At 39.4% G+C, this 144,179-nt stretch overlaps 1 pseudogene; it reads left to right on the top strand.

Annotated features, from left to right (window-relative positions):
- The first annotated feature begins 84,201 nt into the window (after positions 1-84,201).
- On the top strand, positions 84,202-84,354 carry LOC120102624 (5.8S ribosomal RNA; annotated as a pseudogene).
- Positions 84,355-144,179: the final 59,825 nt, after the last annotated feature.

Raw genomic sequence — 144,179 nt, forward strand, 5'->3', positions numbered from 1 at the left:
GCTTTATTTTTTCATTCATTTAATTTTGTCATGTTTCAGCTTAGCCTCAACTTTAGACTTCCCGATGGGAAAACCCACCCCTGACCTCTAGCACAGAAACCCTTCCCTATGAAATCTGTGAGACATTAGTCTTCCCTCTTTCAGGGAAGACTCAGAATACGTGTGTGTGTGTGTGTGTGTGTGTGTGTGTGTGTGTGTGTGTGCGCGCGCGCGCATGTGTGTATGTATGTATATATACACACACACACACATACACACACACATTATATATATATATATATATATATATATATATATATATATATGTAATTGAAGAAGTATGAGTATGCACACATTTGAGTGTGTATGTATTAGGGCCAGAGTTTATGCCGAGTTTATGGTACTCTACACCTTATTTTCTGAGACAGATCTCTTACTCAATCTGGATCTCACTACCTTGTGTAGCCAGTAAGCCCCAGGGATACTCCTTTGTCTACATTTCCAGAGCTTGGAATACAGATGCTTGTCACCATGCCCTTCTTTTTATGTGGGTGCTGGGGTTTAAATATAATTTCAAATGATTGAAAGTAAAGCATTCTATGGTCTATCCTATCTCCTCAGCTCCCATAATTACAATGTTAAAGTGAGAGTTTCACACTTTTGTACTTCTTCAACTTCAGCTGTGGTATCACTCATCTTTTTACTCTTCTCACTCTGTGTGGTATCTGGCTTTGATTGGCATGCAAATTCTCCCCTGTAGGCATCTCTCAATCTAGGTTGTAATATCTTCCCAAGGTTTTCCACGACTTCTCCTCCATATCCTACTTCATCTTGTAGTGATTTCTGAACTTCTTTCCTTGCACCTGTGATAAAATATCCTGACAAAAGCAACTTAAAGCACACAGGGTTTATTTTTGCTCATATTTGAAAGTATAGTCAACCATGGTGCAGGAAGTCAAAGCAGTGGGAGACTTTAGCTGCTCATCCTAAAGTATCCACGACAAGGAACAGAGATTGTACTGCTGCACAGGCCTTTCTGCACTCACATACTCAGGGAGTCAGTCAGGGACTGCAGCTACAGGAATGCTACCAAAATACTGCCCAGGTCCCAGGCATGATTTGAGTAGGTACATCTTCCAAACAAGTCTATTTTCTGCTAAAAGAACAACCAACACCACCGAGCTATGAATTTGTGTTTATGCCTAGCAGAGATCGCTCTGCCCTTATCCATGTGGCCTTTATAGGCAGTCACAGATCAATCTGGTGCTTCCACTTCTCTAAGACCATCCCCTCCTTGTTGGTATGAGGCAGGTTTGAGGATTGTGGGATGAAGCATTTGTGGGTGCCAGGGGAACCTGTGCAGAGGCAGCTGTTATCCACTGTCTCTCCATATAGCCAGTACCTTTGGAATACAGTTTCTTTATGTTCACTCCTTAGGACCTGCTACCCTAAAATGCCAGAGCTCCTTTTTTCACTATGTTGAAGTGCAGATGCACTGAGTTCACAAATGATAAGAATGACTTTCAAAAGATATTACTCCGAATTTTCTCTGCTTCATTCAATACTTATTGACGGTTTCCAAGCTGTGAAAGACACAAAAGAGCTAGTTGATGCAACCTGAAGAAGTTAGCAGGGGAATGGCATTAGTGCAGCAGCACTGGGGCAAACCAAACAGGAGTTGATTCAGAGACACAAACTGATGGAGAAGAGCATTGAAGTTTCTGAGAAAATTCAGCAGGGAGGTATATAGGAACCACAGTGATCTGACTGCAAGAGGTATGTTAGGTTCAAGCTAAGGGAGGATCTTGTCAAGCCCCAGTGCACTGGTATCCCGAATAAACCTCTTGCTTTTACATCGAGAAATGAGTCCCTTGTGTGTGTGGGGTGGTGTGTGTCCTCAGAATTGGAGTGAGAGTCTCCTCATTCTGAAGGTCTTTCAGGACTTCCTATAATGACTTATGGTCACAGGTATTTAAGAAAAACCAAGGACACTACTGCTTGCCAAAGAAGCAAAAGCAGATGCCCTCTAGGCAGCTACAAATATAGAGAAGCCTCTGGGGCTTTGGAGCCCACAAACTGTATCTTTGTCCTAAGAAGAAACACTAGCATGGCTATAAAAGATTCCTTTTCTTACCTAATAAGCTGGCACATTAAGGCTTCCACAAATGTTTTGTCAATGCAAACAAAGGCATTATTGCCTGTGATTAAAGCATTAGCACCTTCATGTTTTTTTATGCTCATGAATAATTTATTTTTCATAGTAATGTTTCAGAAACATAGTTGTCGAATTCATTTGTTTCATTTTTATTTCAAGGAAAATGATATCAAAATGACATCCAAATACTTGCATTTTCTAAAGATTACAAGTTGAATTCTGATGGGTGGGTGAGATTTTTATATTTTTATTTTTCTCTCTTCCATATTTACCTTTTAAAGTAGAATGTGATTGGGCACAAACTTATTTTGATTCAGAAGCCTTGCTGAGTTAGAAGACCTAGGGAAACTTACAGTTTTGTTTTTGGTACTTTAGGAAACAAGCCACTTGTGGGAATTCTTCTGTCAAGCTGTTTTAATTTGTGTTTACTTCGTAGACTAGTACATGCAGAATTAACTACATGAAATGAATAAAAAACTTAAGATGAAACTTAAGCCATCTTAATTTGGTCTACTAAGGAGTACAGCCCAACAGCTAAACACTTTAGACCACGAGGTTAACATTAACAGTAGGTTACATTATGTCTTACAACAAATGTTCTATCAACCTCTTAAGTCACACCTACAGTATCACATGTAGAAGTTTTATCTTCCCTTTAATTTTCATGCCACATAGATGATTTAAATGTTAACAAAAATAAAAAAAACATGAAAATATATTATCAGTAGGATTGAAAGTACACATCAAACACATAGTTCTGGTGAAGCCTAGTCTACTTCTTCCATCTGTGAAATGCTGTCATCCCCCTCCAGGGGTGGCAGTTATTCACTTATAGCAGCACTGGTATCACCCACAGTAGGATCATCCTCTTCAATACCTAGATCATGCTTGATCGTCCTGTTGTTCCTGTTAGCATGGGTCTGGGCATCTTCTGAACTGAAGCCAAAAGACAGAAGTGAAGTTTCATACAGCAGAATGACCAGATCCTTCACAGAGTTGTCATTCTTGTCAGCCTCTGCCTTTTACCTTAAGGTTTCAGTATGGAGTGATCAGGGTTTATCTCTAGGTGTTTATTTACTGCCATGTAACCCATTGTTGAGTTGTCTCTGAGGGCTTGAGCTTTCATGATTCTCTCCATGTTTGTTGTCCACCCATTTGTACTTGTGACAATGCAGCATGGTGATCTCACCAATCAGTATGACACAACTACATTTTTAATGATTTCCTCCAAAATATATTTTTTAATTTTGCAGAGGTTCTCAAATTTTGTCTTTTTCTCTTCCTCTTTCTTCCTTTCCTCTTCATCTTCTGGAAGATGTAATCTTTCATTGGTAACTGACATCAAGGTCTTGGCCTACAATTGCTTCAGCTGTTGTGCACAGTACTCATCAATGGGCTCATTTATATAGATTACTTCCAAGTCATGCTTTCAGAGACATTTCACTTAGGCTGAGTTAGCAACATGGTTCTTGGTCTCACCTGTGATAAGATAGATATGTTTCTGGTTTTCCTTCATTCTGGTGCAGTAGAGGAGATGGTTTCTTTGAAGGGGTAGTGTGCAGTCACAGAACACTCAGCCCTAAGATGGCTGCTGCAAGATTATGAGATCGTTGGATAAAAGCCTTTCCCATGAACTGATGGCACAGGAAGATTCTGGGAACAGTCACAGGATGTTTCAGCCTGAGCAAACAACACATGTCTTCAAGCAAATACCAGATGTCTCCACCAGATGACCTTTTTGCTTCCTGCTATCAGTGCCAAGAATACCCTCACCCCTCCCTCCTTTGTGTTTCATAAAGGTCACTCCCCCTATCTGAAAGCCTTAAAACCTGTAACGGGTGCCCCATTAAATGAGACCTTAACAACAGAAACTTGCTTGGTCTCCTTCTTTTCTCCCTCCCCTTGCCCCTCAGGTAGCGCCTCTTTGGGACGATGAATAACTGAACCTGCTGAACCGGTCAGGATAGGGGTGTGAGTTTTCAAGTTATTGAAGGTGAAGGGATTTGTTCAATTTGTCACTGAGATACTTTCTGCAAAATTATGAAAGATGTTTTGGAGAAAAAAGGTTGAAATGGGTATAAAGCATTGTCATGAATTGGTTTTCCTTAACAGACTTAGTGGCATTACTCAGGCTGGTAATGCTGTTCTGATGGAAAGCAAGGTGCCAAGTCACAAGACAACTAACTTCTGAATCATCTTCCTCTTGATAAGATGGAAAATGTGAGCTGAGAATGCAGTATTGGAAACTCACTGTCTGCTTTTAGGTTAGGTTTTGCTGTCTGCACACAGCAGACAGGTGCTTGGACTCATTCTGCCCACAGCTCTATGTGAAAACACAGGTTGAGAGCTGGCTTATCAAGGTGCCTTGAGGACCATGGGCAAAAAATGTAACTAGGAACTCCTCAAAGTGGTTTTCTTAATAGGGAAAACTGCCTAAAGGCAAAGGAGAAAAAATTCTTGGAGTTGCTAACTGTGGGGTCTATTAAATGCACCATGCCTTCAGGTGTGCCTAACCTTTTGACATTAAAATTCTAGCATTGTAATTTTACTGTGCTTTGTTCAGGTACACTCTAGTCTGCATGCTGTTTATTGAACAAGCCTGTCAGTGTAGGAAAACAACAACAATATCCACAGCAACTACAACAAGAACAGTAACAACAAAACAAAACAAAAAACAAACAAACAACAACAACAAAACAGTAAGTGACTTTCAATAGCCAGTGGTCTTGAAAGGCAAAACAAACTGAGGATGTAATTAGAAAACCAGAGGAGGGTGAAAATTCCCTCAAGTAAAACAAAGCTAATTGAAATGTCATCACTGTCAACATCTATTCACAAAATTAAAAAACATAAAAACAAACAAAAAAAACCAAAACAAAAAAACAAAAACAAAAACCAGTATCCTACCTATTCCTATCTATGTACTAGGAGCCTGGCTTTTTCTTCATTGGGTAAAACACTTATTTCGAAAATGACTCCCCAAGCCTGGATTAAATAACAGCAAATTTACTTGACCTAGGTGGCTTGACGTAGATAATGCCTCTGAGGGGGTAATTGAAGAGGTAGGATTTGTCTTCATATAATTGGCTTCATTTAGTCAAAAATCAAACCCTGTCAAGCCCTTCATCTGCAGAGCCTGAGGGGATTCAGGCATCAAGTTTACAGAATCCTCAAAGTCAACTGCTTCCCAAACGTTCCTGGAGATGAGGGGAGAGAGGTAGCCCAAAAAAGAGAAGATATGCACAATGGAGTACAGTCGAGAGGAAGAGAAAGGGAAGAGAAAAATAGAGAAATGAGCGACTAGGGGAAAAAAAACATAAATGTATCCCGTGGGGGAGGGCCCAGGAGCGGCAGGACCCCTGCCTGAGACACCACCAGAAGCTGAAGGAAACAGACCGGATAAACAGTTCTCTGCACCCAAATCCTGTGGGAGGGAGGGCTGAACCTTCACAGAGGCAGACAAGCCTGGGAAACCAGAAGAGACTGCTCTCTGCACACACATCTCGGACGCCAGAGGAAAAAGCCAAAGACCATCTGGAACCCTGGTGCACTGAAGCTCCCGGAAGGGGCGGCACAGGTCTTCCTGGTTGCTGCCGCTGCAGAGAGCCCGTGGGCAGCACCCCACGAGCGAACTTGAGCCCCGGGACCACAGGTAAGACCAACTTTTCTGCTGCAAGAAAGCTGCCTGGTGAGCTTGGGACACAGGGAAGCAGAATTCCTCTAGGACCGGGCACGTTCTGTGTTTACCGGAAGTCCCACACCCGCGGATCCCGGCCCACAGCAGCTCTCTGCCCCCAGACCCTGTGAGGGAGAGACCCAACCTCCTGGTCAGGTGGGCACTCCTGAGGCTGCAGAGCGGAAGAGACCACGAACACTGCTCACCCCTGCCCACATCCCTGGCCCAAGAGGCAACTGTATAAGGCCTCTGGGCTCCCGTGGGGGAGGGCCCAGGAGCGGCAGGACCCCTGCCTGAGACACCACCAGAAGCTGAAGGAAACAGACCGGATAAACAGTTCTCTGCACACAAATCCCGTGGGAGGGAGGGTTGAACCTTCAGAGAGGCAGACAAGCCTGGGAAACCAGAAGAGACTGTTCTCTGCACACACATCTCGGACGCCAGAGGAAAAAGCCAAAGACCATCTGGAACCCTGGTGCACTGAAGCTCCCGGAAACGGCAGCAGAAGCCTTCCTGGTTGCTGCCGCTGCAGAGAGCCCCTGGGCAGCACCCCACGAGCGAACTTGAGCCTCGGGACCACAGGTAAGACCAACTTTTCTGCTGCAAGAAAGCTGCCTGGTGAACTCAAGACACAGGCCCACAGGAACAGCTGAAGACCTGTAGAGAGGAAAAACTACACGCCCAAAAGCAGAACACTCTGTCCCCATAACTGACTGAAAGAGAGGAAAACAGGTATACAGCATTCCTGACACACAGGCTTATAGGACAGTCTAGCCACTGTCAGAAATAGCAGAACAAAGTAACACTAGAGATAATCTGATGGCGAGAGGCAAGCGCAGGAACCCAAGCAACAGAAACCAAGACTACATGTCACCATCGGAGCCCAATTCTCCCATCAAAACAAACATGGAATATCCAAACACACCAGAAAAGCAAGATCTAGTTTCAAAATCATTTTTGATCATGATGCTGGAGGACTTCAAGAAAGACATGAAGAACTCCCTTAGAGAACAAGTAGAAGCCTACAGAGAGGAATCGCAAAAATGCCTGAAAGAATCGCAAAAATCCCTGAAAGAATTCCAGGAAAACATAAATAAACAAGTAGAAGCCCATAGAGAGGAGACACAAAAATCCCTGAAAGAATTCCAGGAAAACACAATCAAACAGTTGAAGGAATTAAAAATGGAAATAGAAGCAATCAAGAAAGAACACATGGAAACAAACCTGGATATAGAAAACCTAAAGAAGAGACAAGGAGCTGTAGATACAAGCTTCACCAACAGAATACAAGAGATGGAAGAGAGAATCTCAGGAGCAGAAGATTCCATAGAAATCATTGACTCAACTGTCAAAGATAATGTAAAGCGGAAAAAGCTACTGGTCCAAAACATACAGGAAATCCAGGACTCAATGAGAAGATCAAACCTAAGGATAATAGGTATAGAAGAGAGTGAAGACTCCCAGCTCAAAGGACCAGTAAATATCTTCAACAAAATCATAGAAGAAAACTACCCTAACCTAAAAAAGAGATACCCATAGACATACAAGAAGCCTACAGAACTCCATAAGATTGGACCAGAAAAGAAACACCTCCCGTCAAATAATTGTCAAACACCAAACACACAAAATAAAGAAAGAATATTAAAAGCAGTAAGGGAAAAAGGTCAAGTAACATATAAAGGGAGACCTATCAGAATCACACCAGATTTCTCGCCAGAAACTATGAAGGCCAGAAGATCCTGGACTGATGTCATACAGACCCTAAGAGAACACAAATGCCAGTCCAGGTTACTGTATCCAGCAAAACTCTCAATTAATATTGATGGAGAAACCAAGATATTCCATGACATAACCAAATTTACACAATATCTTTCTACAAATCCAGCACTACAAAGGATAATAAATGGTAAAGCCCAACATAAGGAGGCAAGCTATACCCTAGAAGAAGCAAGAAACTAGTCGTCTTGGCAACAAAACAAAGAGAATGAAAGCACACAAACATAACCTCACATCCAAATATGAATATAACGGGAAGCAATAATAACTATTCCTTAATATCTCTCAATATCAATGGCCTCAACTCCCCAATAAAAAGACATAGATTAACAAACTGGATACGCAATGAGGACCCTGCACTCTGCTGCCTACAGGAAACACACCTCAGAGACAAAGACAGACACTACCTCAGAGTGAAAGGCTGGAAAACAACTTTCCAAGCAAATGGTCAGAAGAAGCAAGCTGGAGTAGCCATTCTAATATCAAATAAAATCAATTTCCAACTAAAAGTCATCAAAAAAGATAAAGAAGGACACTTCATATTCATCAAAGGAAAAATCCACCAAGATGAACTCTCAGTCCTAAATATCTATGCCCCAAATACAAGGGCATCTACATACGTAAAAGAAACCTTACTAAAGCTCAAAACACACTTGCACCTAACACAATAATAGTGGGAGATTTCAACACCCCACTCTCATCAATGGACAGATCATGGAAACAGTGATGTCGACAGACTAAGAGAAGGCGTGAGCCAAATGGACTTAACGGATATTTATAGAACATTCTATCCTAAAGCAACAGGATATACCTTCTTCTCATCTCCTCATGGTACTTTCTCCAAAATTGACCATATAATTGGTCAAAAAACGGGCCTCAACAGGTACAGAAAGATAGAAATAATCCCATGCGTGCTATCGGACCACCACGGCCTAAAACTGGTCTTCAATAACAATAAGGGAAGAATGCCCACATATACGTGGAAATTGAACAATGCTCTACTCAATGATAACCTGGTCAAGGAAGAAATAAAGAAAGAAATTAAAAACTTTTTAGAATTTAATGAAAATGAAGATACAACATACCCAAACTTATGGGACACAATGAAAGCCATGCTAAGAGGAAAACTCATAGCGCTGAGTGCCTGCAGAAAGAAACAGGAAAGAGCATATGTCAGCAGCTTGACAGCACACCTAAAAGCTCTAGAACAAAAGGAAGCAAATACACCCAGGAGGAGTAGAAGGCAGGAAATAATCAAACTCAGAGCTGAAATCAACCAAGTAGAAACAAAAAGGACCATAGAAAGAATCAACAGAACCAAAAGTTGGTTCTTTGAGAAAATCAACAAGATAGATAAACCCTTAGCCAGACTAACGAGAGGACACAGAGAGTGCGTCCAAATTAACAAAATCAGAAATGAAAAGGGAGACATAACAACAGATTCAGAGGAAATTCAAAATTCATCAGATCTTACTATAAAAACCTATATTCAACAAAACTTGAAAATCTTCAGGAAATGGACAATTTCCTAGACAGATACCTGGTATCGAAGTTAAATCAGGAACAGATAAACCAGTTAAACAACCCCATAACTCCTAAGGAAATAGAAGCAGTCATTAAAGGTCTCCCAACCAAAAAGAGCCCAGGTCCAGACGGGTTTAGTGCAGAATTCTATCAAACCTTCATAGAAGACCTCATACCAATATTATCCAAGCTATTCCACAAAATTGAAACAGATGGAGCACTACCGAATTCCTTCTACGAAGCCACAATTACTCTTATACCTAAACCACACAAAGACACAACAAAGAAAGAGAACTTCAGACCAATTTCCCTTATGAATATCGACGCAAAAATACTCAGTAAAATTCTGGCAAACCGAATTCAAGAGCACATTAAAGCAATCATCCACCATGATCAAGTAGGCTTCATCCTAGGCATGCAGGGATGGTTTAATATAAGGAAAACCATCAACGTGATCCATTATATAAACAAACTGAAAGAACAGAAACACATGATCATTTCATTAGATGCTGAGAAAGCATTTGACAAAATTCAACACCCCTTCATGATAAAAGTCCTGGAAAGAATAGGAATTCAAGGCCCATACCTAAACATAGTAAAAGCCATATACAGCAAACCAGTTGCTAACATTAAACTAAATGGAGAGAAACTTGAAGCAATCCCACTAAAATCAGGGACTAGACAAGGCTGCCCACTCTCTCCCTACTTATTCAATATAGTTCTTGAAGTTCTAGCCAGAGCAACCAGACAACAATAGGACATCAAGGGGATACAGATCGGAAAAGAAGAAGTCAAAATATCACTATTTGCAGATGACATGATAGTATATTTAAGTGATCCCAAAAGTTCCACCAGAGAACTACTAAAGCTGATAAACAACTTCAGCAAAGTGGCTGGGTATAAAATTAATTCAAATAAATCAGTTGCCTTCCTCTATACAAAAGAGAACAAGCCGAGAAAGAAATTAGGGAAACGACACCCTTCATAATAGACCCAAATAATATAAAGTACCTCGGTGTGACTTTAACCAAGCAAGTAAAAGATCTGTACAATAAGAACTTCAAGACACTGACGAAAGAAATTGAAAAGACCTCAGAAGATGGAAAGATCTCCCATGCTCATGGATTGGCAGGATTAATATAGTAAAAATGGCCATTTTACCAAAAGCAATCTACAGATTCAATGCAATCCCCATCAAAATACCAATCCAATTCTTCAAAGAGTTAGACAGAACAATTTGCAAATTCATCTGGAACAACAAAAAACCCAGGATAGCTAAAGCTATCCTCAACAATAAAAGGACTTCAGGGGGAATCACTATCCCTGAACTCAAGCAGTATTACAGAGCAATAGTGATAAAAACTGCATGGTATTGGTACAGAGACAGACAGATAGACCAATGGAATAGAATTGAAGACCCAGAAATGAACCCACACACCTATGGTCACTTGATTTTTGACAAAGGAGCCAAAACCATCCAATGGAAATAAGATAGCATTTTCAGCAAATGGTGCTGGATCAACTGGAGGGCAACATGTAGAAGAATGCAGATCGATCCATGCTTATCACCCTGTACAAAGCTTAAGTCCAAGTGGATCAAGGACCTCCACATCAAACCAGACACACTCAAACTAATAGAAGAAAAACTAGGGAAGCATCTGGAACACATAGGCACTGGAAAAAATTTCCTGAACAAAACACCAATGGCTTATGCTCTAAGATCAAGAATCGACAAATGGGATCTCATAAAACTGCAAAGCTTCTGTAAGGCAAACGACACTGCGGTTAGGACAAAACGGCAACCAACAGATTGGGAAAAGATCTTTAGCAATCCTACAACGGATAGAGGCCTTATATCCAAAATATACAAAGAACTCAAGAAGTTAGACCGCAGGGAAACAAATAACCCTATTAAAAAATGGGGTTCAGCGCTAAACAAAGAATTCACAGCTGAGGAATGCCTAATGGCTGAGAAACACCTAAAGAAATGTTCAACATCTTTAGTCATAAGGGAAATGCAAATCAAAACAACCCTGAGATTTCACCTCACACCAGTGAGAATGGCTAAGATCAAAAACTCAGGTGACAGCAGATGCCGGCGAGGATGTGGAGAAAGAGGAACACTCCTCCATTGTTGGTGAGATTGCAGACTGGTAAAACCATTCTGGAAATCAGTCTGGAGGTTCCTCAGAAAATTGGACATTGAACTGCCTGAGGATCCAGCTATACCTCTCTTAGGCATATACCCAATAGATGCCCCAACATATAAAAAAGGCACGTGCTCCACTATGTTCATCGCAGCCTTATTTATAATAACCATAAACTGGAAAGAACCCAGATGCCCTTCAACAGAGGAATGGATACAGAAAATATGGTACATCTACACAATGGAATATTACTCAGCTATCAAAAACAACGAGTTTATGAAATTCGTAGGCAAATGGTTGGAACTGGAAAATATCATCCTGAGTGAGCTAACCCAATCACAGAAAGACATACATGGTATGCACTCATTAATAAGTGGCTTTTAGCCCAAATGCTTGAATTACCCTAGATCCCTAGAACAAACGAAACTCAAGACGGATGATCAAAATGTGAATGCTTCACTCCTTCTTTAAATGAGGAAAAAGAATACCCTTGGCAAGGAAGGGAGATGCAAAGATTAAAACAGAGACTGAAGGAACACCCATTCGGAGCCTGCCCCACATGTGGCCCATACATATACATCCACCCAATTAGACAAGATGGATGAAGCAAAGAAGTGCAGACTGACAGGAGCCGGATGTAGATCGCTCCTGAGAGACACAGCCAGAATACAGCAAATACAGAGGCGAATGCCAGCAGCAAACCACTGAACTGAGAATAGGTCCCCCGTTGAAGGAATCAGAGAAAGAACTGGAAGAGCTTGAAGGGGCTGGAGACCCCAAAAGTACAACAATGTCAAGCAACCAGAGCTTCCAGGGACTAAGCCACTACCTAAATACTATACATGGACTGACCCTGGACTCTGACCCCATAGGTATCAATGAATATCCTAGTAAGAGCACCAGTGGAAGGGGAAGCCCTGGGTCCTGCTAAGACTGAACCCCCAGTGAACTAGACTATGGGGGGAGGGCGGCAATGGGGGGAGGGTTGGGAGGGGAACACCCATAAGTAAGGGGAGGGGGGAGGGGGATGTTTGCCCGGAAACCGGGAAAGGGAATAACACTTGAAATATGTATAAGAAATACTCAAGTTAATAAAAAAAACATAAATGTAGAGGAGAGAAGAATAATAAGAAAGACAGAAAATGAGAGGAGAATGGCTGAGCGGAGGGGATAGAAGAGAATGGGGGAGGGGAGAGAGGAATATATAAGGGACAAGTGGAGAGAGTGGCAAATGGGAGAAGGAGGAGATAGAAGAGTATGGGAGGAGAAGGGAGAGAAAGAATGTAGAGGAGCTACCACCTACTGTCATCATCATATTCCACAGACCACACCCCTCACAACAACCATGCTGGGGGTGTCTCTACAGATGCATTTAGGATAGTAACAGACAAACACCATTTGCAGTGTTTGGGGGCTCTATATACTCATCTGTCCATAACAACATGAAATCATAGAAAGAAGCATAAATCTTCACTCCGTTAAAAATTTTTCTACTAAGAAATAAGAGCATACCCTATGAACGAAAGCGAATCATTCTTTATTCATCAAGCAGTAAACTTTTAAATATAATATCAAACTTGGATGAGGAGGAACAGAGGCACCAGCAGGATCCTCCCCTTGAGGTTCACAGCTTGGTCCTACTTCTTGTGCTGTTTCTGCTTCTAAATCTGCCAGGAAGAACTAATCTTTTTTGTTCCACTCCCAGGTTTCTGTTGGACCCTCCAGGGATCCCTCAGTCTTTGCCCCCTTTTGAGTCTTGCTGATTCATGTGAAAACTTTTCTTCCTAACAAAGGAACATCTTGGCCTTTCAGTTTGGTTGCTGAGCAGTAACAGCTGAGCAGTAACACTGTTAAGTCAGTTCCTGTGTTTTGTTCCTGTTTTTCTCCTGATGGTGTAACCTTGTTTTTCCACTGTGTTTCCTGGAATTCTCTAACTGATGAATTGGGGTATATATTCTGTGAAGCTCAGTAAAGTTTTGGCATTATCATACACAAATAAGCTGAGGGTGTGTCTTTTCTTAAATCCCCCAGGCCTATGCCCTGTTCTCAGTACAGTGACAGTGCAGGCACTATCAGCTTCTTTGCTGTCTTAGTTTTGGTTATTACTATGATAGAATATCTGGACCAAAAGCATCTGAGGGGAGAAAGTACTCATTTATATTATATCCCCCAGTTAAGTTCATTACTGAAGGGAAGTCAAATCAGGAAGCCAATGCTCCTCCCTACTTTTAGTTAGGTCTCCTACCTACATTGGGATCCCATCTCAGTTAACCCCATCTAGAAATTTTTTCCTGACATTGCCAGAGCTTTATCTACTAGGTTATTCTATGTTCTGTCATGTTGACAAATAAAATTCACCATCACCGACAGGATTCATACTTTACTCAGGTCTAATGGCACCTGACCTTAAGCAGGAAGAGTGCCCTCCAAATAGACACAAGAAATAAAATGCAAAATACAGTCTGCCCCTGAGCTTGTGCCCAGATATGGTAAATTGCTAACTGTCAAGGGCACTGAAAACAAACTTGTCAGACTGATGCTTGTCAAACAACGTTTAACGGAGTATGGATGCCCTGAGTACTGAGTGTGGAACCTAGTCCAGCAAGCCCCTTTGACCTACAAACCCACCGACCCAATTAAGCATGTAGGATTTGGCATAAATGGAGATTTTTCTCAGGGGAATGTGGGTGAAAATGTCTCCACTGAATCGTCTGAAATAGCTTTTTAATAACCAGCACTTTACAACATGAGAACTATTGAATTAGACACCCATTAGCTTTCATTCCCTAGGGAGAAAGGAATCCTACTTTCCTGAATACTTGCTGACTGAGAGAGACAAGAGGAATGACAAAACCCATACCAATGGAAGATCAGCTCACTGAGGGGTGGCAACAAGTTGAGTCACTTCCCTAGCAAAGCAGAACTTAAGAGACACAAAGAAAGAGAGCCACTCCGAAGAGTATAGATCCCACTCTGAATACCTTGTTTGTTTAAAATGGTCCCCAGCACTGAGATCCATTCATGAACCTTTGGCTCCCTATGTGCTTAACAAAGAAAATCTTATCCTCACACTTCTGTTCTCTAGTTTTCGAATTCCTGTGTGTTGCAACAAGTGCATAAAATGTGAAACAAGCATTTCTGTTCCTGGACATGACATCCATTTTAGGGTCAACTTGGTCAGTGTAATCCGAAGCATCTGGGGCTAATTAGCTCTTAATTATTCTGGAATGGAGCTTTCTCTCCATAATGAGTAGAGAACACCATTGACTTATTGTTGGAGTGGCAGAGATAGAAGGACTTTTGGAGATCCCTGGTTAGCCTGTCTAGTCCATTTTGGTGTGTTCATGTTTCTGAGAGACTGTCTCAGGAAGAAGGTGGATGGCTCCTTTGGAATGATAGCTTAAGTGGACCTCTAATCTCCACATTCATGTAAGCATATGTGCACATGCACCTAGACACTTAATAACACACACACACACACACACACACACACACAGGGAGAGAGAGAGAGAGAGAGAGAGAGAGAGAGAGAGAGAGAGAGAGAGAGAAACAGAGACAGACAGAAACAGAGACAGACAGGGAGAGAGGGAGACAGATACCAAGAGACAGAGAGACAGAGAGAGTGATGGAGACAGAGAGACAGAAACACACACACACACACACAGAGAGAGAGAGAGAGAGACAGAGACAGAGACAGAGACAGAGACTGAGACAGAGACAGAGACTAGGCTTCTGGATACAAGATCAATGTCAATAAACAGGGAGCTGGTCAGTGTCTTTGAGGGCAGTTAATCTGGGAAGGGTCTCTGAAAGCACATGTATCAACTGTACTGCACTGTATGTACTGTGTACATATTTAAGATGACTATGGGTTGGGGATTTAGCTCAGATGTAGGGCGCTTGCCTAGCAAGCCCAAAGCCCTGGGTTCGGTCCCCAGCTCCAGAGGGGGTGGGAGAACACTATTATAGGCAGAGGGAGCTTAGACTTAAACCTTAATTTTGACAATTGTAAAAAATATAAAGCAAGTTTTCCATCACAATAAATTAGAAAATAATGAGTTTCCTAATAAATAGAGTCCAAGCATGTTAAGGGGGTAAATATTTTGATTTACGTGAGAGTATCACCCTGTATTGGTGAGGCAGAGCAAATTGGTGAAGATGGATTTGTGGGTGAGTGGGCTCAGAGGTGCTTTCTTAGATCATTACTAGTATTCTCTGTTTTTGGCTCCCTGTGCAACCCCATATGCCCCTGACTCTTACATACGTTAAGATGGTAAGCCCATGGCTTTCATCAGTACATGAAGTTCCTCCCTCATGAAGACCCACAAATAGGAGGGATGAGTCTAAATTGGGACTTCCATGGTATGTATATGGTATCTATATTCGATACTTTTGTGGCTGTCAACAAATACCTTTGGCTAAATGTGCTCATGTACTGATGATAATCTTTAAAGCTAATCTTAAAATGAGCTGGGTTTGTCTTCCAGTTTTACTTGCTCTCTGGCATCCCCCTAACCTCTCATGAAAACAGACATACCTACTTGCTTAGACATCTACTCATAGCTATCATCTAGCTTCCCTAACCACAACCCGTGTCCAAAAGGATCAAGAGTAAAGGACATTTTGGAAACAATCTCGTACAGTTTGAGTTTTTTCAAAATTTGGGCCTGGTTTTGCTCAGATCTCTTGTTTCTTACCATAGGGGGATTTTATATCTCGATCACACTCCTCTCCAAATATTTAAAGCACTTGACTACCAAACACTGATTCTTTGCATATTTATGTGCAGCTCAAATTCCAGAATATAAGGTCATATATGGGGAGAAAAATGAATGGAAGTCTTTATGAGAGGGTTCTGCTCATAAATATTCTTTAAATGACCCGTCACTCAAGAGTCACTTGATAAAATTCCAGAATATTTGCAGTATTTTCCATTGGGTTGAATAATTTATTAACATTTAATATTTCACAACAGTAATACAGAGCATCAGATAAAAATTTTATAAGCACATTTTTAAGCAAAATGGAATGTGAGTCATTGGGCAGTGCTGGGTAACAGAGGTTGCCCATTACGTCTAAGATCAGACTGCAAAATTGAGCTCCTCGGCCTGTCAGCTCCCCAAAGGTGCCTTAAGCTCATGCGTTAGGATGCTGTGAGTTTAGCTGAATAGCACTATCTCCTTATGGAGTGATCTACCTATGCCACTGTATGCTTTAAATGTCTGTAACTAGAACATTTTTTGTACTCAACATGAGAATATTTAGCTCCGAGATAACAATTGCAAATTTGATTTAAGGTTCATCTTCTCTGTCTACGTTTCTATTTCTTTCTCTTCACACGGATTGTATGTGCAGGCCTATAGGTGTTTGTGCATGCAGAAGCCAGCATCTGAAACTGTGTCTCTTTTCTCAGGTGTCACCAACATTATCCCCTACTTTTGGGGACAGTCAGTGTCTTTTACTGGCCTGGAAACAGGTATATAAATTAATCTGACTGGCCAGAGAGCTTTGTGGTCTGTTTATCTCTACTTCCAACAAATGGATTATAAGTACACACCAATATGACCAGCTTTTGTTTTTTGTGTGGGTTCTGAGAGAATTATCTCTGGTCCTCATCCTTGCAAGGCAAGAACTTGACCAAACCAACATTCTCCTTTATTTTATTCTACACATGTAGCATATATAATCCATGAATTACAAAAATCAATAGGAAATACTTTTTAAATTTTATTTATTTACAACTGTTATTGTGTGTGTGTGTCTGTTTGTCTGTGTGTATGGTGTGTATTTGTGTGTGTAAATGTATATGGTGTGTGTGTGTAAATGTATATGGTGTGTGTATGTAAATATATATGGTGTGTGTGTGTGTGTGTGTGTGTGTGTGTGTGTTTAGGTGCACATGTCATGCTACATAGGTATAGTTCAGAAGGCAGCTTGATGTAGTCAGTTATCATTCCATCTTTACATGGTTTAGGGGTTCAACACAGGTCTCCAGATTTGCTCACCAAGCACATTACCACTAAGTAACTTTCTATCTCTTTTTATTTCTAATTATGCATGGCAAACTAACACAGATCAGATATAACCTGCTGAGTGTCATTTAGAATATGAAGTGCCTTTGATTTGGAGCAGTGCTGCTCTAAATTGTCAACCAGATAGTGGCCAGCACACTGTGTTCTTTCCCTCTAAACTTACAAACAGTTTATTTCAAAGAACCATTGCTTTGGTGAGTCAGCCAACGCATTACAAACAAGTTTATTTCTACAAGCACATGGATTGTAGTTATTCAATTCAATATAACACATGTGCTTCATTGACAGCATAATACAGATAGTCATCTCAACATGCTCTTGAAATACTCTGGGGACCAATCTGAAGGTGTTTCTATGGGGGCTTTTCCAGATTAGGCTAACTATAGGAAGAATTACTCAAAATGTTAGTGTTACTATGGGTTAGAATCCCAGACACAGGAAAAACAGAAAGTAAGCTGAGTACCACATTCAGTTCTCTTGGGTTTCTTGCTGCAAACACCATGCAGGCAATGGTCTCATTCTTTTGGCATCACAATTGCTTTTTGGTGAGCATTAACTCTTTTTTTTATGAAATTACAATTTTATTACCCAGAGATAACCCATGGATCCTTCCTAGATATCATTGCTCTTTGACATTTGAGCATTCTATAGTTATCCAATTGTTTGGACATTTTTCCTACCTTTTTCCAACCTACATAGAATTACATATCATCTATTATAAAAAAAATATCATAGAGTTGATACTGTGCATTTTTATGAGCAAGAAAGGATTTTTAACTATATCCGGTCATATTTATTCTACCTAATAGTTCTCCTTTACCTTAAGGTAGAGTCCCATCACTTCTTACACGACATGCATTTTGTAGTCCAAATTCTTTTTTTTTTTTATTAACTTGAGTATTTCTTATATACATTTCGAGTGTTATTCCCTTTCCCGGTTTCCGGACAAACATCCCCCTCCCCCCTCCCCTTACTTATGGGTGTTCCCCTCCCAACCCTCCCCCCATTGCCGCCCACCCCCCATAGTCTAGTTCACTGGGGGTTCAGTCTTAGCAGGACCCAGGGCTTCCCCTTCCACTGGTGCTCTTACTAGGATATTCATTGCTACCTATGAGGTCACAGTCCAGGGTCAGTCCATGTATAGTTTTTAGGTAGTGGCTTAGTCCCTGGAAGCTCTGGTTGCTTGGCACTGTTGTACATATGGGGTCTTGAGCCCCTTCAAGCTCTTCCAGTTCTTTCTCTGATTCCTTCAACGGGGGTCCTATTCTCAGTTCAGTGATTTGCTGCTGGCATTCACCTCTGTATTTGCTGTATTCTGGCTGTGTCTCTCAGTAGCGATCTACATCCAGCTCCTGTCGGTCTGCATTTCTTTGATTCATCTATCTTGTCTAATTGGGTTGCTGTATATGTATGGGCCACATGTGGGGCAGGCTCTAAATGGGTGTTCCTTCAGTCTCTGTTTTAATCTTTGCCTCTCCCTTCCCTGCCAAGGGTATTCTTTTTCCTCATTTAAAGAAGGAGTGAAGCATTCACATTTTGATCATCCATCTTGAGTTTCGTTTGTTCTAGGTATCTAGGGTAATTCAAGCAATTGGGCTAATAGCCACTTATCAATGAGTGCATACCGTGTATGTCTTTCTGTGATTGGGTTAGCTCACTCAGGATGATATTTTCCAGTTCCAACCATTTGCCTACGAATTTCATAAACTCGTTGTTTTTGATAGCTGAGTAATATTCCATTGTGTAGATGTACCACATTTTCTGTATCCATTCCTCTGTTGAAGGGCATCTGGGTTCTTTCCAGTTTATGGCTATTATAAATAAGGCTGCGATGAACATAGTAGAGCACATGTCTCTTTTATATGTTGAGGCATCTTTTGGGTATATGCCTAAGAGAGGTATAGCTGGATCCTCAGGCAGTTCAATGTCCAGTTTTCTGAGGAACCTGCAGACTGATTTCCAAAATGTTTTTACCAGTCTGCAATCCCACCAACAATGGAGGAGTGTTCCTCTTTCTCCACATCCTCGCCAGCATCTGCTGTCACCTGAGTTTTTGATCTTAGCCACTCTCACTGGTGTGAGGTGAAATCTCAGGGTTGTTTTGATTTGCATTTCCCTTATGACTAAAGATGTTGAACATTTCTTTAGGTGTTTCTCAGCCATTCGGCATTCCCCAGCTGTGAATTCTTTGCTTAGATCTGAACCCCATTTTTTAATAGGGTTATTTGTTTCCCTGCGGTCTAACTTCTTGAGTTCATTGTATATTTTGGATATAAGGCCTTTGTCTGTTGTAGGATTGGTAAAGATCTTTTCCCAATCTGTTGGTTGCCGTTTTGTCCTAACCGCAGTGTCGTTTGCCTTACAGAAGCTTTGCAGTTTTATGAGATCCCATTTGTCGATTCTTGATCTTAGAGCATAAGCCATTGGTGTTTTGTTCAGGAAATTTTTTCCAGTGCCCATGTGTTCCAGATGCTTCCCTAGTTTTTCTTCTATTAGTTTGAGTGTGTCTGGTTTGATGTGGAGTTCCTTTATCCACTTGGACTTAAGCTTTGTACAGGGTGATAAGCATGGATCGATCTGCATTCTTCTACATGTTGCCCTCCAGTTGAACCAGCACCATTTGCTGAAAATGCTATCTTTTTTCCATTGGATGGTTTTGGCTCCTTTGTCAAAAATCAAGTGACCATAGGTGTGTGGGTTCATTTCTGGGTCTTCAATTCTATTCCATTGGTCTATCTGTCTGTCTCTGTACCAATACCATGCAGTTTTTATCACTATTGCTCTGTAATACTGCTTGAGTTCAGGGATAGTGATTCCCCCTGAAGTCCTTTTATTGTTGAGGATAGCTTTAGCTATCCTCGGTTTTTTGTTATACCAGATGAATTTGCAAATTGTTCTGTCTAACTCTTTGAAGAATTGGATTGGTATTTTGATGGGGATTGCATTGAATCTGTAGATTGCTTTTGGTAAAATGGCCATTTTTACTATATTAATCCTGCCAGTCATGAGCATGGGAGATCTTTCCTTCTTCTGAGGTCTTCTTCAATTTCTTTCCTCAGTGTCTTGAAGTTCTTATTGTACAGATCTTTTTCTTGCTTGGTTAAAGTCACACCGAGGTACTTTATATTATTTGGGTCTATTATGAAGGGTGTCGTTTCCCGAATTTCTTTCTTGGCTTGTTTCTCTTTTGTATAGAGGAAGGCAACTGATTTATTTGAGTTAATTTTATACGCAGCCATTTGCTGAAGTTGTTTATCAGCTTTAGTAGTTCTCCGGTGGAACATTTGGGATCACTTAAATATACTATCATATCATCTGCAAATAGTGATATTTTGACCTCTTCTTTTCCGATCTGTATCCCCTTGATGTCCTATTGTTGTCTGGTTGCTCTGGCTAGAACTTCAAGAACTATATTGAATAAGTAGGGAGAGAGTGGGCAGCCTTGTCTAGTCCCTGATTTTAGTGGGATTGCTTCAAGTTTCTCTCCATTTAGTTTAATGTTAGCAACTGGTTTGCTGTATATGGCTTTTACTATGTTTAGGTATGGGCCTTGAATTCCTATTCTTTCCAGGACTTTTATCATGAAGGGGTGTTGAATTTTGTCAAATGCTTTCTCAGCATCTAATGAAATGATCATGTGTTTCTGTTCTTTCAGTTTGTTTATATAATGGATCACGTTGATGGTTTTCCTTATATTAAACCATCCCTGCATGCCTAGGATGAAGCCTACTTGATCATGGTGGATGATTGCTTTAATGTGCTCTTGAATTCGGTTTGCCAGAATTTTACTGAGTATTTTTGCGTCGATATTCATAAGGGAAATTGGTCTGAAGTTCTCTTTCTTTGTTGTGTCTTTGTGTGGTTTAGGTATAAGAGTAATTGTGGCTTCGTAGAAGGTAGTGATCCATCTGTTTCAATTTTGTGGAATAGTTTGGATAATATTGGTATGAGGTCTTCTATGAAGGTCTGATAGAATTCTGCACTAAACCCGTCTGGACCTGGGCTATTTTTGGTTGGGAGACCTTTAATGACTGCTTCTATTTCTTTAGGAGTTATGGGGTTGTTTAACTGGTTTATCTGTTCCTGATTTAACTTCGATACCTGGTATCTGTCTTGGAAATTGTCCATTTCCTGTAGATTTTCAAGTTTTGTTGAATATAGGCCTTTATAGTAAGGTCTGATGATTTTTTGAATTTCCTCTGAATCTGTAGTTATGTCTCCCTTTTCATTTCTGATTTTGTTAATTTGGATGCACTCTCTGTGTCCTCTCGTTAGTCTGGCTAAGGGTTTATCTATCTTGTTGATTTTCTCAAAGAACCAACTTTTGGTTCTGTTGATTCTATCGATGGTCCTTATTGTTTCTACTTGGTTGATTTCAGCTCTGAGTTTTATTATTTCCTGCCTTCTATTCCTCCTGGGTGTTTTGCTTCTTTTTGTTCTAGAGCTTTTAGGTGTGCTGTCAAGCTGCTGACATATGCTCTTTCCTGTTTCTTACTGCAGGCACTCAGCGCTATGAATTTTCCTCTTAGCACAGCTTTCATTGTGTCCCATAAGTTTGGGTATGTTGTACCTTCATTTTCATTAAATTCTAAAAAGTTTTTAATTTCTTTCTTTATTTCTTCCTTGACCAGGTTATCATTGAGTAGAGCATTGTTCAATTTCCACGTATATGTGGGCATTCTTCCCTTATTGTTATTGAAGACCAGTTTAAGGCCGTGGTGGTCCGATAGCACGCATGGGATGACTTCTATCTTTCTGTACCTGTTGAGGCCCGTTTTTTGACCAATTATATGGTCAATTTTGGAGAAAATACCATGAGGAGCTGAGAAGAAGTTATATCCTTTTGCTTTAGGATAGAATGTTCTATAAATATCCGTTAAGTCCATTTGGCTCATGACTTCTTTTAGTCTGTCTACATCTCTGTTTAATTTCTGTTTCCATGATCTGTCCATTGATGAGAGTGGGGTGTTGAAATCTCCTACTATTATTGTGTGAGTTGCAATGTGTGTTTTGAGCTTTAGTAAGGTTTCTTTTACGTATGTAGGTGCCCTTGTATTTGGATATTTAGAATTGAGAGTTCATCCTGGTGGATTTTTCCTTTGATGAATATGAAGTGTCCTTCCTTATCTTTTTTGATGACTTTTAGTTGAAAATTGATTGTATTTGATATTAGAATGGCTACTCCAGCTTGCTTCTTCTGGCCATTTGCTTGGAAAGTTGTTTTCCAGCCTTTCACTCTGAGATAGTGTCTGTCTTTGTCTCTGGGGTGTGTTTCCTGTAGGCAGCAGAATGCAGGGTCCTCGTTGTGTATCCAGTTTGTTAATCTATTTCTTTTTATTAGGGAGTTGAGGCCATTGATGTTGAGAGATATTAAGGAATAGTGATTATTGCTTCCTGTTATATTCATATTTGGATGTGAGGTTATGTTTGTGTGCTTTCATTCTCTTTGTTTTGTTGCCAAGACGATTAGTTTCTTGCTTCTTCTAGGGTATAGCTTGCCTCCTTATGTTGGGCGTTAGCATTTATTATCCTTTGTAGTGCTGGATTTGTAGAAAGATATTTTGTGAATTTGGTTTTGTCATGGAATATCTTGGTTTCTCCATCTATGCTAATTGAGAGTTTTGCAGGATACAGTAACCTGGACTGGCATTTGTGTTCTCTTAGGGTCTGTATGACATCAGACCAGGATCTTCTGGCCTTCATAGTTTCTGGCGAGAAATCTGGTGTGATTCTGATAGGTCTCCCTTTATATGTTACTTGACCTTTTTCCCTTACTGCTTTTAAAATTCTTTCTTTATTTTGTGTGTTTTGTGTTTTGACAATTATGTGACGGGAGGTGTTTCTTTTCTGGTCCAATCGATTTGGAGTTCTGTAGGCTTCCTGTATGTCTATGGGTATCTCTTTTTTTAGGTTAGGGAAGTTTTCTTCTATGATTTTGTTGAAGATATTTACTGGTTTTGAGCTGGGAGTCTTCACTCTCTTCTATACCTATTATCCTTAGGTTTGATCTTCTCATTGAGTCCTGGATTTCCTTTATGTTTTAGACCAGTAGCTTTTTCTGCTTTACATTATCTTTGACAGTTGAGTCAATGATTTTTATGGAATCTTCTGCTCCTGAGAATCTCTCTTCCATCTCTTGTATTCTGTTGGTGATGCTTGTATCTACAGCTCCTCGTCTCTTCTTTTGGTTTTCTATATCCAGGGTTGTTTCCATGTGTTCTTTCTTGATTGCTTCTATTTCCATTTTTAATTCCTTCAACTGTGTGATTGTGTTTTGCTGGAATTCTTTCAGGGATTTTTTGACTCCTCTCTATGGGCTTCTACTTGTTTATTTATGATTTCCTGGAATTCTTTCAGGGATTTTTGTGACTCCTCTCTATGGGCTTCTACTTGTTTAATTATGTTTTCCTGGAATTCTTTCAGGCATTTTTGTGATTCCTCTCTGCAGGCTTCTACTTGTTCTCTAAGGGAGTTCTTCACGTCTTTCTTGAAGTCCTCCAGCATCATGATCAAATATGATTTTGAAACTAGATCTTGCTTTTCTGGTGTGTTTGGATATTCCATGTTTGTTTTGATGGGAGAATTGGGCTCCGATGATGACATGTAGTCTTGGTTTCTGTTGCTTGGGTTCCTGCGCTTGCCTCTCGCCATCAGATTATCTCTAGTGTTACTTTGTTCTGCTATTTCTGACAGTGGCTAGACTGTCCTATAAGCCTGTGTGTCAGGAATGCTGTAGACCTGTTTTCCTCTCTTTCAGTCAGTTATGGGGACAGAGTGTTCTGCTTTCGGGCATGTAGTTTTTCCTCTCTACAGGTCTTCAGCTGTTCCTGTGGGCCTGTGTCTTGAGTTCACCAGTCAGGTCACTTGCAGCAGAAAAGTTGGTCTTACCTGTGGTCCTGAGGCTCAAGTTCGCTCGCGGGGTGCTGCCCAGGGGCTCTCTGCTGCGGCAGCAACCAGGAAGATATGCGCCGCCCCTTCCGGGAGCTTCATTGCATCAGGGTTCCAGAAGGCCTTTGGTGTTTTCCTCTGGCGTCCGAGAAGTATGTGCAGAGAGCAGTCTCTTCTGCTTTCCCAGGCTTGTCTGCCTCTCTGAAGGTTTAGCTCTCCCTCCCACAGGATTTGGGTGCAGAGAACTGTTTATCTGGTCTGTTTCCTTCAGGTTCCAGCGGTGTCTCAGGCAGGCGTCCTGCTGCTCCTGGGCCCTCCCCTACGGGAGCCCAGAGGCCTTATCCAGTTTCCTCTTCAGCCAGGGATGTGGGCAGGGGTGGGCAGTGTTGGTGGTCTCTTCCGCTCTGCAGCCTCACGAGTGCCCACCTGACCAGGCAGTTGGGTCTCTATCTCACAGGGTCTGGGAGCAGAGAGCTGCTGCGTGCCGGGATCCGCAGGTGTGGGACCCCCGGTAAACACAGGACTTTCCCGGTCCTAGAGGAATTCTGCCTCCGTGTGTCCTGAGCTCACCAGGCAGCTTTCTTGCAGCAAAAAAGTTGGTCTTACCTGTGGTCCCAAGGCTCAAGTTCGCTCGTGGGGTGCTGCCCACGGGCTCTCTGCAGTGGCCATGAGCATTAACTCTTAAGCCAAACTATGAAGAAGGAGAACTTTTCTTGAACTAATATACTAGCAGATACCTGCTCCGTGCCAGTTACAGAGAACATCGGTGAGAGAATCCTGATTATGTCAAAGGTAATATTCCCAATATATTGAAGATTGATAACTGAACAAGACTGGGGCTACTTTTTAAATATATGTTATTTAATCTTCCAAACAACACCTGTCTAAAGTCCTGAGAAACTGGAAAATACCACACGACATGGGACAGTAGACGAAGCATGAGATTCTAATCTCAATTATCCTCCCACATCACTTTTCTTTTGTTCTTATTATTTGTCTTTTTGCTATACAAAATACCTAGCAAGAACGACATAAAGAAGAAAAGGTTTGTTCTGTTTGATACCATATCAGTAGATACAGTCTATCAAGGAACAGAAGGAATGGCTCCAGGAGTATTAAGCAGTTGGTGCCACTGTGTCCTTGGTTATCTAGCAGAGAGTGATGATTCCATGTTCAGGTCAGTTTATTTTTATTCATTCTAGGGTTCAGTCCTATGGGATGTTGTCACCGACATTTATGATAGGTCTTTCCAATTTTAATAATCTTGAAACTCCTCCCCACTGACACACCCAGTGATTTGTCTTTAAGACAATTCTAGATCTTGTCAAGTAGCTAGCACATAGTAACCATCACACTTTCAGATTCAAGTCAATGTTAGAGAGTTTACAAACATCTAAATGACTGTATTGCTATGAATGTGACTTTAAGAAAACGTTTAGTGGGATTGTATGTCCAAGTAAGCTGTATACCTATTTCCAGATTTACCCTCCCATTCCATCCCACTTGAGGACATTCTCTTCCAAGATTCCCAATAAACTTTGTTTTCCTTTACCTTTTTTTAATTTTTTGACATCATTTAGTTTCTTTTTCTAATAGGATATTTATAATTTGCATTTTGAATGTTATTCCATTTCGCTGTTTTCTGGTCATAAGCCCCCTACCTCATCCCCCTCCCCTTCTTCTTGAGCTAATATACTAGCAGACACCTGCTTCCTGCCCAAACCCCCTGAAATTCCCTTACAATGGGGGGCCAACCTTGGCAGGACCAAGGGCTTCTCCTTCCGTTGGTGTTCAGCAAGGCCATCCACTACTAAATATGTAAAAGGAGCCATGAGTCTGTCCATGTGTAGTCTTTGGGCAGTGGTTTCGTCATTGGGAACTCTGGTTGGTTGGTATTGTTATTCTTATGGGGGTCCAAAACCCTTCAGCTCCTTCAATCCTTTCTCTAACTCTTCCACTTGGGGTCACCTTCTCAGTTCAATGGTTTGGTGCTAACATTTGCCTCTGTATTTGTCAGGTTCTGCCTGAGCTTCTCAGGAGACCACTGTAGGCTATTGTCCACATGCACTTCTAGGCTTCATCAATATTGTCTAGATTTGGGGAATATATATATATATATATATATATATATATATATATATATATATATGCTAGATTCCACAGGTGGGGCAAGCTCTAAATGGCCATTCTTTCTGTCTCTGCTCCAGACTTTGTCTCCATGTTTCCTCCTATGAATATTTCTGTTCCCTCTTTTAAGAAGGACTAAACAATCCTCACTTTACTTACCCTTCTTTTTGAGTTTCATGTGGTCTGTGGACTGTTTCTTGGGTAATTCAAGTGTTTAGGCTAATATCTACTTCTCAATGAATGCATACAATGTGTGTTTTTTCATGATTGGGTTACCTCACTCAGGATGATATTTTCTGATTCCATCCATTTCATCAACGAATTTCATCAAGTCATTGTTTTTGATAGCTGAGTAGTACTTCATGGTGTAGATGTACCACATTTTCTGTATCTATTCCTCTGTTGGATCCCAGGGCATCTGGGTTTTTTTCCAGCTTTTGGATATTATAAATAAGTCTGCTATAAACATAGTGGATCATTTCTCTTTGTTGTATGTTGGAGCATCGTTTGTCTAGGCTTACAACCAAAAGAAAGTTTCATTATGTGGCTTTGATATTTTGTTATACAAAGCAGGTTGTGATTGAATGTGCCAGGACATGCACCTAGTAACTTTCTATGTGAGAATGGAAGGAGCACATATCAGCATTACCGACAATATGCTGGAAAATGCAGAGGTTTACACACATGCAAGTATGGTTGTCAAATGTCAGCCACAACTTGACATTGTAGGTGAGAGTAGGTAGCCTAATCATCTGTCCATTCTATTTAATGCCATATCTCTTCTTCAACATCAAACTTTAATTTATGCCAAAGACCAGCCTCCGATGGGAGATGAGTTCCTTAGAGGAGGGACGTTTAAGAGAGGTGGAAAAAAAACAAACAAACTTGAAGGCAAATTTTAAATTAAAAGCTGATGGCCTATGTTTGCTCTCAACACGTTTCCAGACTTCTCCCTCTAGAGAAAATTTTCTCCTGCAATTACATAAAATTCATGTCTTGTAGATCAAATAGCTAATCTTCTGTTGAAATATCAATTCAGTTAATATCTGAGATTCTCTTTGATTATCTCATTAATCAGTGTCCCATGTTTCCCATGACACCAGCAGATTCATTCTTAGAACAAAACATTTTTTAAACAGTGCAAATAAGTCCATAGACCTGCCTTTTTTTGTAAGCACAGATAATGAGCTCACTGTGTGGGATACCATCTTGATATTACGATTTTTTTTACTATGCCTGGATTAACCTAACTATTTCTCAGGCTGATCATGGTCTCAGGAATCTGCCTGTCTTTGTATCTGTATGACAAGCTGGCTTACAGTACAGCTTCCTCTGATTTTCTCAGTCTACACAGCTCCATTTACAAGTCATATTGAATGCTTATATCTTGCAAAGTTAACGAATTACATATTCTTGAACTCATATTTTCAGATATCTTTCCCAAGGCCTCCCAGAGTCACATTATCTCCATGATTACTATGGAGTCATTAACCTTAGCATGAGGAAAATCCTTACATTATTATGTAAACAAGCCTTATACCTACAGCAATGATCATCACTACCAGAAGCTGCCAACTTGCTCGCTCAGTTCCTGGGGTATAAACCAAGTCAAACAGTCTTTTATATGGCCAAGCCAGACTGGGAAATTTAAATTTTTTATTTCTCTGTGTTTATTAGGTATGAGCATGTGAGTGTGCATGTGTGTGTGTGTGTGTGTATGTGTGTGTGTGTGTGTTTGTGTGTACAGCATTCATATGTGTGAGAGTGGGAATGTACATGACAAATTTACCAACTTGTAGACATCAGAGGACAAATTCAGATGTCATTCCCTTTACATTTTTTGAGACAGTGTATTTTCTATATACAGCAATGTAACTGTCCCAAGACCTTCTGTGATTCTCCTGTCCTTTCTCTCATTTTATGATAGCAACTCTGGGATTAGAGATATATATTGTCAAACCTGATTTTCATTAGTTTTGTGAGTTTAAACTTAGGCTCTCACACTTGCAAGCAAATATTTGGAAAATTTTACTTCCTCACACCATTCTCCTAACACACTTTTTATTTTCTCTAAGACTTTTATGATTAGAGAAGCTATTTGACTTGCCAATCCTGTCTGATATAATTTCTTTTTATTATCCTTTCACCACATGTAAATTTTGAAAAGAAGAACCAGAAAGTAGAGTGCCTCAGGACAACACAGACAACTATTCTTGATGGGTGAGGAAGCAATTAAGAGGAGTGAGTTTAAGAGGACTGGATACAGAAAATGTGGTACATCTACACAATGGAATATTACTCAGCTATCAAAACCAATGCCTTTATGAAATTCATAGGCAAATGGTTGGACTGGAAAACATCATCATGAGTGAGGTAACCCAATCACAGAAAAACACACATGGTATGCACTCATTGATAAGTGGCTATTAGCCCAAAGGCTTGAATTACCCTAGATGCCTAGAATACATGAAACTCAAGATGGATGATCAAAATGTTAATGCTTCACTCCTTCTTCTAAAGGGGAACAAGAATACCCTTGGCATGGAATAGAGAGGCAAAGATTAAAACAGAGACAGAAGGAACACCCATTCAGAGCCTGCCCCACATGTGGCCTATACATATACAGCCACCCAATTAGACAAGATGGATGAAGCAAAGAACTGCAGGCAGACAGGAGCCCGATGTAGATCTCTCCTGAGAGACACAGCAGGAATACAGCAAATACAGTGGCGAATGCCAAAAGCAAAGAACAGGACCCCTGTTTAAGGAATCAGAGAAAGAACTGGAAGGGCTTGAAAGGGCTCGAGACCCCATATGAACAACAATGCCAAGCAACCAGAGCTTCCAGGGACTAAGCCACTACCTAAAGACTATACATGGACTGACCCTGGACTCTGACCTCATAGGTAGCAATGAATATCCTTGTAAGATCACCGGTGTCAGGGGGAGCCCTGGGTCCTGCTAAGACTGAACCCTCAGTGAACGTGATTGTTGGGGGGAGGGCGGCAATAGGGGGAGGAAGGGGAGGGGAACACCCATAAAGAAGGGGAGTGGGAGGGGTTGGGGGATGTTGGCCCGGAAACCAGGAAAGGGAATAACACTCTAAATGTAAATAAGAAATACTCAAGTTAATAATAAAATAATAATAATAATAATTATTATTATTATTATTATTATTATTATTAGAGGAGTGAGTTTGCTGCTCTTTTAGATAGTCTCCTATAAACTACCATTTACCTACTCTGTGTTAGGAACACTTACCTTCAAGTCTCCAGTGATGACTATATCAGAGGAGATGGAATATAAAATGTTTGTTCTTTTTTGATCTCATTGGTTCTGTAGTTTCTGGAGGAGGACTGGCTTTTGCTTGCAACCAAGCATTAACAAGGATGTTTCCCAGGTGCACATTCCAAAAAGAGAGCATAATCTGTAACTTTATACATTTTCCAATGCTGGTAGATTCCCCAACACAGACCATTGGACCAGATATGCATTTCCTGAGAAGCAGTAAAAATGAAAGTAAGCTTTCTCATTTTACTCCATGTCTTTCTGTGCTGGAAAGAGGCTTCCAGTAAATTTTCAAATGATTCTTTTCTTTTTCTTCCAGTTTCTTCCTTCCATTTTTGATTTTAGCAAATTACAGCCACTTGAAAGGAATACAATTTTAGCCCTTTTCACTGTGCCCTCTGCAGAGTATGGGCTTGAATTTTGAGCCATCCTGGGTCAGTTTCTATTCAAAACCATAAGCTATAGTCAGCTATACTTAGGAACAAGCTAAACCTGTTCACTGTGTGTAGAATGGAGACATTCTAAGTAACATAAGGGATTGCTGGCAATGAAATGAACATTGCAGTTGTTCTTGATACAAGGGGTGATGTCAACATCAGTGCAAGTCATGTCAGTGAAAAGGCAGGATGAAGTTAGAAAATTTTGAAATTAAGTTTCTATAGAAGACAGTTAAATTTAAAGTTCTACCATTCTCTATGGATATCTCTTTGGAAATTTCTATCATCGAATTGAGTTATTTATACATTGGTCTTGAAGAGAGCTCAGCAAATGCTGTTTGTGTTCAGCAACAGGAAAAACACAAGGAGTCTGGGAGAAGGACTCAACAGGAGTTGCTTGTGGACAGCAGCAGGAAAATTCATGAGGATCTTGTCACTCCTATCTATTTGCTGAATTCTCCTTTTTTTTCCTATAACATCTCATTACTCTGGGGCTAGAGAGGTAGGGGAGTGTTGTTGAAAAAAAGGAGGGCTGGAGCTAAATCCCCAGAACCTATAAAAAGTTGGTCTTGATGGTGTGTACCTGCAATCCCCAAAGCTTGAGAGAGATGAGTCACACAAAGAAGTGTGTTACAATACAAAATCAAGACACTCAACATGAACTTCGGGCACACACACAGAAATAGGCACCTGTCCTGTGCTATCGTCTCGCCAGCAAGAATGCACGCGGACACCAGGATCCTTTTGCAGCAAAGTGTTTACTGTACTGCTTTCTTGAACAGGGACAGGGGGACCTCAAGCACTCGCCTTATATAGACAGCAGGCTGAGGCTATGCTAATTGTCCTTCAGGGATTGGCAGAGCATGAGTTATCTTATTAGCATGGTGCTGCTCCCTCATTAGCATATTACCGGCCAACTGATGCCAGGTGCAAAGCCTGTGCATGCGCAGGACTGTTGTTCACCACAGGAGGGCACCCTACATTCTCCCCCTTTTTTGATTAATAAAATGACTGGTCTAGATCTGGGTGTCAGGTCAATCTTGTCATTGCTCCTGTCTTAGGTCGTTCTCATCCAAACCTGGCCTTACCCATCATAGAGTTACCCTATCGCCACCGGGCCCCATGTCTTAGGTTGGTCCAAGCTCGAGGAAAGTTGCCCGTCTCTGTATACAATGACTCCACATGACAGTGGCATAAATGATCTAGGGCGAACTCTTAATCTTTCAAAGAGGCCAGTCATATGTTGGGAGAAGCACCATTATTAATGGTGGTCATAGCCTGGTAAACAACCACTTTGTGTCTGGCATGTTCTCTTTTTTAAATGGCCGATAAGCCAGAGACCTACTCCGCATCTGAGGAGGACAATAGCTTCCCAGGCAAACATGCCTGCCCACTCCTTAAAAAGGGGAGAAAGCATTGGTGATCCATGAAGATAGTCCCTCTGTGAAAGAAGCATCAACGATTCTTGTGGAATTCACGGTTACAATGGCCTCACGCAGCTGCTCCATCAAATTGTCAAATTCACTAGTCCAATTTCTTTGGCTGTCGAGACGGCGTAGGCCCGCCCTGTCTGGCCGGCCACCAGCCAGAAATCCAGGTGGCATTCAGCTTTTACAGGACCCAGATGAATCCCGTGGCAAATTAAACCACGCTGCAGTCTGATTCTTATCTAATGGCAAAAGGGGCAAACAACTTTGGAAAGCAAAACTCAACCTCCAACAAACAATCTAGTCTCCAAAATCCAGTCTCCAAGACACCGAGTCTATACAAGGTTCAACTGTCAATTCTTACATATGAACGCATGATGGTGCGGTCTCCAATACCTCAACAAAGAGACATTGCCCTAAATTCTTTTAGAAGCCTGGTTTATAGAATAAGAGTTCCATAAAAATATTATCTCAATTAAGACCTGTTTCCCTACATTGACTCATGCCACATGTTGTCTAGAATAACTCCGTTCAAATTAACAGTTTTATGTCAACTTTGTTACCAATGTTACACTTTTTTTCTCAACTTTCTGTTACCAATGTTACATTTTTTAGCCATATCCAATAACATAAAAGCCAATAGTCCATAACCAAGGCATGTAGGGAATAATTATACATTTAGAACCAATCAGAAACAAAATTGAAGTGGCTACACATATCTTCAATATTTAGACCAAACACCATTATGACTTTTCTAGCTGTGATTTTAAGAGAGGCACCTTGTCACCTGCTAAGTCTAATAATCAGCTCAGGTTATTATTAGACGCTCATCCCCGGGTAGCTTCTCCAGCTGACCCAGGCTCCTACTACAGGTGCAAGGCTCCAAGGGCTGATTAAACAGCTTTTTATTCATTTGTTCCTTTTTTGAAACGAGTAATATCAAATCAAGGTGTGAACGACCAGCAGATAAAGTTTTTTTTTTCCATTTTCTCTTTTGAACATGAAACATAAAACATTTAAGCAACAAAAACAAAAAACACAGACATAAACTGACATACATGGACAGCTTGGTGCACCAAGGACAGATAATAGACAGAGGGGAAAAACTAGATGGTGTCCCACCAAAGGGACCCTGATTCCAATAGGAGTCAGCAGAGAGGTAGGATTTCCCCTTTCCCACCACTTCCACGGTGACCATCCACTCAAGTGGAGTTGATATGGACGATGGATTGTCTCAATTCCTGGACTAGTCCATCAACGTGTTGAAACCAAATTCCTGTAAGATACTGAGATATAATACAGGATATCTGAGCAGCACGACTGACATTCACAAATGGTATGGAAGTGAAACACAGTCCTGAATATTTCCACTCACAACCCAATTACATTAACTCCATCAAGCTGTGCATGGGCGTTGAGATGTCCTTGGGGGTAGGGGGTAGGAAAAATGAAACTAATGCTGTAGCTGATGTGTCCTGACTGGTCCCAGCTGAAAGTCCTTGAGACCAGGAATCCAAGTAGGCACACTCTGTAAAATACATCTTTGAAGACAAAAGTTTAGAATTGAGATATCTTTTTGTTTGATTCTCCTGAATAAATTTTTCAGGCAGTCTACCTCTATCAAGTCTGATCAGTATGACTCTGTGAAGTTTCCAGAGCCTAATCACACCTTTTACAAGCACAAAGACAAAATTTTTCTCCCAAAATACTGTATTCCTTTTATCTCCTTTTCTTTTCTTTTTTTCTTTCGAGACCTTTTCTCCCTCCGACATACTTTCTTGTTGCTCTGCAAGGACACTCTGACCTGTCCTAACGACTGTAACAGCTTCCCACACAAAGAAAAAAATAAACAAAATTACCAGCCTTGCCCACAAAGGATCCATAATGTTCGGTTTCTTCACAGTGGCTCTCCACCTAGGCCCATATCTTTCTTCTTCATAGCGAGCTGCCTCATCTTCTAAATCCTCTTGCTCAGAGGGGCTAAGCTCATCTGTTTCTGAACTATCAAGCCCCAAAGCCTCTAACTCCTCTACCGGATAAAGGCTTTTTTTCAGGGTTTTCTTCTCCTTCCCCTGTTTCTCTCCCAGGGCGTCCTTTCCCCTATCTCTCGCTTCCTCGGATCCAAGGTCTTTGGAAGGGCTTCTTTTCTTAGGTGCACCTTTCCTTCTTAAAGCTTCTAATCTTTCACCTCACTCTGTTTCTGACATGCTGTCCTGTAACTCCTCTAACGCCTTGTCATGCTATTACTGTTGGGCGGCATTTCTCATCTTCCAGGCACGATTTCTGACTGTGCCTGGTGGCAGCCGCAAAATGTAAAACCAAAGGAAAAAGAATGAGCGCTGCCAAAACAATAACAAAAGCTTGCACGCATCTTCTAATGGGGGAGAAATATGAGAGAGATCAAGACTAAACATGCCTCTCAGAGCTTACCTTCGTCCTGCAATTCTGAATCCTCTCCGGGAACGGAGGGTCTCCTTGGCGCCGGCGAAGGTGAGGCGATTTTTCCCGGGTTTCAGCACCAAATGTCCTGAGCTATCGTCTCGCCAGCAAGGACGCACCCGGACACCAGGATCCTTTTGCAGCAAAGCGTTTACTGTACAGCTTTCTTGAACAGGGACAGTAGGACCTCAAGCGCTTGCCTTATATACACAGCAGGCTGAGGCTATGCAAATTGTCCTTCAGGGATTGGTGGAGCACCAGTTATCTTATTAGCATGGTGCTGCTCCCTCATTAGCATATTACCGGCCAACTGATGCCAGGTGCAAAGTCTGTGCATGTGCAGTACCGTTGTTCACCACAGGAGGGCGCCTCTTCATTTCTTAATTTACTATTAGTGGATATTTTATTTACTTACATTTCAAATGTTATTCTTGCTCCTGGTTTCAACTTCTACAACCTTGTATCCCCTCTTCCCATGCCCTGCTTCTAAGAGGTTGTTTATCCACTCAAGGACTCCCTCCTTCCCTCCCCCATTCCCAGGCATTCCCCTACAGTGGAGCATTGAGTCTTCACAGAACCAAGGGCCTCTTTTCCTGTTGATTCCAGATAAGGCCATCCACTGATGCATATGCAGCTGCAGATATAGATCGCTCCATGTGTACTCTTTGGTTGCTGTTTAAGCCCTGAGATCTCTGATGAGTCTCGTTAGTTGATATTGCTTTTCTTCCTATAGGTTTGAAAATTCCTTCAGCTTCTTCAGTCCTTTAACTACTCCATTTGGGTCCCTGTGCTCAGTCCAATAGTTTGCTGTGAACATCCACCTTTGTATTTCTTGTGCTCTGGCAGAGCCTCTCAGGAGACAGTTATATCAGGCCCCTCTGAGCATGCACTTCTTGGCATCATCAAAGTTGTCTGGGATTGGTGTTTGGATGTGGGATGGATCTGCAGGTGGGGCAGTCTCTGGATGGCCATTTCTTCAGTCTCTGCTCTATATTTTGTGTATTTCTCTTGTGAGTGTTTTGTTCCCACTTCTAAGAAGGACTGAAATATCCACGCTTTGGTCTTCCTTTTTCTTGAGCTTCATGTAGTTTGTGAATTACAATTCACAAAAGGTATACCTTGGGTATTCTGAGCTTTTGGTCTAATTTCCAGTTATCAGTGAGCGCATATCATGTATGTTCTTTTGTGATTGGATTATTTGACTCAGGTTGATATTTTCTAGTTCCATCTATTTCCCTAAGTGTTTCATGAAGTCATTGGCTTTAATAGCTGGGTAGTACTCCATTGTGTAAATGTACGACATTTTCCGTATCCATTCCTTCCTTTTTTTCTTCCTGTGACTTCCAACAAGCAGACTAAAAGTTAGAGCAATGCAGTTCCTGGTGAGATAGATCAAAGGCCACATTACTTAATTCCTTGCTGCCAGGCTACAGATGCCAATCTCCTAAACTATCAGCTTTTTGCACAGAGAAAGAACAAGAAACTTTTCAGACTTTTTCAAAGTTATTGTCAGCATTTCAGTATAATTAGAGAACTAGAATGTTTGAAACCTTCAGACTTCAAAGCCACACTAGAGTCTTATTCTGTGCCCTGTCTCTAACTTCTCCATGCCAGGAGGCTCCTGGCATCTAAATTGGCACCTTAAAAGAGGCAGGGACTTTGAAGAAGGTAAGTCTACACAGATTGGACTCTCAATTGGACCTTTCAGACCTGTTTATAGAGGGTGAGAAATAGGAGTTGATATTGCCAACTGCCGTCAGCAAAGGTGGAAATTAGGTACCATGAGGTTTGTGCCAGAAGCCATCATCTCTGGCTGTAAATTGACTGCTGCCATCTGCAGTGGCAGGATAGTAGGTGCCATCACAGCCAGGTTGGGTTGGTTGAGTACCATCAATGCCAAGGGTACATCAGGAATCATCAGCTCTGGTTTTCATTGCCTGCTACACCAGGCAGTTCTCAAAGCATTTCTTTTGGGAGCTATCAGCACTAATATTAGGTCTGGAACCATCAGTTTCAGGTTATGTGCATTTCTTTTATCTCTCAGGATGGAACAACGTGAACCCTTGACATAGAGTTCTTTACAGATGTTATTAAGCATACTATTAAAGAAAAAAGGGATTAGGGTTAGCTCTAGACAGCTGATTGACTTTCTTCAGTTTGTATAAATGGTCAGTCCTCAGTTTCCAGGAAGGAGAAATTTAGATATGGGTACATGGGAGAAAACACGGTTAGAGACTGAAAACTGGTTTAAAGTGAACAGAGGATTAGGTGTGTCCACTATAGCATTTGCTATTTGGAATGTGCTTAGGAAGGCATTGGCTGATAAGCAAAAAAAAAAAAAAAAAAAAAAAAAGCCACATATGTTCAGGAGACAATAGATTCACCTCCGTGCGAGGAAACTCCTTTCCTACTGTGTCACTTAGGATCTAAGTTCAATGTTTATTCTTCAACAGAAAAATCTAAGAAAAGTAGCTCAGAAGAAGGTAGTGATGAATCAAAAAAGAAAACATCAACCTCTGAGAAGCAAGCTAACTCAAAAAAGAAATTAACAAAATATCATAAACATATCTGGTCTACCCTGCAGCATTTAAAAATAAGTCATTCTATAAGACTCCCTGATAAGGGGTTGGGGATTTGGCTCAGTGGTAGAGCGCTTGTCTAGCAAGCGCAAGGCCCTGGGTTTGATCCCCAGTTCCGGAAAAAAAATAGAAAAAAAAAAGACTCCCTGATAAATATAAAAAGAGTCCAAACAGGTTGTGATCAGCTGCTGGTGTACTTTCTGCTCTACAACAGGGTAAATTGTTAGGCTGTTTTTTCAGTTATTATGGAGAATAAAAAAGGTTAAAAATTCCTTTTGGGAATTATTGTCATTTAAATTCCTTACAACTCCTCATGATCAATTTAAAGAAGCTAGAGCCCACAAAACTAAAGATAAATATATATATATATATGTAATTGTCGGAAAGAGAGTTATCTAAGATGTTTGATAAATAAGGATGAGAAAGAAAGAGTTAACATTTGCCTAGGAATTTTATGTAGTCTTTGTTTTTAATATCTGAGTAGTACTCCATTTTGTAAGAGTACCAAATTTTATGTATCCATTCTTCAGTTGAAGGACATCTGGGTACTTTCCAGCTTCTCGCTATTATAAATAAATCTGCTATGAACATAGTGGAGTATGTGTCCTTGTTATATGTTGGAGGATATTTTGAGTGTATGCCAAGCAGTGGTATAGCTGGGTCCTTAGGTAGTTCTATGTCCAATTTTCTGAGAAACCACCAGACCGATGTCCAGAGTGTTTCTACCAGCTTGCAATCCCACCATCAATGGAGGAGTGCTCCTATTTCTCCACATCAATGGATAGAACTAGAAAATATCATCTTGATTGAGGTAACCCAGTCACAGAACACACATAGTATGCACTCACTGATAAGTGGATATTAGCCCAAAAGCTTGGAATACTTAAAAAAATCGCAGATCATATGAAGCCCAAGATTAAGGAAGACCAAACTGTGGAGGCTTCATTCCTTCTTTGGTGGTAGAACTAAATACTCATGAGAGGAAATACAGGGACAACGTGTGGAGCAGGAACTGAAGAAAAGGTCATCCAAAGAATGTCCCACCTGGGGATTCATCCCATATACAGCCACCAAAGCCAATCACTATTGCTGATGCCAAGATGTGCTTGCTAACAGGAGCCAGATAGGTGTCTCCTGAGAAGCTCTTCCAGAGCCCTACTGATACAGACGAGGATGATTGAAGCTAATCATTGGACTGAATCAGGGTACACCAACTGAGGAGTTAGACTAAAGACTGAAGGATCTAGAGGGGTTTGCAACACCAGAGGAAGAACAACATCAACCAAAAAGAACCCAACCTGAATTCCCAGGGTCTAAATCACCAACCAATGAGTACACATGAAAGGACCCATGACTCCAGCCACATATGTAACTCAGGATGGCATTGTCCAGCTTAAATAGGAGGAAAAGCCCTTGGTCCCATGAAGGCACATTTCCCCAATGAAGGGGAAAGCCAGGTGGGTGGGAATGGGAGCCGCCTCATAAAAGCAGGGAGGTATCGGAAAGGAGGGGAAAGGGGATAAAATTTGAAATATAAATCCATAAATTATTCAAGAAAAATAAAATTGAAAAAGAAAAACATAAACATATGAAATGTTTATGGGTATGGGGAAAAATTTTGAAGAAACAACTCCCCCAAAAATGACTAAGGAAGTTATAGTAAAAATAGTAGCTGTAGCTCTAAGAGCATGGAGATGCTTGCCTAACAGAGATACAAATACCAAAAGGCTTGTTAATATGATATAGAAACCAGAAAAAAAATTGAGAATTCTTTTGCCCAGATGATAGAGGTTTTAAAGCCAAAGATATTATTTTAAAATATCTTGCCTATACCCACTTGTTACTCTCTCCTAAAGACAAGTTAAAAATCTGTTAATTTATTTAAAACATATGCTGAGGTTGTTACTCCATAATTTTAGTGTGTATCCCTAACAACAACCACACAATGCTAGAACACCATACAAAATCTTTCTAATCAAGGACAGAAAATATTTATTAATTTAGGGTTTGCTCAAAAAATTATTCAATTAACCAGACTGGGCATATCATCCAATAATATCCCAGTAAGGCAGGAGGTACCATAAATTTTAATGCTTCTTGCTCCAATCAGAGCAGAAACTCAAACTAGTTGCCCTCCTTGTCTGAAAGGGTACCACTGGCTTAAAAAGTTCCAATCTAGCTATCATAAAAATGACACTCGAAATATCCAATAAAAAAAGAGATTGAAAAAAAAGGCACTCCCCTATCTGGTGCTGTAAGCCCCAATAATACAGTTATCTTATTAAGTCAGAAAAACATTGTGAGGGTCCTATCTCAGGCCCCTCAAACAATAGAAGCACTTCAAGAGCCTCAGGCAACCAATCCATTTGTCCTTGGAGAACAATCTAACAGCTCCTGCAGGCAAACCCTGGCAGTACAGGACTGAACCTCAAAAACTATATTTACTCATGACCTCCTCAAACAGCTTACTTCGATTATTAGCATCGTAAAATATTTTTTCGCACACAAGAAACCTTTGCATAACAAACAAATGTAGTGACTATATTTATTGTCTTTTAAATAGTACAGACAATCCCATTGTTTAAAAAAAACTATGTCATTGTTTTATACCTATTTTACAAGTTTAGCTGCAATATTCAGAATTACAATTCTTGGTTCAGTTTAGAAATTACCTTTGTCTATTGGACATATTCGAGTTTATTCTGATTTCTCATCCTTTGTATGAAGATAATGAAAAATTTAATTCATTCACAACAAATTGTTGCTTTTGCTAGGAAAATAAGTTAGCAAAATCTTGCAACATCATCAGATCACCTCTCCACTCAGGGAAATTGCTCCTAACAAAATTTAATACAGTTCTCAATCAAGTTCATGTTGTTTTGCACTAATAACTTTGAGAGTGGGACCATCCCGGAATCTTACTTGTCTAGAAAAAAAATCACATCATTTAAGAAACCTGACACTTCTTCTACAAGTAATCAAACAGCAATATTTTTGTGCTTTTAGTAGAAATGGACCCAATAGCCTCATTTGTGTGAATGCTTGGCTCATTCTGAGTGGACTTGTTGGAGTCCATTTGGCCTTGTTAGAGTTAGTATGTCCCTAAGCAGGAATGGTTTAGAACTCCAAATAGTTAAATTTTGTCCAGCGTCTTTTCTTCTGCTGCTTGTCGATAAAAATATAGAACTTTCAGCTTCTTGTCCCATACCTTTTCTGCCTCCATACTACAATGTTTCCCAGCATCATGAAATGGACAAGATCTCTCAAAATGTAAGTTAGCTGCAGTTAAATGTTTTCCTTCTTAAGATTTGTTATGGTCATTGTGCGTCTTCACATTCAATAAACCCAAGGAAGAGAGGCTTGTTCTTTTTAAAAGTTTGGAGGAATATTGACTTTGGAACTTTCTTTTAGGACAACAGTGAAATCTTTTAAATGTTGCTTAATGAGCCATCCAAGGAAGGATATGAAACAAAATGTTGCTGGGTATGATTAGTCTTTGAGTTCCTGGCTCAAGTGGACACAGAGGTGATTAAAATTAGTATGTGACATAGAGATTGCTGCTTAGATATCTTGGAAAATAATGATGCTGTATTTTTTGAAGTAGTTTAAAATATGTGCCTGAAGCTAAAGTGTAGAGCTATAGATTTATTCCCTTTGTAGAGGAAATGTCAACATAGCCTCTTATTAACCATTGTCTGCAGTTATTAGTGCAGTTATATGAATACATATAAAGAAAAGTAAGAAGCTGAGAATGAAATATAACTGTGAGGAACTGATTTCATACTTCCCAAAAGAATAAGAGTATATACTTGTAATCTAGTGATTATGTGGAAAGCAAGAGAGAGAAAAAGAGAATCTCTTTAAGTTTACTCTATAGCAATCTAGGTATAGGTGATTAGAAAACAAAGAAACCCATCAGGCAGATATGCTGGTGCAAGACTTTATTCCCAATAGTCTACAGAAAGAGACAGGTGGGTATTTCTGAGTTCAGGACCAGCATGATATACAAAACAACATACAGTAAAGTTGTGTCTCAGTGTTATTAAATAAACCAAACAAGCAACTGAGCACTAAATGAATGAAATGCATAGATTCATGAATGCATAATTAAATATATGTATACATACATAAATAAATTGAACTCTTTATAAATAAGGCGAATAGCTAGGAACCAACCTGCGTATGTTTTGTCTTGAATTCATACATCCTGAAATCCATAGAAATGTATGTATTAAGAGGTGAATATGCACACAGTCTCACACAAAAACAACATAATACTCATAATGATAAAAATATAAAGGGTATGGTGCTGCATTCTTTTTAACCTTATCTATTCATATGGAGAAGCAGGATTTTCTATGCTTGTTCTATGACACTAGTCATTCCATGCTGCCATAATAAAAAAATTATATCAGATAAATAACTACAATGGCCACATATGAAATAAAATTATCTTTGAAATATTATTTAATTAAGATATTATTTTTTAAAAGTTGTTGAGTTGATAATAGAATAGTGGATTTTTATAAGGAACCTGAGAAGGCTAGATATCAACAAATCTGCTATTGGGAGAAATATGATTCCTGATTTGTAAACAGAATGTGTAAGGAATCAACTTATAAAATATAAATAATATGTGATTTGAGGATCTATAACTAATGAGATATTACCTACTCCTAACACATTTACCTAAGGTAGTTCATCAATTCATAATGAAGACATTAAATTACATGTTTTATAGAATCAAAGTTGAACTAGAACATTTTGTATACTAAATATGTGAATGTGTGTGGTATATATGGTATATATGATTATATTATTATGTTTTTACGTCACTTATACACGTATAACTTTAAGTACTACCAGTATATTCTTGCTCTGCTACTTGCCATTGAGGAGGTCAATGGGAACCCCAATCTTTTCCCCAACATATCTCTTGGATTTGATTTCTACAAGGTCAGATTCACTGAGAAGGAAACACTTATGAATACTGTTGTTGGGCTCACTGCTCATAGGCAGAGAAAGGATTTGCCTAATTCCAATTGTAAAAAGAAAAAATTTTCTGCTGCAATCACAGGAACATTATGAATAACATCTGCCCAAATTGGGACATTGCTTCAGCTCTTGAAATGTCCCCAGGTGAGAAAATTTGGATGTGCACCCTGAGAGTCAATTTTCTTAGTTCGTATTATAGGTGTCTTTACACTGAAAGAGCCATTTATCAATTATCCAAACATCAAAATATACCCAGAGTTCAATCCAGATATATTTTGCTTGTAAAAGATAGGTTGGTGTAGTAAATGAAACCAGGTAAGTCCTTAAAAATTACAGACTTAACGGAAATTTCTGTAAAATCTAGTAAATGGAATGTTATTTTAAAATCTTCTCCTGTTTTCGTCTATTGCTTCAGGAATGAATTTTTATTTGATATTAATTTTCTTCCTTTTTTCACCAATTTGGTTCAGATTACTTTTGGACTTTGTGATCTTGCCTTGAATGACCATGGTCTATATTCTTCTCTCTACCAAATGGTCCCCAAGGACACATCTCTTTCCCTTGCCATTGTTTCTTTGATGGTTCATTTTAGGTGGTCATGGGTAGGTCTCATCCTCCTTGATGACCACAAAGGAAATAAAATTCTATTAGATTTTAGAGAGGAGATGGAGAGACAAAGAGTCTGCTTTGCTTTTGTAAAAATGATCACAGCCACATGGGCTTCATATTTTCCAAGATTCTGGTAAATATGGATGAGACAAATGTAATAATTGTTTATGGTGACATTGATTCTCTAGAAGATCTAATGAGAAATATTGGGCAAAAATTATTGACATGGAAAGTCTGGGTCATGAGCATTGATCACCATGCTGCTGAAGTTACTGATTATTCCATGTTTGACTCATTCCATGGAAACCTAATTTTTAAGCACAATTATAGAGAAAATTTTGAGTTTACCAAATTCATTCAAACATTTAATCTTAATAGATACCCAGAAGAAATTTATCTTCTGAAGTTGTGGAATTTGTTCTTCAAGTGCTCATTTTCTGATATTAATTTTCATCTCTTGGACAACTGTCAAATCAACACTTTTTTGGATGTGTTACCTGGTCATATATTTGATGCAGCCATGAGTGAAGAGAGCATTAGTATTTACAATGGTGTGTATGCTGTAGTGCACAGCCTCCATGATATGAGACTTCATCAAGTTCAAATGCAACTATATGAAAATGGAGAAGGGATGTTTTCCCCCTATGGCAGGTAATAATTGCTATATATTTTATTGACACCACACTAACATATGAGATTTTCAATGACACTAACTTATGTCTTAAAAAATCAGATTGGTTGTCCACAGTTACAGAAAATTTTTTGTTTCTAACCTTATTTAGACATTAATGCAGCTTCAATAATACATTGCTGTGAAAAGATGTGTATTTACTAGAAGCAAATCTCCTTATTCAACATTAAGTTCATTTCATCAATTTATAGCTCTGCAATCTAACCATGATAATAGTTACAATAAAAATAACACTTTATATATTGCTTACAAGCAAAATAGAAACAGAAACATTTATGTGAAACACCGATTGTTGATTTATACTTAAATGATGCCCTTAATTAATTTCTAAATATCACCACTCTCATTTTAGACACTCAAACTCTAAAGGTATTCTGAAAGCAAATGTTTGTGGGTAGGTTTCAAGAAATTTGAGCTTTTCATGGGTCATTTGTCACCAATTGCTTACTTGAGCTTGGTTCAGAATTTTCACTTAAAGATCAATAATCAAGAAGCAAAGTGATATTCTATACACTCAGCTTGTCACTTACTCAGCAATACTTGAAACTTCATTATTGTTGATGGTCACATCAGAAGTTAAAAACAGTAAGACACATTCCAAAACCCACATCTTGTTATGCCCCTTGGGCACAATATCTTCAGCTTAACAATTTCCTGAAGGACCTTGAGGTAAGAGACAATAGGGGTTTAGATTGGAAACAGAGAATAGATGCAGAATATGATATTCTTAACCTTTGGATTTACCAAAGGGTCTTGGACTAGAAGTGAAAATGGGATCCCTTTGGAAATGCTCCCAAGGGTAAACAGTTGTCTTTATCTGAACAGATGATTCAACGGCCAGAAATATTTTCAAAGGTATGTTATGCATTATCTAAATGCTTTGTGCTAACACAATTATGTTTTCTGATATAATGATACTTGACTGAAGTTCCTTTATAATTCCACTATCAGTATGAAATACCATACTAGTATACTGACTATTCGGGTTCCACGATTCAGATCAATGGAAGTATATAGTGGTCAATAAGTCCCCCACTCTTTATTCATATGAGGATTAGGTTTCCTTTATTTGTCACAAATTAGGGATGGGACACATGATAAGAAGAAATTTCCGTCTCCAAATGACTTATGTATTAATGTGCTGGAAAAAGATCTCTCATGCGGGATTAATATAATGAAACAATATTGAAATTTAAGTTTTTCCACCATCTTTATTAAATTGGATATTTCTTATTTACATTTCAAAAGATATTACTTTTCCCTGTTTATAGGCAAACATTCCCCTCACTCCTCCCCTCCCCATATAGGTGACTGTTCCCCTCCCCATCATCCTCCCACTACCGCCATCCCCACAACAATCCCTTTCACTGAGGGTCCGGCCGTGGCAGGGCCAAGGAATTCCCCTTCCACTGGTGCCCCTACTAGGCTATTCCTTGATACCTATGAATTCAGAGCCCAGGGTCAGTCCATGTATAGTCTTTGGGTAGTGGCTTAATCCCTGGAAGATCTGGTTGGTTGGCATTGTTGTTCATATGGGGTCATGAGACCATTCAGCTCTTTCAGTCATTTTTCTGATTCCTTCAACAGGGCGGCTGTTCTCAGTTCAATGGTTTGTGGCTGGCCTTCACCTATGAAGGGCAGATGGGGTCTTTCCAGCTTCTGGCCATTATAAATAAGGCTGTTATGAGTATAGTGGAGCATGTGTCTTTGTTGTATGTTGGAGCAATTTTTGGGCATATGCTTAAGAGAGGTATAGCTGCATCCTCAGGTAGTGTAATGTCCAATTTTCTGAGGAACCTGCAGACTGATTTTAAAAACGGTTGTACCAGTCTGCAATCCCACCAGCAACGGAGCAGTGTTCCTCTTTCTCCACATCCATACCAGCATCTGCTGTTGTCAGAGATTTTTATCTTAGTCATTCTGACTGGTGTGAGGTGGAATCTCGGGGTTGTTTTTATTTGCATTTCCCTTATGACTAAAGATATTGGACATTTCTTTAGGTACTTCTCAGCCTTTTGATATTCCTCAGCTGTGAATTCTTTGTTTACCTCTGAACCCCATTTTTTGATACGGTTATTTGTCTCCCTAGAGTCTAACTTCATGAGTTCTTTGTATATTTTGGATATAAGCCCTTTATCATTTGAAGTATTGGTCAAGATCTTTTCCCAATCTGTTGATTGCCGTTTTGCCCTAACGTCAGTGTCCTTTGCCTTACAGAAACTTTGTAGCTTTATGAGGTCACATTTGTCAATTCTTGATCTTAGAGCATAAGCCATTGGTGTTTTGTTCAGGAAATTTTTTCCAGTGCCCATGTGTTCGAGATTCTTCCCTACTTTTACTTCTATTAGTTTGAGTGTATCTGCTTTGATGTGGAGATCCTTAATATACTTGGACTTAAGCTTTGTACAGGATAATAAGAGTGGATTGATATGCATTCTTCTACATGCTGACCTCCATTGCTGAAACTGCACCATTTGTTGAAAATGCAAATCTTTTTTTCATTGGATGGTTTTGGCTCCTTTGTCAAAAATCAAGTGACCATAGGTGTGTGGGGTCATTTTTGTGTCTTCACTTCTATTCCACTGGTCTATCTGCCAGTCTTGGTACCAATACCATACAATTTTTAACACTATTGCTCTGTAATATTGCTTGAGTCCAGGGATAGTGATTCCCCCCGAATTCGTTATATATTGAGGATAGTTTTAGCTATCCTGGGATTTTTGTTATTCCAGATGAATTTGCAAATTTTTCTAACTCTATGAAGAATTGGATTGGAATTTTGATGGGTATTGCATTGCATCTGTAGATTGCTCTTCATAAAATGGCCATTTTCACTGTATTAATCCTGCCAATCCTTGAGCAGAAGAGATCATTCCATCTCCTGAGATAGTCTTCAATTTTTTCTTCAGAGACTTGAAGTTCTTATCATACAGATCTTTCACTTGCTTGGTTAAAGTCATACTGAGGTATTTTATATTATTTGGGACTATTATGAATGTTTTCATTTCCCTAATTTTTTCCTCAGCTTGGTTTTTGTGTGTGTGTGTGTGTGTGTTTGTGTGTGTGTGTGTGTGTGTGTGTGTGTGTGTGTGTGTGTGTGTGTGTGTGTGTAGAAGAACTCTACTGATTTATTTGAGTTAATTTTATACCCAGCTATTTTGCTGAAGGTGTTTTTCAGGTTTATTTGGTGGAACTTTTGGGTCACTTAAATATACAATCTTATCATGTGCAAATAGAGATATTTTGACTTCTTTGTTTCCTCTCTGTATCCCTTTGATCTTCTTTCAGTGTCTGATTGCTCTGGTTGGGGCTTTGAGAACTATATTGAATAAATAGGGTGAGAGTGGGCAGCATTGTCTAGTCCCTGATTTTAGTGGGATTGCTGCATGTTTCTCTCCATTTAGTTTAATGTTAGCTACTGGTTGCTGCATATCACTTTTACTATGTTTAGGTATGTTCCTTGAATTCCTGTTCTTTTCAGTACTTTTATCACGAAGGGGTATTGAATTTTTTCAAATGCTTTCTCAGCATCTAATGAAATCATCATGTGGTTTTTAATCTTATAGTTTGTTTTTATAGTGGATTATGTTGATTTTCTCCATATATTAAACCATTCCCAAATGCCTGGGATGAAGCCTACTTGATCATGATGGATGATTGTTTTGATGCATTCTTGGATTTGCTTTGCAAGAATTTTATTGAGTATTTTTGTGTCAGTATTCATAAGGGGAATTTGCTCTGAAGTTCTCTTTCTTTGTTGGGTCGTTGTGTGGTTTAGGTTCAAAAGTAATTGTGGCTTCATAGAAGGAATTCAGTAGTGCTCCCACTGTTTCATATCTGTGGAATAATTTGGATAATATTTGTATGAGGTCTTCTATGAGGGTCTGATAGATTTCTGCACTTAACCTATCTGGACCTTGGCTCTTTTTGGTTGGGAGTCTTTTAATGACTGCTGCCATTTCTTTAGGAATTATGGGGTTGCTTAAGTGGTTGATCTGTTCATGATTTAACTTCAGTACCTGGTATCTGTTTAGGAAATTGTCTATTTCTTCCAGATTTAAAAGTTTTGCTGAATAAAGGATTTTGTAGTAGGATCTGATGATGTTTTTGAATTTCCTCTGATTCTGTTTTGTCTCCCTTTTCATTTCTGCTTTTGTTAATTTTGACACATGCTCGGTGTCCTCTGATTAGTGTGGCTAAGGATTTATCTATTTGTTGATTTTCTCAAAGAATCAGCTTATATTTCTGTAGATTCTTTGTATAGTCCTTTTCATTTCTGCTTGGTTGATTTCAGCTTTGAGTTTGATTAATTTCTGCCTTCTACTCCTTCTGGGTGTATGTGCTTCTTTTTGTTCTAGAGCTGTTAGGTGTGCTGTCAAGCTGCAGATATATGCTATCTCCGGTTTCTTTCTGTAGGCACTCAGAGCTATGTGTTTTCATCTTAGCCCAGCTTTCATTGTGTCCCATAAGTTTGGGTATGTTGTACCTTCATTTTCATTGAATACTAAGAAGTCTTTAATTTCTTTCTTTCTTTATTCCTTTACCAGGTTATCATTGAGTAGAGCATTGTTCAACTTCCATGTATATGTGGGCATTCTTTCTTTATTTTTATTACAAACAAGCTTTAGCCCATGGTGGTCTAATAGGACACATGAGATTTTTTTCAATATTTCTATATCTGTTGAGGCCTGTTTTGTGACGGATTATATGGTCTATTTTGGAGAAAGCACCATGAGGTGGTAAGAAGAAGGTATATCCTTTTGTTTTAGGATAGAATGTTCTATAAGTAACTGTTAAGTCCATTTGATTCACAACCGCTGTTAGTCTGTCTATGTCTCTGTTTAATTACTGTTTCCATGATCCCTCCATTGATGAGGGTGAGGTATTGTAATCTCCTACTTTTATTGTGTGAGGTGCAATGTGTGCTTTTAGCTTTAGTAACATTTATTTTATGTATGTACGTGCTCTTTTATTTGCAGCATTGATTTCCAGGATTGAGAGTTTATCTTGGTTGATTTTTCCTTTGATGAGCATGAAGTGTCCTTTTGTATCTTTTTTGATTACTTTTGGTTGAAATTTTACTTCATTCGATATTAGAATGATTACTCCAGCTTGCCTCTTCAGACCATTTGCTTGGAAAGTTGTTTTCCAGCCTTTTTTTCTCTGAGATAGTATCTGTCTTTTTCTCTAAGATGTGTTTCCTGTAGGCAGCAAAATGCTGTGTCCTCATTACATATCTAGTTTGTTAATCTTTGTCTTTTTATTGGGGAATGAGTCCACTGATCTTGAGAGATATTAAAAATAGTGATCGTTGCTTCCTGTTTTCTTCATATTTGAAGGTGAGATTATGTTTGTAAGCTTCTCTTCTCTTTGTTTTGTTGCAGAAAGATTCATTTCTTGCTTTTTCTAGGGGGTAGCTTGCTTGCCTCTGTTGGGCTTTACCATTGTAGGGTTAGATATGTAGAAAGATATTGTGTAAATTTGGTTTTGCCATGGAATATCTTGGTTTCTCCATCTATGCTAATTTAGAGTTTTGCTGGATACAGTAACCTGGGCTAGCATTTTTGTTCTCTGGGGGGTCTGTATGACATTTGTCCAGGATCTTCTGGCTTTCATGGGCTCTGGTGGGAGATCTCATGTAATTCTGATAAGTCTTTCTTTATATGTTACTTGACCTTTTTCCCTTACTAGTTTTAATATTCTTTCCTTTTTTTTTGTGCATTTGGTGTTTGACTCTTATGTGACAGGAAGAGTTTCTTTTCTGGTCCAATTTGTTTAGAGTTCTGTAGACTTCTTGAATGTTTATAGGCATCTCTTTCTTTAGGTTAGGGCCTTTTATCTATGATTTTGTTGAAGATATTTACTGGGCCTTTGAGTTGGGAGTCTTCACTCTCTTCTTTACCTATTATCTTTAAGTTTGATCTTCTCATTGAGTCCTGGATTTCCTGTATGTTTTGGACCAGTAGCTTTTTCCGTTTTACATTAAATTTGACAGTTGTGTCCATGATTTCTATGGAATCTTCTACTCCTGAGATTCTCACTTTTATCTCTTGCATTCTGTTGGTGATGCTTGTATCTATGGTTCCTTGTCTATTCCTTTGGTTTTCTATATCCAGTGTTGTCTCACTTTGTGCTTTCTTTATTGTTTCCATATCCATTTTTAATTCCTTTACCTGTTTAATTGTGTTTTCTTGTAATTCTTTCAGGGATATTTGTATTTTACCTCCAAGGGCTTCGACTTGTTTACTTGTGTTTTCCTGCATTTCTCTAAGGGAGTTCTGTATGTCTTTCTTAATGTCCTCCATCATCATGATGAAATGTGATTTTAGATCTAGATCTTGCTTTTATTGTGTTTTTGGATATTCACTGTTTGCTTTGGTGGGAGAATTGGGCTCTGATGATACCATGTAGTCTTGGTTTCTGTTGATTGTGCTCCTGTACTTGCCTCTCACCATCAGTTTGCCTCTGGTATTACCATGTTTTGCTATTTCTGACAGTGACTTGACCTTCCTATAGGTCTGTGTGTCAGGAGTGCTGTAGACCTGTTTTCCTGTTTTCTTTCAGGCAATTATGGGAACAGAGTGTTCTGCTCTCAGGCTTGTAGTCATTCCTGTTCACTGACTTTCATCTGTCCCTGTGAGCAGGAACAACAAGGGTCTGCCCCTACTTCTATGTCCCTGTGTGCAGGGGGCCCAGACTGTGCTAAGCGTTTTCCTCTAGAGTCAGAAATGTGGGGAGAGAGTAGTCTCCTCTGGTTTCCCAGGCATGTATGACCCTCTGAAGGTCCAGCTCTCCCTCCCACGGTATTTGTGTTGAGAAAGCTCTGTGACCTGTTCCGCTCATATCTGGGTGTTGTCTGGACCACAGGGCTCCTGCAGTTTGAGTTCTCCTAACTTCCCATGCCCAGTGGCAATATTCAGTTTCCTTTTGGGCCAAGGATGTGGGCAAAGGTGGGCAGAAGTGGTGGTCTCTCCTGCACTACAGTCTCAGGATTGCACACACTTCTAGGCAATCAGGTCTCTCTCCCACAGGGTTTGGGAGCAAGGACTTGTTGGCCTTCGTCAGCGAGTTTTAGGCAACAGATAGAAACCAGAAAGATCTGTTCCCAGAGGAATTTTGACTTTGTGTGCCCTGAGTACACAAGGCAGGCCACTTGGGGCAGAAACGTTAGTCTTACTCTGGTCTTGGGCCTGAAGTCACTCCTTGGAGCTGGGTTTCAGCTCTCTGTGAGGGTACAAACCAGAATGACCTGCCCCCACTTCTCCTGGGTCCCTATGCACAAGGGGCGCAGATGGCCCTAGGACAGAAATGCGAGCAGAGAGTATTCTCTGGTTTCCCAGGCATGTCTGCCCCTCTGAATGTCCAGCTCTCCCTCTCACAGGATTTGCGTGCAGGGAGCACTCTGACTGAGTTCGCTCAGATCCAGGCACAGTCTGGACTGCCTGAAATTTATTTTTTATTGTATGGTCAAGTACCATGAGCGGAATGACTTTTAGAATAAAGATTATATTTTGCTTTATGGTTCCAGAAGTATCCGAGCCTACAAAAGATAGAAGCATGACAACGAATGCTTATACTGGAGACAGGAATAGTAAAAGGAATAAAATGTTTATATCCACTCATATTACAGTAGAAAGAAAGAAAGAAAGAAAGAAAGAAAGAAAGAGAGAAAGGAAGAAAGGAAGAAAGAAAGAAAGAAAGAGAAAGAAAGAGAGAGAGAGAAAGAGAGAAAGAAAGAAAGAAAGAAAGAAAGAAAGAAAGAAAGAAAGGAACCTGGCATCGAGGAAAAATAATATATCAATTCCCAACCAGTGTGCCATAATTTCATCATGAAGTCTGAATCCCTGAAAGTTTCAATAACTTCCCATAAAATGTCACCAAAAAGGAAATAAGTGCTCACATGCTCCAGCCTATTTCAATATGTAATAAAATAACTCCATTAGCATGGATAAATTGTCTTTCACGTCTTATTATGCCCTATGTCATCCAATGTTTAATAATAACTTCAAATAACTTGAACAATTTAAGAATGTGGGGCATTAATTTGAAAATTCAGAGCCTGCCCCACATGTGGCCAATACATATACAGCCACCAAACTAAATATGATAGATGAAGCAAAGAAGTGCAACCCAACAGGAACCCCGAGGTAGATCTTTCCTGACAGACACAGCCAGAATACAGCAAATACCTAGGCAAATGCCATCATTAAACAACTGAACTGAGAGCGGAACCCCCTTTGAAGGAATCTTAGAAAGAACTGAAAGAGCTTGAAGGGGCTAGAGACCCCATATGAACAACAATGCCAACCAACCAGAGCTTCCAGGGACTAAGCCACTACCCAAAGACTATACATGGACTAACCCAGGGCCCCAACCTCATAGGTAACAATGAATAGCCTAGTAAGAGCACCAGTGGAAGGGGATGCCCTTGGTCCTGCCAAGACTGAACTCCTAGTGAACATGATTTTGAGGGGAGGGTGGTAATGGGAGGATGATTGGGAGGGGAACGCCCATAGAGAAGGGGAGGGGGAGGGATTAGGGGGATGTTGGCCCAGAAACCAAGAAAGGGAGAAACAATCGAAATGTAAATAAGAAATACCCAAGCTAAAAAAAGATTAAAAAATAAAATAAAAATTATAAGGAAATAAAAAGAACTACAAAAAAAGAGAAAATATGCGATTTTCAAATGTCAGAGGGTGCTGATGGTATAATATCCTCTGAATGCAGGAAGCAATGAAAACTGCAGCTCTCTCCTCTCTCCTCTACAATTGTGACATTTGTACAGTAAATAGTGATATTTAAGATTTAGCTGACCCTTTTCACCATAGCTAAATTTATCAGTATATGTCTTCATACAGATAAATGTTCATTTGTTTCACTGATAATTATAAATCTCAAATTAACAGTCAAGATTCACCATAACAGTGGATGTTAAGATGATCAACACAGGTGTCAGGAAATACAAAGGTAGTATTGTACTAGATTGACCACATGGCCTTGTATATCATGTTCCTAATCAACAATGTTTCATAAACTCGTCCTTAACTCATTAAGATTCCAAATTATTTTAACACTATGCTAATTCTCAGACGAAAATGTAAACACATTTGCCTTCTAAAGGTATAATCTTTTATTTCTTTAATTTATTTTTAATTTTTTAATTGTTTATTTTATTTATTTACATTTCAAATATTATTCCCCTTTCCAGTTTCCGATAAGCAAGCCCCCATAACATTCTCCCTTCCCCTGTTTCTTTGATGGTACTACCCTACCTACCCACCAACTCACTCTCTCCTCCCGGCCATGGCATTCTTCTATACTGGGGCATCAAGCCTACAGAGAACCAAGGGCCTCTTTTCCCATTGAAACAAGATAAGGCCATCCTGTGCTACATATGTGGCTGGAGCCAGAGATCCCCCCATGTGTATTATTTCGTTAGTAGTTTAGTCCCTGAGAACTCTGTGTTGTTTGGTTGATTGATATTGTTGTTCTTCCTATGGGGTTGAAATCCTCTTCAGCTCCTTCAGTCCTTCCATCATCTCCTTCATTGTGTTCCCTGTCAGATGCTTGGCTGTATAGGTATCAGAGTCTGGCAAAGTCTCTTGAGGGAAAGCTATATCAGGTTCCTGTCAACAAGTACTTCTTGGCATCAGCCATAGTGTCAGGGTCTGGTAGCTGCATGGAATGAATTCCTAGGTGAGGCACTTTCTGGATTTCTTTCCTTTAGTCTCTGCTCCATTCTTTGTCTCTGTATTTCCTTTACACAGGAGCAATTCTATGTCAATATTTTCAAAATGTGTGGTGGCACCATCTCTCAACCAGTGGCCATGTGTAATCTCTGGATACAGTCTTTATAGGTTCTCCCTCCGCTTTGTTGGGTATTTCAAGTAATGTCATCCCCATTGGGTCCTGGGAGTCTTTTGCTTTCCTGACATCTGGGACTTATTGGTGGCTAGCCCCTGTTCCACATCCTGCATTATTCCACACAATCTTTTAAGTAACTCTAGGTGTTAATAACAATACTCCACCCTTCACTGCATAATATTCAAAACTCTGTTTTTATGATTTTTTTAATAAAACACTGAACATTAGATGACACTTTTTTTATTCTTCTTAGGTCCCTCAGTCTGTATATAGTGAGAGTTGTGGGCCTAGATTCAGTTAAGTGACCCTAGAGGGCAAGCCCATCTGCTGCTACAAGTGCACACCTTGTGCAGACAATGAGATTTCTAATGAGATGGCTAAATACAATTTTATGGGTAACTTCCTATTTCTCCATAGGATTCCACAGCATGCTAGCAAATGAAAAAGATCTGAGTAGAAGTTAGATATGAATCTTTTTGTTTCTCTTTTAAAAAATTTCAATGTCATAATTCATTGCAATCCCCTTTAAAACCTCACCACAGCCATTAAAGTCATGCTTGACATAACTTTTATTCAGTGCCAATATTGGTATAGGATGATACAGTACTTTCTTCTGTACTTTTTAGTATTTTTCATTTCTCTTTTTCATTTAACATGTATTAATAAAGTATCAAAGATTGTTTTTCAAAATATACTTCAATGATTTAAGGAATCATTTAAGGCTCAGATCTGTTGCAACTTCAAGAGACTATTAACAACATATTTCTTGTTTTTAGTTGTTTGACAATTTCGTACAATGCATTTTCATCACATGTACCACTCACACTCCTTCTAGGTATCTTTTCCCTTCCCTAACTGCCAAAATTTGGAATTATAGAATCTAATACACCTCATGATACTCATCTATACTTATTTGTGTGCATGTCACTTAAAAAGGTGTGTAACTGACCATGTTCTGCACATTGAAAAGAACTTATTCTCCTCCTAGTAGCCATCAACTGCTAGTACCTCATTTTCTAGGGGTTGGAGAGTCTTCAAAGCTCCCTGCAATATCTATGCTGAAATTTGGTCTTGATTAAGCGAGCATGCATCTAATACACTTTTTTATTTGTTATGAATTTATGAAATCAATTTCTATGTGTTCAGAAAACAGTGTTATTTTGTAGTCTTCTATACACTGAAGATCTTGGTAAATTTCTGGCTTCTCTTGAATTAGAGTTTTACAGAACTTTTTATTTTGTTACTGAACCCTTTAGGAAAGATTAGGGTTTGTGGTCTTTTAAGGAGTTGTACTGCTAGGGTCTGACTTTAGGTTTTAAACTTTCATGTGACATTCTTTTTTCTGCTGCTGCTTTCAAATCAGCATTTAAGCTGATCTGTCCTTTGTTGCTTCCTTATTTCCTGATAGTGTGGAAATGAACAAGTACTCCAATTCTATAAGCACATACCATAATTATTAATTAATTAATAATTAATACAATCCTGTCATGGTCCCCACTCTGTGGCTGGCCTCCAGCAGTCACTGTGGTCACTGGGCTGCCTTTCCTCTATCCTTAGTCTCTTCTTCATTTTTCCCTGCAGTTCTCCTAGACAGGAATACTTCTGGGTCAGAATTCAACAGAGGTCTGAAGCAGTGGGGGTTGAGAAACTGGGAGTAGCCACTAGAAAGTCCCAGATGTCAGGAAAGTAATAATTTCTCATGACCTAATGCAGATGTAATTTGCTAAAATAACCAATGAAAGGGGAGAAAGTACCTGTAGAGTCCATATTCAGAGTTTAGCCAAAGCCCCCACCCATCTCAAAAGAAAAAAAATTCCAGTCCAAAGGAAATGCAGGAACTGAGAGTGGAGCAGAGACAGAAGGAAAGAATATCCAGAGATTCACTCACCTAGGAATTCACCCTATCTGCTGATGCCAAATTCATATACTATTGCTGATGCCAAGAAGCATTTGCAGACAAGAGCCTGTTATAGCAGTACCCTGAGATCCTCTGCCAGAGACTGACTAATATAGGCACATATATTCTAGCTGACAACCATAGAACTGGCACAAGTATCCCAATGGAGGAGTTAGGACAAGGACTGAAGAAGTTGAAGGTGTCTGTAACCTCACAGGAAGAACAAAAATATCAGCCAACTAGACCCCCTTCCCCAATCCCACATACACACAGACACACAGATCACAGGAACTAAACTGCCAAGCAAAGAGTACACATGGAGGGAACCAGAGCTCCATCTGCGTAACAGAAGATTGCTTAATCTGGCATCAATGGGAGGGGAGACCCTTGTTCAATTGGAGGCTAGATGCCTCATTGTAAAGGAATTCTAGGGCAGTTAGGAAAGAGTGGGTAGGTGGGTCAGGGAGCTCCCTTATAGAAGTTGGGGGTCGGGGGTACGATAGGGGCTTTGAAGAGGGGAAACAATAAAGTAGGATAACAATTTAAGTGTATCGAAGTTATTTTATGTAATATAAAATACACATATATACATGCAAGATGAAAGCAAAAGTTAAGTTAATGGTTTGACTACCAGTACTAGCCAATTTTATTAAAGGCCGTAATGCCTCCCCCCTCATCAGATGTTTATCCATCTAGATACCATCTTCTTGTCTCTATAAATGCTTGCCCAAACTAGGCTCATGGTTCCATCTTCCTGCTCTGTCAGGATTGGTGGGGAGCAGAAGCTCCAGGTTTAGTAAAGAGACCATATGGAGATTGCATTTGGTTCCTTGGTGGGCTTTTAGGATTCATAAACATTTCCTTGCACAACAGAATCTTTACTTTGGTGTCCTGTCAGAGGTGGTTAGAATGCATTTTCATATAACAACAAACATAACAAAAGCCCAACTTTGTCAGGGATTACTCCTCTAGGAGACTGTATTTACACAATGTCCCTGACTTAAGCAGGGGAGGTATTTGAACCTCCTCATCCAGCCCGTGCACAGCTTGCTAATGTACACCACCTGACTTGAATGGTCCTCTTCTCACTAAAATGTGGAGTCATTCTCTTTTGTAAAGGACTATTTCATAAGTATACATACACTTGCTTAACAATGCATTTTATGCTGAAAATGGAAACAATTTGTTCTGTAAAATGGAGCTTTGTTTTGCTTTTTCGTTTCATTAGTTCATTCTCATAACAGCAAGTTTTTATCCAAATATAGTTTCCTTTGCCCTAAGGGAAAAGATACACTTTACATATACAAATAAATAAAAGCTATATTAGTCTAATTATCAGATATGTTTGGCAAAATCCTCCAAATGTAGATGACCTCTTGTGTCCTTTCAAAAGTGCACTTTAAGTAATTTTATTGTATTATTTATTAATGTTGTTACTTTGTGTTGCTTAAGATGGCACTATCACCAATAAAGACACATTATAGATTTCTCAGCCCACAAAGTCCTAGCCCCATGATCATACCCACTTGAGTTTAATCCTCAGTTGCTAGGTAAATGAGTGTGGCTGGTGTAGTGGTGCACACCGGTAAAGTCAGTGTAGCAAGGTGGAAATGTGTGAATTCACTAGGGCAATATGGAGAGCCAGCCTAGTTTATTCAGAAAGATTCTGGACAATAAAGGCATTGTCACAGAAAACAAGGTAGATATCTCCCAAGGAACAGTCTCTAGCCTCCCCAAGAATGCATATCCACATGATCACATGCAGATACAAACACACACATTCTCCTCTGAACAAATGCACCTGTAAAATATATGCATCTACTTAAAACAACCCCTGAATATATCGACCACTACTTTATGCCAGTCAGACATTCTGCTCACTTCTTTATTTCAGTAATGTAGGCTTAGTAATCAAGAACCCAAAGAGGATTCAGAACTTTCCTCCATCTACATAACAGCTATGATACCTGAAGTACAATAAGCTCCCAGAGATTCTGTTTCTTCACCATTGGAGATGAACCTCCATGTTTATGCATGGTTTGTCAGCAAAGGTTTCCTGTACTAGACTTTATCCCTAGTATGGTGATTCTGTAAAATTACAATCCTTTAGCATTGCTGCTTAATGACACTACAGGATCTGCTCTCATAAATGGATAAAAGTAGCTGTCATGGCAGGACTGAGTTATTTTAAGGATGAGTTGTTACAAATTCAGCTTCTGATTGTTCTCTCTGCCCATGGTTTGATGTTGAAACTGTTCGAATCACACACACACACACACACACACACACACACACACACACCACTCAGTTACCACAACTTCCTCATTGAAGTCAGCTAATATTGATACTACTTTTGAATTTCAAAAAGCAGTAAGCTAAATAACGTCCTTTCCATTAATTTTTTTTAACCTACCTAGGTATTAGTAAGAAAAACAGTATAATAGACAAACCTATCTTGTTGACATGTGATATTAATCCGAACTAGGCATTTATGCTCACAGTGTTCAGAGTTGTTCAACTAGGTGGCTGGGCCTAACATCCCTAAAAGTTCCTGGAAGCCCTAAAAGGTCTATTAAATAGTTAAGTAATAGTGAAATGCAGAGAAAGGTTTACTCAAAGTGGCCAAACCAGGAAGGGAAGAAATTTAGAGGTCTAATGATCCACATTACACCACAGTGAGAACTATGCATAATTAAGCAGTTCTGGTACAGGTGTAGGCCTGCCTATCAACAGCCATCATTATCTTAGCCTCTCCTGAAAGGGGACTGACAAGCTGTTAGAACTACTCAAAATCTCCTCCTGGGAAAAAAGCAGCCCCTCTGGGAAGCATTAGTGCCTCAGCTTTTGAATTTCCTAAGCTAGTTACCTAGAGAAATGGCAGGTTCTTGTGACTGTCTTCTCAAATGCATGGTAGCTAAAGTGAGGAGCACAAAACTCTCCCCTTATAATTCCTTTGGTCCTACAATGAGGGTTATAGAATGTGACCTGAAAATTATTTGGAATCCATAAAAAAGAAAAATGTAGGACTGTCACTGACATCTAGAGGCTACCGAGCAATCTCAATTGTCTACTACTCCATTGAAGTGGAATCAGGACAATTGGCTTTGCAGCAAGTCATAACTATCGCTGTCCTTCCTACAACTCACAAGTTGAGCTCCAGGAAGACCCTGATGAGGAAAGAGTTCACTGGAATAAAGGCAGCTGAAGACATTTGCTCCATCCTCTACATGTCGCTAATATCATCCTCAGCAAGAGGATGGTAAAGTAGTAGGAACTGGGAGGCCTAGGTCAACTACTTTTGATGTACGCACAAGCCAGAAAAGCAGAGGACTCTGCTCCCAACAACTCAGCTCCTTACATTCCCTCATCTCACCCTGAGAAACGAGGGTTTCAGATATAATTTCTTGTCATGGAAATCTGGTAGATATCTTAGCAAACTGTTGTCCTGTCCAAAATACCTGAAGTCTTTGTCATAAATAATGAGAGTCCTTGTCTCACCATTATTGGTACCACTGTTCATGAATCTCTAGGTAACAGGTTTCCTGGTGACTGAGTCTCTTCTGAGGAAGAGAATTTATATGTTCCCTGGCTTAGAAAAATCAAAAGGGTGATGGTGGTCACAATTCCTGTTTCCACATTTTCCATACTACCTTCTAGGGAATCAGTGAGAACAAGTAGAAGGACATTCTGAAACCTTGTTCAGAGATCTCTGAGAAGAGATGCACAATTTTGCCATGTTTCCCAGACTCTTTTTTGGAGTCCCTACCATATGTTGTTTGTCTCTGGCACTGTGACTAGAAATCTCCTCAGAGCCCCTATGAAGATAATTTACGTATGTGCCTGTCTGTCTCTCTGTCCACAGTGATAACAAACATTCTAACAAACATCTTACCACCAACAATCCAGCCCAGTGTTCCCCTTGAGTCCCACAGCTTAGACCTTTAAAAATGTAAAGGAAGGAAGAACAGATCTCAATTGAACTGTGACAGGGAATGAAGTCTTGTTTACAATTTGGAGACCGGGGACCTTATATATGTAAGTCCCAATTCTTTCTATTGCTGAGATAAAACACCTAGATCAAATAGAAGAAAGCACTTAATATTTAACTTATTATTTCTGAGGGTCAGAATCTATGATTACAGAGTAAAGAGCTGGTAAAAGTAACAGGTCATATCTTGTTCTGCAAGTTGGAGACAGAGAATGCTAACTGAGAATGTTGAGATTATTTTGGACCTCAAAGATTGTGCTAAATGACATACCTCTAACAAAAGACCACCTCTAGTAATACTTCTCAAATGGTTCCTTCAAATTGAGACCATATATTCAAAATAGGAGCCCATAGAGACCATTCTCATCCAAAAAACCATAATCTGGTTTGCAGTCTATCATAGTGTAATAAGAGATAGATTCGAACTACAAAGATGCATGTCTCAGCAATGAAATACTTGAACTTGCCAGCAAAGGTAAGAGCCATCAGGAAAAATCAAGTCATTCTTCTTCTATGACCTTTGTGTTAGCTGTCACCCCAAAACATTGTCCAGACACTTGGGTTTAAGTTGATTCTACTTGTAGCCAAGTTGACAACCAAGATCAGCCATCACACACACCCTGAGCTTGCAGAGAGGCAGCAAAGGCTTTATCTAGACCCGGGCACAGAGAAGGTTGAGAAGTACCATCTGTCTACAACACTTCCTAATGGGTCATACTACTGAACAAAATATCTGACCCCATGCATTTCATGGCTGTATGACTACCTCATTGCTGTCACAGTACACCCTCATGTCAAGTAAAACTATCAATGCTTCAATCTCTATGTAATGTCCTTGGCAGGAATAAAGATATTCTAAAGAGACAAGGTGAATCTTGCTTTAGCTATCTGGCTGTGGAGATGAAGTTCTCTTAGGATTTGGAATTTCTCAAGGCATGAACTACTTACCGTCTGTGGAGCAAATCTCAAATCTAATCAGAATGTAGGTGTTACCTCCTATACTAGGCTACCAATTTAACCAATACTTGTACCAATGTGGTTTATTTAATACGTGTTTAATTATTTTCTTCCCCAGTATTTTACATTATGCTAAGTCTCAGAGCCACTGATAAAAATAGAATGTGTAAGATAGGTTCTAAATGAACTGACCATACAGTGGTAGAAAGGAAGAAATTCCCAATGAGTGCCTTTCCCTTATCATGTGAACCTGAAAAAGATTATAGGTCTGGCCCTTATTGGCCAGTCTTGTGCCATCCACAGGAATCTACATGCAAATTGCACTCCTTCCCTGTACTTGCTTTTTCTTCTCTCCCTGATATTAACCATGCAGCTGGATATAGTTAAACTCACCTTCAAGTTATACATCCAGAGCTGGATATTCATGACAATTGTAAATACTATCAAGTTCACACCTTATCTTTGAACACCTAAATAAGCCACCAAATTTCTTTATAGATGAATGCAAGTGACGCATTTTGTGCCATCACCAACTGGAGATGCTCTAACTGATCTATCTTCATGGAGGTACAGGATAAGGTAAACAGAACTGTTCTAAAGTCTATAGAGTATTACACCCTAATCCCCATATAACGTGCTGTAATAAGCACTCAATGGCTGTCCAATAAACATTTTCCCTTTTTAGTGACTAATCATTTTCACGGAATAATAATCTCTGAGTATACTCTTTGAAATGAATTTCTTAAGGGCCTTGATTCATCCATAGCTACACTGTTGAAAACTAAATAACAGAGCCATCAGGAATTTCACAGACATGGGCAGCCCTTGATTTGCATGCTCTAAAGGTTCCCAGCCTCCAACTGCAGGGATGTGTTTACATGTACTTCCAGAACCTGAGCTGCAATCTCAAGATATTAGTTCCAGAAAATGAAAATAATTTATGATAAATAATCAGATCAAGTGAAAAACTGAAAGTAGAGAAGTTAAATAAGAAAAGATGGAGAGGCAGTCAGCCTTTGAGGTTCAATGTCATGTGGAAGAATATTCCCCAAGGCAATATCTTTTTCAATTTTACTCCCTCCATGGGCACTTGAAAATGTCAAAACTACATTCCAAGTTGTAAATAACCCCTGACTTATACTTTGTGTACTCAGGATAAGAGTCTGTAGATACACGGTTTTTGAGAATGGGTAAACTCTGTGTTCAGTCATATCTCACTAGGAATCTTTCATCTGATAGGCTCCGTTCCAGAACATTTAAAAGCATTACAGATTGGAAATATGGCCTCCAATAACCCACATTCACATTATAATGATCCTGGGCCACATGTCTCTGAACTGCTCCACCTCACAAAATGTGTGTTAAAGGTATGCATTAGAGTCTGTGCATCCCTAAAAAGATAGGCTTAGCTATGCAATCTCTGTTGGCAAATAGATAATAGTGAAAGCAAGAAAATCAGGACTATTCAATGCAGCCTCATAATGAAGAAAGAGGAGGAGGAGGAGGTGGAGGAGGAGAAGAGGGAGAAGGGGGAGAAGAGGAAGAAAGAAAGAAAGAAAGAAGAGGAAGAAGAGGAGAAGGAAGGAGGAGAGAGAGAGAGAGAGAGAGAGAGAGAGAGAGAGAGAGAGAATATGTGTGTGTGTGTGTGTGTGTGTGTGTGTGTGTGTGTGTGTGTCTGATCCAGGGATAGTCCGGTCAATCACTGACCCATCATTATCTTGATAAACACATGTCCTCTACCCTTGATGTCTGAGTAAAATTATGAAATGTCCCTCGTAGCTGCAAAAGAGACAAAGTAGCTGCAGCTAGTTAAGAATAAGAGAGTGGGCTAAGAAAAAAAAGTCATTCCCAGGTCAGGATGCTCCACTTTTGATAAAGACTCCCTCCTTGTGCGATTTTTTTCTTGATACACCCTTTATCTTGACATCAGTGTCTCTCACCTACCCTCTTGCATCAGAAAGTTTCATAGCCCAAGCTCTCATGCTGGAATAATGATTCTTATGGGCTTGTATTGGAGTTTTGTTTCCTAGTGGTCTCTGGATTTTTTTGCAATCTTGGTACAGCAATATCTCGTTCTTTACATTACACAAGCCCAGTAGGAACCAAATCATCTCTTTCCCTTAGATATTTAGGTTACAAAGACCACTCAACCCGGCACTACCCCAGAACACCACACACAGTGGCTACACAGCAGAACACAACATATGCTACAGGCAAACTCAAGTAATTTTAGCCATATCTATTCATAACAATAGCCAAGGGGAAACTTTGAACTTCTGCTGACTTACTAAACTTTATGTTTCCTAAAAGTGTCTTTGTTTTTGTTTGTTTTTTGTTGTTGTTGTTTTGTTTTGTTTGGTTTTGTTGCTCTTTTTGGTTTTGGATAGTGTATCTCAGCTTCAGGTGCAGGGAAGCTGGGGGCCAAATTTACAATGACTTCTTATACCAGCCAAAAACACTAGATTAGTAGTTAATGTTCTTGTCATGAAAAAATGCCTGAGAATACCAACTTGCTAAAATAAGGGTTTATTTTAGCTTACAAGTGTGGGTCCAGACCATCAACATTGAAACCACGTTAGAAAGATCTTGAAGCATCTTGTTGAATTATATCCACAGTAGGAATAAGAATGCAAAGAATTCTGTTGATAACACTACCTGATTTCTTATAGAATAGTTTTGCCTACCACTGTGGTTATTGCAGTCCAGAAACCCCCTCACAGACATGTCCAGTGGATTATGTTCTAAGTGAATCTAGATCCTGTCAAATTGACAGAATTTATCATAACGTTCAGTATGAACCTTGCTGATCAACTTCACTTCTTAGCATTTTCTTCATTGTAAGACCATGACTTCAATTTCTTTGTAGAGGGCCGCAATAACTTTTGCCACCACAAGATGGCGCTGGCTTCCACTGCGCCCCACATGGAAGACCGAGATAGTTTCGCAATTACAAGATGGCGCTGGCCTCCGCTGCGCCAGCCGACTTCCTTTCAGGAAGTTAACTGTGTGCGCATGTGCAAGAGTGCCTTCGTGCCAGGTCTTTGCCCACTCCAGGGCGTGCCTAATGAGATCATGGGTAAGCAACCAATCAGGTGTGGATGCGGTGTGCTAGGGTGTATATAAGCCGCACCATGCCGGCGCGCGTGCCCTCTCTTTAAGATTCAATAAAAACTTTTGGCTGCAGAAGGATTCGTGTGTCCACACGTGTTCTTGCTGGCGAGACAATAGCGCGGGACATTTCTTTTCTTTTAAGATCTGTTGGTATGTGTTTTTATAATACATACATCAGATGATAAGGATGGAGCAGGACAGATGGGAAAGGAAAGGACAGGTGGAGAGAGGAAGAGGGAGAGAAGATGAGAGGAAGATAGGGAATGAACAGAATGCACAAAATGGTAAGTCACATAAAGAAGACTTTTCACACCTGAACTACTTATTAGGCTTTTCATTCGGAAGTTCTATAATCCCTATTTTCCACCATCTCAGAAACAATGTCTCAGAACAGTCTCAGAGTCACTCACTGGGATCCTTTACAAGCATGGGTGTGTAAGATTGTGGATCCTCATCCCCTGCACCACAGTACACAGTACTCAGGGAAGCAAGATATGGGAAGCTTAACTAAGTTTACCCCACTTAGCTCCTGGCGGATGTTGGGCCATAGGGAAGGCCCAGAACACTACTTGCAGGTGGGAAAGCACAGTCAGTGGTGTGGAACAACTGGAGCTGACTCCTGGGTCACCCTGCATGGAAAAGACTGAGTCCATGGGGTTCATAGGCTTTTATACACCCAGGCACTGCTGGAAGTCATTGAAGAGCTAAATTTGTGATCTGGGCCTGAGGGCTGGATCTTGCCCTGAGTCGGGGAGCAAAGTGGCGCTCCAGCTGCTCCCATGTGAGAGAGTGCTTGGCTTTACTCCAGGATTTGGCTTGGTGGTGGTTGTGTCTGGGACTGCAGAGAGGCCTCTAGGGGAGATTGGAAAGCAGCTCTGTGTGTAAAGGCCATCTCTGTAGCTAATCGTGGTGTATCCAGCTGAAAAGAGACAGTCGACGGTTTTAAGACTTTTATTGTCATGGTAGAAAGTAGATAGGTAAAACCATACTCCACTTCTCAGGGTGGGCCCAAGATTAAATACCTTTTGCTGGGAGGAATGTCTGTGAAAGAAAGCTTATTGTCTAACCCCTCTAGACTTTTAGGTACCTCATTAAAATGGGGTTCTCAGTCTTGTACTAATGTGACCTGTGGTAATCCCTCTTTTCTTATTGTCTGAGATGTTAAGGTTACATGTGGAAGGGCTTGGGACATTACCCTAACATGACACATGGCCACAAATCTGTGGGGGTCTCCAGTTCGTGACAGTGGCTTGGTACCTGGGACCAGGCAAATATCCTACCAAACCTTCAAGGTCTCTGAGGCTTCTAGACTTAGCTCAGTGGAGAACAATGATACCTTTTATGATCACATCTCCCCCTTCTACTTTTTTTTTAATGAGAGGCATCACTGAGTGACTGTTTCATTTATAGTGCAAATTTGAGTAGGGTATAACTATAAAACCTGGGTTGGAGGCATAGCACAAATAAGCCAGAAGAGTGATGAGAGGTGGAGTTGGGGGTTGGGAATACAAAGGATTGTTGCACCAATTAATTGTTCTGTGGGTTGTACAGTTTATAAGAGTATTAACATCAGTTTTAAACATTTGATTAATCTAAGTGGGCATCGTGTTTTGTTTACTATCATGTAACTTTCCTCAAGTATAGTAGCCATTTGACTTTTGCAAGAGAGTTTATCTGTAGCTGGGAGTTCCCAAGTCTGTCCTCTGTGGGTCTCAGTTGTCATATATAGATCTCATCACGTTTGTCTCAGGAGTCTTCTGTCAGCAAGGAGATGGTGGTAAGTCTGGATCTGTGACAGCAACATTATCTTTTTCTTTTGTAGAGATAAGCCTGTAGGGTAATCACAACATAGAAGAAGAACCCCAAAGGTGATGTTTGCATTGCATAAGGTGGTTAGTGTGTATTAAGCCTCTAATGGTTTGCTTGGGAGGAAATCATGGTCCATTTTTATGATCCTAAAAAATCAAGTGTGTTTGAGGATTTTAGACATGGAATGAAACCTTTAACTCTGCTTTGTATGTCTGAGGAAGAATATATTATGTTAATTATGTATGTGGGATAAGCAGTAATAGTTTGTCTGTAAAAGAAAAATGCTTGTTAATTAAATATCAAATACTGGTTATTAGTATAGTTGGTTTTACCTATGGGAGTAGATTAAGTATGATTTTGAACCTTAAAAGAAATCTTAAACAAATTGAAAATTCTTGGACAAAAGTTGTAAATGCTAGGGAAAACAACATTTAAATAAAAAAGCCTGAAAAATTTGGGGTTGAAATGCACAAACACTGTCGTAAGTGCTCCTGTTAGGGAGAACAAGCATCTAAACAAAGCCTGAAAACTTTTGAGTTATTCAGGTGTGTTTTTCCTTTAACTCCTTAGCAGCAAGATCTTATACATTTTTTTTAGCAGCTTCTAGGTGCATGAAGGAAGGCCTGCTCTACTATGCTGCTGCTGTGTCCTCTAGCAGACTGGACCCCTTGTTTTGCCCAGTTATCTATTTTTTTCATTGGCTGGCATATACTAAATGTAGAACAGAAGCAGAAGATGAAAGACCAACTTTGAAGAAAAGCTCAAAGGAAGAACCACAGAGGCTGGATAGCACAGTTATCACGAGGGCCAGAGAGAGTGAGAGGCAGGACACATAGCTATGTTCTCTCTGTGTTTCTAGCTGCAGCTGCAGCAGTCCACTGGCCAGTGTGACAGGACAAGGGCAGATCTAGTGTTCTGGGCCCATGAGGACTGAAGGGGCCCACTGGTTGAGCTCAAGGTGACAGGCAGGCGAAGCAGAAAGCTCAGAGCTGGTGCTGCTTTCTGAAAAGCAGCTGTTACTGTGTAGGAGCATTTGTTGTGGTTTTGTGGGAGGGGCAGAGAGTGAGGGCTATTTGCAGGTAGATTTGGAGAGTATAGCTAAGAATTAAAGCCTAGGTCATTTGAACTAGGTCAGGGGTTAATCAGGTACTTGAGACTTGTGGAGTTCCAATGTGGGTCTCTGTGTGGAACAGCAATTGGGTTTGTCCCCATGTTGTAGCACTGGTTGTAGGGTTGTATGTCCTACATCTACTATACCTTAGGGAGCTTGTTTGGTGACCCAGGATGTGGGACATTGACTTCGCTTAACCCATGCAGTCACCCAACAGGGACAGGTGTTAGAGCATAGGGAAACAGTGGCACACTACCCAAGGATGGGAAACTAAAATCTGAGACAAAAGATAATGAAGTCTTACATGTCAGAGGAATCAGAAATTAAGAACTCACTAAGAAAGTACTCAGAAGTGATTTGACAACCAAGAAAATGAATGCCTCAGAATATGAATAGGACAACCCTCCTGGCTGTGTAATAATTAGCTCACTTTCATAAGAGGGACTTAAATATTGAGCCAAATGCTGTGACGAATAGTTTAGTAACATCTGAAACAAAGTCATTCTTGGATGCTTCTTTTTTGGGATCTAAACCAGTTTAAAAATGTTAGTTTATGGCCAATTACAAGAAGAATCTCTGCATATCTAATGTCCGCAGGTAACATTTTAGAATACGTGTCTATTCCTAGTTATATATAAGGTGCTCTCTGGCAAGGTCCTTTTCATATAGCCAAACTAAAGAAATTTGTATCTATGTATGCATATATATATGTATGTATTGGTGAGTATTTCTGTGAACCTATGCATGGTAATAATTGCATCCTCATCTCTTCTCATCACATGACTTAACACGTGATTTCAAAACATTTCTTGGTTTCAACGATATCTATATCCATATCTATATCTCGGTTTCAATGATAGTATAAGAGAGACCTATAAATTAATATGTAATCAATGGTATTTTTATTGTTACTATGATAAAATGCCTGAAAAAGGTAACTTAATGAAGGAGGGGTTTACTTTCACTCACACTTTGAGGGTAGAGCCCTTCAGAGCAAGAAAAACATGGGACAGGAGTGGGAGGCAGCTGGTCATACTTCACCTGCACTGAGGTATGAAATATGAGCATTAGTGATGATCCGGTTCTTTTTTTGCTGTCCAGGACCCCAACCCACTCAATGGTACTACGTACAACTATGGCTGGTCTTCTCCTCTCAGAGAAGCCAAAAACAAGCCAAATAATTTGCTTCCATGGAGATTCTAGATCCTGTTTAGTTGACTATTAAGATTAACCCACACAGCCAGCAATTTTTTTGGAAATCCCAGAAGACAAGCATTCCACACAGTTTACATCTCTTGATTACAGTGATTTCAATAATAAGAAAAAAATGTGGTACCTGATATGGTACCAAAAGATAATCCGTGTTTCTAAGAAATGCACAATCTACATAGAGAGAACAAGTTATTACCCTACCATTTGGCTTTAGGGGTAACTGAAACAAAAAACCTCAGGACAAAATCAGATATAGGAACCAGGCCAGAGTTTACATAGCCTGCGGGCAAGGCTTTTACTGTCATTTTCACATAATTGAAAGATCACCTTTTATATGTTGTAAATAGCCACCCACTTCTAGTCTCCCACTCTATGTGCCTGGAGGCTATTTTGTTCCAAATAAATTGGAAATAATGAAAGTCATATATAGGCTAATTACTCTGTTTTTCAGTTGTTACATAATGTGTAGATGTCTCGAAGAATCACAATCCTGCCTTATTCATATAAATACGATTAACGATTCCATAACAATAACAAAAGAAATATTTAAGGCCCCTGCCACATCTGAGATCTGTCCTCTCTGTATTAATGAGTGCAAATGCAAAGCAGTGTGAGGGTAACAAAAACAGAATCAGATCTGTGATAGTCTGGAAAGGACCAGGAGCTGGGTTTGTGAAAACAGGTGGGCACCAGTTCTACAACGTAGAGTGAGATTACTGAAGGAGAGAACACCAGAAAAGGGTTAGAAAATACCAAGGACATTTTATAGTACCAAGAAAGTGCTTTTGAACCCTAAAAGACCTGTCAGGAACAAATCTGATGCAATCCAATTTGTTTATTGGAGATAGCTCAGGCTCAATACACGGCTGAGCTGCAGGATGGTTTTTGGTGAAGAAGATCCCTATACACTCATTGGGACAAGGTTTTATAAAAAGCAGCAAGGAAGATTGCAAGATTTTATAAATAACAGCTAGCAAGGGGTGAGTGTTTCTTGCCTGTCTACCATCTATGTCCTATGCTTTGTGGCCTTAAGCATAACTAGCTGATGTTGGGAGCCAAAACTTAAACTTTATTTCTTATTGATGGTTGTTATGCAGGGGTAGATTTGTACCTGATGGTGCAAATTTGTTGGGGAAAATCACCTGAAAACTGGCGCTGGATACAGGTTTGTTAAAGATATTAACATGAAAATGCAGGACTTCTTGGGGTTAGCCTAGGAAATGGAGTTAGGCACTGTTATGTGTTTGTTTGTTTGTCTTGGGGGTGGTAACTTGGAAAGTAATGCTTGATACTGCCTTTGGGTCAAACTTAGGTCAGGTTCTCTAAGGTGGAGTCTGTTCCCAAAAGACTTGGTCTCTCAGTTTGAGGAGTCTCATAGATCTATAAGCTCTGAAAGCAGATTGTGCAGGTAAGAAAAGATGTTAAAGAGTGCAGGAATCTATGACGTCCTCTAATTTGGCCCGAGGCACTGTAGTATGTACAATTTTAGTGACCTTTGAGAAGATCAAATGTCTCTGAGCTGCAGCATCTCAAGCCAGAAGCCAGAGGATAAATTGAATCATAACAAGCAAGAGGTGTCTTCTGAAATAAACCTATTTAGTTTGATGCATCATAGTGGATATTGCTCTATGGAAGAAAGTGTCCAGATTCTGAGGATGTTCAATTAAACAACACAGGAGCTTCGAGTTCCGATCCAGACAGGAGTAGGATCTCTGAAAGAAGGATTAGTCACAATGGCCATTATTGTGTGAAACCAAAGTTCCACCTGTAATGATGTAAAATACCATTTGTACCATCCTTTCAGGGATCTCCATGAATAAGAAAAGAGAAGGATATGGCTCAAGGGAGGGGAGTTAGGACCCCAAAACAGAAAGACAGTGGTGGAGTAATTTAAAATAAGAATTCAGCAGTAGAATTCTGGAGGACAGATTGGAAATAGTTCTCACTCAATGTGAATATGCAGATATTTTGCCCTGTGAGACTAACTGTGAGGTATCATCCCTGTCTTTGCCTCTACCTTAATGTTAACAAAGCTCCGTGAAGCCAGGTAATGGAACATGCAATTTTTAAAACAGGCACACAGCACAACCAGGCATGTTGAATACATTGCTTTCTGTTGGACATATTGGAACATAGATGAGTCTTTTCTCCATGTCAGTGGACTATTATTAAATCCTTGTTCACTTTTCCATAAAACTTTATATTGAACTGACATCAATGGAATGGGCCGGGACACTGAAGGTGAAAGCAGGTTAAACTGAGGTCAATACTAATTGCCTCTAATAAACACAGCCTTAGGTTTCCTCACCTTATGAACACTTCACTGAGCTAAAGATTACAATGTATGCTTCAGCAATAGTGCACGATAGTGAAGGATTTATTGTGATCTTTAAAAAATAACATCTCTATCATATTATAAGTGATATTTCCCTTAACCGAGGTAGAAAGAACCACTCAAAGTCAAATTTCAAGACTTGTGTTTTCTTGAGTGCCAATATAATGGAAGAGAGATGGCTGGTCAGAGAAGTTACACAGATTTTCACACTGGGGTTCTCCTTTAATAGACAGTTTTGCAAATATATCCATGTCCAAAGGGGGATGGAATGATAGAAGGGTATAAGTATAAATACATATTATATTAAAAAGTTTTAAAAGAAAGAAATGTCTTTTAACTAAAGTATGACAATTTTGCAATAATTGTAATCACAGTTTTCTACCCTGACTTTGATCATTCAGATAAAAGATAAAAAATCTTTATGTTTATAAGATTCAGACAGCATTAGGGCTAGGAAGATATTTACTCTATGCTACTTATGTTTACTTCCTGGCCAGTAACCCCATGATATGACTTCCAATCTTCTCTCTAGGCCCCTCGTATTTCAAGTGGACAGCTCTCAAACCATAATTTCAGGATTCCTACTCCATGATGTATTCTCCTTTCTCTACCCAATCTCCTTTCTCCTATCCCACCCAATCTACTTATCTTCTGATCAGCTACAGAGTGTTGGCATCTTTATTCAACCAATAGTTTTAAATTATGAGAAAAGGTCACATAGCATTACTTAATTATGTGAGCATGTGATGATTGTCTAGTCCTTGATGTAATCCAGAGCTTGGGGGCCAGCATTAAAATACTGAACAATAGAACAAACCTCAATATGAATTTTGTGGAAATGATAATATTTACACTAGATAAAATAAATTGATTTTCCAAAATGGAAAAGGAAAGATGAAGATAAAACCAGGAACTTCCTTTCTCTTAGAGAAGGCCCAGGTAAATCAGAGATATTTGAAAAAACAAAAACAAAAATCTTAAAGATACCCTTTGCTTGACTATAAGTTACTAAATTTCCTGAGGTAGCAATTAAATATGTTGATTAAAAAAAAGTCCACTACTTAAAACCATAAGTCTTTCTTCTAACATTCATTTGATTTTTATAAAAGTCATAAGAACAGACTCAGATTTAATAACTTTTAAATAAGATTTAACTTTTCTTGCAAATTTGTTAAAAACTTTAACCACTTGGAAACTAAGCTATAATGATCTCAGGATATATTCAATTTTTCTGTCTAGTCATTGTTTAAATGTTTCTTAAAAAGTAAACTAAAACCCATTACCTGTGTTTTAGGAAATAAATAGTAATCAAAATTTATGTACTCTAAAATAATAATCCATGTATTCCATGTGGGAGAAAGGGTGAAGATCCGTTACCTCTTTTGATGCTTGTTGGTTTTAAAAGAAATATTTATGTTGTTTTAAACTGTGTAAGAGAGTGAGTCACACACACACACACACACACACACACACACACACACACGGGGAGAGAGAGAGAGAGAGAGAGAGAGAGAGAGAGAGAGAGAGAGAGAGAGAAACACATAAAGTTTCCCTGAAGAACAGAAAGATGGCTCAAAACTGCAAAGCTGAAATATATAATTTTCCTTAGAGAGCTAGGTCTGTCTCCCAAGTGGTTTAATTAACATAGACTTATACAACTCTCCTAAATTTGGTTGGTCAATTTATACAAAGAAAGAGAAAATCAATCAAGGTACTTCTATAACCACACTTGAAGGAAAGTTAAGTCTGTGCAGCCAAGTTAATATAAAAGTAGAAAATGGAGATTAAATGGGAACCATACTGGAAAGAGCTACAAAGAGACCCATTAAATACCCACAACCTACCCAGGCCTATATTCAGGGTTATAAAGTGGACTTAAATGTTAAACAGAAGGTCACAGAGATGCATCTCTATACAGTCTCAGTCCAGGATATCCTTGCCTATGACTGAGCTATCATTGTCTCTTTGGAAACATATGACAGAGTGGAATCTTTCCTAGAGTAGAATTTTCACATGGCCGTCCCAAGTTTTCTCCCATCTCAGCATGAAATTCCTGGAAAAATTCCAATTTCTCAAGGCCTATTGTCTCAGTGGTCTGATAGCCAAAATGAGAGGCACAAACATCTCTTTAAAATATCTTTATCCCAAATATGACCAAATTAAAGTGTGTGAAATTCTCAAAGAATTTATAAAATATAATTTTTAATTTTAGAGTTCTTAAGAAAATAAAGATGAGAACATTAAAATTAATACAAATAGTTTGATGGATTTTGCTTTATCATTAAAGTTATAATGAACAAATATCAAAACTTAATTAAACATGTTTATCCCTTCCATGCCTGGAATTTCACAGATGCTGTGAGCATCAAAGATGATTGACTATAAGATAGGAGAACTAAAATACCCAAATTAATAAAGATGGAGGAAAAAAGATAAGAGAACTATGCATAATGTTTGGTTTGCATAACTAGAATTTCTTCAGGAATAAATATGAGTGTGGGCCTATAGAGATGTTTCTGAGGTAAAAATTTTATACAGAGCCCTGTACAGATTGCAGAACTCATGACTGATTGCCTGCAAACACTACAACTCCTGATCCAGGGAATGTGATGCTCTTTTCTAAACTCAACAGTCACCCTTACCTGACAACACACACAAACTAAAACACACACACACACACACACACACACACACACACAAACACACACCACATAATGTAAATAAAATTGTATGAAACAAAACTTTTAACATGTGAGTGTTCTTAGGTAAATTTAGTTTGTAACAGTTCACATTGTTCCTTAATTTCTCAAAGCAGATCCTGTTTCAATCCTCTGTGGCCCTGCAGCTAGAGCAGAAAGCCTACAGATTTCTAAGCTCACTTGTTTGCATGTACAAAGAAATGAAGATCCAGGAAAGACAGAAGACCGAGCTGCAGAAAAAAATGGAAAGTGACAGCGTAAGGATTGGAGTTCACTGAATGGACATTGGCTTGGTTAGTTTCTACCAGGAGCAATAAAGCCACCATCTTGTGGAGCTTGTTTTTTTGTTGTATTGTTTTTGTTTTTTGATTTTTCTTGTGTAGTTGTCTCCCTCTAACTCTCAGCCTCAGAATTTATGACTCTTATAAGTTGTTTTGGGTTCAGAAAAAAAGTATGATTGGGAGGTGGGTTTCTTTTTGTTTGTTTTGTTTTGATTTGTTTTTATGTCAGATGATCAGACACTTTTGTCTAACTTCCTAAATCTTCTATCATCATCACCTCTTTTACCTTGGAGGTACCCATGATGAAACTAATCATGGGTGCATCTGAAAGGCTTTCCCTCTCTCTGGTACCCCTTTCAGAAAGCAAAGCAAGTCACCATGCAGATTATACAAAGAAGTTACTATAAGGAACTTAGAATAAAAAAATAAAGAAGGGTCAAGAGATGGCTCAGTGGTTAAGAACATTGGTTGATCTTCCAAAAGACAAGAGTTCAATTCTCAACTCCCATTCAAAAGAAAGATTAAAATGTTTGTAACTAAAGATGCACATGAACCTGTGTCTTCTTTTCTATGGGCACCAGGCATGAAGACCGTATGCAGTCATATATACAGATAGCATATACTCGGAAAATGTTTTTAAAAATAATAGAATGAGGAGCTCCACCCACAGGATTCTTGTAGGTCTTCTACGATTCTTAAAAAGCCCTTACCCGGTACCATATAGCATGTATGTATTTGCACACCTGTGTGTGTGTGTGTGTGTGTGTGTGTGTGTGTGTGTGTGTTTGTGCATGTGTATGGAAAGCAAAGGATTGTTTTTCCTCAGACAGCATCCACCTTTCTTTCTTACCTTCCTTCCTGTCTTCCTTCCTTCCTTTCTTTCTCTCTCTCTCTCTCTCTCTCTCTCTCTCTCTCTCTCTCTTTCTTTCTTTCTTTCTTCCTTTTCAAGGCAATAGAGACATGGTGTCTTATTGGCATAAGACTTGACAAGCAGGCTAAGATGGGTGGACATCAACCTCAAGGATCAACTGGACTTCATTTCTCCATTGTGGAAATTACAAACACACACAAAAACCCTTGAATTGTTTTCCATGTTTATTAAATTGGGCATTTCTTATTTACATTTCAAATTTTATTCTTTTTCGCAGTATCCAGGCCAACATCCCCCTAACCCTTCTGCCTCCCTTCGATATGGGTGTTCCCCTCCCAACTCTACCCCTATTACTGCCCTCCCCCAAACAATCCCACCCACTGGGGGTCCAGCCTTGGCAGTACCAAGGATTTCCCCTTCCACTGGTGCCCCTACTAGGCTATTCATTGCTACGTATGAATTTGGAGCCTAGGCTCAGACCATGTATTTTCTTGGGGGAGTGGCTTAGTCCCTGGAAGCTCTAGTTGGTTGGCATTTTTGTTCAAATGGGGTCTCAAGTCCCTTCAGCTCTTTCTGTCCTTTCTTTGATTCCTTCAATGGGGGTGCCATTCTCAGGTTTGTGGTTTGCTGCTGGCATTCGGTTCCATATTTGTCATATTCTGGCTGTGTCTCTCAGGAGAGAGCTACATCCACTTCCTGTCAACCTGCCCTTCTTTGCTTCATCCGTCTTATCTAATTTGGTGACTGTATATCTATGGGCCACATGTGGGGCAGGCTCTGAATGGGCATTCGTTCAATCTCTGTTCTATACTTTGTCTCACTATCCCCTCCTAAGTTTACTCTGTTCCCCCTTTTAAAGAAGGAGTGAAGCATCTCCAATTTGGTCATCCTTCTTGAGTTTTATGTGATCTGTGCATCTTGGGTAATCCTAGCGTTTCGGCTAATATCCACATATCAATTAGTGAATACCATGTGTGAGTTTCTTTGATTGGATTACCTCACTCAGGTTGTTATTTTCTAGTTCCATCTATTTACCTATGAATTTCTTGAAGTCATTGTTTTTGACAGCTGAGTAGTATTCCATTGTGTAGACATACCACATTTTCTGTATCCATTCCTCTGTTGAAGGGCATCTGGGATCTTTCCAGCTTTTTGATATTATAAATAAGGCTGCTCTGAACATCGTGGAGCATGTGTCTTTGTTGTATGTTGGAGCATCTTTTGGGTATAAGCCCAAGAGAGGTATAGCTGGGTCCTCAGGTAGTGCAATGTCCAATTTTCTGGGGAACGTCCAGACTGATTTCCAGAATGGTTGTACCAGTCTGCAATCCCATCAACGATGGAGGAGTGTTCTTTATCCACACCCTCACCAGCATCTGTTGTCACCAGAATATTTGATCTTAGTCATTCTGACTGGTGTGAGGTGGAATCTCAGTGTTGTTTTGATTTGCATTTCCCTTATGACTAAAGGAGTTGAACATCTCTTTAATTCAATATTCCTCACCTGAGAATTCTTTGTTAAGCTCTGAACTCCATTTTTAATAGGGTTATTTGTCTCCTGGCAGTTTGAGTGTATTCTTTGCATATTTTCGATATAAGCCTTCTATCAGATATAGGGTTGGTAAAGATCTTTTCCCAAACTACTGGTTGCCATTTTGTCCTAACAACAGTGTCCTATGCCTTGCAGAAGCTTTGTAGCTTTTTAAGATCCTCATTTCTCGATTCTTGATCTTAGAGCATGAGCTGTTAATGATAGAGCAATAAACTAGCACTCAGACGTCCAGGACTCCTATCATCCAGAGTAGGTAAAACTAGTATTCAAGGCATGTACTGTACCTGATTTAGATATATGTTTATTATCAAATTACCATAAGTCTCATACTTACCAAATATGTAAATGCTTGTGTCCATAGAGCACTTAAAATCTGTTCTCTTAGAGTAATTTGGTGAAAAAATAGAAAATTATTGTTCATAATCATCATGAAAGGTTTTGTTGTTATCAACTATCTTTACTTAACACAGTACAGTTAAAAAGCTGTTACTGTCCTTAGGATTCAATTCATTCACTAAAGTACTTGCTATGCAAGCATGAGCCCCATAAACCACAGAAAAATATCAATCATGATGATATACATTTCCAATCCCAACATTGGGCAACAGAGATAGGAAGATCCCTGGGGCTCTCTGGATAACCGATAGCCAAGATTGTGAGTTCCGGGTCAATAAGTGGGCCTGCCATAAAGGAAGAGGACAATTTTACTGGACCAAACATAAATGGTGTACCCTGATCTTCATGCCTTGTTACTGTCCCCTCAAAAATATTCCATAAACAGATATATTGAGGAAGTACTGCTTTAAAATGTTTAGGGATTCCTATATAGGAAAATAAACTAGGAGTTTGCAGACATCTGACAATAAAAAAATTAAATTGAATTTATGGGTAACTTAAAGACAGGTAAGTGCAGAACTTCTCTCTTGTCACCTCACCCAACCACCAGGCACAGAAACACTCAGGGTAATGTTGGGTAAATTTAGTCACACTTTGTCTTTCTGGGAGTGACAAAGACTATAACAATGTAGGTCAAAATCTATGCCAGGCACATAAATGTGTAAGACAAAGGGAAACATAATAAATTCTTTGAGAAATACCTAGGCATCAGAATTGCAGATTGTTGTATTGGACAGTGAAAGAGACACATCACATGTCATCCTCTGCCAAGCTCAGCACTACAGATATGTGTTTTCTTTGGTTTCTTCTAACATTCTTCATCTATCTTCCAAATTGCTTCTTCCCCTTCAACTTACATTTCAGATGGATTCATGTCTCACCTTATGGCAATGTGTTTATACCTTTTCTGAACAGTCCCTACAACTAGCTTTGTTTGATTCTTACATGTGGATTGGACTCTTCCCTACACCTTACTCCCTAGTCCTTACTCCCTTGTCCCTACTCCCTACTTGGAGTAGATGAGAGTCTCTAAAATCTGAAACATAAATACAAAGACAAAGGTTTACTGCCACCTGCCTGAAGCCCACATCCGTCATCCCTCTGTATCCTTAACCATGCCATGGTGTCAAGGACTCACCTTGGTTAGATCCAGGTTTCTAAGAGAAGGGTTATTTGTGAGTTCCAAAACAAATGACTTTAAATCAAATCATGTAGCTGAGGGCCTATGTTCTGCTCAAGATGGCTCCCTACTCTGCTTTCTATAGTCTTGACTCTATAGTCTGTTCCACATAACTTTGTGGTAAGGACAGCTCTCTCTTGAGACAGAACTCTCTGGTTGAGACTCTACTGTCTGTTTGTAAAAGCTATCTGGATAGATCAAGTATTTTCTGACCAAAGTTAGAAAAGTTTCTATAAAAATTATTGGATTTTCCATCCCAAGTCAGAAATCCTATCATAAAAATTCTAAAAATAATCGTTGGATTTTCTGATCAAAATTAGAAAGCTAGAAAACATTCTAAAAGTGTGTGTGTTCACTCTTCATAAAACTTTCTTTGCATAGCTGCTGGAAAACATCCTAAATAAACTATATTAGCTCTCCTAATTATTCTAAGGATTTCTCAACAAGGTTTGTGCTTCTGGGAGTTACACTCCTTAAAAGGGGATATATATATATATATATATATATATATATATATATATATATATGTGTGTGTGTGTGTGTGTGTGTGTGTGTGTATGTGTATATATATATACATACATATGTGTATATGTATATATATACATACATATGTATATGTATGTATATATACAATTGATGAAGTAATAAAATGCATCTTGAAAGGAACCGGATATAGATCTCTCCTGAGAGACACATCCAGAGCATGTCCAATACAGAAGTCAATGCTAGCAGCAAACCACTGATCTGAGAACAAGACCCTTGGAGGGAATTAGACGAAATATTGAAACAGTTGAAGGAGCATGCAACCCCATCAAAACAACAATGCAAACCAAACAGAGCTTCCAGGGCCTAAACCATACTGAAAGACTATACATGGAATAATCCAGGGCTCCAACCACATATATAGCAGAGAATAGACTTGTTAGGGCAAAATGGGAAGGGGAAGCCCCTGGTCTTGCCAAGGTTGGACCACCAGTGCAGGGGAATATGGGGGGGGGATAAAGTGGATGTGTAGGGGGAATACCTGTATGGGGAGGGGGATGGGAGGGAACGGGGCTTATATACAGGAAATTGGGAAGGGGAATAATGTTTGAAATGTAAGTAAAGAAATATATCTAATAAAAATTTTAAAAAATTAAAATTTAGAAACCAAGAAGATGGCAATGCCAGTTCTAGCTATAATGTTTAGGTCCTGAGATGGAGAAGAGAAGTTAACAAAAGTGAAGACACTGACCACCTTTTGATTTTCAGGCAAGTTGCCACAAATAACTTGAGCCTTCTATATTCATACAATGACAATTGTGCTTACACAAGCAGTGATATCATTGCTTACATTATTAAAAGAAATCATAATATCCACATTTCAAAAGCACTATCTTTACACAAATCCCCCAATAGTTCCCCTTCCTCCTTCTTCCATTCCTTGGATCAGTCACCACCTAAACTTATTTTGAATTAAAAAGCACAATTTCAGCAAGACAAAAGAGATGTCTGGCCAGGCTTGTCCTATAAACAGGAAGACATACCAGTCTGGTAGCAAACATGGTTACATAGTTATGCATGGTGAGAGGCCGAATTAAACATTTGTTGGTAAACTATCTCTAGTTATTATCTCCTATCATAATTCCCTTTTAATTGCAGAAAGACAAGTTCATTTTGCAAAGCAGATCTTCTAGACATCTTTCTAATATATAGATCTTTGTAAGATGTAATCATTCTAAGAGCCATTTTCAAGTCTCTATCAATCCAACATAATCTCTGCATTTTCCTTGTCTCTACTGATCAGATATAGCTTCTTAAAAACAGTTATGTAAGCAGGACCTACCTCTCTCCACAACTAACACAGACTTGCTCAGTGTGACTGGGTACTTCTCTAAAGATATGATTATAAGTCTCAAATTCCAAGGATTTATGGTAACATCTGGAGGATTAATATATACAAAAAGAGGTGAAGAACATTTTATCCCTTGAAAGAGTTTTGAGAAAAATGTAGAATCATCCACAGTGACTTAGTCTCTGTGACTCCAGATGGCCTTGTCCATGACTGATGAAGTGCTACAATTTTGATAGTGACTATATGCAGTACAATGAAGGAATGGAGAGCTTGTAGGGCATGAAAACTTGGTACTAAATATAAAGGCCACTAAATTTACCTTGTCAACTGAGAAGTGGTTTCCATGGACTTGCCATAGTAGAATCCTGTCACTGAAGCACTCATATGCTATTCCTTGCAGCAGCTACATGGCCACTGCCAGAAAGAGGTAGCACCTCTGCTAAATTATTTCTGATACATGCATGAGGATCTGAGTGCAGTCTGCAGAGAACATGTAAAAAGTCATGGGACTGTGTTCCAAGCTAATCATCCTGGTGCCTGTGAAATGGAGAAGAAAGAAACCCTGTGGCTTGACAAAGCCCCAGTCTAGCTAAATTGGTAATTCCATGGTCAGCTTGAGACCATGTCACAAAATCAATACAGTAGAGAGTGACTGAGAATGATACCCAGTATTGACCTTTGACCTCCTTATTCACACCTGTGGACATGCAACTGCAGACACATGTGCCCCCACACAAACATGTACACACAAAGTACTGCGACCTTATAAGCAGACTCAAACCTCTTTAGAAAGTTTCATGTCATTTTTTACCCTGCAACATCTCTCATACAGCACACTGTTCCTTATTTTTTGCACTTTATCTCTTCTTAGTTTTACCTATAGTATGCCCATTGTCTATCATAATGAATTTCATCTTTAAAAATAACCTCAGAATCATTATATTCATTCAGCCTCCTTGTCTTTAGGCAACAGAAATCATTTTTTTAACTCATTTTTACAGGAGACTGGAGAGTTGACGGAGAAGTTAAGAATATGTACTACTTTTGAAGAAGACCCATGTTAGATTCAAAGAAAAAGATGACTCATAATCACTGGTAATTTAAGTTTCAGGGACCCAATACCCTTCCTTTTCTAGCCTCCACAGGCAACCCTATGCAGGCAAATACTCACATATAATTTAATAAAGTAACAGCCCCACACACACACGTTTACAGTCAAATTATTTTCTGGCCTTATTTTTTTTACTAGGACAAAGAGGGTAAAATTATTCAATCTACTTCATATTTCTGAAGGGGGATAACATTTTGCCTTCTCAATAGGAGACAAACCCCTCCAGATTTAGAGGCATCTAAATCCAAGTTGACAAAAGTGTCCATCATATACACTAATGGGCCTTTGAATTGTCTTTTACTTTTTAATGGGTATTGCTTACAATTGTGTTGCTGCAGATTTGGTTTTACCACAGGCTTCTTTGATGCTCTGAGCTGTTTTGATTTTAATTTCTGCTCCTCTCTCAATTAGCTTCTAACCCTACATTGTTATTCTATCTTATCATTCATTTGATAACATCCATGCTCCATAAATTTGAAGAAGATAACAACAATTGCTGCTTAAAGTGTACTTCTTTTCCTTATAGTCACTCTTTTGAAAAACATAGACATTTGCCTTTAATTGTTGTTTTCTTTCTTTGACACAAGATTTTTCCTTGAGTATAATAATATTGTTTTACTCTTTTAAATTTATCCTTTCCAAGTAAGACAATAGAAAACTTGTGGGGGTACTTTGTAACTGAATATGAGGATGATCCCTCTTGTCTATATTTTGATGTCTTCTACATTTGAAAAATGAGTGCTGATTCAGCAACTAAATCCTGCACAGGCAACCACTGTGGAGAGTCCAGTGGAAGTATTCCATGACTCCTGATTGATGTCAGATCCCCTGGGACTCATACACTTGACATTTTTAACTAATATATTACCCTAAACCCAGGTTGTTGGGGTATTTTCTTTCATCCTCTACCTCATATCTCAGAAAGAATGAAGAATATCATATTGGAACAAGGTCACTTGATTCTATTCCACGATGTGACTAAGAAACCTGGAATCTCCTAGTAGTATTCCTGATTTGGTTATAAAGGAGAACATTTTGTTTTATTTCTCTAGTTACATATAGTACATGTCAGTGTAGATGCCTATTCCTCCACAATGTATGGAAAGGTCCCTATAAATCTAAGTGATACAAATACAAGTGCTATTGTCTGGTCACCCTGGTTACACAATTCCACTGTGGAAAAGTCTCTGGAATCTACATGCCCCATATTTAAGTTTTTTGATTCATCAGTCTGAGTAATACATGTTCATGAGTCTGAACTTATAGTATCCAGGAGTTGTTTAGCTTATCTCTGCAAGACCGAGTTGCCTTCATATGAACTATATATGTATTCTTCTTTTAATTCTCAATATTATGTTCTGTTGCTCTGTAATACTAGGCAGAAATTCCAGGTATGTAATTTTTTTCTTGCTTCAGAAAGGGGTGAAACGGAACACACATATGTATAGGGATACTTTCTCTAAGACTGGGTATGTATCACCTTTACAGAATTCTTACCATATCTCATGTCAACCTATTTCCTTACTTTAATTTATGCATATATTTTAAATGCTATATTTATAGAATTCTAATTTTCTGATTCTTTTAGTTGAGTATTTGCTTGTTTCTGCATGTGATTGCACACATGTGGATGACGGAGTACAATTTATGGCATTCATTTCCTCCTTCCATTGTGTATGTCCCAAGGACCAAACCAAGGGTAAATGCCTTGGCAACAAATATCTTTACCTACTGAGCTATTTCACTCTTCCTAGTATATTTCATAATTTATTGTTGCAAGCCCAATTGCTACCCCATGCCAAAAAAGGAATGTTTTCTTGCTGGTGTGTGCTACAATCTAAAGCATTTCTTTAGATTAAGTCATTGTCCTCTTTAATACCCTATTATGATACATATAAAATCTGTGGGCATGCAGAACCACATATACACACATAATTTCACTGACATACACTGTCGGTGCCCAATGCCCGCACTAACACGATACTGAGAATCGGGCAAAAGCCTGTTGGATTAAAGAAACACACACACACAGGTTTTTATTAGCCATTCTTTTGTAAAATTTTTAATGATATCACTTCAATACATAAGCTTAGAGATATACACCCACAAACTCTCACCTACAAACTATATAAGAAGGTTTTTTATCAATGTGATATAAAACTAGAGATAACTTGGAAGAAGAAATCTTAACTGAGAAAAAACTCTTCATAAGATTGTCCAATGAAAAAGCCTGTGGGCACTTTCTTGATCAATAATTTTGTTGGAGGGCCCAGCTCACTGTAGGTTGTCCCACTCCTGGGTTTATTGTTGTAGCTTTTATAAAAACACAGGCTGAGCAAGCCATAAATATAGACCAATAAACAATCTTCTTCCCATGTCTCTCTAATATTTCCTGCCTGCTTAATCACTGGGATATCTTCCCACCCTACCTGATGCAACTAGGATTTGTTTTAGTGATTTTGTGTTTTGGACTGATGGGTGCTAATGGGATCATAAAATAAGACTTAAGTTGAATCTTTCACCCTTCTAGAAAATGTGTAGAATAATTTTATTCTAATACCCTCATCTTTGAGACACAGGACATCATATATGAAAGGTCAGAAAGATTCTGCCATAAATATAGGCATCCTGAAAGGTTAATTCATTACAACCAATAGGTCCAGATAAGAACTAGGTAGATAAATATTAGCAAAATGATTGTACATTGTAAGGTTAGTTTATATAAGGAAGTAGTCATGTTTGAAATTGTCATATAATTGAGGGCCACATAAAGTAGTAATTCAAAGAAAAAAGTGACAGAATGTATCACAGATAAAATATGCCCAATTCACATAAGAACAGCTTAGGAATAAGAGAATGCACAAGAGTAGAGAAAGAGAGACAAAAATAGACAAAAGAAAGACAGAGAGAAGTAGAGCAAGAAAGAGAAGTTGTGGTGTGTGGCATGTGTTTACGGAAGTTTTCTGGACATGTTTTTACAGATTCGGGTTCTAAGAGAACAAACTATTCACTGGGGAAAACAGAAAAAGCTGGATAATTAGAAGGATCTAGAAGATTGTAACACATTGTCCAAGTTAATGTGAGTCCAAGCAGAACAACTCATGAAGATGCCAAGAGAAACCATATTGAATCAGTCAGCTTTGAAGGTTGGATTACATGGAGGCTAGAAGCTCCTAGTATTAGGTCTATAAATAGTAGAACAGAGGGAAAAAATACTCTGGCCTCAGCCTAAAGGACTTATTTGCATAGCTTGGGTAAGACTCTTATCTCATCACTTTATCTAAGAAAAGAAAAGTGACATTCACTAAGAAAGACATACAGACAGACAGACAGACACACACATATACAGAGACACACAAACACACAAACATACAAACATAGAGCGGTGTGAGGAGGGAGGGAAGAATAGAGGGAGGGAAGAAGGGAGAGGGAATGCTTGCAGTCAAGCATTGAACTGTGAACAAGGTTCCAAAAAGAGAAGTTACAGAAAGAACTGAAGTAGTTGAAGGGGTTTGCCACCCCATAAGAAGAACAATATCAACCAACCAAACCCCTGCCCTCGATCTTCCATGGACTAAACAACCATCCCAAGAATACACAAGGATGAGTCTATGGCTCCATATGCATATGCAGCAGAGGATATCTTTTTCAGGCACCAATGGGAGCAAATGCCCTTGGTCCTGTCAAGGGTTGATGCCCCAGTGTAGGGAACTGTCAGAATGGGCAGGTTGGAAGGAGTGAGTGGGTGAGTGAGGAACTGACCTCAGAACAGGAGGCATGAGGGGAAATAATAGCCGGTTTCTAGAGGGCAAATCAGGAAAATCATATTTAAAATGTGAATTAAAAAAAATCCCCTCCCCCAATGAAAGAAAAAGAAAGAGAAATGGAGAAAGCAAAAGAAAAACAAATGGGGGTACATAACTAAACAAATGGCAACTGGTGATGCAGCAGCGTTATTCCCATGATAGTCAAGCATCTTCTGGGAAACCAAAGTCTTTGGGTTCCGGGGGAGTATGGTTGCAAAGCTGAAACTTAAGGGAATTGACAGAAAGGCACCACCAGGAGTGGATTCTGCAGCTTAATTTGACTCAACACAGGAATCCTCACCCAGCCCGGACACAGACAGGATTGACAGATTGATAGCTCTTTCTTGATTCCATGGGTGGTGGTTCATGGCTGTTCTTAGTTGGTGGAGCGATATGTCTGGTTAATTCTGATAAGGAAGAAGACTCTGGCATGCTAACTAGTTATGCGACGCCCGAGAGGTCGGCCTCCCCCAACTTCTTAGTTGTACAAGTGGTGTTCAGCCTCCTGAGATTGAGCAATAACAGGTCTGTGATGCCCTTAGATGTCCTGGGCTGCATGCAGGCCACACTGACTGGCTCAGCATGTGCCTACCCTAAACCTGCAGGCGTGGGTAACCCATTGAACCGCATTCATGATGGAGATTGGGATTACAATTATTCCCCATGAAAGAGGAATTCCCAGTGTGTGTCATAAGCTTGCGTTGATTAAGTCCCTGCCCCTTGTACAAACCGTCCTTCCCTACTACTGATTGGATAGTTTAGTGAGGCCTGATCAGCCCATGGCCCTGTTGGAGGGCTGAGAAGATGGTCGAACTTGATTATCTAGAGGAAGTAAAAGATGTAACAAGGTTTCTGTAGGTGAACCGGTGGAAGGATCATTAATGTAGAAGGCCGAGGGGGTGTCTGGTCCTTTCTTGGGCCTGTGTGAGTCACTCCCTCTCACCGGGAGGCACATCTCCGGGTCCTGGTCACCATTGTGGCCTGTGCCACAGCCAGCCGGCCAAGTGAGCTTTTCGGGAAAAGCGGAGATTGTTACTGAGCGGTGCAGGGAGGGTGTCAGGTCCGGTCCATCAAGGGACCTCCTCCGTTCTCTCTCCCTCCCTCCCTCCTCTGCCTCCATCCACACCTCCGTGTGCCCGTGTGCCCGCCTCCGCCTCCACTGCCGCCAACCTCGCCTCCCTTGCCCGACGCAGCCGGGTGCTGGGTTCGCGGCGTCCCAAGTCCCGTGTGTCCCCCCTTTCCGTTCCGGACCCTGTCTTTTTTTCTTTTCACATGTATCCTTTAGTTTCCCACTGGCCGGCCTGAGGTGGAACCGCCTCGCCATTGACCCCTCTCTTCCGGTGCAGCAGGGGCGGGCGTGGGAGCTTGTGCCCTTGTTAGCACCCATACGAGTCTGCTCACACCCCAGATCCCGATACAACTCTTAGCGGTGGATCACTTGGCTTGTGCGTCTATGAAGAACGCAGCTAGCTGCAAGAATTAATGGGAATTGCAGGACACATTGATCATGGACACTATGAACACACTTGAGGCCCCGGGTTCCTCCCTGGACTACACCTGTCTGAGAGTCACTTGAGGATCAATTGCCGCCCCCCTGCAGTTTCGCTGCCGCTGCGAGGGTGGGGGGGTGGGGGGGATGGGCGCGTCGCGCGCGGCTAGGACTCTGCTCGCAGGGCCTCTCCCCTAGGTCCTCTGTCTCCCGAAGTACAGACGGGGGCGGTGTCTGGCGGTCGTCCTCGCCCGGTGGTTCTGGGCGGGCCTCATCCTCCCCATCCACTGGCGCCGCGCGCCGGCCACCCTCCTCGTGGCTCCTTCCTGCTCGCTCTGCTGCTCCCGCTCCTGTCCTCGCCTGCTCTCCTCACCATGTGGACGCGTCGGTGTGGGCTGGTCGGGTGCCTGGGCGCGAGAGGGGCCGCGTCCCTGGGGTCGGTAATTGTGCCTCCGGTCTGGTGGGAGGCGGGCCCTTCCCACTGGGTCGGTGCGTCCACCGCCACCGTGCACCCGCCAGTGCACGTAGAGAGAGCGACCTGCAAGTGTCAGCTGGGTAGGGACCATACTGCACCCACAGGGCCTGTCTCAGGTACCTCTCCTCCCCCCTTCCTCTGATGGGGGCCGACCATCTGGGTGCCAGCCAGCGGGACTCCGCGGCGTCCAAGAGCTGAAGCAACTTGAACCCGGGATGTGGGAGCTGGCCGGGGTAGAGAGGTCGCAGGCCCCGGCCTGGGACCCCGGCACCCTCTCGCTCTCCTCTCCGTCTGTCCGCCCGAGGCAGCGCGCGCGCCCTCCTTTCCTCCTTCCCCTCTCGACTGTGACCTCAGATCAAACTTGATGACCCGCTGAATTTAAGCTTATTAGTCAGCGGAGGTAAAGAAACTAACCAGGATTCCCTCAGTAATGGCAAGTGAACAGGGAAGAGCCGTGGCGCGGGAAACGTGGCGTACGGAAGACCCACTCCCCACCGCCGCTCGTGGGGTGCCCAAGTCCTTTGGATCGAGGCCCAGCCCACGGATGGTGTGAGGCCGGTAACGGACACAGGCGGGCCGGGCCCGGGTCTTCCCAGAGTCGGGTTGCTTGGCAATGCAGCCCAAAGCGGGTGGTAAACTCCATTTAAGGCTAAATACCGGCACGAGACCAATAGCCAACTAGTACAGTAAGGAAAAGTTGAAAAGAACTTTGAAGAGAGAGTTCAAGAGGGCGTGAAACCTTTAAGAGGTAAACGGGTGGGGCCAGAGCAGTCCGCCCTGAGGATTCAACCCGGCGGCACGCCTTTGGCTGTGTCAGTGAGCCCAGTGGATCTTTCCCGCTCCCTGTTCCTCCCGACCCCTCCACCCGCGTGACTTTCTTCCCCTTCCACGCGTCCCGCTGTCGCCATCCCCGCTCCTCCCAACGGCGGGGGGGGGGGGTCGGCGGGCACTCCGGCGGCGGGGGCGGAATGTGGTGGGGCGCCTGGGTGGGATCCAGGGTAGGTTTGGTGGGTGATCGCCCCCCACCCCCAGTCGGTGACTGGTCTCCGCTGGGCGCCCTTCCACCGTGGTGGTGGGCCAAAACCGGCTATGGGACCTCTGGGAAGGCCCTGCAGGGAAGGTGACTGGGGAGGCGGTGTGGCATCACCCATGGGCCCTGGACCACACTGCCCTGAGTATTACAGCACATCCTCGCCATACAGAAGACACTGACAGACAGATAGACAGACAGACAGACAAACAGACACACATACACACACAGGCACTCACACACACAGAGACACACAAATACATATTTAAATATTTAAAATGATGTTTAAAAAAACCAGTCTTCCTGTTTAACAGAGGTTTAAAGGGAAGTTGGCTGACAGAACGTTTTTGTGGGTTTTTATTCTCTTTTTTACCAAATAGGAGGTAGATCTGTTGGCCCTTTTATTAAAAGCCAAAGTATTACGTGGCGAGCCGATGTTTCAACTTTTAACATTCTGTTCCTTTCATGAAAACCAGGTAGTGTTGTTTCTTTGACTTTTCCTTTTTGAAACAAAATGAACAGAGCTCTACCAGTTGGCCTAGTTTCCTTGTTCCTTTCCCCTCTTCCACTGTATGCTCAATGAAATAAAGGAAATAAATGAAGTTTCTAGTTAAATATTTGTTTGGGAGACCCGAACTCTCAAGAGATATTTCCATCTCCCCCCCACACCACACACACACAGGAGGCCTACTCCCTGTATGTGGGGGAAGGGGGAGGGATGGACAGGAGCTAGCTAAGAGGGGATGGAGTGGGGCTGGAGAATATGCATGTCCCTGAAGGTCTGTCAGGGAAATACTGCTGCTGCCCTAGCATGCTTTGCTTCAGTGCTGAGCCAGGCAGTGCCTCTTTGGGGGGGGGGGGGCAAATTTTCTGCCTGAAATCAGTGAGTGATGATTTCAGTGTGAATATCCCTTGCAGTCCTTTCAGTGCTCTGGCTCATGGCAAATGACTGAAGAAAACCTTAGTTAGACTCACACCCAGCTGTTTGGAAATGGTAATGGAATTGATAGCACACCCTCAGGGAAAGAGAAAGACTCCCTTTGCTCACTCTCAAATCCGAGAGGTGGGCCAGGCAAAGGCATACCCAGGCCAAGTGCCAGCAGCAGGTGATTGTGTGAGAAGTGTCTGTCCACAGTTGCATTAGCTGTGCTTACTGCTCCCAAAGGAAACCGATTTCAACACACCTTATTGATCCCATAAGTTCAACCAGGCAGACAGTGGTTATACTCGACAGATGATGTTACACAGCACAACTTAGGTATTTCAAATGGACAAGAAGTTAGTATCAGAGCAGTGTCTCAGGATGAAGTCAAAGTGGGGCTTCCTCTCCAGTATTTTGAGGTCTACAGATGGATCTAGAAAATTCACTACTGTGGAAAATGAAGACTTGTGTTGGATGGGGAAGGGAAGCCGGGCCTTGGTGACTAATGGCTGTAACACTGTCCTTCTGGTGGCTGTGGCAGCTTCATGTTCTCTTTTGACATCATCAAGCATCTCAGTTCCTGCAGGATGGCTTTGATGCTGTGGGAATTCTGTCACTTTACAAGCACTGCCATGGATCGTGGATCCACCACTCCATTGGAACTGCTCACACCGTTCATATTGACTCTTGTTACAATTCTCACACACTGGGATGCTTCTGGATACTAGAGTGGCCCACACTCTATCGTAAGGCTGCATATTCGGTTTTCATAAATTGTTCGTGGAGGCCCAATTATCATGCCTGTCCATCTTGTGAGTGTCATGTCCTCATCTTCCTCCAGACCCTAGCTAACTGTGCTGTTGCCTACTCTTTTCTGGCCTTCTTCCAGCCCTTCCAACAGTCGGAAATCTCAAAGGACTTTTACTCCCGAGCCTGTGGTGGCTGCCATCTTGAGTCGCTATGGCTCGAAGTCAGTCCTTCCTTTCTTCCTCTACCCCTAGGTCCCTAGCTCCTTCCCTCTCTCTCTCTCTCTTTTTACCGCAGGGTCTCATAAACACCAGACTTGCCTGAAGCTCACTATATATCCAGTGATGTCTTTGAATGTCTGATATTCACCAATAAATTATAGATGCGAACAACCATGCCTGATCTTGTACAGTTTTGGAACTCATCCAAGGTTGTCTTACATACTGGCATGTAGCCTGTCAAATGAGCAACTTACCAAATCTCTTCCTGTTTCTTCTTGTTCCCTTCCTTCCTTCCTTCCTTTGTTTCTTCCTTTGTTCCTTCCTTCCATGCTTTCTTCCTTCCCTTCTTTTATTTTCCTTCTGTTCTTTCTGTTCATGCATTTTGTTTTCATTTTGATTTTGAAGTTAAAAGCTATTACTGAAGTTTTCACTTCTTGAAATCAGAAAGCATGAGCTGAGGAGCATTTAGACTTTCATATGTAGAAATCATTGTGTCCCTATAGCAAAAACTATATACATTACAGGTGACAGAAGCATTATTGTCTCAAAGTACTGGCTCTGTTCTTCAATTATTGTTAGAAACTTTTATTATTATTAATAGTCCACATAATCTAATATGTATACTATGAACATCTGCATTTTGAAAATGACAAAGGGGTATAAATTACATTTTCAATGCAGTAACACAGAAATAAGCATTTTTCTAATATTCTCATTCTAGAGGTAATATTTTATCTGGCATGCAATTGTATTTTAGAGAAATTCATTAAGGATTCTCCTCTTGCTTAATTGTAGGTGACATTATCAAAAGTTGAAATTGGTACAAAAAACAATACTAGGATGAATTTTTTTATAACTTCTAATTTCATTGAATAGGCATGAGATTAGACATGGCTTGTGTCATTCTTAGAAGTTCTTACAAGAAAGTTACAGGAGAATTCTTTTGGAGCTTCCATAATTCGTGTCATTATTTGAAGAAGATGCTTATCAGTTTTATCTGAGGTTACAGTCTAGGTGAGGTATTTCCAGGATGTTTTCATCTTATTACAAGAAGTCATAGAGAGCAAGGTGACAAAGAAACTTTATTCAAAAACAAAGTGAGAAACACTGGTATTCAGTGTAGCTTTAATTTGTGGACCTCTCGAGAAGGAGGAATTGTTTACTCAGAGTTCAGTGTGGATATTTCAGTTTTGATTGACTTTTTTGATTAGGCAAGCCTTAATTAACTGTGAACATCAGTTTCCATGATGCATTTGATTTAATCAAATGCATATTCATTATCACTAGGTATATGACATTAAACAGGATGTTTCCCTTGAAAGTTGTTCCAGAGGATTCAATACGACTTACTGAGTGTATATTCTAAACTGTCTCAGGCCAGTTGAAACAGATTTCTCCCTCCAGTATGTGGATATGCTCCTGAAAACTTTTGAATGGAAGTTGATCATGAAAGAGAAGTTCATAAACAATGTTATGAGCAGGGAGTCTTAGTCCATTGTTTGATATGTATACAGCTTCATGCAGGTGAGATGAGGTGAGCAACTTCATTGTTAGGTATATTTCTGGAAGGTAGATTTTTATGCAGCCTAAGTCAAGTGAAGTCCCAGGTTGAAGTGCTTTTCCCATACCTATATGCCTCATTCAAGGAATTTTAGTGCTTTTGCTTGTATCGTTACTTAGGCTACAGTACAGCTCACTGTTTCTTTGATGTTTGCTCAGACTCAGCTCAGTCAGTGACTGCATCTCAGTAGCTGCTGGACTTATTTGGCTCTTGTTCTTTGTCTTCCAATTTAATGGTAACTTCTTCAAGGATCAAAAAATTTGGTCATTCTATGAATATTAATATAACTAGTCATAAGCCCTTATCAAATGATAGCCAAGTCTCCTATGCTGACATAAAATGGAATTGTCACTCCAGAGGCTTGCTGAGCTTCAATATGAACTTCTAACTTCATGATGAGTAAATAACCTTCATCAATTGCTTATAAGAAATTCATTTAAATTTTGACAATTATGTTGGGCCAGCAAGAGGGAAAAAGGACTTGAAGAACAAGTTTAACACCCTCACTTTAAACATAGGAATCCATAGATAATGACCCAATACTTAAATTGGCCATCGGGCCTATAAACATGCTGTGGAAACAGAAGACCTACGTGAACACACACACATGCAGGACACACACACACACACCCCAAAAAATAATAAACTAATGTTTTTTTTAAATTTTCTAATATTATTATGTCATGTCCTTTCTTTATTCTGACAACTGATTTATTTTACATATGTGGATTCATGGTTCACAAAATAGTATTCATGATCAATGGCAATTATAAAGGTCAAGTGGACATTTTCATGAGTTCAAGGTTATAAATTTTTAATTTAATATTCCTCAGTACACTACCACCAAGAATTAGTGTGTGTGATAATGGTGTGCTTTTGTGTGTGTGTGTCTGTCTGTCTGTCTGTCTGTCTGTCTTTCTGTCTATGTCTTCATGCCTATGTGTTCAAGCAGAAGACAGAGAAAGTAAATAGTATCCTCTTTTATAACTTTCTACACAATTTTCCCAATTCAAAGCCTTTCACTTATACTGATGCTATCTTGCTGTGCACAAGCTCCAGAAATTCTTTCCCTGTCATCATAGCACTGGGGTTATAGCTGTATACAACCATGACTGTTTTAAAGTGCGGGCACAGAAACTTGAATTCTCTTCTTTCTGCAGCAAATTCTTTTGCACACTAGGTTATCTCTTATCATCACTTCTGAGTAATTCTGAAGACTGCTGTTTTCACTCTCTGTAAACTTGGTAAATTATATTTACAGTCAGGATTTGAAATTTCTAAGGTCTGATAATAAAACCTACCCCATGTCGACTAAGAGCTTTTAGAATGTGGCAATTGCTATTTACTTTTCATAATTTCAAATGTCTCCTCCTAAACAGAAATCAATGTGTTTTGATAATCATAATTTAGAATGTTTCCAACTGATTTAAAATGTTACTTCAAATTGTTAATTCATTTCTTTTTTTTTTTTGTATCATGACATGATTTGGGCTTCTGGAAATAGTAAGTTCAAGCAGAAATAGAAGTTTAGACATACTGTATCTACACAGCTAAGGCTTAAGCAGCCAACAAGCATTTCTCTAACTGACATGGTTACAAAGTTGTCCTATGGAAAAATAAACTAAAAAGTCAGAAATTTTGCTAGTTCAACACGAAGAAACACTGCTTAATTGTTTGTTATCCATGGCATTCTCAGCCTGCTATCTTCTACAACCCAAAATAAACTGTCAAGGTGAGGCCCCACAATATTCCTAACTCCAATACTCATTCTTTACAAGGAAAAGGGCCAGGAACCAGTCATTTGGGAACATTTTTGTCAGAATCCATAGTAGGAGATATGCTTCAGATTATAATCTGCAACAGTTTTGCTTTATAGGCAAAGTCCAAGAGAATTCATTTTGGAAAGTTTCCTGATATTAGTATATGTTTCTTGTTATTGTTAAACATATATAGCAATCATTAGGTACTAGCCCAACCCCTTTGAGCAGATAGCTGCAGATCTATGAAGATGTACTCTTGCAGTGATGCTTTATAGACAAATAGATGACTTCTTAATTCTTAAGGATAATCCTAGAAGAATTACTGAAATATCAGTGATTATTAAGCTCTCTTAATAGTAGTACTGCTAGTAGATCCCTTTCTGATAGTCAAAATTGCAATGAGAATTCTGTCAGTCTCCCATGTGTCACCAAGTAATTGATTCTTAGACAGTAACCATACGTTCTATTACTCAGAACACTTTCCAAGAGATTGTCAATACAATTAACTAAGGTCACGGAAAGGGAACTAACAATATATTATAGGTAAAAGAAGATAAAATATCGTCTGGGTAAATCTATACAAAACTCCACTACTAGCTTAGTTATGGTTTTCAACTCTCCATGAACCTGTAAAGATGTGACAGGTGGTGGATATTTAACTAGATAATTACTCCTAATGGCTATGCATGTAAACACTCTCAGTTGTAAAACTTCTATGTCATTTATGATTTGCTTTCATGTGTGAATATGTGATGAAATTTTTAACATGTGATCATGTATTCTGAAAGTTGTATAAGTACTTAGGACAAAAAGATGCGAAAGAGAATTTTTCCCTTTTCCCATTCAGGATCTTTCTGCTTTTCCCCTTAGATAGCTTTCATAAGAAATGTTTTACAAGTTAGTAATAAATATTATATTCACTTCTCAAAGTACCCCCCTTTTACTGTAACTACTGACTAGCTGGTGGAAAGTTCGATCTGTGCAGTTCCTGCTGAGATAGCACAAAGTCTACTTACTTAATCCCTTGCTGTTTTAGGAAGAGGTGTTAAGTGCCAGAAACTTGCAGTTTCTAGGCAGTTCAGCTACAGTAGCAAGGTAATTTAGTCTAGATAAGTAAATTTTTTTATTATTACACAGCAACCCTAAATATCTCATAAGACAAAGTCTTATCCCTGTATCTTGTAAGGAAAAGTCGTATCCTCTCCCAATGCTCTTCTCCTTCTGTGCCTTATGAAAAAACTGACAAGAATGAAGACCCTGCCAAAGTTGGCAATGGGCACATTTTTTTTTCAGTTGAAGATTCCTCTTCCCAAATGACCCTAGTTTGTTTCAAGTTCACAAAAGAAAGTAGTCAAGCAGTATGCAGTGTAAAAAGGAGGACAACTAAAAAATTTCTAATTCTACCAGTGAGAAAATAAGGAAGTTAAGCAGAAATAGCTCTTGTGTGCTAGGAATAGTCAGTTTAACCAACTTTCAAGATACAGCCTCTGTTATGAAAACTTATCTCAAGAAGAGGATATTTAGAGGAGATAAAGAGGAACCTTAATAAGAGGATTAAAGGGGGACAGGGATGAGGTGGTAGGCTATTATAGGGAATACTGTGACAGACAAGTAGCTATAAACACCCCTTGAATATACATTTGGGACACTACCTCTGTAGAAACTTCCTAAGCTACACACACACACACACACACACACACACACACACACACACACATTATATGAAAGGAAGATAGATGGAGTCATCAAAGATGAAGTTCTAAATAGATATCATATGTCAACATGTAAAACGTTCGGCCAGGAATGCCTTACATATTGTTAAATCATTGATGAAAGACGATACCATAGATCACACCTCCCATCACAGGCCATTCTTCTGGGTATTATTTACTCTCTACAACATGATAATAAAAGGATATTGCTGAGAATAACATACAATGTCAAACATGGAGAAGTAGAGCCAGAGGCCAGATAAATGTTTCATTCCTATTGACTAGTGTTTATGATGCTGGAAGGGAAAACATATTTAGATATAAGCCCTATAATCTATAACAGTCAGTTGGTTAAAAAATGTACTCACTTAATAGTGGTATAAATGTGTGAATAAACAACCTCTTTTCTTTTACATTGTATTTGAGCCCCACTCTGTGAGACAGAATTCATATCTGACGCTGATAAAGTAGCCACAAACCTGTATATATATATATATATATGTATATATGTATATACATATATATGTATATATGTATATACATATGTATATATATGAGTGTGTTTGTGTGTGTGTATTTTCACATACATTTAGAGAAAAGCAATAATTTTATTATTCTAAAGGAACATAGCAATAAAATGAACGGCTCCTGCTAATGTACTGTTGTTATAGGTGTAGATCTGTGGCATGTTCTGCCTTCGTAAGAGAAGCTTTCTTTCAGTTGAAGGGAACTAATATAGAGTTCGGATAGTGATGGAATTTTGAGCTCTCTATCATAAGTGAGATTTTTTTTATCATACCCCTTACCTAAAATGTCAGGCATCTGTATGGAAGAGGAGGCAGAAAGAATGAAAGAGCCAGAGGTAGGTGATGACTTCAAAGAAACCCTATTTTCAAAACACAATCGTACAGATACACATATGAAGTCATAGGAACTCTGACAGCCTGCACAAGTTCTACATCAAGCTCAAACCAGATTAAAAAGCTAGCACTGAGAAGGAAACATATATACAAAGTCTCATCCCCAGGCAAGAAGCTCTTGGTGATTGAAACTTGCTGAAAAACTGAAAACCAATTTTCTCCAAAGGAGTATCATGGTATACCAACTTCACTCAATAGAAAGGAAAAAAAATGCCCTGGAGTGTTGGGAAGCACATTGTTGACTCTACAATTCTTTGTGTGTCTCTGTGTATACCTTGTCTTATTTTGTTTGTTTGGGTATTATTTTGTCTTATTACTTTTGTGTTTATTTTTAGTTGATTTTTATGTAGGCTTTATATTCTTAAGAAAGGGAAAGGCTGAGTTCTAGAAAAAGCATAAACACAGATTTGTAGATAAGTTTGGAGTATTTGTGTAGATTTCAATGAGAAGAAAAATATAACCAAAATGTATTTTCTGTAATTTTATTTTTTAATTAAAGAAGTAAAACTTTAAATAGATAAATAACAAATAAGGTAGGAAAGAAATGAAGAAGACTTTGTATGGCAACCTCTAGTTTCTACAAACACCTATACCAAAAGGAATGCACACTAAGTAAACACTAAATTTCTACAAATAACAGTGGATAATAAAAACACTACACTCACAAAAATAGAAAAAAATTAGGGTTTATCAAGTAACATGGAGAAAGTATCATTATATTGCAATAAAAATTTACTTAAAATATGATAGTTTAATCTTGTATGTTTTTACAAAAGTTGGAAGGCATAAATGGTTTGAGCTTTCAGGACTTTTTTGGTTTTAGAAAAGAATTTATTTTAAGAAACACGTCGGGTTGGGGATTTAGCTCAGTGGTAGAGCGCTTGCCTAGGAAGCCCAAGGCCCTGGGTTCGGTCCCCAGCTCCAAAAAAAAAAAAAAAAAAAAAAAAAAAAAAAAAAAAAAAGAAACACGTCTATCTGTAGCATGGTCTTAATACTGGAAGAACAAATTCTTATTTTATTCTTTTCATGGCTATTTATACTCATCACGGTGATTAATTTTGATGTCAACTTGACAGGATCTAAAATCACCTAGGAGGCAAACTTCAGGAAATATCTGTAATGTGGGTTCTGAATTTAATTGATTAATGGGGAAAGACTCCACCTATGTATAGGAACATCAGCATTCACCTATTTGCTGACAATAGAGGGTGGGTACTAGCTGTATATTATTACTTCTCCTGTGCACTGTATCATGAACTCTAATCTCAAATAAGACATTTATTTGTTAAGTAGTCTTTGTCAGATATTTTGGCATAAGACCAGGAAAAGGAAAAAAGATATTTCATGTGTAATTTGTCATAATTATACAGGTAGGATGTTAGGAATAAACAGGGTCCTTTATCCTCATGTCCAAGGATAGTGGCAAGCTGGATCCTTAGATAATCCCAATTTGGTCCTAACAAATATTCCTTGGCCCTAAGGTAAAAACTATCTTTAATCTACTTCTAGATTATATTGATGTTAAAAACTATATTGGACCCAAAGATAAGTTTACATACACGAATTTCTTGCCTTTCGATTTATCATCTCTGTAAAGTATGGCATAGGTATGTCTGAATATATGTTTCCTCTTTATGTGGTAGAATCTTTAAATAAAAGAACCTAGCTTTATGATAACACATACTGCTCTTCTTTTTTATCTTTATTTTATTTTATTTTTTTATTTATTAACTTAAGTATTTCTTATATACATTTCGACTGTTATTCCCTTTCCCGGTTACCGGGCAAACATCCCCCTCCCCCCTCTCCTTCCTTATGGGTGTTCTTCTCCCAACCCTCCCCCCATTGCCGCCCTCCCCCAAACAGCCTAGTTCAATGGAGGTTCAGTATTAGCAAGACCCAGGGCTTCCCCTTCCACAGGTGCTCTTACAAGGATATTCATTGCTACCTATGAGGTCAGAGTCCAGGGTCAGTCCATGTATAGTCTTTAGGTAGTGGCTTAGTCCCTGGAAGCTCTGGTTGCTTGGCATTGTTGTACATATGGGGTCTCGAGCCCCTTCAAGCTCTTCCAGTTCTTTCTCTGATTCCTTCAACGGGGGTTCTATTCTCAGTTCAGTGGTTTGCTGATGGCATTCGCCTCTGTATTTGCTGTATTCTGGCTGTGTCTCTCAGGAGCGATCTACATCCGGCTCCTGTCAGTCTGCACTTCTTTGCTTCATCCATCTTGTCTAATTGGGTGGCTGTATATGTATGGGCCACATGTGGGGCAGGCTCTGAATGGGTGTTCCTTCAGTCTCTGTTTTAATCTTTGCCTCTCTCTTCCCTGCCAAGGGTATTCTTGTTCCCCTTTCAATGAAGGCGTGAAATATTCACATTTTGATCATCCGTCTTGAGTTTCATTTGTTCTAGGCATCTAGGGTAATTCAAGCATTTGGGCTAATAGCCACTTATCAATGAGTGCATACCATGTATGTCTTTCTGTGATTGGGTTAGCTCACTCAGGATGATATTTTCCAGTTCCAACCATTTGCCTAAGAATTTCATAAAGTCGTTGTTTTTGATAGCTGAGTAATATTCCATTGTGTAGATGTACCACATTTTCTGTATCCATTCCTCTGTTGAAGGGCATCTGGGTTCTTTCCAGCTTCTGGCTATTATAAATAAGGCTGCTATGAACATAGTGGAGCACGTGCCTTTTTTATATGTTGGGGCACCTTTTGGGTATATGCCCAAGACAGGTATAGCTGGATCCTCATGCAGTTCAATGTCCAATTTTCTGAGGAACCTCCAGATTGATTTCCAGAATGGTTTTACCAGTCTGCAATCCCACCAACAATGGAGGAGTGTTCCTCTTTCTCTGCATCCTCGCCAGCATCTGCTGTCACCTGAGTTTTTGATCTTAGCCATTCTCACTGGTGTGAGGTGAAATCTCAGGGTTGTTTTGATTTGCATTTCCCTTATGACTAAAGATGTTGAACATTTCTTTAGGTGTTTCTCAGCCATTCGGCATTCCTCAGCTGTGAATTGTTTGTTTAGCTCTGAACCCCATTTTTTTAATAGGGTTATTTGTCTCCCTGCGGTCTAACTTCTTGAGTTCTTTGTATATTTTGGATATAAGGCCTCTATCTGTTATAGGATTGGTAAAGATCTTTTCCCAATCTGTTGGTTGCCGTTTTGTCCTAACCTCAGTGTCCTTTGCCTTACAGAGGCTTTGCAGTTTTATGAGATCCCATTTGTCGATTCTTGATCTTAGAGCATGAGCCATTGGTGTTTTGTTCAGGAAATTTTTTACAGTGTCCATGTGTTACAGATGCTTCCCTAGTTTTTCTTCTATTAGTTTGAGTGTGTCTGGTTTGATGTGGAGGTCCTTGATCCACTTGGACTTAAGCTTTGTACAGGGTGATAAGCATGGATCGATCTGCATTCTTCTACATATTGACCTCCAGTTGAACCAGCACCATTTGCTGAAAATGCTATCTTTTTTCCATTGGATGGTTTTGGCTCCTTTGTCAAAAATCAAGTGACCATAGGTGTGTGGGTTCATTTCTGGGTCTTCAATTCTGTTCCATTGGTCTATCTGTCTGTCTCTGTACCAATACCATGCAGTTTTTATCACTATTGCTCTGTAATACTGCTTGAGTTCAGGGATAGTGATTCCCCCTGAAGTCCTTTTATTGTTGAGGATAGTTTTAGCTATCCTGGGTTTTTTGTTATTCCAGATGAATTTGCAAATTGTTCTGTCTAACTCTTTGAAGAACTGGATTGGTATTTTGATGGGGATTGCATTGAATCTGTAGATCGCTTTTCGCAAAATGGCCATTTTTACTATATTAATCCTGCCAATCCACGAGCATGGGAGATCTTTCCATTTTCTGAAGTCTTCTTCAATTTCTCTCTTCAGTGTCTTGAAGTTCTTATTGTACAGATCTTTTACTTGCTTGGTTAAAGTCATACCGAGGTACTTTATATTATTTGGGTCTATTATGGAAGGTGTAGTTTCCCTAATTTCTTTCTCGGCTTGTTTCTCTTTTGTGTAGAGGAAGGCTACTGATTTATTTGAGTTAATTTTATACCCAGTCACTTTGCTGAAGTTTCTTATCAGCGTTAGTAGTTCTCTGGTGGATCACTTAAGTATACTATCATATCATCTGCAAATAGTGATATTTTGACTTCTTCTTTTCCGATCTGTATCCCCTTGACCTCGATTTGTTGTATGATTGCTCTGGCTAGAACTTCAAGAACTATATTGAATAAGTAGGGAGAGAGTGGGCAGCCTTGTCTAGTCCCTGATTTTAGTGGGATTGCTTCAAGTTTCTCTCCATTTAGTTTAATGTTAGCAACTGGTTTGCTCTATATGGCTTTTACTATGTTTAAGTATGGGCCTTGAATTACTATTCTTTCCAGGACTTTTATCATGAAGGGGTGTTGAATTTTGTCAAATGCTTTCTCAGCATCTAATGAAATGATCATGTGGTTTTGTTCTTTCAGTTTGTTTATATAATGGATCACATTGATGTTTTTTCCGTATATTAAACCAACCCTGCATGCCTGGGATGAAGCCTACTTGATCATGGTGGATGATTGTTTTGATGTGCTCTTGGATTCGGTTTGCCAGAATTTTATTGAGTATTTTTGCGTCGATATTCATAAGGGAAATTGGTCTGAAGTTCTCTTTTTTGTTGGGTCTTTGTGTGGTTTAGATATAAGAGTAATTGTGGCTTCATAGAAGGAATTCGATAGTGCTCCATCTGTTTCAATTTTGTGGAATAGTTTGGATAATATTGGTATGAGGTCATCTATGAAGGTCTGATAAAATTCTGCACTAAACCCATCTGGACCTGGGCTCTTTTGGGAGACCTTTAAGGACTGCTTCTATTTCCTTAGGCGTTATGGGGTTGTTTAACTGGTTTATCTGTTCCTGATTTAACTTCGGTACCTAGTATCTGTCTAGGAAATTGTCCATTTCCTGCAGATTTTCAAATTTTGTTGAATATAGGCTTTTATAGTAAGATCTGATGATTTTTTGAATTTCCTCTGAATCTGTAGTTATGTCTCCCTTTCATTTCTATTTTTGTTAATTTGGACACACTCTCTGCGTCCTCTCATTAGTCTGGGTAAGGGTTTGTATATCTTGTTGATTTTCTCAAAGAACCAACTTTTGGTTCTGTTGATTCTTTCTATGGTCCTTTTTGTTTCTATTTGGTTGATTTCAGCTCTGAGTTTGATTATTTCCTGCCTTCTACTCCTCTTGGGTGTATTTGCTTCTTTTTGTTCTAGAACTTTTAGGTGTGCTGTCAAACTACTGACATATGCTCTTTCCTGTTTCTTTCTGCAGGCACTCAGCGCTATGAATTTTCCTCTTAGCACAGCTTTCATTGTGTCCCATAGTTTGGGTATGTTGTACCTCCATTTTCATTAAATTCTAAAAAGTTTTTAATTTCTTTCTTTATTTCTTCCTTGACTAGGTTATCATTGAGTAGAGCATTGTTCAATTTCCACGTATATGTGGGCATTCTTCCCTTATTGTTATTGAAGACCAGTTTTAGGCCGTGGTGGTCCGATAGCATGCATGGGATTATTTCTATCTTTCTGTACCTCTTGAGGCCCGTTTTTTGACCAATTATATTGTCAGTTTTGGAGATAGTACCATGAGGAGCTGAGAAGATGGTATATCCTTTTGCTTTAGGATAGAATGTTCTATAAATATCCGTTAAGTCCATTTGGCTCATGACTTCTCTTAGTCTGTCTATGTCTCTGTTTAATTTCTGTTTCCATGATCTGTCCATTGATGAGAGTGGGGTGTTGAAATCTCCTACTATTATTGTGTGAGGTGCAATATGTGTTTTGAGCTTTAGTAAGGTTTCTTTTACGTATGTAGGTGCCCTTGTATTTGGGGCATAGATATTTAGAATTGAGAGTTCATCTTGGTGGATTTTTCCTTTGATGAATATGAAGTGTCCTTCCTTATCTTTTTTGATGACTTTTAGTTGAAAATTGATTTTATCTGATATTAGAATGGCTAGTCCAGCTTGCTTCTTCCGACCATTTGCTTGGAAAATTGTTTTCCAGCCTTTCACTCTGAGGTAGTGTCTGTCTTTGTCTCTGAAGTGTGTTTCCTGTAGGCAGCAGAATGCAGGGTCCTCGTTGCGTATCCAGTTTGTTAATCTATGTCTTTTTATTGGGGAGTTGAGGCCATTGATGTTGAGAGATATTAAGGAATAGTGATTATTGCTTCCTGTTATATTCATATTTGGATGTGAGGTTATGTTTGTGTGCTTTATTCTCTTTGTTTTTTTGCCAAGATGATTAGTTTCTTGATTCTTCTAGAGTATAGCTTGCCTCCTTATGTTGGGCTTTACCATTAATTATCCTTTGTAGTGCTGGATTTGTAGAAAGATATTGTGTAAATTTGGTTTTGTCATGGAATATCTTGGTTTCTCCATCTATGTTAATTGAGAGTTTTCCAGGATACAGTAACCTGGGCTGGCATTTGTGTTCTCTTAGGTCTTAGGGTCTGTATGACATCAGTCCAGGATCTTCTGGCCTTCATACTTTCTGACGAAAAGTCTGGTGTGATTCTGATAGGTCTGCCTTTATATGTTACTTGACCTTTTTCCCTTACTGCATTTAATATTCTTTCTTTATTTTTTGCGTTTGGTGTTTTGGCTATTATGTGACGGGAGGTGTTTCTTTTCTGGTCCAATCTATTTGGAGTTCTGTAGGCTTCTTGTATGCCTATGGGTATCTCTTTTTTTAGGTTAGGGAAGTTTTCTTCTATGATTTTGTTGAAGATATTTCCTGCTCCTTTGAGCTGGGAGTCTTCACTCTCCTCTATACCTATTATCCTTAGGTTTGATCTTCTCATTGAGTCCTGGATTTCCTGTATGTTTTGGACCAGTAGCTTTTTCTGCTTTACATTATCTTTGACAGTTGAGTCAATGATTTCTATGGAATCTTCTGCTCCTGAGAATCTCTCTTCCATCTCTTGTATTCTGATGGTGAAGCTTGTATCTACAGCTCCTTGTCTCTTCTTTTGGTTTTCTATATCCAGGGTTGTTTCCATGTATTTTTTCTTGATTGCTTCTATTTCCATTTTTAATTCCTTCAACTGTTTGATTGTGTTTTCCTGGAATTCTTTCAGAGATTTTTGTGTCTCCTCTCTATGGTCTTCTACTTGTTTATTTATGTTTTCCTGGAATTCTTTCAGGCATTTTTGCGATTCTTCTCTGTAGGCTTCTACTTGTTTATTTATGTTTTCCTGTGTTTCTCTAAGGGAGTTCTTCACGTCTTTCTTGAAGTCCTCCAGCATCATGATCAAATATGATTTTAAACTAGATCTTGCTGTTCTGGTGTGTTTGGATATTCCATGTTTGTTTTGATGGGAGAATTGGGCTCCTATGGTGCCATGTAGTCTTGGTTTCTGTTGCCTGGGTTCCTGTGCTTGCCTCTCGCCATCAGATTATCTCTAGTGTTACTTTGTTCTGCTATTTCTGACAGTGGCTAGACTGCCCTATAAGCCTGTGTGTCAGGAGTGCTGTAGACCTGTTTTCCTGTTTTCTTTCAGCCTGTTATGGTGACAGAGTGTTCTGCTTTCGGGCGTGTAGTTTTTCCTCTCTACAGGTCTTCAGCTGTTCCTGTTGGCCTGTGTCTTGAGTTCACCAGGCAGGTCTCTTGCAGCAGAAAAGTTGGTCTTACCTGTGGTCCCGAGGCTCAAGTTCGCTTGGAGTGTGCTGCACACTAGCTCTCTGTGACGGCAGCAACCAGGAATATCTGCACCGTCGTTTCCAGGAGCTTCAGTGCACCAGGGTTCCAAATTGCATTTGGTGTTTTCCTCTGGTGTCCGAGATGTGTGTGCAGAGTGCAGTCTCTTCTGGTTTCCTAGGCGTTTCTGCCTCTCTGAAGGTTTAGCTCTCCCTCCCATGGGATTTGGGTGCAGAGAACTGTTTATCCTGTCTGTTTCCTTCAGGTTCCAGTGGTGTCTCAGAAGCAGCGCTCCTGCCGCTCCTGGGCCCTCCCCCACGGGAACCCAGAGGCCTTATACAGTTTCCTCTTGGGCCAGGGATGTGGGCAGGGGTGGGCAGTGTTGGTGGTCTCTTCCGCTCTGCAGCCTCAGGAGTGCCCATCTGACCAGGCGATGCGGTCTCTCTCCCACGGGGTCTGGGTGCAGAGAGCTGCTGTGGGCCGGGATCCGCGGGTGTGGGACTCCCGGTAAACACAGGAGGTGCCCTGTCCTAGAGGAATTCTGCCTCTGTGTGTCCCGAGATCACCAGGCAGGTATCTTGCAGCAGAAAAGTTGGTCTTACCTGTGGTCCCGAGGCTCAAGTTTGCTTGAGTGGTGCTGCCCACGAGCTCTCCACAGCGGCAGCAACCAGGAACTTCTTTGCTGCTGTTTCTGGGAGCATCAGTGCACCAGGGTGCCTGATGGCGTTTGGTGTTCTCCTCTGGCGTCCGAGATGTGTGTGCAGAGTGCAGTCTCTTCTGGTTTCCCAGGCGTGTCTGCCTCTCTGAAGGTTTAGCTCTCCCTCCCACGGGATTTGGGTGCAGAGAACTGTTTATCCGGACTGTTTCCCTCAGGTTCTGGTGGTGTCTCCCTTTTTTATCTTCATTAACTTGAGTACTTCTTATTTACATTTCGATTGTTATTCCCCTTGCCGGTTTCTGGGTTCAAATCCCCTTCACCCCTCCCCATCCCTTATATATGGGCTTCCCTCCCCATCCTCCCCCCATTACCACCCTCCCCCCACAATCACGTTCACTAGGTATTCAGTCTTGGCAGGACCAAGGGCTTCCCCTTCCACTGGTGCTCTTACAAGGCTATTCGTTGCTACCTATGAGGTGGGAGCCCAGGGACAATTCATGTATAGTCTTAGGGTAATGGCTTAGTCCCTAGAAGTTCTGGTTGGTTGGCATTGTTGTTCATATGGGGCCACGAGCCCCTTCAAGCTCTTCCGGTCCTTTCTCTTATTCCTTCAACGGGGGTCCTGTTCTCAGTTCAGTGGTTTGCTGCTGGCATTCACCTATGTATTTGCTGAATCTGGGTGTGTCTCTCAGGAGAGATCTACATCTGGTTCCTGTCGGCCTGCAATTCTTTGCTTCATCCATCTTATCTAGTTTGGTGGCTGTATATGTATGGGCCTCATGTGGGGCAGGCTGTGAATGGGTGTTCCTTCTGCCTCTGTTCTAAACTTTGTCTCCCTATTCCCTGCCAAGTGTATTCTTATTTCCCTTTTAAATAAGGAGTGAACACATACTGCTCTTATTGTGTGTGTGTGTGTGTGTGTGTGTGTGTTTGTGTTTGTGTGATATACATGATAATGTCTGGGTATGTTTGCTGACAGAAGGCAGAGGAAGACATAATGCATCTTTCTCTACCACTCTTTCTTTTTCCCATGATACAGGGATACGCTGTCCCAACTTTTATAGACATATTAATAAATCTTTTTCCATAGCTACTCAATTTGAACACATTACTTGTACGGGAATTTCCCTTAATTAATTGATTGGCTAATAAAGATGAAAAGAAGCCAATCATTGAATGAGAAGGAGGAGGTGAGTCTTCCAGGTCCTATAAAGGAAAAGGGGACTAAGGAAGAAGAAACAGGCTTTAAACAGGGAGGCAAGAGGGAGAGGAGGCAGGATATAGACTGGGAACTGTTAGCCCTGGTAGCAGCAACCACCACAAGAAGATTTCTAACATAGAATAATTGGTGAGTTTAGAAGGATAGATTCCACACCTAGTGGTTGTGTCATCTGTTTATTTTAAACAAAGAGTACTGGTGTTTTCCATTCTAAGTGACCTAGATGAGCATGAGGGAAAGAACATAGCCAGGCGGCATTCAACTAGGGTTTTGAATGGAAAGACTGTACAAAAGTCCAAGCTCCAGAGGAGAGGAAACCACTGGAGAGCCCAGGCTGGCAAGAATGTCCCCAGAACTGACTATGGGGTGGTGAATTGGCAAAAGAGTGATCTTGGAGATCAGGAGAGGTGGAGCTGGCATTTGTGAGAGAGGCGTTGGCTAGGAAAAACACACAGTCATGGATCTCAGACTCTGTACCAGGATAGGAACAGACACCGCCAATGCCAATACATAGCTGACTTTAGCATGGGTTCATTTTTAAAGCTACATGGCTACAATAACTCATAACCTCCAAAGCATGTGAATAGTCTAATGGACATAGTAAGGCTTTTCAAAATATGGCTTAATATGTGTACCTTGTTCCATCAGCTATACTATAAAGAGTGTGTAAAAAACAAATCTAGCTATAATACCAGTAAGGAAAATATATATTATTTATTTTTTTTTGATGAGCATTCATTTTTTTCTATGTCTTTTACATGTTGTGGTATGTCTTGACAGAAATTCATATTAAAAAATGTTCATACCACAACTTTTGGTCTCAATTTCTCTTCTAGTTTTCTTTACGTGCTATGAAAAACATTAAAACTAAAAGCACCTTGGGAAAGAAAGAGTATACTTAGCTTACACATTTAAGTCAAACCCCATCATTTAGGGAAAGGTTGAAGTGGGCTCTTAAAACAGTAACATGGAGGCAGGCTGCTTGGGGACTCAATCTGGTTTGCTCAGGCTCATACTTAACTAACATTATAATACATCATGAGTGAACCTTCAGAGGGATTGGTGCCACCAATAATAGACTGAGTCTTTCTAAATCAATTAGCAAAGCAGTCTCTTACAGACAGGATGTTGAAGACAGATTATTTCATTGAGATTTCTTTTTTGGATGAATCTAGGTCATGTCAAATTGACAAGGCTAGGGAGGTCGTATACTTCCTCTATGTCCACAAATGTACACTCATCTGTTTTATAAATGGTAGGAATTTTCAGGAATACATGTTTAATAAATTTAGAAGAAAACTATTAATAACTGTATAGGACAATTATCCTACTAAAAATTTCATCATTAGCAGTTTTCTGAGGAACAAACACAAGACAAGGGAATTATGGCATTTGAACACACACACACACACACACACACACACACGACTTGATAATAAAGAGACAAAGTTCTGATTTTTCTCTAAGAAGACACCACTGGATTATATAGAGCTGATTATTATATTTTATAAGCACAGTCAAATAAATTGGTTTTCCTGAAACTCGTATAGTTACAGTTTGAACTTACTTATCAAATAGTTTACATACATGCTAGTTGTGTATCTGGGAGAATTCGCTACTGAAAAATGTCTTGGTTTCTTTTGGAGATCCTATCTGACATCAGTGTTGTTAGTGAGCTAATGATCATTAAGCCAATTTCAGCAACTAATCCAAATACTATAATATTTGAGATTTCAGAGTACTCAGGATATGTACCAGAGACAAAAGTAAGTTTAATTTATTTAATATTTGTATGAAACAAGTTTTAAAACGTTTTATTTTTTTTACATTTATGGATACATATATATGGATGTGGACAGATGAGAGCAGTTGCTCAAAAAGTTCAAAAGTTGGCCTTGGATTTTTCACAGTTGAAGTCACAAACTGTTGCTATCCACTAAGTGTGTTTGCTACAAACTGAACTAGAGGCCAGTGAAAAGCTGCAAGCACTGTCAACTACCAAGTGATCTCTCCACTTCTTATATAGTATACTTTCAATTATGACCTGAGGCATTATTAAATGTTTGACTGAAAATAGCATGAGCATTTTTCTTACCAGAGGAATCTTTGCTTAAATATGTTTTTGACAAAATGTGTGAGAAAAACTATTAACGTTTACACAGTCCCCAAAATAGCTGAAAAGAAACAACACAAGAAAGAGCTTAAACACCACGCACGTGCGCGCTCATGCACGCGCGTGCACACACACACACACACACACACACACACACACACACACACACAGACTCTGTTTCTCTCCCTTATACATTCAATCAATGTTGTGTTGAGACCATTGATTGCAACCATTGATTGTAAAAGTTTAAATTCACAGAGGAAGGAAGGAAGATGGAGGAAGACAAAGATGATCCAGATTCTGAGTGGCTTTAAATAGCCCACAGGTAGCTGTGAATATCTTGTAAGGGATGGATAATTACAGGACAATTTGTCTTATCTAGTTCCAGAGGGAGAAGACTTCATCATGGCTAGGAAGTATCAAAGCACGACGAAAAACTGCAAGATCACATCTTGTAACAGAAATCCAGAGCAGTCAGAGAGAACCAGAAATAAACTGCCTCAGGCTCCTGCCACCATAGCCAGAGCTGCTCTGACTGCCCTGCCTTCCCCTCCTCCATGAGTCCAGTTTCCTACCTGGCCTCTACAAACAAACCAGGGATAGGATGATTTAGTCGAATATGTTGTCATGGCAATGAGAAGAATAACGAATAACATCATCTCCCTGAAACAAGAAGTGCTGGCCACTTCAACAGATTCCTGACTTTTCACAAAGCTTTCATTCACAAGAAAGAAGTGAGTCTCTGGAATCATCAAAAGACCAAAGCTGTTAAAAGTCACTATTTGTGCAGTTTCCAGGGATGACAAGTTCAGGTTGAAAAGAGAGCAACAAAGTTAGTTATTCAAAAGCTCTTAATGTTTCACAAAGCTGTTTTCACTACAAAGCCTTAATTAAAAGTCGCCTCTTAATTATTTATGTGCCACCCAGTGCATTCCAATGATTTCCCTAGAAGTGACAGCTAACCTTCTGCAGAGTGGAGAGCATTGCATACAGTGACTCTGTGACATTCATTCAGACTACTCCCTGGTTCTTCCAGTCTGCCTTCAACTGCAGAGAAAGGTGAGAGCTCATGAGGACTCTAATGAGATTAAGAGCTAGGAAAGTCCTGGTATTTGGGGATACTCATTTAAGGCCCAGAGAAATGTAAAACTCTAAGGTTTTTGTTTGTTTGGATTGTTTTGCTTTTGTTTTTTGACGTTTTAAAAAGTCAGCTCACAGGAGAACAATAAGGCTGAGACTCAAATAGATTTTAAAGAACTAATAACAACCCTGATGAAAGAAAAATTATCAAGTTATCTAATGCAACCTCCTTGTGAGCAGACTGACTCTGAGGTTGCAGGTGCAACTGTCTGGCAAACTCCATCCTTGGGCAGGTGAGCTAAGAACACTTGAGTGAGAAGGATCCCAATCTGGGCCATCTCCATAGTCTCCAAAGCAAAGAGCAAGGATTCATTGGATTCTTATATTCCTAGCTATTGGAGGGTGGAAGCAGGAGGAGCAAAGTGCTCAAGGCCATCTTTGGCTACATCATTGTATTTGAGGCCAGGCTGAGCTTTGTAACACCTTATCTCAGAAAGCAAACACGCAAAGGGAAATCACAGAAAACAAACAAATGAGCCATATAGGCACTCACAACTCCTCCAGCATCCTGACAGGATGGGAGAAATGTCTTTCCACTTGGACATCTATGGCAAGAAAGCTACAGACCGTGAACTTTCACATTTTGATGAGCAGAGAGAAAAATTGAGGATGTATTCTGATGACCACGAATCAGGTCAGACAACATCTGTGCAGCTGCTGGTGGGAGGTGTTGGGAGAAGGCATTGTGGGAAGCTCTGTGACCAGTGAGACTCAGGATAGGAAAACATCCAGTCTGTTAAACTGAATTTTGGATTCACAAATCAGAGTCAAAAAAAAAAGAAAAAAGAAAAAAAAAAGAAAAGAAATGGAAAAAAGAAGAAAAGAGGTCAGGTTCAGGGCTTTTGGTCTTTCAGTGATTTGAGTGCGTTCCTTGATCCCTTTGGAGTTGAGTTGTGTTCAGGGTGAGTGACATGGATCTATTTTCATTTCTCTGTAGGCTGCTATTCACACCATCTGTCTGTCAAGATGCTGACCTTTTCCCCAGTGTGTAATTTTGTTTGCTTTGTGAAAAACAAGGTGTTTTTACCTGTATGGAATTACATCTGGATCTGAGTCTTCAATTCTATACATTGACCAATGTGTCTATTATTTCAATAATATGCTTATTTTTATTACTGTAAGCTTTTTAATACAACTTGTAATCTGGGAAAAAAAAGTTTAAATCCACTGTAATGACATGTATTCCGTGTTTTTCTACAGTTTACCATACAAAGTTATCCCTTCAACCATTTCCATGGACATAAATATCAATAATTTATAAATTAAAATCAAATACATTCATTTAGTCAATTTCAGGTTAGTCTACCAAATCAACTGCAAGACCTCAACTCAAATATGAGGGATGAATCTACTACAAATATCTTAGTTTTTGACAACGTATGGCATCTACAATATATTATTTGAGTATGTGCTTAGACACTATCCCCTGTAAACTTACCTTGGCTTAAAACTCATGAACAATATAATGTAGCAGTTTGATCCAGTTCTTCCACACAGCGCCATGCTCCGAGAACTAAGACTCAGACTCTAGATATATTTACAAATACCTTGACTATATAGTGAGGCTCTTCTCTAACTAGATCACAATTTAGAATAACTGACTTATTTTAACCTACATTCTGTAACATGCCCACTTAACCATGTTCAGGTACTATGTGTCTCTCTCCTCACGTCTTCCAAGGTGAATCACCTGCAGCATTGTATTTCAGAATTATGATTTCTCCCAGATTCCCCACTTCTTATTTACCACCTAAGTAATAAGCCGTCAGATTTATTATTAACAAGTGCCATAGGCATATCTATATTAAATATTCTCTCAATAATTCCCCTTTGAAGTAAAATAAATGTCTCTTTTTCAAATATAAATTGAATATAATTATAAAAATTATAATAGTTACAAGGTGTGATATATATATTTACAATGTCAAGTCCATAGTGTGTGGTAATTAAGAAAAATATCCTATTATCTATCCTATCCTGGTGAGTTCAGAGTTCTGGATCTAAATCATATTTTATCCTATCTTGCATTAACAACCTAACACCATCTTTTTAGGTCTATTATATCTTCTTAAATATAACAACTTAAGCTTTTATTGAAACTATGATTATTTTGTATTCAACCCCAAAAGACAACTAAGAAAAAATAATTCCTGATTAGGTAGGAAGTGCAGACAAACACTTTCAAAGTTTTAAAAATGGCAGTCAGTTGGCTGTTGAGAACACTTCAAAGTATTCTAAGACATTGGAGCACTGTCTTCAGCCCTCTTGTTCAAAGTATCTGACAAACCTTATGTGAAGCAGGAATTACCAAGTATTTGATTACCCTGTATTGGCAAAGCTTGGCAATCAAGTTCCATGCATTTGTTTTCATTTTGATTTCTTTTCTTTTCTGGATGGCATTCTGTCTGCCAATTAAGTTAGGGCACTTTCTGTGCCCAGAGCCTAGCTTGCGACAAATGAAGACAGCTCTAAATGGAGTTTCTTTGGAGCTCATCATCTTCTTCTTCTAAGTTCAATGAGGTACAGCTGCGATCTGATATGTTTTGAAAGACCCTCAGACCGAGGAGACTCTCGCTCCAATCCTGAGGACACCCACCACCCCACAAATATGTGGGACTCAGTCTTCATGGAAAAACAAGAGGTTTACTTTGGGATACCAATGCACTCGGGCTTGACACGGTCCTCATGCAGGAGGAATGTGAAGAGCCCAGACCAGCAGAAATATACAGCTTATACAATCATTTAAGGTTACAGTTTCATTAGCTCAGCTATTTTGGTGCCAAGGATATCTGACTAGGCACATATTCTTGTTCTGGAGTTTCTGAGAAAAGGATGCAACCATATCAATACAGCCATTTCAGTACCAAGGATGTCTGACTTGATATATGATTTTCCATCCCGGGGTTCCCAGGACAAAGACCAAGGATATCTGATTTGGCAGATGTTTCTCTCCTGGTGTTCCCAGGACAAGGCTATAGCTATGTCAGCACAGCTATGCCAGTACCAAGGACATGTAACTTGATATATGTTTTTCATCCTGCAGCACAATCTATAGTGGTCAGTCAGTTTCCCAGAGATGTTTCTTGCCTTGTAATTGCCCTGCCGTAAGTACGATCTATACCATCTGTTTTATGATTGGGTACCTTCCAAGAGAGTGGGTGGGAATGTGCTTTCTGTACTTTCTGGTCTATTGTCTAACATCTAGGGTCTAAGCAAGGTACAGCTTTAAAGATTCTCATTCTTAAGAAATGGCTGCACTTGATCCATTCTTATCACCCTGTACAAAGCTTAAGTCCAAGTGGATCAAGGACCTCTACATCAAACCAGATACACTCAAACTAATAGAAGAAAAAGTGGGGAAGAATCTTGAACACATGGGCACTGGAGAAAATTTCCTGAATAAAACACTAATGGCTTATGCTCTAAGATCAAGAATCGACAAATGGGATCTAATAAAACTGCAAGGCTTCTGTAAGGCCAAGGACAGTGTTGTAAGGACAAAAAAATCCACCAACAGATGGGAAAATATGTATACCAATCCTAAAACTGCTAGAGGGCTTATATCCAAAGCATACAAAGAACTGAAGAAATTAGACCGCAGGGAGACAAATAACCCTATTAAAAAATGGGGTTCAGAGCTAAACAAAGAATTCACAGCTGAGGAATGCCGAATGACTGAAAAACACCTAAAGTAATGTTCAACATCTCTAGTCATAAGGGAAATGCAAATCAAAACAACCCAGAGATTCCACCTCACACCAGTGAGAATGGCGAAGATCAAAAATTCAAGTGACAGCAGATGCTGGCAAGGATGTGGAGGAAGAGGAACACTCCTCCTTTGTTGGTGGGATTGCAGACTGGAAAAACCATTTTGGAGATCAGTCTGGAGGTTCCTCAGAAAATTGGAAACTACCTGAGGACCCAACTATACCTCTCTTGGGCATGTAACCAAAAGATGCTTCAACATATAACAAAGACATTTGCTCCACAAATGTTCATAGCAGCCTTATTTATTATAGCCAGAAGCTGGAAAGAACCCAGATGCCCGTCAACAGAGGAATGGATATAGAAAATGTGGGATATCTACACAATGGAATACTACTCAGCTATTAAAAACAATGATTTTATGAAATTCATAGGCAAATGGATGGAACTGGAAAATATCATCCTGAGTGAGGTAACCCACTCACAGAAAAACACACATGGTATGTAGTCAATAATAGCCCAAATGCTCGATTTACCCTAGATGCACAGAAGACATGAAACTCAAAAAGGATGGCCAAAATGCGAATACTTCACTCCTTAAAAAGGGAACAGAAATACCCTTGGAAGGCAAAGTTTAGAATAGAGACTGAAGGAACACGCATTCTGAGCCTACCCCACATGTTGCACATACATATACAGCCACCAAACTAGATAAGATGGATGAGGCAAAGAAGTGCAGGCTGACAGGAACCGGATGTAGATATCACCTGAGAGACACAGCCATAGTATGGCAAATACATAGGCAAATGTCAGCAGCAAACCACTGAACTGAGACCGGGACCCCCATTGAAGGAATCAGAGAAAGGACTGGAAGAGCTTGAAGGGGCTTGTGACCCCAAATGAACAACAATTCCAACCATCCAGAGCTTCTAGGGACTAAGCCACTACCCAAAGACTATACATGGACTGAAAGTGGCCTCCAGCCGCATAGGTAGCAATGAATACACTTGTAAGAGCACCAGTGGAAGGGGAAGCCCTTGGTCCTGCCAAGACTGAACCCACAGTTAAAATGATTGTTGGTGGGTGGTAATGGCTGGGAGATGGGGAGGGGAACACCCATATAGAAGGGAATTAGGAGGAGTTGGGGGATGTTGGCCCAGAAACCAGGAAAGGGAATGACAATTGAAATGTAAATAAGAAATACCCAAGTTAATAAAGATGGAGAGAGAAAAAAAAAGAAAGAAATGGCTACACTAATATCAAACAGGTATCTTTCAGTTTCAATATCAACAAAGTTCTTAAATTAATAAAATTATGTTCAAATGCCATATTCTCTGAGTGTTTGGTACTTTTGAAGGACTTGTATTTATAGCCTATTTCAACAACAAAATATTGTTAGGCCTTTTTATAAAGGCTTAACCTGTAGGATTGTAAACTTTATCTGGAATAGGCTTCATGCCATATTGCCCATGAACTTCTATTTTAACGAACCTATATTGCTAAGCATCATCAGTTTTAATCTGTAAAGGTATATCTAAGATAGCCTTCATTTCTAATAAATATGTAATCTCAGCATTATCCTCCTCACAACCCAAGGCAGAAAGCCATTGTAACATTTACCAATGTTACACTGTATCAAATTTTCCAAATAAAATTAAAACACAACCTATTGTATGGCATTACTTTATTTAGGAATAATAAGCAGAATCTGTATTCTTATTTCAATATATTATATGCCTATGAGCTGCCATCCTAATTTCTCAAGCTCCTGTGGAACCATTCTAACTGGAACTACATTTTTTGATTTTAATATAGTAAATTACAGATTGTATTCTTCTGAGGGTTTCCTGTTTTGATTTAAAGATGCTTTCAACCTATGTTTTATGATCTTTAATCTAGTATTTAATTTCTCAATCTCCCACATCTTCCTTATTCTGATTTCTCCCAAAGAGGACATAGAGAACTATACAATGATTGAAATGTAGCCATTTGCATGCTTATAAACAAAGCAAGATCATATGAAATCCAGATACCCTGTGTCATTGCGCTTTCCCTCATCCCAAATATAGAAAACATTTTTTGTCTTTAATCTCAAAACATCTCTCAAAGGACTTTGTTTTACCAAATTTAAGTTTAATGCCCCATAAGTTTAGCTGCCTAGGGCTTTTATTTTGTGTATTGTGTTGTTTTTATCCCAGCACTAGTTTGGTAATGGCAGACCTGGCCAAGCCTTTTCAACCCTCTATGTTTCTGATCTGCCTAGGCTTCATGGCTACAGGACAAACTCTCTTCAGCACATTTTCAAACATGCTGGGAGAAGTTGTAGCTATTGTGCCCTCAGGCTTTGGCCACTTTTACTTCTTTTTTAAATAGAATAGGCTTCTTTTCCAGCTACCCTGACACCTGCCCCAACCTCATCCTACCCCCTGCCTTAAGCTTGGGATCTAATTGCTGTAAATTGAGCGTCATTATATAGTAATTAAGATGGACTTCCTTTTGTCTGCCCTCTTCAAAAGCAGAGGCATTGCTCTGGCTCCACACAGGGGGTCGTGGGGTGGAGGAAGAGAATACTAACTGCTTTGATTCTGTTCAGGGACGGGAGAGTACAGGATTTGATGAGCAGAGATGGGGGCAGGTGTCCTGTGTTTCTTTACTAGACAAGATGAAAACTTGAGTTCAAAGCCCACATTAAATCAGACACTATCATACTCATGCCTATAACAATAATGTTAACATAAATAGGAGGTAGAGAGAAGAGAATCTAATTTCAAGTTTACTGATTAGCTGGCCTGTAGTATATTTGCCTCAAATACCAAAGAAATCAGTGTCCACATCTGTGGTCATTCTGTTATCTCAACACGTACACTTGCATGCATGTGAAAGAATAAAAAATGCAGCCAAAATGTGAGAAGCTTAAAAATGCTACCTCACCCCTAAGGAGCCATAAATACCTCAAATTCCAGCTCTCTGCCTGTAAGTAAGAGGTCACATTTCTTGAGCCTGCTCTCCCAGGATCCAGATAAAAGGGCTTAAGGCCCTTAGATAGGTGATCCTATCTAAGAGAAGAGGAGGCTTCTTCCAGGAACTAGCTGACCATAAAGTTAGATTACAATCTCAAAAGCAATCTTGAGAGAGAGGAAGCTTCTCCTCGTGATTTTTCACTGGTATTCTCCACATTTTCCAATGACACCATCCCTGCCCCCTTGGGTTGTGACTTCTTCCTTTAAATAACCCTTCTCCCAGCTACTGGGGGTCGAACTCCTGTGCCCCTGCGTGGGATATGAGTCTCGACCCCAGTGCACTGGTTCCGATTGATAAGCCTCATGTGATTGAAGCAAAAACAGTCTTCTGCAAGTTCTTGGGGGGTCGTGTCATCCCGAGATATGAGTGAGGGTCTCCCATACAACAGAAACACACACACACACACAAACACACACACACACACACACACACACACACACACACACACACACACGAATACTTTTAAGAAAAAAGAAAAGGGCAGATCTAATAAAATAAGAAAATACAGTAAAACTAGAAATAGATGAAAAGAAATTAGCTATTGTTGGTGAGCATATTGATGGGTATGAATGAGTTAGTTAACTGATCCCTATACACTGTACCATAGATGTTTGGGCCACCAGAGAAAAGAAAATGAGTCCTACAACATTTAAGAACTTGTATTTGAATACAAAAATTTATTGCAGGAGTTAGAATAGTCATAACATTCTTTTTTAAATGTTTTGATATACTTTATTATGACAAATTAGATAGATAAGAGCTTAGAAATGGATTAACACAAAATCAATTCCTTGTTAATATAAACAAAGAAATTTTGTTTGATTTAACTTCTACTGAATGTAGGCTCTAATTACTGTTACATTTCAAAAAATCTAAGGCTCCAGGTGAAATTCAAAGTGTTCATGTACTTTTAAAACGTCTAAAAATATTTTAATTGTTTAAACCTTGACATTTTAAGATGGCCTTCTCTTTCTAAACTTAACTTTGTGAGACTTAAAATTCTGAAAACTAATTCATATTAAGTGTTGTTTATACAATTTACCAGATCAGGAATGTTGATTGATTTTAAATTTCAAATGTGGCAATCATGAACACTGGACTGAGAGAATGGGTTTTTAAACAAACAAATCATGTGGTACTAGCTTAATTGTGTTGGAGAGTCAGCTCTGACAGAGACAATCTAATTGTCAGCCACTGAGTATGAAAGACACCCAGAGTGGGGAGACCCTCACTCAAGTAAGGAGACCCTTACTAGGTCAGGATCTAAGGGCCTTATCTTTCAGCCATTTTATCTAGGTTCTGGGAGAGCAGGCTCAAGAAATGTGACCTTCTACCTATTACAGGTGGAGAGCAGGGTCTGGAATTTGAGGTATTTAGGGATTCTTATGGTTGAGATAGCATTTGTTAACTTCTGACTTTTTGGCTGTATTTGTTATTCATTCAGTAAAGAGAAAGTCTTATTTGATTTTGTCACTGGCCTCCTTCCAATTACAGGGACTGGGCTGACATAGTTCCAGAATCAAAGAGGACTAAAGGGAGATATTGTTAGGCCGATTTTGACTCTGAACTCACCTCAGTTCTCTTTCTGTGACTAAAGTGTTTGCATGCTTCTTCACAACATGACTACCAGAGCATTATCAGAGAGAAGGAACTTTCATGAATCTCAAATTTTCATTTTGACTTCTTTTTATGTGTGGAATGGGCACATAAAGAGAAAGATGTCTGATGCTCCTGGAGTTAGCATTTCTGTAGAAATGACCAGCATATTGGGTTAACCATTCAAAATGACAAGAACTTGACTGACGTGTCAGACCCTTTTTAATGCAGGGTTAGGGAATTTTCCATAAGGGTTAGATATCTTCTAATATAATTTTTAAGGATAAAGTAGTCACACTAGTACAATTTTGAGTGGCTGCTATGTTAGTTTCATTTTATTTGGTGAGACCTTGAAGAATTTTAGAAACCAGCTAAGTTTTTGCCTTGTTATCTCTTCTAGCTAGGTGTCCCAGCAGCTGACACAGTTCCAGAATTACGGTGCCTAAGTCAGTGCTGTCACAGACTAAAGACCTATTGTCAGTGTCCCTCTCTAAGGAACCCAGTATACTTTTTGGGGAATTGAACATGTTTATTCCCTAGGTTTTTAGTCTTCTCACTATCACCTTCTACATGTAGTACCAAAACTGGTGCCGAACTTTTTAATTAAATTAACTTATATTAATACTTCATAAATGTAAAGAAGTTCTCCACCAGGCATTTGGAATAAAGTTTTAAGTGAAAATGACAAATGGAGAGATAAAAAATAAAAGACTTATTTTTATTTTTTTGTGTGACTGCTTGTACATATGTGTATTTGAGTCTGCCAAATGAGTACAGATGTCTACAGAGGCTAAAGACGTGGAATGATTCCTGCAGCAGTGCTCTTAACTGCTGAATCATCCTTCGAGTTGACAAATATAGGCATTTAATGAACATATAAACAAAACCAAAAAACAAACTGGCAACTCCTTCTTGTAAATTTTAAAAGTATAATTAGATCTTTATCAAGGAATCTCTCTGTTTTAATTTTTAAAATAAAAGTGTGAAATTGAATGGAGCCCCTGTCACCTGCAAAGCAAGCACAGGGGAGTGAACAGTTCCACTTCTCTCCAAATACCCTACACACTATCATATTCCAAGTTCAGGCTAATTGTTGAGGGGATGGGGATGGCAACAGAGTGTTTCTTCTAATCCTGTCAGCTCCTTGAATTCCCACTGAGCTCTAGCACAGGCAGAGGACAGTCTGCCCCTGTTCCTTGAATTTCTACCTGTATTCCCTACACTATTGCATTTTGTGTTTTGCTTTTCTAAGGAATTCCTTTAAGACAAAATTTTTTTCTTTTCCCTTTTACATTAATTTCCCATGGCCTTATTTGATACTTTATATACTAATACATAATTTTCTTTTAAAATCATTGCTCTCCATTGTGCTATCTCCACTCCTGCCCTTAAGTTTGTTTAAACACATTTTTTTTTCAGAACTGGTGATATGTCTCAGCACTAAAAAGCACTTGTGTTAAAAAAGCCCAGAGTTAGGTCACCAGCTATGGTGGTTCCTAGCTGTAAACAGCCCACTTCCCCAAAAACCTGAGGCCTGTTTTAGATCTGTGAGCACCTGAAAAAAATGTACAGAAGGAAAAACTTAAAAAAGAATTTTAAAAACTTTGTTAAAAAATCTTTGTTAAAACTTTATTTTAAACTGAGCAAATTCAAATATTTTATTACAAAAACAAAAGTATAGGTGATATAGCACAAATTCGTTCATTGGGTATATTATTAGGTATATCTGAGCTTTCAAATAACTTATTTGTGAAAAAATTGTACAGAATTTTCATTATATTATCAAATTATGATGAATGGATATGTCTTGACTGTGTAGATCTATAGCAAGTTTTGATTAATATGTTGAATATGACGGAAAGACTACACATGGACTGACCAAGGGTCCAACTGCATATGTAGTAGAGAATAGCCTTATTGGGGCACCAGGGGATCGGGAAGACCTTGATGCTGCCAAGGTTGGACCCCCAGCGCAGGGGAATATGGAGGGGGCAATAAGGGAGATGTATAGGGGAATAGCTGTACGGGGGAGGAGAGGGGCGGGAATGAGGGCTTATGGACAGGAAACCGGGAAGGGGAATAAGGTTTGAAATTTAAGTAAAGAAATATAACTAATAAAAAATTTAAAAGATGTTGAATATATATTCTGGTTGATTAAAATGTATATTTACAAGATGCAATGGCGATAACTATGTAAAGACGCTCCCAGGAGCAGAGGAATGCAAACATCCCTACAGAAAAGGAACCGTGCATATGCACTCTCCAGAGTATGTTCCGAGGTATAATAGAAGGTTTTGTGGGATGTAACAGTAGTAGTTTCTCCAGGAGACTTCAAACTCAGCCTCTCTTATTTCTATTTGATTTATATAATTAAAGTATTAAACACCACTTCCAGTTTCTGCATGCCACCAGAGATGACTCTGTCCCACAGTTCTCTGTACCCAGATTCCATAGGGGAGAGAGCTGGACTCTCAGAAAGGCAGACAGTCCTGAGAGGTCAGGGGAGACCACCACTTCTGCTCATAATCTGGACAAGAGGAATCTGTGTAGAGCCCTCTAGACACAGGAAGGTAGGAGCAGCCGGGGAAAGGATCCTTCTTGGCTTTGCCTGTACCTAGAGCCGAAAGCCAGTCACCAAGCATGCTGACACACTTGAGAGCAAAGGTAAGACCACCACTTCTGCTCCAAGAGACACGCCTGGAACCCTCAGGACAAAGGAATCGAGGAAGAGTCTGGGAAAGGATCTTCCAGTTTCTGCCTGAACCCAGACCTGACCAGGACCTGGGTTCTCTGTACCCAGATCCCGCTGGGAGAAAACAGGTCTGTGTGGGACACACAGGCTTATAGGAGGGTCAAGCCACTGTCAGAGATAGCAAGGCCAGCTGAAACCAGAGACAACCTGATGGTGAGAGGCAAGAGCAGAAACCTAAGCAACAGAAACCAGATGATACTGGGTAGATGTCATATAGACCTTCAGAGATCACAAATGCCAGCCCAGGCTGCTATATCCAGCAAAACTCTCAATTAACATAAATGGAGAAACCAAGATATTCTATGACAAAGCCAAATTTATACAATATATTCCCCAAATCCAGCCCTACAAAGGATAATAGATGGAAAACTCCAACACAAGGAGAGAAACTGCATCCTAAACAATGCACGAAAGTAATGTTCTTGCTATAAACCTGAAAGAATAGAGCCAAACAAATGTGATTACTCCTCTAACAACAAAAATAAAAGGACACAATAATCACTACTGCTTAATATCTCTTAATATCAGTGGACTCAATTCCCCAATAAAAAGCCATAGACTAACAGACTGGATACGTAAAGAGGACCCAGCATTTTGCTGCATACAGAAAACAGAAGTCAGTAAAAAGATAAAGATTACCTCAGAGTAAAAGCCTGAAAAGAATTTCCCAAGCAAATGGTCCCAAGAAACAAGCTGGAGTATATACTCCAATATCCAATAAAATTGACTACCAACAAAGCGTTTTCAAAAGTGTTAAGCAAGGACAATTCATATTCATCAAAGAAAAATACACCAAGGTGAACTCTCAATCCTCAATATCTATTCTCCAGGTGCAAGGGAAACTACATTCATAAAAGAAACCTTTCTGAAGCTCAAAGCACACATTGAACCTCCCACAATAATAGTGGAAGATTTCAACACTCCATTCTCATCAATGGACAGATCATGGAAAGAGACTAAACAGAGACATAGAGAAACTAACAGAAGTTATGAACCAAATGAATTTAACAGATATTTATAGAACATTTGATCCTAAAAAAATACCTTCTTCTCAACACTCATGGTATCTTCTCCAAAACAGACCTCAACAGATAGAGGAAATTTGAAATAATCCTCATGCATCCTATCATATACCACGAAATAAGGCTGTTTGCCAATAACAAAAAAGAAAAAAATATGACAGAAAGTCTATACACATGGAAGTTCAACAATGTTCTACTCAATGATAACGTGACCAAGGAAAAAGTGAAGAAAGAAATTAAAGACATTTTAGAATTTAATGAAAATGAGGGCAGAGCACATCCAATCTTATGGGACACAATGAAAACAGTGCTAAGAGGAAAACTCACAGCTCTGAGTGCCTCCAAAAAGAAACTGCACAGAACATATATTAGCAGCTTGACAGCACACCTAAAAGTTCTAGAACAAAAAAAGCAAATAACCCCAAGAAGGATAGATGGCAGGAAATAATCAAACTCAGGGCTAAAATCAACAAAATAGATAAAAGCAAAAACAAAAACAACCCCTCCCCCAAAAGAAAATCAAACAAACATAAAGAACCTGATAATCTCATTAGATGCTGAGAAACAATTTGACAAAATTTGAAACTCCTCCATATTAAAAGTCTTAAAAAAATTCACAACCCATGACTAAATATAATAAAAGCAATATCCAAGAAACCAGTAGCCCCATCAAACTAGATGGAGAAAAACTTGAAGCAATCCCGCTAAAATCAGGGACTAGACAAGGCTGCGTACTCTCTCCTTACTTATTCAATGTAGTATTCAAAGTTTTAGCCAGAGCAATCAGAAAACAAAAGATGGTCAAAGGAATCCAAATTGGAAAGGAAGAAGTAAAAATATCTCTATTTGCAGATGATATGATAGTATAATTAAGTGACCCCAAAAGTGCCACCAGAGAACTGCTAAGCCTGATAAAGAAATTCAGCAATGTGGGTGTATAAAACTAACTCAAACAAAATCAGTAGCCTTCCTCTATTCAAAATCTGGGAAAGAAATTATGGAAATGACACCATTCAGAATAGTCACAAATAAAATAAAATATTTCAGTGTGATTCTAACCAAGCAAGTGAATTATTTATTTGATAAAAATTTCAAGTCTCTGAAGAAGAAATTGAAGATCTCAGAAGATGGAAAGACCTCCCAATGCTCATGGATTGACAGGATTAATATTTTAAAATTTCCATTTTGCCAAAATCTATCTAAAGAGGCAATGAAATACACATCAAAATTCCAACTCAATTCTTCATGGAATTTGAAAGAGCAATTTGTAAATCATTTGGAATAAGAAAAAACCCAGGATAGCAAAAACTATCCTCAATTATAAAAGACCTTCTGGAGGAATGAGAATCCCTAATCTAAAGCTGTATTACAGAGCAATATTAATAAAAAAAAGTATAGTATTGGTACAGAGACAGGCAGGTAGATCAATAGAGTAGAATTGAAGAACCAGAAATGAACCCACACACCTATTGTCACTTGATATTTGACAAAGGGTATTTTCCTTCCAGTGGAAAAAAGTACATTTTCAATGAATCTTTCTGCTTCAACTGGAGGTCAGCATGTAGATGAATGCAAATCAATCCATTCTTATCACTGCAAACATTCCCGTAGAATAACAGATACCTATGGAAGATTTTCTCTCATTTTCAAGTTGCTGGAGATTCTGAACTTTGGGGGATTTCATTTCAGAAAAAGAAACAATGATCATTCCAGGGGAGATATCACTGAAATTCCCAAACCCATAACGCACAGACAATGATGGGCCTCATGAGTTTTTCTACATCTAGGAATTTTTAGCTGCCTATCAACCCCACGGAAGAGGCCTAGGCTCATGAGACTCTTCTCTTTTTGTTCTGAATATCTTCCATCTCCCTTTATGAGTGAATGAGATTGTTTAAAGACTAAATCATCCTCTTTGCAGCCTTACATCTCAGAAATATCCAAACGAGAGGAGGAGGAGGAGGAGGAGGATGAAGAGGAGGAGAAGGAGGAGGAAGAGGATGATGATGCTGCAACAACAACAACAACAACAACAACAGCAACAACAACAACAACAACAACAAAGCATGGATTAAAAGTAACATCACTAGGTCAGTTGTCAGCATTCTCTGTCCATGGGATAACCAAAAGAGTTTGTCCTGATCTCAGAAGTTACTGGACTGGCAACTACAGAGCATCCATTGTATGCTGTGTCCCATTACATATCAAAAGTTGAAGTTCCTTCCTATGTTTTTAGTCTCCGTAGTGGATTGCCCAAAATGATCATTTCACCCATGTCTGATCTGATGATTTTTAAATAATAATGCTGTTTTCTGGCTCTCTCTGAGAGTAGTCTATAGGCAATTATAGTGGCTAGAGGAGGGAGAGATTTTCCTCAATGGTTTGCTACAGGTAAGTTGCACATGTTCTTGTGAGAAACCCTAATTAAAATAATTAACCCCCCTCAGAAAATGACAGAAAAGTAGAGGCAGAATAAAAGGAAAGGTGGAGAGAGAGAGTGTGACAGGAAGAATGGAGAGGAAGGGGAATGGATGGGATCAAATTATTAGCATGTATGAAATGTAAGATGATGAAATCTATTATTTTTTGACTCAATATGTAATAATAAAAATCTTTAAAAATATTGTAGGGCAGTCTTTTTTTTCCATTTTCAACTGTCAGACCTAAGACTCTCATTTATAGTCCATGTTCCTATCCCCACTTCTATACATGGTGCAAGAAAGCACCATGGTCAGAAAGCAGCTTTGATCTCTTGTGGTTAATTTCAATTTCTTGAAAGATTATAACTTATGACATTCACTATTCTAAGACTGATGACTGATGGTCTTGTCTGTATCATTGACTTATCATCCCATGTGATCAATGAGACATGCTATAGTAGAATTCCCAATATTTTCCATGACACTAAATCATGTTGATTTCTCTCCTACCATCTCTTAAATGCATCTCCTATCTTAGCTATATTGTATCTATTGGTTTACATGATTATGATTTATCTGTGATCATTAGGGACAAAGAAGTGTTTCCCTACTGTAGATCACCCTCCAGTTTTTTGTAAGAAGTTTGATGTGATATTGGTGCTACTACTTGACATACTCAGCCTACTTTCTGTTCACACTTGTGAATTTGGTTTCCAGTGATGGCCATGTAAGGCCTTGCTTGGACACATCTTGTGCTTTGTTATACTTCAGTATCTGTTGAGTAAACTATGTATATTCCATTCTCATTTCTGTGTTAACTGAAAGACTGCCTTGACTTCCATGAGTATTGATGACACAAGTATGGGCAAACCAGTAAAGTGAGTCTTTTCTGAAATCCAGCCTGTAAAGTATCTTCATGATTGTAAGTACATAGCAAATAAGCTACATGCTAATGTCAAGTTGATGGATAAAGCTACAAAAAAATTGTAATGGAGATGATAAGAAAATGGCTGCCAACTTGAGAGAGGATGTTCCACTTTTGTACTTTGGAGAACCGAAGATACAAGAGTATACAGAGGGAACTGAACTGGACACAATGATAAAAGTCAAGCAATATTTTAAGAGCACAGTAGCAAGATTCTTCATAATTATTACACGTATATCCACTTAATCCAACACATGGTGTTGCAAAATAGAACAGAACATTTGACTATGAGACAGTAGGAGGGAACACTTACTTGAGCTGGGACATACAGATATCTACAGAAGGGAGGATATGTCTAAAGTGTGTTAATAGTATGAAACAAGTCATTTAGGAAATTAAAAAGACAACAAAGAAATGGTTCATTTTGTGTGGCCTTTTGTTTGCTTTGAAATAATTATCAGAGATTCAAAAGTTCATTGGGAAGTGAAAAGGAGTGTGACTTGACAGGATGAGTGGATGAACCAGTGAGAGACAGCGTTGACAATTGGCAGGGTTCAACTCATAAAGACCCTATCAGCTCTAGAGATAGAGTGGAAAAGGAGCAAACAGGTTGTGTGGTTTAAAAGGTAACTCCCTCATAGGCTTACTTATTTGAACATATGTACCACAACTACTGATGCTATACGGATGCTTGTGGAATTTCTGGGAGGTGGAGCATTGTTGGAAGTGGGTCACTAGGAAAGGGCCTCGAGACTTTGTAATCAGGCTTACTTTTCATTTTTTGTTCTTGGATTCCTGAATATAGATACATTGTGACCAACTACTTCTTACTCTTGCTGAATTCTCTTCTATGTCTGCTGCCAGGCAGTTCCCAGTTTGATATATCATATCCTTCTGAAATAATGGACAAAATGAACTTTTTCTCCCCTAAGCTATTTGTTCAGGATACTTTTATCACATTTATCATAAGGTATCTAGGAAAGGGACAAGGAGAAAGTGCTATGTAGAGAAGAGAAAGAAGTTGATGAGATGTAGAATTAAAGAACCAAAATAAAATTTTAGTAGATTTTTAACATGTCTTCATTTTTTGCCTTAATAGGCTAAATGTTTCAGTATATGACTTTACAATTTCTCATGCCTTCCTTGGGTACTGCAGTGGTTTGATTAAATCTTTCTTTCTGTGATGCTTAATCTCCAGTGAAAACTTAATGAGTTACAGATCATGGTGGTTGCACACCTTGGTTTGTGAGGGTATTTCAATTCCAACCTGAATTTTGAAAAGACAATTCCTGGACTGACATCTCATGTAAGTGAAAATGAGAAAGTGGACTAAGGACCAGCATTCATCTCTCTGCTTCCTGACCGTGGATGCAGAGTAACATAGCAGCATCATGTGTGGGCAACTGTGACAGACATTCCTGAGGAGATGTACATGATCATCAAAATGTGAAACAAAATAAACAATACTTTCTTTAGTTGCTTCTGTTATATGTTTTGTCACAAAAATTGGAAATATTAAGTGGTATACTTAATGTTCTCCCAAATTCAGAGTTGCTATATATGATTCCTCTCTTTTATTCTTATATGTCTGTATCTTGAGCACCTGAAGTTCACTGCTACTCAGTTATTTAATTATAACCTCTTTGTTTCTAATATTTGCAAATATTTTCTTAATGATGCATGTCTTGCTGAATGCAAAATGCTACAAATACTTCTGTCCCTATGTAAGTAATAGATCTTAAAATAAGCATAAGAATTTTACAACAAGTCCCCTAGGTTATAATATTTCTGACATGGAGTGGCTTCATGTTTAGTTAGCTGCTACATGCAGGAGATTAGCCAAGGAAAGATATCCATAAACAGTGGAAAGTCACACTGTACCCTGAATGACATTTCTAGCATAGTCTTACAGACTTTGCGGAAAAATCATGAGTAGAATGCCCCAAGACTGGATTTTGCTTTTAGTTACATAGTCTGTTTTCAGACTGGGGCAAAGATTCCTAGCATTGTGATTTATAGGGCTATTTAAGTACTTAAATGACTTCATGAAATTCTTAGGCAAATAGATAGAATGTCATCCTGAGTGAGGTAACCTAATCACAAAATAACACACACAGTATGCACTTACTTATAAGTGGATATTAGCACAAAAGCTCAGAATACCCACGATATAATCCACAGACCACATGAAGCTCAAGATAAAGGAAGACCAACGTGTGAATGCATCTATCCTTCTTAGAAGGAGAAACAAAATACTCACAGGAGGAAGTGAGAAGACAAAATGTGGAACAGAGACTGAAAGAAAGGCCATTCAGAGTCTTCCCCACATGGGGATCCATCCCATATACAGTCACCAAAATCAGACACTATTGTGGATGCCAAGAAGTACATGCTGACAGGAGCCTGCTATAGCTGTCCTCTGAGAGGCTCTGATACAAATTAAGATGCTTGCTACTAATCATCAGACTGAGCGCTGGGATACCTAGGGAAGAGTTAGAGAAAGGACTGAAGGAGCTCAAGATGTTTGCAACCCCATGGGAAGAACAAAAATATCAACTAACCAGACATCCCAGAGCTCCCACCAATCAAAGAGTACCCATGGAGTGACTCCTGGCTCCAGCCACATCTGTAGCAAAGAATGGCCTTGTCGAGCATCAAAGGGAGAAGAGGCCCTAGGTCTTCTGAAGGCTTGATTCCCCAGTATTGCAGGCTGCCAGGGAGGGGAGGCAGGAGGGAGCAGATGGGTAGGTGGGGGGCACCCTAATTGAAGGAGGGGGATGGAAGATAAGATAGGGGTTCTTTAGAGGGAAAGAAGGAAAGTGGACAACATTTGAAATGTAAATAAAGAAAATATCCAATAAAAGAAAGGAAAATAGAAAAAAACTCTCTTTAAGTGCTGGTGTGTGCATGTATGCACATGTGTCTACCCAATTTTTTTTAATATATAATGATATCAATAGAACAAAAGCAGAATATCTAGTAGCAGTTTTGTGTATAATTTTGAACATTATCGTTTTAATTTAGGCCTAAAACACCCTTACATTTTGTTGGGTTTTTGAGTAAATGAAATTTAATAAAATATATAGTTCTAATCCTTAAGTAACACGAATACTGCATATATTAATTATTCCTACTTATTTTGTAACGGTCTTTTCTTGGGGACAGGCAATAAGTACACACATACAGAAGAGTGAGGGATAGAGTGAAATGAGAGAAGAGAGAAGAGAGGACTAGATGACTTATGAAAAAAGCCATGTCAGCCCAAAGTGACAACTGTATCAAAGTCCAACTTGGTGATGCAATGAGTTTTGGGGGGATGAGAAACAGGGGTTTGACTGGAGAGTACTTTAGAGCATTGCTGACACAAAAGCAACTGCCTTACCAAAATACCCCACTTCAACATAGAAGGTGACTCACAAAAACAACACAAGTTGAATGAAACTCTACAAGTCCAAAGATTTATCTTCAGTCACTGCTTCTTGGTCATCATTGCCTCCCTCTTAGCTTCCCTAAAGCTTGTGGGGTGGGGAGTGTCTAGACTGAGTCAAGTTTCCACATTTCAAGATATGTGATGTTTCTTCCCTCCTACAGTGCATGTTCAAGTTTGGGGAATCTGACATTCTACAACGAGAATGTGATCATTTCACAGGAATTGGAAGTGTACTGGGAGATGGTTGGGTAAGGTTTTAACGTGAAAACATGAGGACTTGAGTTTGAATGCCCGAAACTTACATAAAAGTCAGATGCTCTAATTTGTTTTCTGTTGCCCTAACAAAACACTTACCAAAACCAACTTCATAAGGAACGTGTGGATTCCATCTCATACATCCAGGTTATAGTTCATCATCTAGGGAAGCATGGAAGGAATATAGCACGGGAAGCTGGGGTATTATGCTGAAGTAGCACATATAGATAAGTGTTGATTTTATGAGGACACACATTACATATTTGTAGTTGATGTAAAAACTACATAATGAGCAAACAGGAATAGAAAACCGAACAGTTTACCTTGGGAACACAGATGAAAAATACTCAATAAAATTTTTGCCAATCAAATGCAAGAATATATCCAAGAGATCACTCACCATGAACAGGTAGGCTTCATCCCAGAGATGTAAGGATTGTTGAACATAAGAAAAACAGTAAAGTAATGCATTATGAAAAAAAAAAAGAAAAAAATCTAAGGATCATTTCATTAGATAGTGAAGTCTTTTTTTTTAATTTTTTCATCTTTATTAACTTGAGTATTTCTTATTTACATTTCCTTTGTTATTCCCCAGCACAGTTTCCTGGCAAACATCCCTCTACCCCCCCTTCCCCTTCTCTATAGGTGTTCACCTCCGGATCCTCCCCCCATTACCGACCTGCCCCCAACCATCAATTTCACTGGGGGTTCAATCTTGGCAGGAACAAGGGCTTCCCCTTCCACTGGAGCTCTTACTAGGCTATTCATTGCTACCTATGCGGTTGGAGCACAGGGTCAGTCCATATATAGTCTTTGGTAATGGATTACTCCCTGGAAGCTCTGGTTGGTTGACACTGTTGTTCATATGCTGTCTTGAGCCCCTTCAAGCTCTTCCAGTCCTTTCTCTGATTCCTTCAACTGGGGTCCTGTTCTCAGTTCAGTGGTTTGCTGTTGGCATTCACCTATGTATTTGCTATATTCTGGGTGTGTCTCTCAGGAGAGATCTACATCAGGTTCCCGTCGGCCTGCATTTCATTGCTTCATCCATCTTTTCTAATTGTTTGGCTGTATATGTATGGGCCACATGTGGGGCAGGTTCTGAATGGGTGTTCCTTTTGCCTCTGTTCTAAACTTTGCCTCCCTATTCCGTCCCAAGGGTACTCTTGTTCCACTTTTGAAGAAGGAGTGAAGCATTCGCATTTTGGTCATCCTTCTTGAGTTTCATTGTTCTGTGCATCTAGGGTAAATCAAGCATTTGGGCTAATGACCACTTATCAATGAGTGCATACCATGTGTGTTTTTCTGTGAGTGTGATACCTCACTCAGGATGATACTTTCCAGTTCCATACATTTGCCTATGAATTTCATAAATTCATTGCTCTTGATAGCTGAGTAATATTCCCTTGTGTAGATATACCATATTTTCTGTATCCATTCCTCTGCTGAAGGGCATCTGGTTTTTTCTAGCTCCCGGCTATTATAAATAAGGCTGCTATGAACATAGTGGAGCACGTGTCTTTGTTATACATTGGGATATCTTTTGGGTATATGCCCAAGAGAGGTATAGCTGGGTCCTCAGATAGTTCAATGTCCAATTTTCAGAGGAACCTCCAGACAGATTTCCAGAATGGTTGTAACAGTCTGCAATCCCACCAACAATGGAGGAGTGTTCCTCTTCTTTCACATCCTTGCCAGCATTTGCTGTCACCTGAGTTTTTGATCTTAGCCATTCTCACTGGTGTGAGGTGAAATCTCAGGGATGTTTTGATTTGCATTTCCCTTATGACTAAAGATGTTTAGGTGTTTCTCAGCCATTTGGTATTCCTCAGCTGGGAATTCTTTGTTTAGCTCTGAACCCCATTTTTTAATAGGGTTATTTGTCTCCCTGCGGTCTAACTTCTTGTGTTCTTTGTATACTTTGGATATAAGCCCTCTATCAGTTGTAGGATTGGTAAAGATCTTTTCCCAATCAGTTGGTTGCCGTTTTGTCCTAACAACAGTGTCCTTTGCCTGAAAAAAGCTTTGCAGTTTTTTAAGATCCCCTTTGTCGATTCTTGATCTTAGAGCAGAAGCCATTGGTGTTTTATTCAGGAAATTTTCTTCAGTGCCTATGTGTTCCAGATGTTTCCCCACTTTTTCTTCTATTAGTTTGAGTGTATCTGGTTTGATGTGGAGGTCCTTGAGCCACTTGGACTTAAGCTTTGTACAGGGTGATAAGCATGGATCGATCTGCATTCTTCTACATGTTGACCTCCAGTTGAACCAGCACCATTTGCTGAAAATCCTCTTTTTTCCATTGGATGGTTTAGGCTCCTTTGTCAAAAATCAAATGACCATAGGTGTATGGGTTCATTTCTACGTCGTCGATTGTATTCCACTGGTCTATCCGTCTGTCTCTGTACCGATATCATGCAGTTTTTATCACTATTGCTCTGTAATACTGCTTGACTTCAGGGATAGTGATTCCCTCAGAAGTCCTTTTATTGTTGAGGATAGTTTTAGCTATCTTGGGTTTTTTGTTATTCCAGATGAATTTGCAAATTGTTCTGTCTAACCCTCTGAAGAATTGGATTGGTATTTTGATGGGGATTGCATTGAATCTGTAGATCGCTTTTGGTAAAATGGTCATTTTTAATACATTAATACTGCCAATCCATGAACATGGGAGATCTTTCCATCTTCTGAGATCTTCTTCAAATTCTTTCTTCAGAGGCATGAAGTTATTTCCATACAGATCTTTCACTTGCTTGGTTAAAGTCACACTGAGGTACTTTATATTATTTGGGACTATTATGAAGGGTGTCGTTTCCCTAATTTCTTTCTAGACTTGTTTCTCTTTTGTGTAGAGGAAGGCTACTGATTTATTTGAGTTAATTTTATACCTAGCCACTTTGTTGAAGGTGTTTATCAGGTTTATTAGTTCCCTGGTGGAGCTTTTGGGATCACTTAAATATGCTATCATATCATCTGCAGATAGTGATATGTGAAAAGTCTTTAATAAATTCCACCACCACTTCATGGTAAAAGTATTCACAAGATTAGTGGAAAAGGAACATATCTTGATTTACTTCAAGTCAATAGCTAACACCAAATTGAATGGATAGAAATGCAAACTAATTCCACTAAAATAAGGAACAAGACATTCCACTCTGTTCATACTATTCAACATACCATTTGAAGTTTTATCTATACAATAAGACAGCCAAATGAGATCAAGGGGACACCAATTGGAAAGGAAGAATTGAAAGTATCATTATCTTTGGATGAAATGAGAGTACATTAGTGACCCTAAAAATTATACTACGCATCTCTGACAGTTGATAAACACTTTTAGCAAAGTAGTTGCATACAAGATTAACTGTAAATACTCAGTAGCCTTTCTATATAGAAATGATAAACAGACTGAGGTAAAAATGAGGAAACAATCACTCTTCACATGAGCCTCAAGATGTAGATAATGTCTATCCATGTCGATGAAAGATTTCTATGCTTATAAGCTTATAATTTTTGAAGGAAAAATTGAAGAAGATACCAGAAAATGGAAAGATCTCGATCCTCAGGGATTGGTAGGATTAACAGTAAAAATGGTCGTTTTTATCAAAAAAGTCTACCGACTGAATGCAATCCCCATCAGAATTCCAACACAATTCTTTACAGACCAGGAAATGACAATTCTCAACTTCATAGAGAAAACCAAAATCCAAGAACCCAGGATATCTAGAACTATCCTGAATATGAAAAACAAAACAAAAAGAACAAAAAATGTTGGAGGTATTACTTTCGCTAATTTTCAAGTCATACTATAAAACTACAGTGATAAAACCCACAAGGTATTGGCATAAAAACAGATATAACAACAAACAGAATTGAATTGTAGGCCCAGACATAAATTCACACCTAAGGACAGAGAAGCCAGAAATTATCATCTGTAAAGAAAAATCTTCAAAAAATAGATTTTGTCAAACTGGGTGTCTCCAGGTGGAAGGATGCAAATGATGCCATATTTATTATCCTGCTCAAATCTCAAGTACAAGTAGATCAACGACCTTACCATAAAACCAGAAACACTGAACTCGATAGAGGAGAAATGAGAAAATACCCTTTAACACTTTGGCATATGAGACAACATTCTGAACAGAACACCAATACTATATGCTATAACATCATAAATTAAAAATATAGGGCTATTTCCAGGGCAGCCGGAGCTAGTTATACCCAGTCTTAAAAAAATAAATAAATAAATAAATAAATAAATAAGTAAATAAATAAGTAAATGAGTAAATACCTCAAAACAGATTTTGCCTTTTATGTCAGAGTAGAAATAAATGTATTCTTAATTACAAATAGAAATCTTAACTTGCAAGGTCTTAATACAGACAAACAAACTTATTCTGTAAGTATTTCACAGATTTAACATTATAAAAACTGGAACTTAATCTTCACTACAAACAAAACCCTCAACCTGCAAGGTATATTTTTATTGTTTTGTTTTCTCATTAACTTGTAATGTATATTGTTCCTGTTTTTAGTCTCACAGGAAGAGAGAGGGTAATCAAACAGCATTATATTTATGAAAATAATTGTCAAAGAATAAGCTAATTAATAATAAGATGCTCTAAAACATCTCCAAATGAAGGAAAAAATCATTAAAACAAAATATCAAACAACATATACTAAAGATGGTGTTAGCCATTTTCGAACCTCATGATTGTGATTGCTGGGGAGTTTGTATGCTTTAGACACACAGCACCTTTACGTAGTGAAACTGCTTTTCTTTATTGTCTTTAATATCTTGTCCTTCATGCACTCAGACCTTTTCATGAAATAAACCAGGCTCACAGCATTTAATAAAATGTGGAACTGCACCACTAATGAATCCTGGCAGTCTTTTCTCATTATGTGCCTAATTTTCCTTAGAGAGCACAAACCTTCGGGTGGGGTCTTCTCATTCTTAAATCATCTTCAATTGGCAGTGAAAGGGAATATGCTCCTTCTCTGTCGAGTTCAGAGAATCTAGTCTTCCTAACAGATAGAGAAACTATGAGCTCTTCACAGGCCACACTATCTAAAATTACACTTGTCTTTATAGCCTGGTACTTTGAGTTTTTGCTTAGGTTCCTTTGAGACTAAAACTCAAAGCAAACAAAAGAGAGAGATTAGGGATGGCTCCATGGTTTTCCTTCTTTTGAGACAAAAATGGCATCAATAACACTCCATTTATTCAAGGCCATTCAATATACAGTTTCTGCACAGCAAGATAAAAGAGTGGGCCCCTGGCTTTCTCTTCCAGAATATATTAATATTAATTTTCTGAGTTAATAGGGATAAATGGCTGCCTGGAGCAGATCTGTAGCCTTGTTTCTCAGGCTCCTATTTGATTGGGGAGTCCTCCAAAATGTCTCTTTCTGGAGCTTTGTCCCCTCAATCATTCTACTGCTGTAATTGGAAATATGAGCCCAGAGACTCATTTTATTCATTAACAACTATTTTCCATGATGAATTTTTTCCTCAGTGTGCCTCAAGTGGTAGTTTGTTAGAAATAACAAATTATCTAATTTTGCCTTTTTTAAGAATCTGCATATACTATGCCTTTGGACAGGGGTTTACAAGGAACACAGATGTTGACATCACGCATCCAGCTGTGTTACTTGCCACCTTATTTCCTTGAGACAATGTCACTCATTGAACTTGAAGCTAAGCTGGCAGTTAGCAAGGCCAGTGATCCTCTTTTGTCTGTGCCCCAACTCTCATGCTTGGCTTTTTAAATTGTTGCTAGGGATTATATAAGATCTTTTTGGTGACACAGCAAGAACTTTTCCATACTGAACTACTTTTCCATGCCTAAATCATGTTATTTTATTAATATGTCTTTTGTGTAAAGGAAAACACAGAGAACTACATCAATGGCATAAATCATTTATTGAACTGAAGTCCCCATGTTCTATGCTAAAGCATCCAATAGAGTCAGTTTTGCTGACTATCCTCACCAGTCTTCTCCAGGAGCCAACAGCTCATAGTGAACTGTTTTTATGAAGAGTTAAAGAGATAAAGAAACATTTAACCCATGTCTCCTGGATCTGTTGTTACCAGACTTTCTCCATACTTGATTCTTGGGTATTTCTTTTTAATATTTTGAACTTTTTCAATAATCTTTTTAATATTTTGTATTAGTTCCCTGTAAAACAAGATATTAAAAGGGTCTTCTTCAGGTCAGTGTCAGTCCCTATATTTAGTACTGAAGTTAGGGAAATGCCAATATCCATCTTAGCTTCAATCATATGAAGTCACATGTGTGAGTGAGTTTTGAAATTCCAGGGATAGCAGTATGCGTCATTTTTTTTTTCCTATCCGTTTCTGCTCAACAAACCAATGAGTAGTTCCAATGTCTTGAACTACAAACCTGTGAAGGCCTCCAATGGAACATGTTGCTCCATTTTGAGAACTAATCTTTGTGAAAGCAGCACTTACTACAACATTGTCTTAGTTAGGGTTTTCATTACTGTGAAGAGACACCATGAACTGGGTGAATATTTTAAAGGACAGCATTTAATTGGGGCTTGCTTTACAGGTTCAGGGGTTCAATCCATTATCATCAAAGCAGAAAGCATGGACCTGGAGGAGTTGAAATTGTGATATCTTATTTCAAAGGCAAGCAGGAGATGACTGGTTCCTACCTGGCTAGAAAGAGGGTCTCAAAGCCCATGCCCACAGTGACATATTTCCTCCAACAAGGCCACATCTCATGATAGTACCACTTCCAATTTGCCAAATATACTCAACCACATTCTACTCCCTGGTTACAATAGGACAGTTCAAATACATGACTCTATAGAGGTCATACCTAGGCACAGTACAATGCAAAATACATTATTCCAACTTTACAGTCCCCATAGTGTATAAGAGTTTCTCCAATGTTAGGAGTTCAAAGTTCAATGTTTCTTCTGAGATTAGGTAATCTCTAAACTGTAATCCCTTAAAAATCAAAAACAAAAAGAAGACCACATACCCCCAATATCATGCAGGATATACATTATCATTCTAAAATGTCATGGTAAGAAAACACTGGATGAAACAAGATGAAAATCAACCTGAACAAACTCCAGACTCTGCATCTCCATATCTGGTGTCAAAGCCAAAGCGTTCATCAGATTTCTGAGTCTTTTCATCCTTGTTCACTTCTATTGCCAGATCCTGCATTTAACAGCAAGAAACTTCTTCGTTCTCTGTTCTTCCATTCCCTGTTGCAAACTTTCTTCAGCAATTTGCCTACAACTCTGGTATCTCTTACATCTCGTGGCATCCAAGACAACTTAACCTTTACAGCATCTTGTTCGAATGTCTAGGATCCACACATTATTTTCTGGGCACCTCCAAATCATTTTGCCACTTCTCTAGCTCTGTCCTCTGTAGCACTCTAAGCTCTTATTGACTCTAATTCCCTGATGCTTTTCTTTGTGATCATCCCACGGTTCTGGAATCTCCAATATGCTGGGGTCTTCACCTACAATCAGGTTTCACCAGTAGTCTCTCATAGACTCTCTTCATGATGCTAAGCCTCCACTTCTTTTCATGGTCCCTTCATTCCTGAGACCGCAACTGTTACTAAGGCTGTTCCTTAAACAGTGGCCATCCTACACTGTCACAGTGCCAAGCCTCATGTGATCTCATGACCCCTTCATACCTTTAAAGCCAATACTACCTTGGTGATTCTCACACATGACAAGTCCAGCTGCAGCAGGAGATACAACCTTGAACATCTCTGGAACACAGCTTCTTTGTACTCCAATTAGATGGAAACAGCATGAAAGTCTGGGGCAAGTTTCTTCACAAGGGAGTGTATGCTTTGAATCAGCATCCTAGATATGGTGCAGTTTCTCCCACAGACAGGATCTATGGGTCCAGGAATCAAGAGGTGGAAAAGCGCATTCACTACCGCTCCTAGTAGCCCACTAAATGTTGTCTCTGCAACCCTAAATTCTGCTGGGCAAGTAGTTTGGAAAGAATGCTAGCAAGTAACTGCAAGCAGTTGCATAGAAAAAGGAAACTTTCCTTCTTTCACTGACCTTATGTATGCCTCCAGCAGAAAATACTTCCCAGATTAAAGTGTGTACCACAACATCTGGATCTATGGTGTTCTTTACTTGAAACTTGATCTGTCTCAGGCTGACCTTGATCAGAGATCTGATTTCCTCTCTCTCCTGGGATTAAAGGCATGTACCACCTTTCTCTGACTAAGCTTTTCATGGTGATTATGTTTCAACATTCATATCAAAAGCATGTGTTTTTCAGCCTCAAGATCTGAAAATCCACTATAAGATATGGGCAATATATCTTGATATTGACAGACATATCTTCAGTGACTTAATCAGAATACATTTTTGAAAAACTTTAAGCACTAAAATTTCAATAACTGGAAACCAATTACACATTAAGTCAAAAATAGGTTATCATTATGTTATTATCATCTGCAATACTCCCTATCAGTGTTTTTATACAACAAACTTATATTCAATACACTTACAAACTAGAATCCAATCATTTTTGCTTGACTGACTGCTGTATTTTCTATGATGAGAAACTTGAATGTAACAACATGTGAGTGCCAGGGAGCACTGGTAACTATTATGTGGATTCCTAGACATTCTTTATTTGTCATTAGATATATCTGATTCTGAAATTTTAAAATACATTCCAGTTCCATTAGCTTTATTATATATGACTTTTATTTCATCCTACTTCAAATTCATCCAGCAAAGAAGTGACACATGAAGAAATAAGTAATAATGTATGCTTCAAATATAAATATGACAATAAAAAGTTTACAAATCCTCAAAGAATCTCATTGCTAGAATTTGAAATGTGGCAGAAAGCTCAATAGAGTAATAAGAGTTTTCCTTTAAGTTTCTATAAGAAAACATTCAGTACGTTTCTGCAAATGACAGAACAAAAGGAGAAAAGAGAAGACAAATGGAAAATGAGAGTAAAAAGGATTGGTAAGGAAAGAAATGCAGAGGAGGTAGGTAGGTTTAGTCCTTGCCAGCTATGACACAGAAGAGTAAGCAGGAGGAGACCCAATGGGATAATAGATGCATAGTGACACTAGTATAGTCAAGAATGGATTGTGGTGTGTTTATTTGAGAGTGTTTGTGTGTATGCATATTGTGTACAGGCAAACACACTTCTGTATGCAGGTTCAATCTACCAAATGTGTAATTGAAGAGGACAAAGGTTCATGTCAGTTTTCTTCTTCAATTATTTCTCCAGCTTATGTTTTTCAATACTTTGTAGGTTCTATTAATTTTTGAAATTCTATTCATATATTGCCTGTGTAGACTTTTGTGAGTAAGAGTGTGTGTGTGTGTGTGTGTGTGTGTGTGTGTGTGTGTGTTTGTTCTCACACATGCAAATTCTACAAACCACATGTGAAAATCTGGGAACAACTAGCATGAGTTGGTTCTCTTCTGTCATCTGTCTGTCTAACAACTGACCTTTCACCTGGGTAATCATTCCAGCTGTCTACCTTATTGTTTTGAACTTATCTCTCTGGGGAGATTCTGGAGCTTAACTAAATCTGCTACACTGGCTAACCAGCAAGATTCAGAAATCCCGTTTGTGTGTCTTCTCAACCCTGTCTCTCGTAAGATAGAAAAACGACACCACAAGTTTAGCTCTTTCATATGGGTGATAAAGATAAGAACTAAGGTTCTTACACTTTCACAGTACACTTTACCAAGTCATCTCTCAGTTTTTAAACAAGTTTCTTCTATAGTGAAATATTAGATCTATAGGAATACTAGGCTGAAGTCTATATGTTCTCTAGTAGGAGACATCTCAAGCTGCAGTTAAAAAGGCAAAACCCAGGAATATAAAATGTATTGTCTTTGTCAACATTTCTTGGATCTTTTTCATTATCACCTTTTCTCTTCCCTCATTCCAGCCCAGCATTAGTAGTTGAACTCTTGTCCATCTTCATGTTAACCATTAAGACATTCTCAATGTAGAAATGAGTAAACCTAATTACTACCAATATTAGTTATTTTTTATTGATGTAAGAAAATATCCGATGAAAGAAGCTGAGAGGACTGAGTGAGCCAGACACAGGCTGACTCCATGACAGGCTGAAAACCAACAGTTTGGGAGAATAGCCCTAAATGTATGTTTACAAGAACTGGAAAAGACTGAAAACAGTCAATTCCAGGAAAAAACACCACTTACTGGCAGCCAATCAGGAAGATGCCTTACCACCTAGTCTGAGCCAACCTCATGGGCAACCAATCAGAAGCTCTAAAAGCTGACCCACCAGCTAGCCTGAGACAAGTATAATTAAGTAGCAAAAGTCCCCAAATCCCTCAGTGCTTTAACCAATCACAAAGGCAGCCATACTCCTGGAGATAGAGCTAATCAGTAATAGGAATGAAAGATAAAATTCACCCATTCGTACCCTAACAGACTTAAAATTGACCCTGAAATTTCCATACCGTTGTCTTCCATCCTGATGAATGGTAGACCCCCCCCCTCCCTGCTGGCAGGTTATCTACAAAATAAACACTCTTTCCTGTTGCAAATTATTTGAGTCTGGGGTATTCTTCCCAAATCATAACCTCTTATAAAACTTGATGAATAAAAGGTTTATTTTGCCTCTCACTTTGAAGACATTATCTATTTAACTGGGAGGACATGACTACAAACTGTGTGAAACTCATCTTAACTTTGCATTACAAGCAGAGAAATGAATCCTGTGCTTGGCTCAACTTTCTCCTTTTTATTCTATTCATGACTGCAGCCCATTGAATGGTGCAGTCCACATTCTGAGTATTCTCACCTTAGATAGGACAGTCATAATTCTCCCTTAGAGTCATTGTCTGGGATTTTTTTCCTAAGTGAATCTAGATCCTGTCATACTGACAATTAATATTAATGAATACATTATCATCCCTCAGTATTTGTATATCTCAAGTTTTACTAGCATAATTTCAACATGAATTAAATACATTATGAAATGAGAAGAGCTATTCTATACCATGTTGAGAATTAGAGAGTAGCCGAGTCACAGAGATAGATTTGATTTATGTCTTCACATCTTCATCACATACTTTTGCCTTTCCTGTGTGGAGATATAGCAGAAGACATTCCTAAAGGAGAGGTATTCCCAAGGATCAGGGATTATCATATACCAAGCAGTGTTTTAGGAATTTTACTTTATAACACAGAAGTATGATCTCCATCCTAAACATCTCATGTGTTTATTGTGTTTTGTGGAGGTAAGTACACAAATGCAACCATGAGAATGTAGAGGTCAGAGGACAACTTGCCGCATTCATTCCTCTCCCTCTAAAGTGTCAGGTCCAGAGATCAATCTCAGGTCATCAGGTTAGTGGTAAATGCCTTTACCAGGTAAACCATCTTGTTCCACTTCCTTACACTGTCAGATAAGAAAATTGGAAAGTTATTTAATTACACAGTTTGAACATGTATAGAAATATCATCCTGTACCTCCTAACAGCATTGTACACATATTAAACAATAAAACTTAATTGATAACAAGAAACACATGGATTGTTTTTCATACACATCAAACAGCAAATCACATTCATCTTTATTTAATATTTCATTTATTTACAGTCCATTTATTACCCTCTCCTCCCAGTCCCACCTTCCCCAGTTCCTCATCACATTCTCCCTCTCCCTTGCCTCTAAGAGTGTGCTCCCCACCTCCCAGATATATCCTTTCCCTGGGGCCTCAAGTCTCTCCAGAATTAGGTGCATCCTCTCTCACTAAGACAAGATTAGACAGTCTTATGTATGTGCTGGAGGCCATTGTCCAGCTTGTGTATGCTCCTGGTTGATGGATCAGTCCCTGAGTGTTCCCAAGGGTCTCGGTTAGTTGACCTACTGGTCTTCCTATGGGGTGCCCTCCCCTACAGCTCATTCACTCCTTCCCTTAATACCTCCATAGGAATCCCTGACTTCTGTCCAATGGTTGGGTGTCTGAATCTGTCTCAGTCAGCTTCTGGTAATGCCTTTCAGAGGTCAGCAATGCTAGACTCCTGTCTGTACGTATCAATAATTGTCTCAGGCCTTGCTGCCCCCAACCCCAAAAAAAGATGGATTCCAACTTGGGCTGATCACTTTACAGCCTTTCCTTCAGTCTCTTCTAAGTTTTTGTCCTTGTAATTCTTTTAGATAGGAACAATTCTGGATCAGAAATTTTGACTGTGGGTTGGTAACCAGTTCTCTTCTGTTGGGACCCACTCTATCTACTGGAGGTTGACTCTTTGAGTTCCCTCTCCACACTGTTGCATATTTTGACTAAGAAAACTCACATTTAGTCCCAGGAGTCTCTCATATCCCAGGTCTCTGGAACTTTCTAGAAGCACCCACCCCAAACCTTCAACTGCCAGAAACTGGATACTTTGATTTATTCCCCTGGTCCTCTGGGCTTTTCTCTTTCTCCCCTCTCCCCAAACCTGATCTTGGCCCCTTCCACCTCCCTTTTTTTTTGTTAAACTTTTAGTGTCTATGGGCCGTATCCTGGATATTCTGTACTTTTTGTTCAATTTTCACTTATCATTGAGTATATACCCATGTTCTTTTTGGTCTGAGTTACCTCAGTCAGGATGATATTTTCTAGTTCCATCCATTTGCCTACAAATTCATGATATCCTTGTTTTTATTAGCTGAACAGTGTTCCATTATGCAAATGAATCACATTTTCTGTATATATTCTTCAGTTGAGGGACATATGTAAGCTTCCAGGTTCTGGCTATTATAAAGAAGGTGAACATAGGCCGTGAACATAATGGAGTACATGTCCATGAAATATGGCGTAGCATCTTTTGGGTATATATACAGGAGTAGTATAGCTGGCTCTTTAGGAAGAACCATTTCCAGTTTTCTCAGGAATCACCAGATTGATTGCCAGAGAGTTTGTACAAGTTTTCAATTCCCCCAGCAGCAGAGGACTGTTTCATTGGCAGGCATTTTCTACCTCTATGCCTGTGTTTCCTATATTTCTTTAAGGATATTATTTGTATTCTTCTTGAAGGCCTCTATCAATATAATGGAATGGAATTTTATGTCAGTATATTGCCTTTCACCTATGTTAGGGTATTTAAGGCTTGCTGTGGTAGGAGAGCTGGGTTTCATTGTTGCCAAATTACATTGGCTTCTGTTGCTTGCCACCTGGTCACCTCTGGTGTTAACTGGGTTGGGTGTCTGTGACTAGAGATTTCCTCTGTTGGAGCTGGAGAGCTCTGTGACATGGGTTAGAGCAGGCCTCCTGGAAGACAAGAAGTGCTGTCTCTCAATGAAGGGGAGGGGCTCCTTCGAACTTGGATACTGTAAGCATCCTGTGTCCCTGGTTAGAGCAACCTTACTGTATCACTGGCTAGGGCAGAATTCCTGGAAAATTTGTGGGATATGAAAGGGAGCAGGCTGGTCATCTGCCTCATCTTCTTCCTTAGATATGGATTAAGTCATTAGTCATTAATCATAAGTATTATAAGCATTACTTAGCAAGACAAAATTATGAAGTCCTGTAATTTGAGTCAAATCTTCTATTCTTATTTTTTCCAGATGTGTTAGCAATGTAGGTTGTTAAATCTCAATTATTTACATTATATCCCATATAATGAGTTCATACAGTTATGAAATATTATTGATTTTTATTTATGACATTTTATTTTCAACTTGTCGATTTTATTTTGCCATTCATTCTGGCACACTTTAAAAAAAATTGTTTTAGAAAAGAATGCCTCTCGCACTCGAGTGGCAGGACACCACCCGGACCTGAAGGGACCCGACCAACAGTTCTCTGCACCCAAATCCTGTAGGTGGGAGAGCTAAAAACCTTCAGAGGGGCAAGCACGCCTGGGAAGCCAGAAGTGTGTGCACTCTGCCCACATTTCGTACTCCAGAGGAAAACACCTAAATGCCATCTGGGACCCCAGTGCAGGGGGCCTCCGGAAAAAGGCAGCGCAGGCCCTCCTGGTTGCCGCTCTCCCGAAGAGCTCAAAAGCTGCCACCCATGAGCAACTTCATCTGCAGTACCACAGGTAAGACCAACTTTTCTGCTCCAAGCGAGCTGCCTAGTGAACTCAGGCCACAGGCCCACAGGAACAGCTGAAGACCAGTAGACAAGAAAGACTACAGGCCCAAAAGCAGAACAGTCTGTTCCCATAACTGGCTGAAAGAAAACAGGTCTACAGCACTCCTCTCACAGGCCTATAGGACGGTCTAGCCACTGTCAGAAATAGCAGAACAAGGTAGCTCCAGAGACAACCTGATGGTGAGAGGCAAGCGCAGGAACCCAAGCAACAGAAACCAAGACTACATGGCAACATCGGAGCCCATTTCTCTTACCAAAGCAAACACTGAATATCCAAACACACCAGAAAATCAAGATCTCAATTTAAAATCATATTTGATCGTGATGCTGGAGGACTTCAAGAAAGACATAAAGAACTCCCTTAGAGAAACCAGGAAAACATAAATAAACAAGTAGAAGCCCATAGAGAGGAGTCACAAAAATCCCTGAAAGAATTCCAGCAAAACACAATCAAAGAGTTGAAGGAATTAAAAATGGAAATAGAAGCAATCAAGAAAGAACACATGGAAACAACCCTGCACCTAGAAAACCAAAAGAAGAGACAAGGAGCTGTAGATACAAGCTTCAGCAACAGGATACAAGAGATGGAAGAGAGAATCTCAGGAGCAGAAGATTCCATGGAAATCATCGACTCAACTGTCAAAGATAATGTAAAGCGGAAAAAGCGACTGGTCCAAAACATACAGGAATCCAGGACTCAATGAGAAGATCAAACCTAAAGATAATAGGTATAGAAGAGAGTGAAGACTCCCTGCTCAAAGGATCAGCAAATATCTTCAACAAAATCATAGAAGAAAACTTCCCTAACATATAGAAAGAGATGCCCATAAACATACAAGAAGCCTACAGAACTCCAAATAGACTGGACCAGAAAAGAAAATCCTCCTGTCACATAATAGACAAAACACCAAATACACAAAATAAAGAAAGAATAGTGAAAGCAGTAAGGGAAAAAGGTCAAGTATCATATAAAGGCAGACCTATCAGAGTTACACCAGATTTCTCACCAGAGACTATGACAGCCAGAAGATCCTGGACAGATGTCATACAGACCCTAAGAAAACACAAATGCCAGCCCAGGTTACTGTATCCAGCAAAATTCTAAATTAACATAGATGGAGAAACCAAGATATTCCATGACAAAACCAAATTTACACAATATCTTTCTACAAAACCAGCCCTACAAAGGATAATAAATGCTAAAGCCCAACATAAGGAGGCAAGCTACACCCCAGGAAAAGCAAGAAACTAATCATCTTGGCAACAAAACAAAGAGAAGAAAAGCACACAAACATAATCTCACATCAAAATACGAAAATAACAGCAAGCAATCATCACTATTTCTTATTATCTCTCAAGATCAACGGTCTCAACTCCCCAATAAAAAGACATAGATTAACAAACTGGATACACTACAAGGACCCTGCATTCTGCTGCTACAGGAAACACACCTCAGAGACAAAGACAGACACTACCTCAGAGTGAAAGGCTGGAAAAAAACTTTCCAAGCAAATGGTCTGAAGAAGCAAGCTGGAGTAGCCATTCTAATATCGAATAAAATCGATTTTCAACTGAAAGTCATCAAAAAAGATAAGAAAGGACACTTCATATTCATCAAAGGAAAAATCCACCAAGATGAACTCTCAATCCTAAATATCTACTCTCCAAATACAAGGGCACCTACATACATAAAAGGAACCTTACTAAAGCTCCAAGCACACATTGTACCCCACACAATAATAGTAGGAGATTTCAACACCCCACTCTCATCAATGGACAGATCATGGAAACAGAAATTAAACAGAGACATAGACAGACTAAGAGAAGTCATGAACCAAATGGACTTAACAGATATTTACAGAGTATTCTATCCTAACACCAAAGGATATACCTTCTTCTCACCGCCTCATGGTACTTTGTCCAAAATTGACCATATAATTGGTCATAAAACAGGCCTCAACATATACAGAAATATAGAAATAATACCATGCATCCTATCAGACCACCACGGGCTAAAGCCGGTCTTTAATAACAATAAGGGAAGAACACCCACATATACATGGAAGTTGAACAATGCTCTATTCAATGATGACCTGGTCAAGGAAGAAATAAAGAAAGAAATCAAAGACATCTTAGAATTTAATGTAAATGAAAGTACAGCATACCCAAACTTATGGGGCATAATGAAAGTTGTGCTAATAAGAATACTCATAGCTCTGAGTGCCTGTAGAAACGAACAGGAGAGAGCATATATCAGCACATATAAAAGCTTTAGAATAAAAAGAAGCAAATACACACAGGAGAAGTAGAAGGCAGGAAATAATCAAACTCAGAGCTGAAATCAACCAAGTAGAAACAAAAAGGACCATACAGAGAATCAACAAAATCAAAAGTTGGTTCTTTGAGAAAATCAACAAGATAGATAAACCCTTAGCCAGACTAACGAGAGGACACAGAGATTGTGTCCAAGTTAACAAAATCAGAAATGAAAGCAGAGACAAAACCACAGAATCACAGGAAATTCAAAAATCATCAGATCCTACTACAAAAGCCTACGTTCAACAAAACTTGAAAATCTGCAGGAAATGGACAGTTTCCTAGACAGATAACAGGTACTGAAGTTAAATCAGGAAAAGATAAACATTTAAACCACCCCATAACTCCTAAAGAAATAGAAGCAGTCATTAAAGCTCTCCCAACCAAAAACAACCCAGGTCTAGATGGGTTCAGTGCAAAATTCTATCAGACCTTCATAGAAGATCTCATACCAATACTATCCAAACTATTCCACAAAATTGAAACAGATAGAGTGCTACTGAATTCTTTCTATGAAGCCACAGTTACTCTTATGCCTAAAACACACAAAGACCCAACAAAGAAAGAGAACTTCAGACCAATTTCCCTTATGAATATCGAGCTAAAATACTCAATCAAATACTGGCAAACTGAATCCAAGAGCACATCAAAACGATCATCCACCATTATCAAGTAGGATTCATCCCAGGCATGCAGGGATGCTTTAATATATGGAAAACCATCAACGTGATCCATTACATAAACAAACTGAAAAAACAAAACCACATGATCATTTCATTAGATGCCGAGAAAGCATTTGACAATATTCAACACCCCTTCATGATAAAAGTCCTGAAAAGAATATGAATTCAAGGCCCATACCTAAACTTAGTAAAAGCCATTACAGCAAACCAGTAGCTAACATTAACTAAATGGAGAGAAACTTGAAGCAATCCCACTAAAATTGGGGACTAGACAAGGCTGCCCACTCTCTCCCTACTTATTCAATATAGTTCTCGAAATCCTAGCCAGAGCAATCAGACAACAAAAGAAGATCAAAGGTATACGGTTTGGCAAGGAAGAAGTCAAAATATCACGATTTGCAGAAAATATGATTGTATACTTAAGTGATTCCAAAAGTTCCACTGGAAAACTACTAAACCTGATAAATTCCTTCTGCGAAGTGGCTGGGTATAAAATTAACTCAAATAAATCAGTAGCCTTCCTCTACACAAAAGAGAAACAAGCCAAGAAAATAGTTAGGGAAACAACACCCTTCATAATAGTCACAAATAATATAAAATACCTCGGTGTGACTTTAACCAAGCAAGAAAAAGACCTGTGTGATAAGAACTTCAAGCCTCTGAAGAAAGAAATTGAAGAAGATCTCAGAAGATGGAAAGATCTCCCAAGCTCATGGATTGGCAGGATTAATATACTAAAAATGGCTGTTTTACCAAAAGCAATCTACAGATTCAATGCAATCCCAATCAAAATACCAGTCCAATTCTTCAGAGGGTTAGACAGAACAGTTTGCAAATTCATCTGGAATAACAAAAAACCCAAGATAGCTAAAATTATCAACAATAAAAGGACTTCCAAGGGAATCACTATCCCTGAACTCAAACAGTATTACAGAGCAATAGTGATAAAAAAAACTGCAGAATGCACAAGGCCCTGGGTTCAGTCCTCAGCTCCAAAAAAAAAAAAAAACTGCCTGATATCGGTAGAAAGACAGACGAATAGAACAGTGGAATAGAATCGATGACCTAGAAATGAATTCACACATCTATGGTCACTTAATTTTTGACAAAGGAGCCTAAGATAGCATTTTCAGCAAATGATGCTGTTGAACTGGAGGTCAGCATGTAGAAGAATGCAGATCCATCCATGCTTATAAGCCTGTACAAAGCTTAAGTCCAAGTGGATCAAGGACCTCCACATCAAACCAGATACACTCAAACTAATAGAAGAAAAAGTGGGGAAGCATCTCGAATACATGGGCACTGAAGAAAATTTCCTGAACAATACACCAATGGCTTATGCTCGAGGATCAAGAATAGACAAATGGGATCTCATAAAACTGCAAAGCTTCTGTCAGGCAAAGGACTCTGTTGTTAGGACAAAACAACAACCAACATATTGGGAAAAGATCTTTACCAATCCTACAACTGATAGAGGGCTTATATCCAAAATATAC

This window comes from Rattus norvegicus, chromosome 4 (assembly GCF_036323735.1).
Source record: "Rattus norvegicus strain BN/NHsdMcwi chromosome 4, GRCr8, whole genome shotgun sequence".
NCBI lineage: Eukaryota > Metazoa > Chordata > Mammalia > Rodentia > Muridae > Rattus > Rattus norvegicus.